The sequence below is a fragment of the Archocentrus centrarchus genome, unplaced genomic scaffold, assembly GCF_007364275.1.
Source record: "Archocentrus centrarchus isolate MPI-CPG fArcCen1 unplaced genomic scaffold, fArcCen1 scaffold_43_ctg1, whole genome shotgun sequence".
Taxonomy (NCBI): domain Eukaryota; kingdom Metazoa; phylum Chordata; class Actinopteri; order Cichliformes; family Cichlidae; genus Archocentrus; species Archocentrus centrarchus.
In genome coordinates this window covers 549,048-693,226 of record NW_022060269.1, presented here as the reverse complement: position 1 = coordinate 693,226, position 144,179 = coordinate 549,048, and the positions used below count along the sequence as shown (strand labels likewise).

Genomic DNA, 144,179 nt, shown 5'->3' with positions numbered 1-144,179 from the left:
TGCACCCTATACACTTCATTCATTCACAACATAAACACATACACTTACAAGTTGGGCGGGGAGAGGGGGGGTGGGTCCATCTCACACCCCGATTTCTACAACTTGTCCCGGGTGGGGGTCGGGGTGGTTCCTGGGGGCCTGGCTGGGCGGCGTCTTGGGGTCACTGTTGGCCCTGGGGTGGTTTCCACTCGCCCCATCTTCAGAGGGGTGGGGTAGCTATGGATGAATGTGTGTCTTCGTATTTGTCCCATCTGCGTGAGTATGGGTGGGCTAGTGGATGTGTATGTATGGTGTATATCTATGTTTATATGTGTGTGGGTGAGTTTGTTTGTGCATAAATGTGTACACACGGTTGTGCGTGTGTTTGTATGCGTGGCTGGACCTGGGTCTGGGCCTGTGCCTTACCTCCTGGCCGCTCCTTGCTGGTTGCCTCGCCCCCCTGGGGTGTGGGTACCTCCGGGTTCCTGGGTGGGGCTTGATGTTTCAGAATGTGGGTGGTGACCTGCTTCCCTGGGGGCTGCGGCGCAGGGCTGCATTGGCTTCTTCGGCGTAGGGGGGGGCTCTGTGGGGGCTCGGGCGGCCCTCGGGTGCCGGGGGGCCTGGTCCCTGCTGCCGGTCCGTGCAGTGGGCTGGCCGCTGGGGGGGGGGGGGGGGCTGGCTTCTCGTTGCCTCTGGTGTCCTTGCTCCTTGACTGCGGGACTCCGTCTGAGACCATCATTCCCCCTTCTGCTGGGAGGGGTGTACGGTTGTCTTTAGATGAGTGGTGCCGCGGGTCTTCGTAGGTCTTGATGGGCTGGCTGGTGCCTGGGCTACTCTTTGCCTGCCCTCTAGCTTCTGATGGGCGGGGCTGCGGCTTTCTGCCTTCATTGGTAAGCACATTTCATGACACAAACACATACACCCACATAATAACACAAATGGTTGGTTTGTGTAACTAGGCTTATTCTTTTATTTTGTTTCCCCCACACATCTTTAATTTTGCAATATTGTCAATATCTTATGTTTCAACAAGTGACGAACTATTTGGTTTACATACTTGCTCTCTTTCCTGTTTATTTTTTCTCTTTTTCCCCTCTTTCCCTTTTCTTTTTCTATTTCTTAAGCCTGTCATTTCTGGCACAATTTGTGAATAGCATGTTTAAAAAATAATTCAAATAAAATAAACGGTCACACATTAACAAGAGGAGCCTATAGAGCTCATCTTGAAAATAGCAAATATGTTTGGCACAACAATGCATTCCAGATCACAGTTCTGTTTGCAAGACCTGCCAGACATGACAGGCTTAAAAAAAAAAAAAAAAAAAGAATGGTGAAGACGATACAACATCGAGTTTGTTTCTGCTGGGGGTCCAAAGTGAAACCAAGGCAAAACTCAGGTAAAGTGCAAAGATGTAACACTGAAGGAACGCCTTAAACTCTAAATTGTCACGCATGACGCGTTGAAGAAGTTTAGTCACAGACACAGACACACACACACACACACACACGTGACGGCTGTCTCTGACAACCATCAAAAAGAGATAAAAAGGTCTTCCACCTGAAGAATGATGTCAGTGTGAAAAAAAAAAAAAAAAAGTGTGTGGTGTACAATAAGCGGAGAGTCCTCAGCGATTATTAATTGTTATTGTATTGCATGGTAATTAGTGGTCTGAGCTGCTGCAGTAAAACACATATGGTCAAGGACCATTACTGAAAACGCATCAACAGTCATATCACACAAAATTGATAAATATTGGGCTGTGGATGGCCTGGGTCGCCTGGGGTCCCTTCCTATTTGCCTCTGGATCGCAGGGGGCAATGGTTGCAGTTCTTACCCTCATTGAGTGCATTGAGTACAGAGGCGCATACACACATTACTGCAAACAGCAAATTTGTGTGTATGTGTATATGTATATGCATTTGTATAGACATGTGAATGAGTATCCACCCCCCCCCCCCATTTTTTTTGTTTGCTCCCCCCCCTCTTCTCTATCTCTTGCCTGTCAGGCCTGGCATGAATAACAAAAAACTAAAAATACAAACATTAACAAGAATAGCCTATAGAAAACTTAGAGCTGTTCTTGTAAAAGCAAATATGTTTGGTACATCAGTGCATTCGGATCATCGTTCCGATTGCGAAAACTGTCAGACATGACAGGCTTCAAAAAAAAAAAAAAAAAAAAAAAAAAAAAAAATGATAATATTGTTACATTATTCTTGCTGGCAACCCATATATGACCAACTTCTTCAGATCAGGAGTGTTATTTTTGTGAACGTCTCCCTGATTCCTTTTGTGACGACATCCTGCTACCTTACAAGAACAATTTACTCATTATAGATGATTTAATGAATGACGCTGCCAATAACTTGGAAGTACAAAATGTGTTCACCAAGTATGTCCATCACAGGACTTTGAGTTGCATCTATTTAGTTGAGAACTTGTTTATTCAGGGGAAATCCAGCAGAACTAATTTCTCTGAACACAAGGTATTTAATTGTGTTCAACAATCCTAGGGATAAATGTCAGATCTCAGTTTTAGGTAGACAAATGTTTCCCGGTAACAGCAAATATTTTTTAGAAGGTTTTAATGACGCCACCGTCACAACCTTTTGTAGGGGTGGCTGTAGCTCAGTAGGTAGAGCATGTCACCTACTGATCGGAAGGTCAGCGGTTCGATTCCTGGCTACTCCAGGCTACATGCCAATGTATCCTTGGGCAAGATACTTAACCCCAAGTTGCTCTCCCGACCGTCCTGTCGAGTATGAATGGTGTGTGAATGTTAGTTAATTAAAAGCACTTTGCTTAGTAGAAACATGGAAGTGCTTGTATGAATGTGAGTGCATGGGTAAATGTAAAACGTGTTGTGTAAGCGCTTTGAGTGCTCTGATTGAGTAGAAAAGCGCTATGTAAGAGCTAGTCCATTTACCATTACCTTTTGGCTTTCTGGTCATCGATTATAAAGGCAAGACCCCTTACCATTTAAGACTCAGAAGTGGTTTGCTTCCTAAACAGCACGGTTGTTTCTATTCCTAAAAAGAGGCTGAAGAAGTGAAGAAATAATGTCATACATAGAAATTTATCTCTGTTGGAATTGTTGCACAAATCCCCACCGACTGTGCAACATGTAATTATTAGAACGCCAGCTTAGATTTTAGCAACGTGTTGTGTGAAATAGCGCTTAATGTGATGAAAGGAAACATTCCTCTCAGCGATCATCAGTATAAACAACTAAAAAAAGAAAAAGACGATAATCAGGTTAATTGCTGACAAGTCAAAATAAATCGTAAAGTAAAGAAGCAATCAGCCAATCTAGTGGATTCCTCCTCCCTTTATTAGGGGCTGCAATACCATTCATCACCAGTCTCAAAGATGATATGGAGCACACACAGAAAATGTATTTGTTTCCCCAGCAGCTGGAGTTTTTAAAACAGCAGCAGCAGGATACTGGTTCCATCACACAAGCTGTGCAAAATGAGCTTGGACAGGCTATGTCTGAGGTGCTGCAAATACCTGATATGGATGTATATGAAAAAGCCAAATAGTATTCTGTTATTCAAAGATATTTGTGATTAGTGAAACAAGGTCAGAATTAAAAGAATGTGCTGACATTATCCATCCCTGATGAAACAGCTTTACACCCACAGCAGCAGCAGGTGCAGCATCACCACCAGCATCAGCAGATCAGCGATTGCTAAATGATGTTTTGACATACATGCCCAAAAAGAGCAGGAGAAAAGCAGAACTCATTCTATCAGCTCATGCGTACGCCTGATGGATCATGGAACGAATGTGGGGGAGATTATTATTGATAAGCAAACTGTCAGAGGATCACACCTTTATGACTTAATTAAAAGTGTCACGGCCGCTCACAATGTTTGACGATTCAAGACCCGCCGGGTGGACTGTATTTTTAAAAACAATCGCCGGGATACATGTAATCAACATCGGCCTTTCCTAACACACGTGCGCGGGAGTATTGGATTGTTTAAATATGATCCACAACTCAGAAAACGCACACTGAGTGAGCAGGCAACGTTCAGTAAGTCTAAAAAAGATGAGAAGGCCTGTTGGTAACTGGGAAGGATTTTGATTTTTTTCCTCATTATTGTTAATGTTTTCTCTCTTTATTGCTAATGCATAAATGTTTTTAATTAAGATTCTACATACATACATACATACGTGGTAATAAAAATTGTTTTATACTTTTGTGAAATAAATGAATCAAACTGGTTTTCACTGTCTTTGTCTCATTTACATAACATTAACATTGTACACAATCAAAGCTATATACTAAACCCTTAGAAACAGGTTGTATTATACCATTGCATCATTACAGAAAAGATTAGAAGTACATGTTAAATCAAATGTTTATAGGGTACACCCTTTTGCACATGATACAGGAAAAACACACAATGATGTCCACAAGTTGTTGTGAAGAAACTCTGAACTTGTCTTCCAGAATACATATCACAATTTTTCATTAGAAACTATTTCTCATGGGGGAAATTTGTCTGGCGAGTTACCAAAACTGTCAAAAAAAATAATCCTCATCTTTCTTTTGTGATATAAAAAGGCAGCCAGTGCTGTCCGGAGTAAGGATGACGGATCTGTGTTTACAACTCCCATGCAGGGAAAAGTTGATATTGTCTTTTTAGGTAACTGGTCGCATGCAAATACCCCCAGAAAATACGTCCCATTAATAATTATTTTTTTAACGACCGAGGTTAATTCCACAGTATTCATGTCTACTTTAGTAGTAATCCAAAAGTACTTGTCTCATGTTTGATATTTCAGTAACCGAGTCAAAACTGCTAACATAAAAAAAGGTTCATAGTACGATCCAGAGGATTTCTGAATCTGGTCACTAGTCTCACATTCCCAGTTTAAATCAGGGACACATTCCCAGAATGTCCTTCGTCAGCTTCCAAGTTGAAACAAAACCCTAGGAACAGGTTGTCCTGGGTGTTGAGACGGGTTCCGGCTGAAATGGAAAATGTTTATGTGTAACCCTATCTATAGGGTAGTTAGCATTAGCGTGCAGCAGGGCTTGGCTGTGTGCCAGTCTGATCGTTGGGGAAACTTACTTTTTTGACAAACAAACTTGCTGGGACCAGGGTTATTATAGTTAACGAAAACGAACGAAATAACGAAAACTGAAATTGAAAAAACATTGTCGTTAACTGAAATAAATAAAAACTATAATTAAAAGGAAAAAATGATAACTAATTAAAAACTGAATTGTGAGTTTACAAAACTAAAACTAACTGAAATTATCGATAAACTGACTTTCATTTACTTGTTTTTTTTTTTTTTTTTTTTTTTTTTTTTTTTTTTTAAGCCTTGTGGATTGACATGAAATCATTGTTTCCGCTCCGAGTTTAAGCTGGGAGCGCCACAGGACAACTGTGAGTGCGCATGTGCGTGCGGCTCACCGCGCTGGTCCGCAAAGTAATGGCTGCAGTCTGCAGAGGAAAGCGGCAGAGTCCCTATGGAGGTTCTTTGAGTACAAACACCTGCACACGACCACAAGGTAATTAACACTCACAAGGCGGCGAGGAGATGCGTCACTGCTGAGATCACGCGAGAGCTGTGCGTAAGTAATATGGCGGTATATTAAACAAACCGGTGCAACTCAGGTAAATCAAACCAATATATTTATACCAAAATAGAATTATTCCTAATACTAACCTCTGCCTATTAATTCTTTCAATATAACAAACTGGACGAGGAAACATTGGACAGCCTGGAGAGCTACGTCGACGAGTGCTTTGTTAACTTCGTGATGGGCAAACCACAAAAAAATCCCGCTACCACGGCCACACCAACTTCTAAACGCACTCGTTCCGAGTGCTCAACAAGCACATCCACATTATCCCCAGAGAAAAGCTTCACTGATGTCCTGGACTCCATCGACAAGAAGCTAACTAGCCTAGATGGCCCGACTTGCCTTGGTGGAGGTTCTACACAAGGAATTCCAACAACTGAGGGTGTCGTTGGAGTTTAGCCAAGAGCAGGTGGCGTCGCTCGCTGTCGAGAACCAAACGCTGAGGGATACCGTGAACAACTCACCGATGGGATGACACAGCTGACCGGGGAAAACAAGAAAATGAGGGAGACCATTCTGGACATCCAGGCTCGGAGCATGCGGGACAACCTCGTCTTCTCCATGATCCCAGAGCAAGCAGAGGAAGATGCCGAAGCCTCGGTTCGCGAATTCCTCCAGCATCAGCTGAAACTCCCGAGTGAAGCGGTAAAAAATATAACTTTCCATCGTGTTCACCGGCTCGGAGGTAAGAAGCCCGATAACAAACGGCCTCGGCCAATTGTAGCTAAATTTGAACATTACAAGCAAAAAGAGCAGGTCAGGAGTCGGGGCAGAGAGCTGCGTGGAACACACTACAGTGTTAATGAACAATTTCCAAAAGAGATTCTTGATCGGAGGCGAGTATTATTTCCAATAAGGAAGAAATACATCACTGAGGGCGTCAGAGCTACGGTAGCTGTAGATAAGCTTTATGTTAACGGTCAGCTGTACAGGGACCGGGAGGTTACCCCATGGCTTTATTAGGAGCAACTTCATGTTAATTTAAAGCATGTAATTGATTAGATAAGAGGTAAACTTAAACCGCGGCTGGTCTACAGGTCTGTATATAACAATTAATGCACAGCGCTTTGTTTTGTTATCATGTTGTTTTTTTTTTTCTTTTTTTTATGCTTGGCTCTTTGGTGTTTGCACTGTTTCATTCTCTCTCACTTTACACTCCTTTTTCTTCTTCTTTTTTTGCACCCAACATGTTTGCCACACATGTGGTACTGCAAACGTTGGCATTACATGTCTGCATCACCTTTGTTTTCTTTTTTTGTTCTCATGATTGTCATTACATCATCTATCTCACTGTAATGGGCAGCATTACAGTGAGATACACGGCCATACAGGATACACAGTCATGCAGGACACGTACACATGCGAACACAAGGTCATGGAGGACACGTGAGGACGCGCGCACACATCTTTAGTAAACACACAACACTTCACCGGTTAATCTAAACATGAGCACACTCAAGTTTGTCTCATGGAATGTACGCGGAGTTGGTTCAAGGGAAAAGAGAGTGAAAATTATTAATCGGTTAAATGATTTACAGGCTGACGTGTTTCTACAGGAGACACATGTGTCCAGAACATCTGCGCACACACTCTCCTCTCCACAGTTCCCTCACATGTACTCAGCCTGCTACAACTCCAAACAAAGAGGTGTAGCCATATTGATTAACAAAAAGATAAACTGCATCATTAGAAATACTACATCAGACCCAGAAGGTAGATTTATAATACTCAATTTAACTATTCAAAATATAGATTTATGCATTGCTAGTATATATGGGCCAAATGTTGATGACCCCTCCTTCTTTCATACCTTCTTCACTTTACTGTCCGATCACTCTGACACCACACTTGTAATAGGAGGAGACTTCAACCTGGTACTTACTGCTGTACTGAGCCTGTCAATATCTGCATTGAGTCAAAGGAACTGGCAGTCTGCAGACATTCTTAAACAGTACATGAAGGATTTTGGTCTTTGTGATGCTTGGCGTTCACATCACCCCACTCTGAAAGATTATACTTTTTTCTCACCAGTACACAAGTCTCACTCCCGCTTAGATTACTTTTTAGTTAGCAGCTCCATGATGATGGATATCACAGACACTCAGATTCACCCTATCACTATCAGTGATCATGCACCGGTGTCTATGTCTCTGACACAGAAAAGAGTCACACCACCAATCAGGAACTGGAGATTTAATACATCATTACTTAAAGATTTCATTAATTATTTCAAAAAGGAGTGGTCAGCATATTTAGAAAATAATGATCTTCCTGGAATATCACCATGTGTTCTTTGGGAAGCAGGAAAAGCAGTAATGAGGGGCAAAATAATATCTTACTGCTCGCATAAGAAAAATAAAGAAAAAGCACTTGTGTTAGAATTAGAACAGAAAATTAAATCTTTAGAAACTGCCTATGCTGCTTCACCACAAGAACATATAATTAACAACATGAGGAAACTAAAACTGGAGTTAAATTAAATAATTGATAGAAGGACACAATTCATGTTGCAGAGGTTGCGTTTAGAAAACTTCGAACATGGAAATAAATCTGGAAAATTTTTGGCTAACCAGTTAAAACTAAATAAAGAAAAAACAGCCATTTATTCTATTAAAGACTCAACTGGTAATATTACCCACGACCCACAACAAATAAATAACTCTTTTAAAGACTTCTATGAAGCCTTATACTCATCGCAGATTAATCCATCTGATGCTGAAATTGAAGAATATCTTAACATTAATCTACCTAAACTAAATGATGAACAGGCCGCGACTCTTGATTCGCCTCTTTCATCATCTGAATTTTACGAAGCAATACAGCATCTCCCAAATAATAAAGCCCCAGGCCCAGATGGTTTTCCAGCAGAGTTTTATAAAGAATTTTGGTCTGTGCTAAGACCCTCTTTTCTCAGAATGGTGGCTCAGATTCAGAGCAATCATGTGGTCTCTCCAAACATGAACTCTGCTAACATTAGTCTACTTCTTAAACCAGGCAAAGACCCCACACTCCCATCCAGCTACAGGCCAATCTCTCTGATTAATGTAGACCTTAAAATAATTTGCAAAGTCCTTGCCAGAAGGTTAGAAAAAAATCACTCCATCTATTATACATCCAGACCAAACAGGTTTTATCAAGGGTCGGCACTCTGCCAATAATACACGCAGACTGATAATATAATAGATTACTGTTCTATTAATAAATTAGAAACCACAGTTGTCTCTTTAGATGCAGAGAAGGCATTTGATAGGGTAAATTGGAAATTTCTGTTAGCAGTTCTACACAAATTTGGATTTGGTTCATCCTTCAAAAACTGGATCAGAACATTATACAGCTCTCCAAATGCACGTGTTAGAACAAATGATCTTATTTCCCAAAGCTTCAGTCTGCAGAGAGGCACCAGACAGGGCTGCCCACTTTCTCCTTCACTCTTTGTCATTTTCATTGAACCACTAGCAGCAGCAATCCGACAAAATGTAGATATTAAAGGAATTCAAACAGAAAACACAGACCATAAGATAAGCCTTATGCTGATGATGTATTACTTTTCCTTGAGAACTCACAAACTTCTCTTCTAAAAACAATCACACTTATAGATAAGTTCTCATCTATATCAGACTACTCCATCAATTGGAGTAAATCAAACGTTTTACCTCTAAATTGTAATTTTCAGAACACCACGACCACCTCACTACAATCTGGCAATATTAAATATTTAGGTGTTAATTTTTCCCCCAGGCTGTCAGACCTGGTACGGTTGAATCATATTCCTCTATTAAAAACAGTAGAGGATGATCTCACCCGTTGGAACTCTCTACCTATATCTATCATGGGGAGAGTTGCCACAGTAAAAATGATGATTTGCCTAAAATCAATTATTTGTTTTCACTGATCCCTAATAAACCTTCTGTTGCCTGGTTTAAATCTCTGGACTCAACATTTCAAAATTTGTGGAAAAATAAAACCTCAAGAATAAGTTTAAAAACTTTACAAAAGCTAAAATGCAGTGGTGGTCTAGAACTCCCAAACTTTTATCACTATTTCTTAGCCAATAGATTACAGTATATTTCAAGATGGATCAAATCAAGCCCTTTAGACAGCCCATGGCTGGATTTAGAACAAACACTCTGTGGAAAAGTGAAAATCTCTGACTTACCTTTCATTAGCGTCAGTATTAAACATCATAGCGGTTTTAAAAGTCTTAACATAAATACCTCTCTGACAGCCTGGTGGGAATTCTTAAAGATAACAAAGTCTTCACTTATCCCATGTGAACTGACACCCATCTGGAACAATCCAGATATATGTCAGAAAAAGACAGTACTGAACTTCTCAACATGGCAAGAGAAAGGAATAAAGAATTTAGAACATGTTATTCACGATGGGACCTTTATTTCATTTGAAGAACTTATTTCCAAATATGAAATTAGCAATAGCAAATTTCTCGAATACCAGCAGTTGAGGTCTATCATACAGGCAAGGTTTAATTTAAATAATTTAAAATTAGAAACCCCTGTACTGGTAACAGAATTTCTAAATCTTTATACCCCTAAATTATTATCAAAAATATATAAGTTATTATTAAAAATTAATGATTCAATATCCCTCCCAACTACAAAATGGGAGCGAGATCTTTCCATTAACCCAGAGGAAAACTTCTGGACACAGATATGTTTAAACACTTTCAAAATGACTAAAAGTCCGAATTTACAACTTATACAATACAAAACTCTCCATAGAATACATTATACAGGACACAGGATGTTCCAAATGGGCCTCAGAGACACAAATATATGCACCCACTGTTCAGGCAACCATACTGAAAACTACATGCATGCAGTTTGGTCTTGTACACCTGTTCAGAGGTTCTGGCAGAGGATATGTGAGGAATTATCCACATGTTTTAATTGCGATATCCCAACATCACCAAAACTGTGCATTCTAGGTGATTTAAGTGAATTAAACATGGAAACAAATATATCACACATAGTTCTTACTACCTTATGCATCGCTAAGAAAACTATCCTCATGAATTGGAAATCAAAAAATGATTTATGCATTACTCACTATAAGAATCTACTTTTAGACCACATTAGTTTGGAAAGAATGTCTGCCACCTCTAAAAATCAACTGGCAAAATTTGAATCTCTCTGGTCCCCACTGATCAGCTCCATCGCATGATGGGGGTGACGAGCTGTGGTCTAGTTTCACGGCGCACCCAGTAGGTGGCTGGGGGTGGGCCGGGGGGGCCTGGGTGTCTGATGGCTCTGGCCTGGAGGCGGTGGCTACCGTTTTGTGGTTTCTGTGTCCGGGCCCTGGTTGTTGGTGGTGGGGACTTGGATGGTGCTCTTATGGTCGTGGGGTGTGGGGCTCGGGGTCCCGTGGTGGCGGTGCTGGCCCCGTCCGGGTGGCCGGCTTCCTCTGTGGGGGCCGGGGTGCGGGGGTCGGGGCCCTGGTGCCCGGGGTTGCCCGTTTCCTGGCTGGGCCCCTCCCTGCCCGCCATGTGGGGTGGGTTGGCTGTGTCGGGGTGTCTGGCAGGCATTCCGGGATTCTGGGTGCCCTCCCCCATGGGGTGGTGGGGCACTCAGGTGAGGGAGCAGCAGTTGCCCCACACGGGGCCGGTTGGTTCTGACTCAGGACCACTGTGTGCGTGTGTGTGTGTGTGTGTGTGTGTGTGTGTGTGTGTATGTGTGTGGGGGTGTGTGTCTGTGTGTGTGTGCGTGTGCGTGTGTGTGTGTATGTGTGCGTACGTGCGTGTGTGTGTGTGTGCGATATTTGTTGTCCTTTGTATGCATGTGGGGTGTGTGTTGTGTCCTGTTCGCAGTGGGGGCAGTGGGTGCCGGCCTGGAGTACGGTGGCGTCCTGGGGGTGCGGTCACTTCAGGCCCTGGACCTGCCTTCCCTGGGCTGCGGGGGGTGTAGGGAACTGGGGTGCCTAGTGAGCCAGTAGCTAGCTGGCTCTCTTCCTCCGGGGGGTAGTCCTCTGCCTCCCGGTCATATTTATCCTGGCCCCTCCCCTCCTCCCACTCAGTTTAACATCACATTATGCACACATAGGTTCTCGGGGGAGGGGGGCTTGTGCTGCAGTGAGTAGGGCCATCACCTCGGCTCTGCTCGCTGTGCTGCGTGATGTCCCACTCCTCCTTTTTTAATTGCATTATACAGCTCACAACACATCATAATACATATAGGGCCTTGGGGGGCAGGTGTGTCACACAGTGATTAGTGGGTGGCACTGCTGAGGTGGCCCCACTTGTCTGTTCACTGCTGCCTGCACCTCAATTTTATTTACATTTTAGACATTGAGGGCCTTGGGGGGACAGTGTGGATGGGCGCTGTTATTCAGTGCTCATATTACATCTGTCCCTCCAATTTTAAAAGCACTGTAGTTTTCACACAGCCATACACATTCTTCTCAGTACATACACTCACATCACCCCCCCAACACGCTGAGTGGGAGGAGGGGGCGGGCGGGCCTTCTCACACCCCAGTTCCATGCACCCCGCCTGGGATGGGGACTGGCTCATTGTTCGGGGCTGGGTTGGCTGCTTCCCTGGGTTGCCGCTGGCTTGGTGCTGGTACCCGCTCTCCCATATTAGGTGTCCATGTATGTTACATGTGCGTATGCATGAGTGTGTGACTGGTGCATGCGAATGTGCGTGCGTGTGTATGTGCGTGTGTGTACATGAGGGAACGACTGGTACGTGTGTGTGTGTATGTGCGTGTGAGTGTGAGTGTGTATGCATGAGTGTGTGACTGGTGCATGCGAATGTGCACAAGAGGGAATGACTGGTACGTGTGTGTGTGTGTGTGTATACGTGCGTGCTTGTGAGAGTGTGTGTGTGTGTGGACAGCTGGGCCTGGGTTGGTGGCTTGCCAAGCCTTGGCACCTGTGGGACACGGAGGGTGGGAGTTACCCCTCCCTACCGCTCCACGCTGCTCCCCACTGGTCGTCACTGCCGCCCCTGGGGTGTGGGTGCCCGTGGGTCCCGGGGTGTGTGGCCGGATGTCTCGGCATGGTTTTCCGGCCTGCCCCCTTGGCGGCCGTGACGTGGGGGTGGCTTGGGCCTCTTTGGCGTGTGGGGGGGCTCTGCCGGGTGTCGGGCTGCTCTCGGGCGCTTGGGGCCTCGGGGGCTGCATGCCTGGCTCGTGCTGGGGGTGCCGGCCTGCCGGGGGGGGGTGGGCTGCCCGTCGCCTCTGGCTCTCTGGACTCTAGCCCCTGGATTGTGGGGGTTCCGTCTGTAGCCTCCCTCCTTCCTCTTCTGGGGAGTGTACGCGGTTGCCATCGGGATGTGTGGCCCCAAGTCTTCTGAGCTCCTGTGCTGTGGATGGCCTGGGTCCCCTGGGTCCTTCCCTATCTGCCTCTGGCTCGCGGGGGGCATGGTTGCAGTTTCTCGCCCTCATTATCGAATACATTGCATGACAAAGGCGCATACACACACATTACTACAAACAATAAACTTGTGTGTGTGTGTGTGTGTGTGTGTGTGTGTGTGTGTGTGTGTGTGTGTGTGTGTGTGTGTGAGAGAGAGAGAGTATATCAACCCCTTTTATTTATTTATCTTTCGATCTCCTTTCTTCCTTTCCCCCCCCCCCCCCTTTTTCTCCCCCCCACCTCTTGTTCTTGCCCCTTCCTTGTTGCCTGTCAGACTTGGCATGAATAACTAAATAAAAAGATAAATAAATAAAAATAAAATTGCAAACATTAACAAGAAGAGCCTATAGGAAACATATAGAGCTGTTCTTGTCAAAGCAAATATGTTTGGTACATCAAGGCATTCGGATCATCATTCCGATTGTGAAAGATGCCAGACATGACAGGCTAAAAAAAAAAAAAATTAAAAAAAATTAACACTCACAATCCAGCTACACAAGCATAAATGTGGACATGAGGTCGACAACTTCCGTAGGTTGTGTACAGAGGCCGCAAAGACCCTGCAAGTTTAATTAGCGAGCATCTAACCAAGCTAGCTCCAAAACAGAAGCAGCTTCAGGTGGTGAGAACATCAGGATGCAGCTGGATTTGAGCTTTGACTCATTCAAAGAGTTTGTTTTTGTCAAATACCACATGTAGGTGTTGTTAATCTGCTGCACTGATGCTGAACTTTATTGTGGAGTTTATTTTAGAATTTATTGAGTTTGGGAATTCATGTTTTTCTTTGTTTCTCTCCCTGTTGATGTTCATGTGTGTCCTTAATATTACACACATTTAGCATGTCTTGTGAACAGCTGGTTGTTGAATATATTTCTTTAAAATGGTATCTTTTGTCAAGTTTTCATTACACAATAGTCACTTTTGCGCCTTGAATCTTGCACCTGATTAGGTATGAAAATACTAAAACTAATACTGAAACTAACTGAAACTAACTAAAACTAAGCATGAAACCAAAAATAAAAAATAAAAACGAGAAAAACCACTCTGAAAACTAATTAAAACTAACTGAATTAGAGAAAAAAAAAGTAAAAACTAACTAAAACTAAACTATAAATGTAAAATCCAAAACTATTATAACCCTGGCTGAGACAATATTGACTTTGTACTGAGCATTCTGACCCGTCGTGAGACAAAATTCATCTTTAGACCTTATAAACTTTAGAGACAGATCAACACCGTTCAAGAGGAGTTTATCTTGGGAAAAAAAAAAAAAAAAAAACATATCCGCATGAATTGGTGCTATTAATTCCACAATTCTGCTGTTTCCGGTGTGTCTCCCTCTAGCGACCAGTCCTTGATTTTCACCTTCTATGGATGTTGCATTCATATGCTTTACAGAATAATCCGGTACTGAACTGTGTGTCCAACATGGCATTACTTGAATTTTAACACTCAATTATCCCTCTATATGGATATGTGTTTGAGGACTGCGTTATTAGACGATCTCCCAGTGATATGTCTAGTTGAGAGAAGAGTGTGCATCCTGGGTAATTAATAAACCCCACATCGGCTGCATTATCCAACTGTGTGCCGTCAGCATTTGTTGTTTTGGCTCTTATAAATATATGAGTCATTCAAATCCAGATAATCTTCACCGCTTGATGAAAAACTCTAGAAGCCCACTGTCTCTGACTGCCGACAGGGGAGGTATTTCAATAAATGTAAATTTTTCAATTGACATCTAAACGGAACTGTAAAACTATCCAACTCAGACTTCAATCAGCTGATTGTGTATGGATGAGAGACATGATTATCTAATCTTAGAATATGTCTTTCACCATTTCTCTCCCTTTAAAAAATACACCACAAGTCACCTACCAACTGGTAATCTACAATATTGTTGTATATAAAAACATATTGTATCTTCCTCCGTGAATGTCAGCGGATCTGGGTAACTTAAATAGTGCAAAAGGTTCTCCAGAATTAAACCCCAGTATTTCAGCTAACCGCCCTTTAAACGTCAAAGTAGTTCCTTCTGGTGCTACAGCGTGTATTCTGTTTGTAATCAGGTTGTGATAAATGGTCAATCTGAGGATTGTGTCAGCTTAAGGTATTCAGAATAAAATTATTATTTGCACTACTGAATCATAATACCCCACTGGAAGATGCACATAGACATTCGTTTTTCTTTTTGGACATACACGGCTACCATCGCATCAGCTTTTGAAAAGGTGTTCCAGATTCTAGGGTATTGAAATTCGATAATACCCACTTCATACGGTTCATTCAGAATGATAGGTTTAGCCAGTTTAGTCCTGAAATTCCATATCTTATTTGGATAAACATGGTGTGACGCGTTTGAGGGTAGTGTGACATAAAATCCATTTTTCTCCATCATGTCTTTTGTCTTCTTGATCTTAAGAGTGATGTGATGTAGTCTGTGCGCTCTTTATTTCACATATATGCTTTTTTCTGCTATCCAGGAATTAAAATGAGCCATCCTAGCCATTTCACCAGAGCCATCTTTTTCCTGCCCCCCTTTTTTTTTTTAGCTAGTATTTTTTCAATTTTAAAGATTTTATTTTTAAATCGATATGCTGTATTTCCGCTTCATAAAATGTTCCATTGATCTCTTGACCGCTAAGATCGTTTAATATATACGCAGGTGGTGATCTTCTTCCAGGCGTTTTATGGTGAACACCTCATCCGTGTAAGTTTGTTCGTAGCCTTTTCTAAATTTACCTCTCAGTTTTGAAATTCTTACTGTGTCCCCCACATTTAAATTTAAAACCCTCCACCTCATCAGGGTTCGTCTCATACAATGTTTTAAAAACTAATTCCTCATCGTCAGTGTTTACTTCTTTGGGCGCCATTTTAATAGACCTATGATATGAACTATTATAAGCATGAACAAAATCCTGTATGACGTTTATATATCTTCTAGAGTTTGTCGAGGTCAAATATTTCCACATTCGTGTTTTCAGACTTCTGTTAAAACGTTCGACGACACCTGCCTTGAATTCACTGTGTTGAGAAGTGTGATATTATGTTTGTCTAACACTTTTTGAAAATGTGTGTTATAGAATTCAGTTCCTTTGTCTGTTTGAAGTTTAAGAGGGATGCGTCCTCCAGCCAAAATATCCTCAAGAGCTGCAGCTACAACGTGTCTGGACTTTAGGGAATCTAACCCACGCATACTTTGAAAATACATCTATACAGGTTAGCAAATAATTCACATTGTCACTATCCCAGGCATATTCACGCATGTCAACAAAGTCAGCCTGAAATTGTTCGTCTATACCACTCACCACTACTCTTTCTGCGAAAGTTTATCCTACCGACTTACGGAGAGTATAGACCCTTTTACAGCCTACGTCAAAGGATGCGCGCATTTTGGCAACGGAAGTGAACTGTTACTCCATTCAAGTCGACAAGGAGACTGTGCAGGGTTTAAACGCGATAGCATCAAAATGTCTGGCTGTTGCACATTTGGCTGTCATAATTTCTACTCTACCAAAAGTGGACTGAAGTTGTACCGAATCCCACGGGATCACAGCTGTTTGAGAGGAAACAGAGGCGTCTGTGGTTGCAAGTCATCAAATGTACTGATAAAAATTGGACTGAGGACACAATCAGGACTGAAGACAGGATCAGAAATGCTCACATTATAAGCGCCCATTTACTACTCTGGTTATACCGGGATGTCAGGTATCTAAAGTAAGCAGCATTAGCTGGTAGGCTATTTGGCTTTTATAAAACCCTATATATCGTAAAGGAGAGGAAGGGGGGAGAGAGTGGGGGTCAGTTGTTAGATCGCATTGTTGCCTTTTTCACATGTAGGTGTGAAAGCTTCCTCCAAAAGCTGACTGGCCTCTCCCTTAGAGATAGGGTGAGGAGTGCAGTCATTTGGGAGGGGCTCAGAGTAGAGCCACTAATCCTCCACATCGAAAGGAACCAGTTGAAGTGGTTCGAGCATCTGACCTAGGATGCCTACTGGCCGCCTCTTGGGTGTGGCATTACAGGCATGTCCTACCTGGAGGAAGCCCCAGGGCAGACCCAGGACACGCTGGAAAGATTGTTTCTTGGCTGGCCTGGTAATACCTCAGTGTCCCACCGGATGAGCTGGAGGTGGCTGGGGAAAGAGGTCTGAGCTTCATTGCTTTAGCTGTTGCCCTGGTGACCCGGATAAGCAAAAGAAAATGGATAAATGGATATTACGAAATTGTAACCCGATTGTTTTTTGCCATTGTATAGGTCTGTCCAGTGAATGTATCATTGCTTGATAACTTTTGTTTTTCCCCCCATTTTTGTTGCTGATACCTCTCGTCAGAGGGGGGGGGCAAAAAAAAAAACAAAAAAAAAACAAAAAAAAAAAACTCAGGGGTGGAAGAGCAGAACAGCTGTGAAACTTAAGGATCTGAGGAATTTAGTCATCATTTTGTACACACAGAAGCCATACAGTTGGTCCAGTGGCATGTAAATGCCACCAAGTGGATTAAGTTAAGTATGTCAGTACATTTATTTGCAACGTGCATTCATGTTTTTTTTTTCCATTTGTGAACATGGTGCAGATTGTTAAACTAAACTAATAACGAATTTCAGTCAAAAAAACAAGTCAGGATATGTTTTGTGTGAAATGTAGAAACTGAGCTGCTAATGAGTTGTGAGGTGCATTAGCCCTGTGGAACGTAAGCTAGCGCAGCCACATGGTTGTAACTTTTTTCGCCCCCGGGTATCACTGTGAGCCGGATATGAGTTCAACAGGTGCCTAGCCTAGCTTCCACGGGTAATTTGATTGTGCTCTGAATTTCTATTGTTTGTTATTATTGTTGCCATTTCTTTGACAAATTATTTTGTTAACTGGCTAGTAACAATATGTGGAAGTAGAAAGGACATTTTCTAAGAGATTGTTCATTTACTGAATTATTTATTTAAGGAATTAAGAGTTGCTTGCACGTTGTGTGCAGGCGGGGGGTTTGTTGCTGATAGAAGTGGATTCTATAGCTTGAATTGGGACGCCTGAGGACTGGATGCTGGAGATATCTACCCGGGACATCTCGTACCAAGACCACCTGTTACCAGGAGGGTGGTAGGACCTGAAAGGATCCCCCCCCCCCCTTTTCCTCAGAGGATTTGTTAAATTTTCCCTTATTTTACCTGAGATCTCAGATGTTTTATTGCTACTTTTCTTTGGGTCAGAACTGATAACTATTTGATGCATCAGAAAATTAGAGTAGAGCTCAGTTACTCCCAAACACTGACATAAGTGAACTTTGACTGTATAGACTGGTATGGACAGTGTATTCAGAGGACATGGGAATGGAATTTAAAAAAAAAAAAAATTTTAATTGTTCTGTTCTAAAAATACAAGATTTTCTTGTCTAAGAAAATTGAGTGTTTGTGGTTAAAGGGTTTTCCTTTGAAATTTATTCAGCTGCTGCTGCCACCATCACCACCACTCTCCTACAGATCTTAGAGAAGTAACCCTAATTGTGTATGCTTGGGCTATTCCAACAAATCAGACTAATAGATTCTTGCAGCCTGGACTGCTGCATTTCTCAAAGGGTTACAAAATAAATTGTAACTGAATCATACTTTCATGTGTTAGTGCATCACATGATATTACAGGGAAATTGTTTACAGGTAGATACAAGAAGAAGAAGAAGAAGAAAAAAAAAAATCTCTTTCATGAGATGGAAGAGAAATTGGAAAATTTAAGTGGCATTAAGACATCATTTTTCAAATTAATGGATCCAGAAGGACAAATATGGATTTGTTGGTGCTTGTATCCACTGTTGAAATGCTGTTTTAGTTATCAGTTACTAGTGTTGCAAATTAGACAATACTGCAATTTTTTAAACTGATATTTGATGCTAGTATGGAACAGTGTGGCCATCTGTTCATTTCTGCCTGCTACTGTAGTGCTAGCTTATATTTACTGACAAAATAACTTTTTTATTATTTGGTCTCTAAATTGTGGCTTTCATAATTTTTTTTTTTTTTTTTTTTTTTTTTTTTAAATCAGGAAGGGAGAGAAATTACCCAGACATCGACTGTTATTAATGAGACTGTCATTTGTGATTTCTGTTACAGTTACAAACCAAGAGCTGTCCATTGCAGGCCTTGGAGTTCAAGTGAAAAAAGGTAGCAGCATGGTGACAACTGGGAAAGTACATCACTCTGCAAAGAGTTTCTGGTAAAGAAACATCTCAAGGCACTTCAAGCAGAGCCTGTACTTAAGAGTCACAGTTGGAAAGATGGTAAGAACCAAGTCTACAATACCATCAATGCACAGAAAAGTAACGAGTTTTAGTTTATTTTCTCAACTGCATTGGTAATTTCGGAACATACCGTAGACTCTTCCACCCCAGAGGTCTTTCTAACAGCTGTATGTGTTATAAAAATGCTATGACATTTTTTTGAAGGTTGCCAAACATGGCATTGAAAAGACTACCCCAAGAGCTTGTGCTTCATTTCCGTTCAACCCAGAAAGCCCAAGTTCATTTTTATCTTATACGTTTGCTGTTATTAACCACATGTGGCGTAGTGATGGGTTGACTGCGAACGATCCAGCTCTTTGAAGTGAACAGGAGCTAGCTCGTGATAGTGAGCAGCCGCACGTGACTGGTTAAGATGAGTAGCATATGAGCGTCTACACTGAGCAGGAGGGGAGGGGCCAAGGACACTAAGCAGGGAGTAAACAGAGTGAGGGACTCCTGCAAAATTTGCTCTGAGACAGGAAAGAGCTAGAGCAGGGGTAGGGAACTCCAGGCCTCGAGAGCCGGTGTCCTGCAGGTTTTAGATGTGTCCCTGATCCAGCACACCTGACTCAAATGACTGAATTACCTCCTCAGTCTGCAGTCAAGTTCTCCAGAGTCCTGCTAATGACTTCTATATGTGATTCAGGTGTGCTGGATCGGGGACACTGCACTGAGTGGGTTGTCTCGTCAGCTTACTCAATTTTCTTCCGATATCCGCCAGGAGCTCGCTCAGCTAAAAGACAACATGGCGTCTATTGTTGAGAGACTTGATGCTTTTGAGTCCAACAGCGGCCAAACTACGGACGGACGCCAGAGGAAAAGACGGCAGCACAATCCAAAAATTGCGGTAAGACTAAAATACCAACATTCGTGGAATGGCCACAGTAAGTTCACAGACGTATTGTGATTTCGGTTTCTTATTTTTATTTGGTTTCATCTTATGTTATAGGAAGCAGTTCGCCACCTGCACAACTCAGAAACCAATACAAACCGATATGATCCTCTGCAAAGGTAAGCATCAAAAAACAGCACGCAGTATTCAATGTGTGTAGGAGAGAATAACTTAAAATGTTTTTACTGTAATTTATTTTCACGTTTATTTCAACAGCCTGTGTTCGCCTCACGAGAGTATAACGTCTGTGTTGGCTGCGACTTTGGAGGCAAGCCCAGATCTCAAAGGCATGGATAGTGATGTAATTGTGTGTAAGTATCTATTGGTGTTGTATGGTTGTGTGTGTGTGTTTGCCTTAATATTGTTTATGTATGTAATGTGGCTATGCTCTTGATCTAAAATTAATTTAAAAATTTTTCCAGCGTCTTGCAAAACATACGAGACGGTCCGCCGAAACTTCCGGTACACCCAACCTCACCTAGCAGAGAAGGCGGCAGCCATTAAACAATCTGCCCGGTGTCATGCAAGAAGGAAGCGGGTAAGACGTATTGTATTGTTGGTCTGCTGTATTTGTGTAGTTAGCTTGGAAATGCAGTTTGATTTTTGGAGAATATTAATTACTGTTTTTTGTTTTGTTTTTTTTTTTTTGTTTTTTTAAACTTTATTTTGGGTTGCTCAAAGGAAGCAAGATTTTATTTTTATAGAGGTGTTGCGGTGAAGGTAAAAATAAAGAACACTGAATGTAAATTAGTTTCAGAAGCTGTAACATTTTGGGACCGAAAGATGGTGTAGAATATGTTTAAAGGTGCCTCAAGGGTTAATGGCCAAAATCACTGAAGTACTGTACACTTAAATCAATGTGTAATTGTTTCAAAGTACTGCTTCATTTTGTCTTTTATTCACAGGATGAACAGCAGTTGGTACTTTGTCACACAACCATTGTTATTAATGACAAAGGTGGGCTGATATAAAATTTCTTTCTTCCAGGTTTTTCCATTTTCTCTTCACCAGTTTTTTTTTTTTTTTTTTTTAAATTCAGGGTGTTATTTTTCAGGTTATGTTTGCATTCTAAGTCAAGAGACACAGACTATCAGTGTAGTCTTATTTTTTTTTTTTTTTTTTTAAATCAATATTTCATATAGTTTCATACTGACTTAATGTCTGCTCTGTGCCAACAGCTGCTGGAGGCGAGGGCGAGTGTCCTCGCAGCGGAGGTGGTTGCCTTCTGGGACGGTGTCACCATTGACCTAATGTCAGATGAGGAGGATGGCGTCCTCAGAAGGCATATCAGGCTGGATTGTAAGACCCCCAAGCTTCCGCAGCCAGGAGCTCAGTGACCTCTGTGCCAAACTGCAGGACCGACTTGAAACTGACCCTAAGTACAATGCCATGCATCATAGGCGTTTGTATGCTGGATTGCTCTCTGACAGAACACCACCACCACATGGACCAGACGTGGCAAGGCATTATGTGTGATAATGTGCTTTTTCCTTTTAATTTTGTGTGTGTGTGTGTGTGTGTGTGTGTGTGTGTGTGTGTGTGTGTGTGTGTGTGTTATAAATAAAACAAGAAATTCAAACTTGTGCCTCTCACTTTCTCATAATTGAATTAGGTTATTAGCATACAAGGTATATTACAAAGTAATTTAAGAATTTTTATTACTGGGTTATTATTTAATGGGGGGGGGGGGGGGGGGGGGGGCTTACCCGGGCCTGCTTTATAAAGGCCAATGGGGGAACAGATCTACCAACCAGTCACCTGCGAGGGGTTGAATTGTGATGTCACTTTTTTCAGCCAATAACTGAGAAGCCACGTGGGTCTGTTACCGCTGCTTTACACCTCGCCTGCCGGCTCCCCCCGTACTTTACCCCCCCGCTGATTCTAGTGGTACGTAAATGACCGCCTCAGGCGATACGACATGCGCTTCCCCGTATGCTGACGATAACTAGGTGCGCCCGCTTCAGTATACGGGGACGGATATGCCCTTTTCGTGCAGTGACACACAAAATTTGAATATCATGAAAAAGCTCATGTTTGTATAAACATACCAAAAGCAAGCAATCAATAGAGTGACCTGGGGTGGTCAGCATGAGCAACAGTCAACTAATCTGTTGAATTTTATGGTTGAAAGTAGTAAGAGATGTCAAAGTTGCAAGTTTGGAATACTTTACAAAGCTCTCTCAGTCATTTGGTGCTGCAAAGCGAAAGGAGTTGCAGCCAAAAACAGTAGAGGTATTGGGAATGGTGAGCTTAATGTATTCACTTGACCTTGTTCGATATTTGTGGTTCATGAAGAGATGACATAAGGTGGTGTCTTGCCCAGGATTGTCTTATAGATGAAGTGAAACCAGTGATGGAAGCCACTGGGTATGAAGGGAGGACCAGCCCACCAGTTGTAAAGGTCACAATGATGAGTGTGGAAAGGCCCGTTAGTGGCAAAACGGATGGCTGAGTGATGAAGAGTGTCCAGTTTTTTTGAGAGCAGTGCTTGATGCCATTTTGTAGATGATGTCGCCATAGTCCAGAATTGGGAGTATTGTCATCTTGACAAGAGCATGCTTGGCAGCATGAGTGAAGGAGGCTGTATTGTGGAAGAGGAAAGCTAGTCTGGATTTGACTTTTTCTGAAGCTTGTTGATGTGTGGTGAAGGACAGATGAATCCAGCCAGATGCCTAGGTATTTGTAAGATTTAACGTACTCCAAAGCTGTGCCATTGGCGCAGCTAATCTTGGGGGGATTGGAGGCCTCATTTTTCGAACGAAGATTATGCATTTGGTCTTACTGGTGTTAAGGCGGAGATGGAGGCTGTGAAAGGATGCTCTACAGAGGTGAGGCTGAGTTGAAGTGTAGATGCAGCAGAATGTAGTGAAGGTCCAGTTAAGCATAAGATGGTGTCATCAGCATAAAGATGGATTTGGGAACTGCCGGCAGCTTTGACTACATCATTAATGTAGATGGAGAACAATGTTGGTCCCAAGATGGAGCCCTGAGGCACACCTTTGGAGATGGTTAATGGTTCTGACAAGATGTTCTCTGTTTTTAGCTGCTGGACACAGTCAGCTAGATAGCTGGAAAACCAGTCAGGTGGTGGACAGACCAATGCTGGAAAGCCGACCTTAGAGGATCCTATGATCGACTGAATCAAAGGCTTTGGCAAGGTCAATGAAGGCAGCCATGCAGATCCTGCTGTCTAATGCTGTAATAATGTCAAGGACCTTCATGATAGCAGCCATACAACCATGTCCAGAATGAAAACCAGATTGTCAGACTGGATATTGTTTGAAACAGGTAGTGGCTTAGCTGTTTCTGAACCAACCTCTCCAGGACTTTGGATAGGATGGTAAAATGAAAATGGGTCGATAGCCGTTCAGGTCTGAGCTAGAACCACCTTTGAAGAGAGGGGAGGGGGGGGGGGGGGGGGGGGGGGGGGGATATATTAAAAAAAATTATATTATCTCTCTATGGCCGATTTCCAGTCAGAAGGAAAGACAAAGCTGTAGAGAAGGATGAAATATTCTTGTGATCGGAGCAGCAATGATCTGAGCAGATGCTTTTAAGAACATGGGATCAAGTCTGTCAAAGCCAGCATATTTATTTGGGTCAATTTAGTGAGTTCATCCAGCACTCTGAGAGAGGGATTTGAAGGAGTTCCACTGTGCTGGAAAGGAAAGGCTGAGCATCAGGTAAGGCAGTAACTGGGCCTGGAATAGTAAATGCTTTGGTTGAATTAACAAAGTAATGGTTGAGGAGTGAAGCCATGCGGGGCTACTCTGTGATAACAATGTTGTTGAATACCATAGAGATGGCAGGTGTGGGAGAGGTAAGTTTGTTGAGAGGTAAGGCCAGGTTGAAGCAACAGAGGCCCAGGTTGTACTAGATAGAAGGTTAAGTTAGTACTGGTAGAGTTCCCAGCTGCAGCAGGTGGAAGGCCAGTCTAAATTTAGTTGTGGTCCAGGCTGAAACAGGTAGAAGGCCAGGGCCAACAACGGTCCAGGCCAGCAACTGGAAGCCAGGTCCAAGTTAGCAAAGGCCCAGGCTGCAGCAGGTGGACGGCCACACTTAAGCTAACAGAGGTCCAGGATGAAGCTAGCAGGAGTCCAGGCTGCAATAGGTAGAAGGCAGGGTAGAGCTAGTAGAGTTCCAGCATGTCCTGTTCACAAACACACAGGCCTTTGACACCTTGCACAAGGAAGGTAAGACATAAAAGGTCATTGCTAAAGAGGCTGGCTGTTCACAGAGCTCTGTGTCCAAGCACATTAGAGAGGCGAAGGGAAGGAAAAGATGTGGTAGAAAAAAAAAAAGTGTACAATAGTGATAACTGCACCCTGGAGAGGATTGTGGAACAAAACCCATTCAAAATGTGGGAGATTCAGAAAGAGTGGACTACAGCTGGAGTCAGTGCTTCAAGAACCACCACACACAGACGTATGCAGACATGGTTTTCAGCTGTCTCAGTCCTCGTGTCGAGCCGCTCTTGAACCAGAGGCAGCGTCAGAAGCGTCTCTCCTGGGCTAAAGACAAAAAGGACTGGACTGCTGCTGAGTGCTCCAAAATTATGTCCTCTGATCAAAGTCAATGTTGCATTTCCTTTGGAAATCAAGGTCCCAGAGTCTGGAGGAAGAGAGGAGAGGCACAGAATCCACGCTGGCTGAGGTCCAGAGTGAAGTTTCTACCTCAGTGATGGTTTGGGGTGCCATGTCATCTGCTGCTGTTGGTCCACTGGGTTTTCTGAGGTCAAAGGTCAACGCAGCCATCTACCAGGAAGTTTTAGAGCACTTCATGCTTCCTGCTGCTGACCACCTTTATGGAGATGCAGATTTCATTTTCCAACAGGACTTGGCACCTGCACACAGTGCCAAAGCTACCAGTACCTGCTTTAAGGACCATGGTATCCCTGTTCTTCATTTTCCCGCAAACTCACCTGACCTTTAACCCCATAGAAAATCTATGGGCTATTGTGGGAGGAAGATGTGATACACCAGACTCAACAATTCAGAAGAGCTGAAGGCCACTATCAGAGCAACCTGGGCTCTCATACAGGTGCATCAAGCCAGAACAAACAGACTCAAGAACAGTTTCTTCGCCAGAGCAATCACCACCCTGAACTCACACACTCACCCACTGTAACTGTGCAATATTATATTTCATACTGAACAATATTCTATCACTCCTATATTGGTAATATCCAGTATTCATTCACTAGTGCAATATTCATCATCTTCATTTTATATGTATGCACTTATTTACTTTTCTACAATGTACAGATGCACCAATGTATGAATGTATGTATATATTTTTATACATTCTATTTTTTGTATATTTTATACATTGTTTATTTTCTGTATATTTCTTGATTATACTAGACTAATATTTTTATTTTTTATTTTAGAGAATTTTGATTTTCTATTGCATGGCACTGAACAGGAGTGGCCCTCCTATCTCATTGTTACATCCTGTATAATGACAATAAAAGGCATTCTATTCTATTCTATTCTATTCTATTCTCTATAACACCTGAGCAGTGCCACAGTTGATGGACTCCATGCCACGCCGCATTGCCTGCAGGAATCCAGGCCCCAACTAAGTACTGAGTGCTGTACATGCTCATACTTTTCAGTTGGCCAACATTTCTAAAATCTTTTGTCTTAGTCTTAATATTCTAATTTTCTGAGATATGGATTTTGGGGGTTCTCATTAGTTTTCAGTTATAATCATCAAAATTAAAGAAACATTTGAATATATCAGTCTGTGTGTAATGAATGAATATACAAGTTTCAGTAATTCCATTCAAAAAAGTGGTGTGTTTTCTCCCTTTTCAGATGTGGACTTCCGGGGTTGCTGTCGTTGGGTGGAGTTGATGTTTCCCAGGCTAATTGCACACCTGCAGTCCATTATCATCCTGTGTATTTAAGGGCTGGCAGTAGCTGTGTTTCTCTGCAGATCATCCTGTCCACTACTGTGGTAAATCAGGACTTCATGTTTTGGTTGACAGAGAGACACGTGTGTGTTTCTTAGTTGTTCACCTGCTGTTACTGTCAGCAGAGCTGACCCAAGCCTTGAAGGGGCCCTATGCAAAATTTGACCCCCCCCATACTACTTTGTCACATGAGCCTTACTGTTAATGCTGGAGGGTTGAAGTTAATTTTTTGGGATGCATCTGGGTTTCATTATTTGCCAAATTCTACTGAATGGTTGTGGTTGATGTTCTTGTCCATTCATTTTATCATTTCAGAAGGCTTTAAAAGAAGTTTTTGCTCAAAAGCCAGGTTCACCTTCTCACAAGCTTCCACCACTTCAGGTATTGGTGGTGGAAATGATGGAAAAACCACAAGCACTATCTTGGGAGTTTCACAATGATTCAGCCACTGCAGGACTTACAAAAATGAACAATGGTGGCGTCTGTGGCTGATGGCAACTCAGTTGCCAAATTCACCCCTGTTTGAAGACAATCACTTGCCAAATCAAGGAAGGAGTCCTCTACATAATGAGGGGATATAATCTGTGGGGCTAACACCCTCCCTTATCAATTGGAATTACAAAACAGACTGTTTCAGGCAAGTGTAATAAATGCACCTAAAGGAACTTGTGTTTTATGGATGAGTTTCAAATTTCAACATCATGTGGAGGCAACAGTACCATTTTCCTGTCTTACAGGATGAAACCACTGTCCCTCTGGAGGGAGGCAGCTATTTTTGATGTGCCCCTTGGGGGGGGAACACTCACTTTGACATGTCAAACATGCCAACACTGACTATGGCTTTCAGACCTCCAGACTACTGGATTCCCAAGACGGGAGGTACTTATTAGCAGGGACACAAAAACACACACACAACTTTCCTGATAATGACTTGGCAACGCTATATTTTTGTTCCTAAAGCAGCACTGGTTATTGCAGTGTTCTATTCTCAGTTTTTAACTACAATACATTTTCATTTTTGCTGAAATCAGTTGAATACAGAACAAAAATGTTTGCCTTATGTTTTGGTCCACTTTATTGACACATTTAAATGTCACGTTTTAGTTATTGTTTTGTTCAAGCATCACTTAATATAGCCCAAACAGATTTTATTGCATTTATTCAGCTGTTCACGACGACGAGCTGAAGTTCAACATCAGAATGGAGAATAAATTGATTTGAGATTTTGATGTTAACTTTCATCACTAAACATGTCACCACTGTCAGTCAGAATTTGGTGTAAAAATAAATCATGCATTTTGCCTCAAAAGTTCATGCTCTCCCTGGTGTGTGCACACCAGCTGAGGAGCTGTCTAGACGTCACAGCCTACCTGAGTGTCCACACAGTTTGCTCATCTACTGAAAGCTGTTTTGAGCATAATGCTACCATGTCCATGTCTTTATGACCACCTTCATGCCACAAAGCTCAAATCTTCTGAAACTGGTTTCTGAACACTTCACTGTTCTCAGCTCCACCTCACATAATCAGATGGGTGAATTGGGGACATCTACATTGCCTGTGTAATGCTGTCTGAGGATTGCTTCAAAAATCACCTTGAATGAATACTAAGAAGAATTAAGAGGGCTCTGAATGAAAAGAGGGTCCAACCTGGCACTAGCAAGGTGTACTTAATTGGCATTGCTGTGTGCCATTTTCTGACTGAAGAGTTCAAGAAAGATATTGGGAGGCATTTGCAGCTCATTGTAAGTTAGACTGTAACTTTCTACATGTTCTTTTGTGTTCTAAACTGACCTTTGCTGTAACAGTATTTTTTCATGTATTTGTTCTATAGATGTTGTCTCCTTTGTTTTTGAGACATTGATTTGTTTAAGATTTTAATTGTTCCCTACTTCCTCTTTGTGGCATTAGTAAAATATTTTAGAATTGTTCGAAGTTTCTATTGTAAAATGAAATAGATTTTGTAATCCATGGAAATAAACATTAAGTGAATGACAAATACCTTTATCCAATATTTAGATAATTGTTTTAGTGCAGTTGAACTGGGAAAACATCAGATGCCTCCCTGCCAGACAGATATGTTGTATTACAGAGGGTGATAACACGTGGTATGAAAGCTTCACTGCCTGTCCAGGAGATGCAGACGGTGATCAGGATCATCCATGATAACAATCATCTCTACACATAAGCTTCAAGTTGACACAGTTCTGGTGTCAAAATGTTCCGCTTCTTCTGGACATTTATGCTTTACTTTTCTCGTAACTTTTGTCATTTTTTAAAATTGTGAATTTTTTTGCCCCATTGACATGAAAGGGGAGGAAAGCTTCAGATCCTTTTCAAACCCATTCCTGCTTAAAATGTAATAACTAACTTCAGCACACTTTAAGCTAGAGACACCATTTAAGCTTAAATGAAGCCAAAGACTTTCAATTATTCAGGTATTAGTGACAGTTTAAGGACATTTTTCATTCCCTTTCAGAGTTTATAATGGGTGCAGCATTGGCTAGAGTGGGAGCCTAATTAGTAGAGTGGGAGACTTCAATCCTCACACCTGGAAAGTTTATTTTTAAACTGCCACTGTGTCCACACTCTTCACTCTACAGCCATCATTTTATGGTCAAAATGAGCTGACTTCTCTACTTTCAATGTGTTGCAATCCTGTCAAATGTAAACTTTTTAAACTGAGGGTTCAAGCAGAGGGAGTGCCTCCATCAACCTCCATAGTAATTTTAGAGAGGCGATTTTCTCCAAAGCAGAAATGAGCCCCTTTTTTAAACTGCCACCATGGCCACACTTTTGAGTCCAGAGAAGGGAAAAAACACACATACACCTGTTTAGAGCAGGTCCTTGTGACAGTCACAGTTCAAAAATTATGTTTGATAGGAGCTAAGGTTTTTGATTTAGAAAGCAGTTGTTTGACAGGTGTGCTGAGTCAAACTTAGAGATTTGCCACAGAGTACATGCTCTTCAGCAGGTAGGCAGTGCACCTTCAAGCATTCACGGGGCATTTTTTTCAGGAAATGCATTTTTCTAGTTACTGTGTGTGTGTGTGTGTGTGTGTGTGTGTGTGTGAGAGAGACACAAAAAAAGCACCAGACCCACAGACAAGTGGCCAAATGACAGGGAGCACCTTGCTGCTGGAGCTGTATATGCAGCCTCACTAACGATCACAATGCTGTTCAGCTGTGGCAGTCAGGTGTAGGAGACGAGGAAGCGAGAGAGCAACTCTCTTTTGGGAATAGGCCACAAAGGTTAATGAACGTAACAATATACACTATATTAAATCAAGACCAAAGGCTTTCTTGTTTTGATGCTGTTCAGCTTAACGTTTACCTCATTCAGTTTTTCCTTTTTTTTGGAGTAGTTTGAGCAAATGCTGTTCAGCTTTCAATACTTTTTTGCTTGATTTAGTACAATATTAAAATCTGTGCCAGTTTAAATACATTTGTTTATATTTGAAAATAATTTTTAGATACTTTAAAACTTTTTTTCCATAATTCTCCATTTTCAATTCTATTCAATTTTATTTGTATAGCACCAAATCACAACAAAAGTTTGTATTGTGGATAAAGACCCTACAATAATCCAGAGAAAACCCAACAGTCCAAACGATGAGCAGCACTTGGTGACAGTGGGAAGGAAAAACTCCCTTTAACAGGAAGAAACCTGCAGCAGAACCAGGCTCAGGGAGGGGGCCGCATGTTTTTAAATGCGTCTTAAAATTTATTTTTGTTCGTTGGCCTTCAAATCAGAGTGAGAGCTATCTTTTTGAGCTGTTGTATTATTTTTTTAATCTTGTGATTTCTTAAATATACTTTTGATGTGTATGTGTGTTTGATGTATTCATTTTATTTTCCCTATGTACAGCACTTTGGTCAACTCTGTTGTTTTTTTAAATGTGCTTTATAATTAAATTTGGATTGGATGGATATAAAATAATCTATATTTCAGCTGTGTTAATTTAATTAACACTAAAGCAGCTGAAACTGATTACCAATTTAATTTCAATTCAGTTTTATTTGTATAGCACCAAATCACAACAAACAGTTGCCTCAAGACACTTTATATTGTAAGTTAAAGACCACACAATAATTACAGAGAAAAGTCACAATCAAAAAAATGACCCCTATGAACAAACACTTGACAGTGTAAAGGAAAAACAGGAGGAAACAGTTTCCTGTGAGCAGCTGAGGGTGAGGGGAGGGAGACAGGACAAAAGACACACTGGAAGAGAGACAGAGATTAATAATAATTAATGATTAAATGCAGAGTGGGCTATAAACACATAGTTGGCCTGAATCGGACCACAAGTCCATGAAAAAAAAAAAGAGAGATGCACACACAAATGCAAATTAAGAGTGTTTATTTTAAATTAAAAGGCGTGTGTAGTCAGTACAATCAGTAGTATTAGGTGCCGTTTACACGAAGCCGTTTTCACTGGAAACGGTGTCGTTTTGATGCGTTTCAGCCTTTCGTTTACACGATGGCGTTTCAGAAACGATCCGCGTTTACACGAGGACATGTGAAACGATGAAAACGATGTAGTTCTCATGCCAGGCCACAAGTTGGCGTTGGTTTTCTCTTTGCAAAGTTTGTTTATGCAAGACGCGCATGCGTGGAGTGACACAGTAGGTAGTGCGGCAAATTGTTCATTACTTACACAACGGCCAATGTGAGAGGTTTTGTGTGGACCGATGATGAGGTTGGATCGCTGCTGCACACAACGCTGAATTACAAAACGGTAAAAACACAAGAAAAGCATAAGAAGCACTCGTGAATCCGCGAGTACTGTTTATCAGTTTGCGCGTGCGCGAAAAACTGTGGCCGTCGCAACCATAGTGCGCATGTGCGAGTCGAGCGTTTTCAAATCATCCCGGTTTCAAGTGTTTACACGAAAACGCAAGCCGGTGCGTTTCTGAAACGCTCCACTCTGGACCCCGTTTCTGAAACACATCGTTTTCACTCTGTTGTCGTGTAAACAGAAGGGCGAAACGCATCAAAACGACACCGTTGTCGTGTAAACGCAAGGCCGAAACGCATCAAAACGACACCGTTTCAAAATGAAAACGGTCTCGTGTAAACGGCACCTAAGTGAGTGAGTTCCTGGTTCCACAGGTGAAGTCTGACAATTGCAATAATCCGACCCCAATTTCTCCAGCAGCTTCTCCTCAGGTGTAAGCCAATCACAGTTGATGAGCTGATTTATTTAAATATCATCTGACGGGTTTGAATTTCCTTTGTCTTCATGCTTAGTGCTTCCTCAGTCATAACTGCAAGCTGAGTACACTATACTAATTGTACTGCTATGGACAATTAGCAACAACAAAAATCAGTTTCATTGTAATCTTTATTTCTGGGCTTTGGTTACTGTGGGACAGCTGTGTGAGCATTAGAGGCGTTACCAGCTGATGCTACTTAGAGCTGAAGGGGTACATCTGTTTCCCTTCACCTTGATGCTAAGTAAGCCACTTTGCTCCGATCGGGATGTTTGTGACTGCAACATTGTCATCCAACCTCTGCATTCACAGCTGAATCCACATGAAATGTGTTTAAGTACATATTTTTCTGGTTTTGTCAAACAGAATGACAATGACGACAGAACGAGCTGCAGCGCTCCTGTTGGCTGCTTCTCTGTCACTCACAGCCCTCTCAATGAAAGGAGCAGACAGAGGACAGAAGATGAACTGTGCAGTATTTGAAGTACACATTCTGTAGAAATATGAGACCATGAACATGTCTTAAAGTGGTAGCATGGTAGACAGTTAATGCTGTGGAAGTTTTTAAATAAAAGCCCCTTTTTGATTGAACAAAATTAATGGGATGCTGAAAACTGTATCAGATTTTAAATAAAAGTCCGCAGTTAGTTACAGGAGTTTATGGGCATGCTTAGATAAGATTCATATTCAATGTTTTTCAACCTTTTACAGTAGCAATGTCAATTGCTGATTCCCTTTAGTGCTTATAACCAACCTCATTCCCTTCAGTTTAAAGACTGGTCAGTTTTAAGTATTTAAACTGCCATTTTCAGATCCTAGCTGCTCCTGTCTGCCTTTCTGATACACTCACACTGCAGGACAACACCACAGAGCCTCCATCCACATGAATGGGATTGAATGTTCAGAGCTACAATTGGGTGAATAACTGCTAGAACAGGACAAGCAGAACATTTCATGTTTTCTTTCTCTGTTGGGTCCACAATTTTCACTCTAGAGCCATCACCCATACTTCTTGGGATGCTCACATTTTTTTCTTTAAAGCACATGGATACAGTTTATGTTTTGATTTTTGAGCCATTTCTCAAGAGCCAAATCCATTTCAGGGAAATTTGGCTGTAGTGCACTCACTGAATCCCATCACCATGGTAATGCAGCAGCTTCTCCTCTGACAAAGATTCAAGTCAATGACGGTTGATTCAGTTAAATCATCTCATTGGCTGATTGAATCTCCTCTCTGTGATTGACTGAGACCTGTCAGTTTCTAAATGTTTTTCTGAGTCAGGTGGTTAAATATGATTATGGGGAACTACTTCAAATTGACTTGGATGCATTTCAATCTAATTCCAGCATTTTATCAGCACGCTACAGACCAAATCCAACTGTAGCAACAATCCCAGGGCAATTTCTTGAAAAACTGCAGTCTAGTATTTTTGATGATACATTTTTATTTTCACAATTGGAAGCTTGAACTTCACTTTGTAAAATCTCTTTACCATGATGCAGATCAGCGCACATCCACAATGCTTTATATAAACCTGTGTATGTTGTAATATAAGAATAAAGCATTACAAAATATTGTCACTGAATTACATATTATTAATTTCATCAGGATCCAGACAAGAAAAAACACGGTGCTATTTTACTGCATTGGCATGGTCACCATTTAATTTGTCAAATCAAATTACATTTTATTCCCAAAATGCAAATAATTGTAATAATTAGATGCAATTCAATAAATTTTCAGTGCACCATGCTCCTCTTTTCTTCCTCTTCACTGTCACTGTCTGCTTAGAGGCCACTGTCTGATCCTTGGCGTTCTCTGATGCTCCCTAGCTACATTCTCCCCTGCCACCAGTTTGCAGACCGCACCTTCTGCATAGGATGCAGTCCACCTGTGTGCACCTTTCTCCACTAAATATTCCTCCCTCTTCTTAAAGTACATGTTCACCACAGCCATTTCCATCCTTGTCACAAAAGCCATCATCTCTTCTTCCGCATTTCTCTCTTTAACATCATGCCTACCCAACACCTCCTTATTGCCTCTGTTCCCTTCACGTACATGTCCACTGAAGTCTGCTCCAATCACCAATCTCACCCCTCAGGGTCACCCTGTACCACTGTTCAACTTACTCCAGAATTCCTCTTTCTCTTCCAATTGGTATCCAACCTGTGGGGCAGACATACTGACAAGAATGAACATCACCCTTCAACTTCCAGCTTCAAACTTATGATCCTGTCTGACACTCTCTTCACCTGCACAACAGGATCCACATACTCTTCCTTCAAGATTACCCCTACTCCATTTCTGGTCCTATCTACACCATGGTAGAACAGCTTGAATCCACCTCCAATCCTCCTGACCTTGCATCCTTTCCACCTGGCCTCCTTCACACGCACAATATATCTACTTTCCTCCTCTCCATATCAGTCCGATCTCTCCCTTCACCAGTCATAATCCTTACATTTTGAGGCCCTACTCTCACCTCCACACTCCTGCCTTTCCTTCTCTCTCCCCGCATCCTAACACACCTTCCCCCTCTCCTCTTCCTTTGTCTTCAACAGCACAGTTTCCACCAGCACCCTGTTGGGCAATAGCACTGGAGACAGTCATTGTTAAACCCAGGCATCAACCAGTCCAGTATGGAAGTCTAATTTTTTGTATGATTCACATGATTGATTTGGCCAAGATTTTATGCTGGTTGCCCTTCCCAGTGCAACACTCCCCTTTTTTTCTGGGCCTGGGACCGGCACTAGGAGTACACTGGCATGTGGCACCCCCATCAGGTGTGTTGAAGCAGAGACACATCTACAACCTGCAGGACACCGGCCCTCGAGGCCTGGATTTGAGGATCCGTGATGTACATACATGAATTAGTCAATTATGATTCAATATCAGATATTATATATCATGATTCTAAAAGGACCCAGTCTGTAAAATTAATACTTTTAAGACTTGTACTATTACTTAAGTAGTATTATGGGTTTATGTAAGTAAAGACTATTAATGTTTATTTCACCACTTTGTAAAACAGTTATTTAATGCAAAATTGTTTTTTTTTCATAAGATATCATCTGCATGAGGACACAGGGCTGCACATGTGCCTGAAAATGGTGCCCCACAGTTTTAAAACATGATGTTCAGATCGTGTGTGTGTGTGTGTGTGTGTGTGTGTGTGTGTGTGTGTGTGTGTGTGTGTGTGTGTGTGTGTGTGTGTGTGTGTAATGAATTCATTAGCTAGCATTTATTAACTGCTCATTTCCATAGGGCTATAAAGACAAAGCTAGACAGCCAATGGAGATTTACATAGAAGAAAGGACCGCATACATGGTGGTGGGGGCAGGGCCATGATTTAATACATGCATGTATGTTGGTGATGTGTACATGAGAACCAAAGAGGAGAAATCTAGAGGGTCCAAAAAACAGGAAATACATAAATCTCCATTTGCTGCACCTCCTTCACATGTGCTGTGTTTTGTCTGGTTCAAGTCTTTGAATGTGTGTTGGTGTGTGTGAGTACACATTTGTCCAGGAAAAATGTCCTGTTTCCTTGTATGCAGATGAACTTATCCAGTCGGAGTAGGTAGATGTGCGTCAAATAATGAACGCATGTGAATGTGAGGAATCACCAAATAACTGAATTTTTAAAATATCGTTTTAATCTTAACAGTTACTGCAGAAATGCATTCATTAAACAAGACACAAAGTAGTCAATATCATGTGCATTTAAAAAGCAGCAAAGATAAGACAGCTGCACAACAGAATTACAATATTACATAAAACCTAAAGTGGGCAAATTAAAATTGCATTTTCTGGTGCAAGCCTTGTTGGTGTCCAAGACTCCTGAACATAGTGTCTCAGAGGTTTAGAAAAGGGCAGCTTTTCTCTGGTCCAGGTGCACTCCGAGTATTGACTCTCAGGTAATGCTGTTCTCTGTACTTCAGACTGTGTGAGGGCCTTCCAGTGGATAAATTCCTGAGTTATCCATAGGACAGTAATAAAAATGTTCTCAAGCCTGTCAAGAAGTTAATGTCACTCTTCTCCTCTTCACAGCAGTACATGTGCGAGTGATCAACAAAGGATCGCATGAATATGTGTGCGAACCAGTGTTAATTTCTTTGACGAAATATTTTTGCCATAGTTTTTGTTGACTTTTTTTTTCATGACGATAACGAGACAATAACTAAATAAAAACGACCTAAAATGATAAAAACGATGACGAAATTAATTCACACTTTCGTCAAAGAATGAAAACGAGACAAAAATGCTTGGTGGGGACGAAATCCAATCAGAACTGATTACATTTTGTGAAAGGAGGGGACAAGTTAGGAAAACATCCAATCAAACGCACAGTTGCACAAATTTGCTCTAAACCCGGGAAGACCAAACTAGCCTGTGATTGGTTGTTCTTTCCGATAGAACTAAGTGATGTAAACAATGTCAGCAGGGAGAAAGAGAAGAGCCGATGTATGGACACATTTGGCCTTTGACGTTGTGACAAACAAAACGATGTGTAAACCATGTGGGGCGACTATCTTGGTCAAAAACACGACAAATCTTAAACAGCATCTGCAAACCAGTCACCCAGATCTCCATGCAAAGGTCAGCATTTTAATGTCATGCAGGGTAAAGTGTTTTTCCCAGTTTGTGTTTAGAGAAAATCTCCACACCGCGGTGGATTAGCCTTTATAATCTTAGTCCTGAACACTGCCCTGTACCTTTCAGAGGGTCCTGCTGTAAAACACTCGGATTATCTCAGTAAGGTGGTGTTAATGATCAGGTGTGTGGGAAGCAGGTGAAACACTAATGTTAATATTATTAATAATATTCCATAACTTTTAATAAATGTTTAATTTTGTGTGTGTGTGTGTGTGTTTGTGTGTGTGTGTGTGTATAAGGACTAATTCAAGGGAACTGAAGAAAAAGCATTTACATTTTACACCCTTTATATTTTAGTCGAGTAAATCGACTGTAGATTTAATTTTCAATTCAATTCAATTCAATTTTATTTATATAGCGCCAAATCACAACAAACTGTCGCCTCAAGGCGCTTTGTATTGTGGGTAAAGACCCTACAATAATACAGAGAAAACCCAACAGTCAAAACAACCCCCTATGAGCAGCACTTGGCGACAGTGGAAAGGAAAATCTCCCTTTTAACAGGAAGAAACCTCCAGCAGAACCAGGCTCAGGGAGGGGGGGTCATCTGCCGCGACCGGGTGGGCTGAGGGGAGAGAAAGACATGCTGTGGAAGAGAGCCAGAGATTAATATCAATTAATGATTAAATGCAGAGTGGAGTATAAACAAAGTAAATAAGGTGAATGAGAAACAGTGCATTATGTGAACCCCCCAGCAGACTAGGCCTATAGCAGCATAACTAAGGGGTGGTTCAGGGTCACCTGATCCAGCCCTAACTATAAGCTTTATCATAAAGGAAAGTTTTAAGCCTAATCTTAAAATAGAGAGGGTGTCTGTCTCCCGAATCCAAGCTGGAAGCTGGTTCCACAGAAGAGGCGCCTGAAAGCTGAAGGCTCTGCCTCCCATTCTACTCTTAAGTATCCTAGGAACCACAAGTAAGCCAGCAGTCTGAGAGCGAAGTGCTCTGTTGGGGTGATATGGTACTATGAGGTCTTTGAGATAAGATGGTGCCTGATTATTCAAGACCTTGTATGTGAGGAGAAGAATTTTAAATTCTATTCTAGATTTAACAGGGAGCCAATGAAGAGAAGCCAATATGGGAGAAATCTGCTCTCTCTTTCTAGTCCCTGTCAGTACTCTAGCTGCAGCATTTTGGATCAGCTGAAGGCTTTTCAGAAAGCTTTAGGACAGCCTGATAATAATGAATTACAATAATCCAGCCTAGAAGTAATAAATGCATGAATGAGCTTTTCAGCATCACTCTGAGAAAGGATGTTTCTAATTTTAGAAATATTGCGCAAATGCAAAAAAGCGGTCCTACATATTTGTTTAATATGTGCATTGAAGGACATATCCTGGTCAAAAATGACTCCAAGATTCCTCACAGTGTTACTGGAGGCCAAAGTAATGCCATCCAGAGTAAGTATCTGGTTAGACACCATGTTTCTAAGATTTGTGGGGCCGAGAACAAGAATTTCAGTTTTATCTGAATTTAGAAGCAGGAAATTAGAGGTCATCCAGGCCTTAATATCTTTAAGACATTCCTGCAGTTTAACTAATTGATGTGTGTCATCTGGCTTCATTGATAGGTAAAGCTGAGTATCATCTGCATAACAATGAAAATTGATGCAGTGCTTTCTAATAATACTGCCTAAGGGAAGCATGTATAATGTAAATAAAATTGGTCCTAGCACAGAACCCTGTGGAACTCCATAATTAACCTTAGTGTGTGAAGAAGACTCCCCATTTACATGAACAAATTGGAGTCTATGAGATAAATATGATTCAAACCACTGCAGTGCAGTACCTTTAATACCTATAGCAAGCTCTAATCTCTGTAATAAAATGTTATGGTCAACAGTATCAAAAGCTGCACTGAGGTCCAACAGGACAAGAACAGAGATGAGTCCACTGTCAGAGGCTCTAAGAAGATCATTTGTAACCTTCACTAATGCTGTTTCTGTACTGTGATGAATTCTGAAACCTGACTGAAACTCTTCAAATAAACCGTTCCTCTGCAGATGATCAGTTAGCTGTTTTACAACTACTCTTTCAAGAATCTTTGAGAGAAAAGGAAGGTTGGAGATTGGCCTATAATTAGCTAAGACAGCTGGGTCAAGTGATGGCTTTTTAAGCAGAGGTTTAATTACAGCCACCTTGAAGGTCTGTGGTACATAGCCAACTAATAAAGACTGATCATTTTTAAGATTGAAGCATCAATAATTGGAAAGACTTCTTTGAACAGTCTAGTAGGAATGGGATCTAACAAACATGTTGCTGGTTTGGAGGAAGTAACTATTGAAGTTAACTCTGAAAGATCAACTGGAGCAAAAGAGTCTAAGCAAATACCAGCAGTGCTGAAAGCAGCCGAACATGAAGAATAATCTTTGAGATGGTTATGAATAATTTTTTCTCGAATGTCTAAAATTTTATTTGTAAAGAAACCCATGAAGTCACTACTAGTTAACGTGAAAGGAATACTCAGCTCTACAGAGCTCTGACTCTTTGTCAGCCTGGCTACAGTGCTGAAAAGAAACCTGGGGTTGTTCTTATTTTCTTCAATTAATGATGAATAGTAAGATGTCTTAGCTTTACGGAGGGCTTTTTTATAGAGCAGCAAACTCTTTTTCCAGGCTAAATGAGCATCTTCTAATTTAGTGAGACGCCATTCCCTCTCCAGCTTTCGGGTTATCTGCTTTAAGCTGTGCGTTTGTGAATTATACCACGGAGTCAGGCACTTCTGATTTGAAGCTTTCCTTTTCAGAGGAGCCACAGTATCCAAAGTTATACGCAGTGAGGATGTAAAACTATTGACGAGATAATCGACCTCATTGGGAGCAGAGTTTAGGTAGCTGCTCTGCACTGTGTTGGCACATGGCACTGAAGAGCATAACAATGAAGGAATTAGATCCTTAAACTTAGTTACAGCACTTTCAGAAAGACTTCTACTATAATTAAACTTATTCCCCACTGCTGTGTAATCCATTAAAGTAATGTAAATGTTACTAAGAAATGATCAGACAGGAGGGGGCTTTCAGGGAATACTGTTAAGTCTTCAGTTTCTATGCCATATGTTAGGACAAGATCCAGAGTATGATTAAAGTGGTGGGTGGGCTCCTTTACATTTTGAGAGAAGCCAATTGAATCTAACAATAGATTAAATGCAGTGTTGAGGCTGTCATTCTCAGCATCTACATGGATGTTGAAATCACCCACTATAATTATTTTATCTGAACTGAGCACTAAATCAGATAAAAGTCTGAGAAATCAGACAGAAACTCTGAGTAGGGACCAGGTGGACGATAGATAATAACAAATAAAACAGGTTTTTGATTTTCCCAATTAGGATGGACAAGACTAAGAGTCAGGCTTTCAAAAGAATGAAAACTTTGTCTGGGTCTGTGATTAATTAATAAGCTGGAATTGAAGATTGCAGCTAATCCTCCTCCTCGACCTGTGCTTCGAGCATTCTGACAGTTACTGTGACTCGGGGGTGTTGATTCATTTAAACTAACATATTCATCCTGCTGTAACCAGGTTTCTGTAAGGCAGAATAAATCAATACGTTGATCAATTATTAAATCATTTACTAATAGGGACTTGGAAGAGAGAGACCTAATGTTTAACAATCCACATTTAATTGTTTTATTCTTTGGTGCAGTTGATGAAGCTGTATTATTTATTGTTTTTGAATTTTTATGCTTAAATAGCTTTTTGCTGATTTTAGCTTTGGTTTTTGGTGGTCTGGGAGCAGGCACAGACTCTATGGGGATGGGGTTTTGGGGGGATGGCAGGAGGAGAGAAGCTGCAGAGAGGCGTGTAAGACTGCAACTCTGCTTCCTGGTCTCAACCCTGGGTAGTCAGTTTTTAGGAGGGTTAATAAATTTGGCCAGATTTCTAGAAATGAGAGCTGCTCCATCCAAAGTGGAATGGATGCCGTCTCTCCTAACAAGACCAGGTTTTCCCCAGAAACTTTGCCAATTATCTATGAAGCCCACGTCGTTTTTTGGACACCACTCAGACAGCCAGCGATTCAAGGAGAACATGCGGCGAAACATGTGGCTCCGGGTCTGATTGGGGAGGGGCCCAGAGAAAACTACAGAGTCCGACATCGTTTTTGCAAAGTTACACACCGAGTCAATATTAATTTTAGTGACCTCCGATTGGCGTAACCGGGTGTCATTACTGCCGACGTGAATAACGATCTTACCAAATCTACGATTAGCCTTAGCCAGCAGTTTCAAATTTCCATGAATGTCGCCTGCTCTGGCCCCTGGAAGACATTTGACTATGGTCGCCGGTGTCTCTAGCTTCACGTTTCTCAAAACAGAGTCACCAATAACCAGAGTTTGTTCCTCGGCGGGTGTGTCGCCGAGTGGAGAAAAACGGTTAGAGACGTGAACAGGTTGGTGGTGTACCCGGGGCTTCTGCTTAGGACTACGCTTCCTCCTCACCGTCACCCAGCTGGCCTGTTTTCCCTGCTGCTCGGGATCTGTTGGGGGGGAGCTAACGGCGGCTAAGCTACCATGGTCCGCACCCGCTACAGGGGCCTGGCTAGATGTAGGATTTTCCAGGGTGCGGAGCCGAGTCTCCAGTTCAGAAAGCCTGGCCTCCAGAGCTACAAACAGACTACATTTATTACAAGTACCGTTACTGCTAAAGGAGGCCGAGGAGTAACTAAACATGTGACACCCAGAGCAGGAAAGTGCAGGAGAGACAGGAGAAGCAGCCATGCTGGTAGTGAGTCGGCTAAGGGCTAAGCTACTAGCTGAGCTAAGCTAGCGAATTTCTAAAAACAAATAAAGTGAGTAATGTGAATACAGGTGATTCAGCAAAGAGTATGCTATTTAAAGTAGGTGAAGATTACACTAAAATATGTTATTATCCAGATAAATCGAGTTATACAGATATAACAGCTAACAGACAGCAAAACACTGTGCTCCGAAACAGGAACAGGAAGTGATACAATACCGCAGTGAGAGCCAACACCAAGTGGGTGTTTAGTCGACAATATTATGTTAATTTCATTGACTAAAACTAAAATTATTCAGATGACTGAATTATGACTAAAACTAAATTACATTTTCGTCAAAATGGACTAGTTCTTATATAGCGCTTTTCTACTCAGATATGAGCACTCAAAGCGCTTCCCTTAGCAAAAAGTAGTATACTTAAGTTCATTTTATGAAGTATACTTAAGTATAAGTATAAGTATAGCAAGTATACTATAGACCATGTACTTTAAGTGTACTAGAAAGTATACCAATTTAATACTTTTTCGGACTAAATTGGAACATTTCAAGTTTATGAAAGTATACTTTAAAGTTCATTTTAAGTTTGCAAAAGTATACAACAAGTACACTCATCTATATACTATCAATGTACTTGGTATATCCCTCTCATATGCTTAAAGTATACCACAAGTACACTTATCGATATACTGCCATTGTACTAGTTATATACTTTGAGTCCCTATTTTTATTGTATACTTTAAGTATACTGTTATAAATGTTGGTTATTTCACTAGCTTATTTGTTATACTTTAAGTTTGCTTGGCACATCACTTGTAGCTTACTATTTATATACTGGAAATATACTCCTTAAAGTATTCTTAAAGTTTATGAAAGTGTGATGCATTTACAAAATCACAAGACAGAATGTTGAAAACAAGTTTTATATATTTTCAAAGATTTCAAACATTTCAAAAACAAAGACCTATGAAATCAAGTTCTACCTTACTGGATAAAATGAAAGGAAAAAGTGCACATTTGCATGTAAAAATGTAAACATAATGGTCTCGCCAAGATCAAGTCCTTATTTGTAAAAAGTGGTAAAGCAAAACTTGTGCATATGCTTGTAAAAATGTAAACATAGCATCTTCAACTGAGAAATAAAGTCCTTCCTTGTCAAAAAAGGTAAAAGAAAAGCACACCTTTGGAACCAAAAATAAAAAAGACAGAAACAAAATCTGTACTTTTATGACTTCTTTTCATCTACTTGTTGGCGTAGCTTATGTTGTTGCATTTCTTTCTTATGATTCGTCTCACATCTTGCATGGTGGGTGTCAGGAGATTTCACCTGGGCATGGGCTGTGAGTGAAAAAACACATACAGAACAAACCATTACCTCAGTGTTATTCTTATTCACTGTCCACAATTAACACATGTCATGGCAGGGAGGATGGTTTATCAGGTACATTTCTGAACTTAAATGCAATCAGCAAAAACTGTTATAAAGGGATTGCACACACATCACACGCCAGTCAGACTGAATAAGGCAGAGTGCAACTGAGTGGCAAAACAATGGACAGCGTGCTGGCAGTGACATCACGTGTAAATCCTCTGTAATTTACGACAACTGAAAAGCCTCGATTGTTTACCATCATATAGAAGCATTAGTATGTATTGTTTTTATTTTATTTTATTTGTAGTACTGATAGTGTGAGTGAGTGTCTGATTATAACTATGTCTCTACCTATTATTCCAGTTTTGCCTTAAATTAAATGCACTCACCAAATATAGCATCAAGCTTGGTGTTATCCAGTTGTGGTTTTGATTCCACATCTTTGTGGGCCCCGACTGCCTCCCGGTCAAACTTGAGTTGGACAGCGTGTCTACCATAGATGAACACCGCAAGATCCCCAATGTACAATGCTGAACTTGCAGTTCGCAGAGACTTCAGCTTTAGTCTTGGGACTTTTAAATCACAACCTGGCGTATAGAGGCACCTGCAAAACATTTGACTATTACTCACCAAATAATGATGAAACAATTATATAAAATTTCTTTGTAAATCTATTCATTTATCAGTGCAGTGAATATGCATTGGCCTATAATCTATAGACTAACTCCATAACATGAGAAATTTGGGGGGCATCATCATAGCATTTCCAAATCAATCATTATTTGTATACATCCAGCACAAAGTTGATTAATATGCTTCTTTTTAAATTATGTGTATAGTCACAAGGTGTAGAGGGAAATTGTATAGCAAACATTTCCCCACATGGATAAACACATACCCTATCAATGCATTTTGAGGTATTTACCATATTATGAGGGTCAGACAACACTTGAGGAGAGGCGGGTGGTCAAACTTGTTGGTCTGGTGTGGGTGTTGACCAGGTGGAAGCAGGAGTTGAGATCTGAACAGTGATTTTTTTCTAAGATCTCTTTCAGCGTTGTCACTACTGCTGGAAGCTCTGTAAAGGGAATGAAAACAAGGCAACAAAAGCTTTGTGTCATTACTGTGTTTTGAGACCATTTTAAAACATTAAATTAGTCATTTTTGTTATGAAGACCGTGACTGGAAGTGGCGCTGATTAGGCAGAAACAGGAAGCAGGAGGAGACTGAATTAGCCAAAACCATATAAATGTCAGGTTGAAGCCAGGTGTGGACCTTTTTCCACACTTGGCAGCAGATCCCAGCTCTCCCTGCCAGCAATTGTTTGTCTGTGTGATTTGTGAGTCTCTTTTTTCAGATTTCAATGCTTCAGTATGGGAGTATAAGAAAATTTCACTTTATTGTGTTATTAAGTTTAGTTCATTATACCTGACCTGCACACCCACAGTGTTTGACTTCAGGAATCAGTATAGGCACATATTCAGTCGTTAAAAGCTGTTGTTTTATAATTTGCTTTAGGCTACTTGAATTGATAAAGAGAAAATACCTCTCATAGCATCTAGTATCTCTTTCCCATAGTCTGCTTTCAGGCTCTCGATTTCTCTCTGAAGCTCTTTCACTTTCTTCTGTGCTCCACTCCAGTTTCTGGGCAGCTGCTCCTCATCTGATGACTCCTCATTTGAGTTAGTTGACTACACCAAAACACGTGAAATCAAAGAATCAGCCAGAATTAGGATCAGGCAGAAATTCCACACCATAATTATTGCTTCAACTCAAAATACCACAATAGTCAAATTTTTTACCTCTGAAGATATTTTGTTTGCCAGCTGCTTCTTCAGCTCTTCTATCATCACTCTTTTTCAGCACACGATGACTTCTTTCTCTTCTGTTAAAATTATAATTCAGTTTTATATGTTTATAACAGGCAAATATAATAACATCCATGGTAATGATGATTTACTTGCATTTACAGAGTCAGCTGCACCACTGATGGATCATACCTAGATTCAAAAATGTGTAACTCAAAACAAAAATCATATAACTATGGAGTTAAGTTTTATGCACACCAGAAATGATAAAGAAATGTCACTTAGAATCAGCTGGTGTCATACCAAGGTATTTATTTTCTGTAATTAAAAAACTGCCAATGTGAACACCCCTTTAGCTTTTTCATATAGGGTATAGATGAAGCTATGAAGCTAACTGAGAAGCAATACAATTAACAACTTACCACCAACCATCAAAACCTTTGCTGGGAAAAAGGCTGGAGCTGACTTTTTTCTGCCTTTTATGTCCCACTTTATCTTCATCCATCCGTCTTCTTCTTCTAGATCAGGGCACTGAGTGATTACTTTTGGATATTGTTGCTGGTCGTCAGTACTCATCCATAAAATCTTCCCAACTTCCACAGTCTTGTCCTTGAAATAATAAATGGCAAATGGCATTGTGGTATCTAATGCTGAAAATTCAATTTTAGCTAGGATATGTCTTCTCCTCCTTCTCCTTTCCTTGTTGATACTGGTTGAGACCGTTATTTATTTATTTTTTTTGCAAGGGAGACCTTGAATTGGCGCGTGAGCGCTAATTTAAAATTGGGAGGCTCCCATTGGCTGCCAGGTAGGGGCGGGACCATGGCCAGAAGTGCCGTACCAGAAATTTCTGTGGCTATAGTACCTGGAAGAAGCTGAGCTAGCTCATTAGAGCTAACGTGGCTAAACAGTGTGGACCTTATCAAAGATATTTAGAGGATTACACAGCAGAGATTCCAAGGACTACCAAGTACAGATGGAAAGTAAAAGTAAGTAACAGATAATGAATTTGCTCGCACATAAAATTCTGTACTGCTCAGATGTTTCCAGTTAGGCTACATTAGCCGCATTAGTCACGTTGGAATGTTAGCAGCTTGTAATCTTAAATGAAAGATTACATGGCTGCTACCGTTAAAGGTAGCGTTTTTGTTTGACTATGAGTGACAGACTTGTAAGCTAATGTCCGAATGCAAGTTTGTGTGAGTTGTCTTTTACAGTGATTGTTACGCAGCCAATGTAACGGGGAGTAAGTGAGCCGTAGTAAAAATGTTTATATGCAAGGAGTCTATTAAAACTGTTATGTTTTAATGTTTGATGTGTAAGATCTGAACACAGCTAGCAGCTAGCTGCTTACAATTCAGGTGAGATTTCTTTTCAATAAAGTTGGCAGAATAGGGAAAGTTGAATCTGGTTTTAATTTCAAAGACAATTGATACCCATGCATTATGTACAGTCTCATGCGGAGGCAACTTCCCAAAATATGTTGGGATGATCTTAAATGCACTCAGTATACCCAAAGGGAATGAAAGGACCTGAGTAATAATTTACATTTATGTTTGAACACCCCACCTTTTCAGGATAGGGCAGAACTACAGGACAACTCACGAGATCACATTAGTCAGCCCACTGCTTCCCATAGAGAAGTTACAGATGATGTCAACAGTAGGAGCTCTTCCACACCTAGGCTTTTGGATTCTGCCCTTCAACAGGTAAATATGCAAAAGCACAGTTTCAGTCTAAGTGGAATTGTTGTGTTGCCAGTATACATTCCCCCATGTATCTGGGTAATCTTCATATCCTGCTTGATTAAAGTTTAAGAATCTTTCCTAAATTGTGCTTTCAGCTCCCCAACTAGGTACATTATCATAAGCACCTGTCATATGCCACATTACTGACTTATTTTTCTCCCATGACACAATAAGCAGTTGAGGTGGAAAGCACTGAAGTTGTCAGAAAATTAAAGTTTACACTTACTCTGTTTATGATTTGATGATTGGACTTGACATAAAGGGAGTTAATTCATTCAGTTGTTCATTGTCTTTCTCTTGTTAAACTGTAGAATATCAGTCATGATGACATCAACACAGATGGTCACATGACTTACACTTCGACCAGTGGAGAGGAAGAACTCAATTCCAGCAGTGAAGATGAATTTGATAGTGAGAGCTCTTCCACAGACAGCCTGTTGGATATGGACATTCAAGAGGTACATTGGGGTAGGGTGGGGGAATACACTAGGCCAAGTTTGTTAGCATAGTAATATGCTTCAGAGGGCCTTCAGTGACACTCTCACGGAAGTGTCAACAGTGCACACATTTTCCAATACATTTAGTTAGAGGTTTGCTGTAATGGTTGGGCACATTCATACCACACTTATGTGCATTTTGAGCTATCCTCTAGCTGAACCAAAGTGTAGACAAATGACAACATTGCTAACAAAAAAGCAAAAGTTACATTTTTTTATTCTCTTTCCTTTGTTCACATGTAGAATGATAATATAGATAACCACACCGACACAGAAGACCACTGGAGTAACACTTCCAGCAGTGAAAATGAAGATGATGAACTCGACACTGAGAAACCAACCACAAGCCAGTTGGATGTGGACGTCTCAGAGGTGAATGCACCATTCTATGGGTTAGTTTATATACGCTTCCTTTAATCTTTTAATTAATTACTTCAAGTTATCTTTTTCCCTTGTCAACTTGTAAAATGATGAAGCTCTGCCACATTCTGAAGAGGACTTGATTGGTGCTGCCATTGATGAAGCTGAAAACCATGCTGATGACGAAAACGTGATGGAGGGGAGTGCAAGAGGAAATGAACCTGAATTTCCAGTGGTATGTAGACAGTGGTTCAATAACACATTGTTAGTAGTTACTATTCGCACATTACATACAATTGGAACATTTGGAGACAGTACTACATAATAATAATGATGATAATACACACTGTATGTGTTAACTGTTACTCGTTCTAATTTATACATGCTTTTTCTATCTTTTTTTCCTATATCCATAGGGCATTGAAGACCACGCAGATGGTGACAAGCCCCTATATCCTGGTGCACCTTTTTCAAAGGGAGAAAGTTTATTGATGCTGATGTCCTATGTGCTGCATAACAACTTAACAGGCAAAGCACTTACTCATTTACTGAAACTGTTCAATCTAATGTTTCCAGGTTTGATTCCACCCTCACATTCAATTCAGTCTTTTGTTGAAGAACTTTACTTTAGTAAAAGGAAAACAGAAAATTGTGAAATGCTAAATGAAAATGTCAGAGGTTTTGGTCACCCCCCGGTGCAAACAAGTATAAAAATGTCATATAGGCTTGCCATTGTGGAAATCTAAGCAACTGCTTTTGGTCTTAGGACCGTTTTTTGGTAAATGGACTTGTGTATCACAGTCAAAACTATGACAGACTAAAGAAGAGACACAATAGTGCTGCATGCTTGAAAGATGGTACATTTTGTTTAATTACTGACTTAGTTATTTTTAAACAAACATGTTCACATCAAATCCCTGCTTTTTGTTCATGTGGCAAACTATGTTGTGTTTTAGTTGAGGTACTTATTAAATCAGTTATACTTATTAAATATGTAAAGATTCACACATCAGTGTACAAAGTACTTTCGTACATGTTGTGAAAAAAGCTGAAACTGTTAATGCTGTCTGGCCTGACATGATCAAAACAAAATGTGTTCTTGTTGAAACAGCTGATACTATGTACATAACACCATTGCCAAACCCTTATGAAAGGGACTCGCTTGATCAATAAAGTCAAGTCAAAGGTTTTCTGTTTTTGTGTATGATTTTTAAGGTACATAAAGATAATGCAATTGAGCACACATACTATATACTGTAAAGTTTTAAACTCCAGCATTATATTATCAATATATAAATTAAATGTTAAGCATGAGTCAATGATTTGACCTTATTATGCACTTGGAGCAAGATATAGTAAGTATTAGTACTTTGTGGCAGAAAGATGTAAAAAGTATACTAAAGTATAAGTCCAAGTTTTAGTATTAAAGTATAAGTGTAAGTCTTAGTATTAATGTACTTAGTCTTGGACTTTTGTTTATACTTTTCAGTATAAGCCAAGTATACTTCATTATACTATTCTTAAGTATATAAAATATAGTTTATAAAAAGTGACCTTCAAGTATACTTTCTCAGGTTTAGTAAAAAATAAGTATACTCATAGTACACTTGAATAAACTTCTTTTTGCTAAGGGTTACACAACACGTTTTTACATTTACCCCATGCCCACCCATTCATACAAGCCCTTCCATGATTAATTAATTAAGCTAAGTGCTTTAATTATGTAACATTCACTCACATTCATACTCCGACAGAACGGTCGGAGAGCAACTTGGGGTTAAGTATCTTGCCCAAGGATACATTGGCATGCAGCCAGCAGTAGCCAGGAATTGAACCACTGACCTTCCGATCAGTAGGTGACCTGCTCTACCTACTGAGCTACAGCCACCCCAAAAGACTGACTAAAACTAAATCAGAATTTGCTGTCAAAATGAACACTGGTTAATGCTGAATGTAAAAGTATCAAATGTAAAAGTTTAAGTGTTCTTGTAGAGGTCACTGTAAAATGAACTGGCATTTATACACTGCTCAAAAAAATAAAGGGAACACTTAAACAACACAATATAACTCCAAGTAAATCAGACTTCTGTGAAATCAAACTGTCCACTTAGGAAGCAACACTGATTGACAATTAATTTCACATGCTGTTGTGCAAATGGAATAGACAACAGGTGGAAATTATTGGCAATTAGCAAGACACACTCAATAAAGCAGTGGTTCTGCAGGTGGGGACCGCAGACCACTTCTCAGTACCTATGCTTTCTGGCTGATGTTTTGGTCACTTTTGAATGTTGGTGGTGCTTTCACACTTGTGGTAGCATGAGACGGCTTATACAACCCACACAAGTGGCTCAGGTAGTGCAGCTAATCCAGGATGGCACATCAATGCAAGCTGTGGAAAGAAGGTTTGCGGTGTCTGTCAGCGTAGTGTCCAGAGGCTGGAGGCGCTACCAGGAGACAGGCCAGTACACCAGGAGACGTGGAGGAGGCCATAGGAGGCCAACAGCCCAGCAGCAGGACCGCTACCCTCCGCCTTTGTGCAAGGAGGAACAGGAGGAGCACTGCCAGAGCCCTGCACAATGACCTCCAGCAGGCCACAAATGTGCATGTGTCTGCACAAACGGTTAGAAGCCGACTCCATGAGGGTGGTATGAGGGCCCGACGTCCACAGATGGGGGTTGTGCTCACAGCCCAACACCGTGCAGGATGCTTGGCATTTGCCAGAGAACACCAGGATTGGCAAATTCACCACTGGCGCCCTGTGCTCTTCACAGATGAAAGCAGGTTCACACTGAGCACATGTGACAGACGTGACAGAGTCTGGAGACGCCGAGGAGAGCGATCTGCTGCCTGCAACATCCTTCAGCATGACCGGTTTGGCAGTGGGTCAGTAATGGTGTGGGGTGGCATTTCTTTGGAGGGCCGCACAGCCCTCCATGTGCTCGCCAGAGTTAGCATGACTGCCATTAGGTACCGAGATGAGATCCTCAGACCCCTTGTGAGACTATATGCTGGTATGGTTGGTCCTGGGTTCCTCCTAATGCAGGACAATGCTAGACCTCATGTGGCTGGAGTGTGTCAGCAGATCCTGCAAGATGAAGGTATTGAAGCTATGGACTGGCCCCCCGTTTCCCAGACCTGAATCTGATTGAGCACATCTGGGACATCATGTCTCGCTCCATCCACCAACGTCACGTTGCACCACAGACTGTCCAGGAGTTGGCGGATGCTTTGGTCCAGGTCTGGGAGGAGATCCCTCAGGAGACCATCCACCACCTCATCAGGAGCATGCCCAGGCATTGTAGGGAGGTCATACAGGCACGTGGAGGCCACACACAATACTGAGCCTCATTTTGACTTGTTTTAAGGACATTACATCAAAGTTGGATCAGCCTGTAGTGTGTTTTTCCACTTTAATTTTGTGTGTGACTCCAAATCCAGGCCTCCATTGGTTAATACATTTAAGATAAGATAAGATAAAACTTTAATGATCCCACGATGGGGAAATTTGTGCATTACAGCAGCTCAGTACAGAGAAAAATGAAAAGGATGAGTAAAAACAAATGAACTAAAATAGAATAAAATAAAATAAAATACAAAAAAGTATACACATACATAAGCACTATATACATAAAATATATAAATCAATGTCAATACATACATGTACATATACACTGTTACGCCCCCGGTCTAGGGCTAGGGCATAACACCAAAGGTTAGACAGGCGGCCCCCTTGCCTCAGCCCCCAAAACACCACACATCACAAGCGAGTCAGACATCCATGTGTAATTTATTGTATGTGCGACAACATTGGCTCGGGGGTGAGCCAAGGCCAAAACAACAAACAAAAACAGCTAACCCAGGGGAGAAAAACTACCTAAACCCTACCCAAACAAAACAAACAAATGACAATTACTACCCCTAACTCCCTAATCAAAAAAACAGGAGAAACAATCCCAAAACAGAAATGGCAGCTCACCCCTTCCGCTCCGCACCTAAAACACATAAAAGAAAAACACAGTACTCTGCACGGCGACTAGGTAGCTGAGGCAAGGTCCGGCGCACAATATGCTCAGCTTGGGCCGCCCTCCTGGGATGTCAGACGCAAAGAGCTTTTGAGCTGTCAGCTGGTCATCAGCTGGTCATCAGCTGGTCCTCGGAGCCAATCACCAAACGCCAGATGGAGCGCCAATCCCCCCAGGTCGTCCAATCATCAGCGAAGGAGGCGGGACCGCCGAACACAGCAAAACCCCTGCGGAAACATGCTTGAAACACAGACATGTACACAACCAATAACACATACCACTAACACTACGGCAGTGGCCGTAACAACACACACATCAAAACACTATATACAGATATTAAAACATTATATACATTTGTAGCCGGTAAGGTACACAGCACACACAGTATGCATTGTATGGGTGAGTGTAATAAATAAAATGTAACTGACTATATGGATAAAGTGATGGCAGAGGAGGTAAAGTGTCCAAGTGACTCATGACATCATGATGTGTTATACAGTCTAACTGCTGTTGGGATGAATGACCTGTGAAAGCGCTCCTTCCTGCAGCGAGGATGTTTCAGTCTCTGACTGAAGGAGCTGCTCAGCTCACCCACGGCCTCATGCAGAGGGTGATGGCGGTTGTTCATGATGGATGTCAGCTTTGCTAACATCCTCCTCTCACCCACCACCACCACAGACTCCAGAGGACATCCCAGCACAGAGCTAGACCTCCGCAGCAGTTTGTCGATCCTGCTCCTGTCCCTTTCGGTGCATCCACCCCCCCCCAGCAGGCCACTGCGTAGAAAAGGGCAGATGCTACCACAGAGTCATAAAAGGTCTTTAACAGAGTCCTGCAGACACCAAAGGACCTCAGTCTCCTCAGCAGGTGGAGTCAACTCTGGCCCTTCTTATTCAGGACGTCTGTGTTTGTAGTCCAGTCCAGCTTGTTATTGAGATGAACACTTATTGAGATGAAATTTGATTTCCATTGATGATTTTTGTGTGATTTTGTTGTCAGCACATTCAACTTTGTACAGAACAAAGTATTCAATGAGAAAATTTCATTCATTCAGATCTAGGATGTTATTTGAGTGTTCCCTTTATTTTTTGGAGCAGTGTATAATGGTTTGGCTATTCTTACTGACCAGTCAAAGTGGACTAGAAAAGTGCTATATTAATGCAAGCAGCTTTCCCATTAGGCTTTCAGCTACTCCTTTCTTGCTCTTTGCTCAGTCATCTTCTGATTATTCTGCACTTCTTCTAGAAGATGGCCAAGCTTCTGTTTTCTCTTTTCTTCTTTTTTCTTGTAAGCAAAAGTATTGGAACATGTGACTGACAGGTGTGTTCTGTTGCCGAGGTATGTCCGGTTGCATTGATTATTCAAACAATAAATAGCGCTGAATGTCAAAGCTCAGTTTCAGATTTGGGTTTTGCCTGTGCATTTATAGTTACTAGCAACCAGAGAGCTGCTTATGGGTGAAAAACAAGCAATTGTGCAGCTGAGAGAAGATGGAAACTCAATGATAGCCATTACACAAACACTGGCTATAGCCAGTACAACTATTTTAATGTTTATACCCCACTCTGCATTTAATCATTCATTATTAGTAATCTCTGGCTCTCTTCCACAGTGTGTCTTTTGTCCTGTCTCTCTCTCCCCCCCTCAGCAGATGACCCCCCCTCCCTGAGCCTGGTTCTGCTGGAGGTTTCTTCCTGTTAAAGGAAGTTTTTCCTTCCTACTGTCACCAAGTGCTGCTCGGTCGTTTAGATTGTTGGGTTTTCTCTGTATTATTGTAGGGTCTTTACCTACAATATAAAGCACCTTGAGGTGACTGTTGTGATTTGGTGCCATATAAATAAATTGAATTGAAGACACATCCACTCATTCACATCCACATATCAATCAAACAAGGACATACAAAGAAACACACCCATCCACATCAACCCCTCCTACAAAGTGTGGGTGAACACACACACACACACACACACACACACACACACAGCCAGCAGACGATCTGGCCTCCAAACCAGCCAACCCCTCTTGGGTGCCAAACCCAGCTTTGACAAGACTCCACGGTTATATCATCACAGGATGTTCCATTGCCTCTAATAAAGTTTCCCTGGTGCAGGGATGTCAGACACCTCCACACAGATTAAAACCCCTCTGCTGGAATCAGGATGGGGCTGTAAGGTGGAAGGAAAACATTTATGAAGCGTTGGTTGTTTGTGAACCACTCACCTATCAGGACAGCACGGTGAAAGTTCACATTGTCCCAAACAATGACATATGCTGGCTGCACGGCTTGCTGAACCAGCTGTTGCAGCCATAATATCCTGTAGACCACCCAGAGATGTAAGAAGTTCAGTGTAGTTTACTGTAAGTGATACAGAAAGACAGACCTCTGAAATAGTGTCTACAGTATATGCATCCCAGATTTACAGACATATCAATATAGTTTGCAGTAGTGTAAAAGTAGCAACTGCAACTACTAGCCTACAGTAACAGTGGGCCTATGAGCATAGACTTGTACTGGAAGCATCAGTGCTGAAAGTGTGTGTAGGTCACACGTACTGGCCTTTGACTCTTGTGGAGTTGCACTCAAAGGGTACTCTGTACTCTGTTTCATGCTAAGTCTGTTGCATTAGAGGATAGTTGACAGAGACACACTGATTCCATCACAGCTGACACTGTCTTCAATCACTCTCTGCTGGATCCAGAGTCGGATGGCATTATTTTGAAGGATCATGTCAACAGTGAGTGCTTGTCGTTGGGAGAAAAGAGCATTCCTTCCATCCTCATTTGATCGACTTTTAATTCTAGAAGTGTAAGGGCCTGCCTGTTCTGTTTGGATTGGTGCTCTGTTCTCCTTTTTTTGCTCTCTCCCTCTCCTCAGTGGTGTGTGTGTGTGTGTGTGTGTGTGTGTGTGTGTGTGTGTGTGTGTGTGTGTGTGTGTGTGTGTGTGTGTGTGCGTGTGTGCGTGCGCGTGTGTGTGAGTGTGTGAGTGAGTGAAGTTGGTGTCCTGCCTTGGTATACCGGAAGCGGGGTTCCTGGGAGCTGACTGCATACCTGGAGAGGATGATCGCACCTGTGGCTCATTATCTCATTTTACTGTGGCTTCTTAAGCAGAAGCGGGTCATTCAGTCAGCCCCAGATTGTCAGTCGAGTTAGTAATCGGCTCCTGTATTACTGCCTGCACTGCTGAACACAATAGCTGTATCACTCACCTGCTTCTTCTGTCTGGACAGATATTCAACTGCCTACCAGATTGTGTAGTTTCCCCTGAGCGAGGAGAGAGTGAGAGGAGTGGCAACGGCAAATCCTGCTTGGAAACCGGAACCCCCCACTGGATCTGGAGATTCCCCCGTTCAGTCCCAAAACCAGTACTGGACAATGAACTTGTGAACTTTTCATCAGAATCCTGCGTTTTGAGTCCCACCCATTCACTGAATATTATGACAAGAAGAGGAAAACTGCACTTACAAATCTATACAGTCAGTAAAAATAGCATTGTAATGAACATTGCAGTACTTACAGTAGAGCATACTATATGACAAATGTCATACAGTGAGGAACAATTACCTGTTCTCTTCTCTGAATGTCCTGAGGATGCTGCCACAGAGAATCTGCTCAAATTAGTTTGGACTATTTGTCCTGCTTCCCTCATTTTCATCCCATGAACAAGAACAGGGTGTACAAATTTCATCAGTAATGATTGTTCTTGGTTGTCCTCGTCCCCTTCCTCCTCATCCACCACCTCTCACACAAACTCTTCCTCCTCTGCCTCTCTGTATGTGTCTGCCCATTGTAGATGCACTTGTGCCCCTTGTGCACTCTGAACTGACTTTTGTCCTGCCTGTTTGGTCTAATCACATCATTAGAAACATGTGTTCAATTTGACTTGCTGTGTGTAAAAGATGACGGCTGTGTTGCAGTTGTGTTCACATTTTGCTGCCAGTGTTTACTGTTTTGCAGCACAAATGTGAATGTGTTTAAGGCTGAACACAGAAGAGTGGTTTAGTTTTGTAAACTGTGTCTAAGTACCTGAACAGTGTTTAAGTTCTGGCCAAAAGAGTGTTTGGTTTGAAAAATAAGTTTAGGCCACTGAGGATGTGGTTCAGAGAATGAAGTTTAGTGTTTTAGCAATTCAGAAAAACTGTAAGTGCTTAAAGCAACATGGAATTCAGAGAGAAGAAAGGGTTAAGATAAACATGCAGTCTTCACTTTAATCTTCATAATGGAAGCTAAAGAGAACTAATGATACCTTCTCTCTCCTCCTCCCTCTACTCATTTTTCCCCTTTTTTCCACACCTACATCCTTAACCCCAGGACACTGTCTTCCTTGCTGCTTCTGACTCTCTCCATCCTTTATCACTCCATCCTTCCTTACTCGCCTCCTTTTCTTCTGCCGTCTTTCCATTTGCATCCCTCCCTTCCTTCCCTCCTCAGACACAATCAGGCATTACCACAGTGACAAATAGCTCCTCCCACAGCGCAGTGTTGCCCTGTGTGTGTGTGTGTGTGTGTGTGTGTGTGTGTGTGTGTGTGTGTGTGTGTGTGTGTGTGTGTGTGTGTGTGTGTGTGTGTGTGTGTTGTACTAACCATGTTGTAGGCACAAATCTGTTTCCATAGTCACATTGTTTAGACCAGCCTCCCTTCTGGGATGAAAACAAGTCAACACTCCATAAAATGTAACATTTTAGTATGAAGAAATATGAGGGTGGGATTTGTGGGATTTGGTTTAGACAAAATATGCTATATAGCTCCAGAAAACAAATTTTTAATTTTTATTATTGTATAGTAAAAAGATGTGCATGTGCGTGTGTGCCAGGGCTCTGGAATCGTGACAGTGACTGATAGCCGGTTGTGGTAAATGATGCAGACCTTCCTGTAGTAGCAGATACAAGTCATGGTTAAAAGTCCTGCCTAATGAATAGATATGGGGGATGGGAGGGATGGATAACAATGGAGGCATTAACAGAGACAATGTGAAAGAAATTATATGAAGAGAAGTACATAAAGAAAAAAAGTGGAGATTAGAGAGCTCGAAGGTGTTCTTATGGTAAATGGACTAGTTCTTATATAGAGCTTTTCTACTCTATCTGAGCACTCAAAGCCCTCATACAACACATTTACCCATTCACACTCATTCATCCAAGCACTTCCATATATAACTAAGCTAAGCGCTTTTACTGTCTAGACACATTCACACTGCAGCGTTTGCGTCAGAGAGCATCTTGGGGTTCAGTATCTTGCCCAAGGATACTTGGCCCGGATACGGCACGGAGCAGCCAGGAATCGAACTGCCAATGTCATGGTCCGGGGTCCAAAGGACCCCGTGTGTTTTTGTTTTGCTTCATTTTGTCTGTTCTGTTTTGGGATTTCTTTTGGTTGTGAGGTTAATTGTTATTTCTAGTCCCTGGTGTTCTCTCTGTATTCTGTGTCAGGTCTGCGTTTCTGTTCCATCGTGTTACTTCCTGTTTTATTTTGATAGTCATCCAGTTCTGGTCTCTTGTGTTTAGTTTTGCTTCCCCTGGTCTCGTCAGTGTTATCAGTGTCACCTGTGTTCCCACCTGTTTCCTCTTCCCTCATCAGGCCTCTTGTGTATTTAAGTCCAGTGTTTTCAGTGCCTGTTGTCGCGTCGTCGTCTATGTCTCCTGCTGTGTGTCCTGTTCTGCCTTCATATTTTGCTCTGTGTTTTGTCACTAGCTCTGCTAGTTTGGCCTTCTGGTTGTGCACCTAAAAATAAAGACGAGTTACCTTTTACCTGTGCCTGACGTGTCCTGCATTGGGGTCCTCCTTCCTGCCTGCCACACAGACGTTACATGACAGCCAACCTTCCGGTTAGTAGGTGACCTGCTCTACCTCCTGAGCTACAGCTACCCTGTGGCCTCCTGAGTTACTCTTATTCCAGGGCATCACAAGATATTGTTTTGTCAGATGCCGCTTGACTTTCACTCCTACACACAAGGGACCTCATGGCATTGGCTTCTTGATGCAGGTTGTGGAGGGGAAGAGCGTGTCGGACAGGATCATGAGTTTCAAGCTAGAAATTGAAGGGGTGATGTGGAATGTTGTCAGTCCACATGCCCTATAGTCCAGCCTGTTAAAAAAGAAAGAGGAATTCTGGAATAAGTAGGATAGTTGGATGATGTGGTATAGAGTGTGCTGGGGGGAGAGATTGGTCATTGGAACAGACTTCAATGGACATGAAGGGAATAGAGGTGACGGGAAGGTGTTGGGTATATTTGGTTTTAAGGAGAGAAATGCGGGAGGACAGATGGTAGTGAATTTTGTCAAATGGATGGAAATGGCTGTGGTAAACATGTACTTTAAGAAGTGGAAAAAGCACAGATTGAAGTAATAGAGTGGAGGAAGATGCACACAGGTGGACTATATTGTATGCATAGGATGACTTTAGATATCAAGAAGAGGAAGCGAGTGAAGCCAGAGGCAAAGATTAGAGTTCAGGGAGGAGTTGAGACAGGCCCTGGATGGTAGGGAAGAGTTACCAGATGACTGCAGTACTGAGAGAAACTGACAGGAAGGTGTTTGCTGTACCCTCTGGACAGAGGAAAGAAGACAAGGAGCCTTGGTGGTGGAATGAGAGGTGGGAGGTGAAATGAAAAGTGGGATAGTCAAGGAAATTAAGAATGTAGGCAGAAGTACTGGGAGGCTAGAGAAAGGTGACAAAAGAAAAGGCTTATACTGAGTTGTATATGAGACTGGACACTGAGGAAGGAGAAAAGGACTTGAATCGATTGTCTAGGCAGAGATGGAGCTGGAAAGGATGTGCAGCTGGTTAGGATCAGAGGTGGGAAGTAACGAAGTACAAATACTTCGTTACTGTACTTAAGTAGATTTTTCAGGTATCTGTACTTTACTTAAGTATTTATTTTTCTGACTACTTTTTACTTTTACTCCCTACATTTTTACACAAGTATCTGTACTTTCTACTTCTTACATTTTCAAACAGACTCGTTACTTTTAACACGTCAGAGAGAAGTTTGCATTTCCGGTCAGTGCGCCTCAAACAAACGATCTGAGCCTAAACGGAGGAATAATAACATATAAGAGACAATCGTACTGGCATATCCTCCATCATCGGGGCTTATCGGGTACAAAAGGATTAAATACGCAAACCCATATAATTAATGTATCATTTATAGTGCTATAATCGGGCCGGACCGAGTCCGTAAGTTGCGCTGCGGCACATAAACAGCTTAATTAGCGCTACTGAAGAGGAGCGAGCATCAAGGGAGTAACGTGTGGCAGGTAAATGCAACATTTCTAAATGCTCAACAAATATCAGCAAACACACAAAGTGTGTGCAGTTTGTCAAACAGTGTGTCTGCTAGCTAAAAGAAGAGCTGCTGTCTTTCAGGGAGAGCAAAGAGAGAGAAGTTCACTCAGAGATGGAGAAAGAGGACAGGAGAGGAAGAAGAGAGGTTAGAATTAAAGGTAAGGACTGCAAAACAAACTGAAGTATGCTGACTTTGTTTGTATTCAAAGATTCTATGAAAATACTGCAGTTTAGTGTGTAATAAATAGGTTAGCTTGTTGTACTGTATTTACAGTAAAGCTCTGTGTTGGACTGGAGCACAGTGTTTGTGTTCATGGTCAGAGTTACAGGTTACATCAGTGCAGCAGAGATGAGTCTGAATCAAAGCTGCTGATGCTGAGATTCATTCACTGAATCCAACATTTCTACAGCCTGTATGCTGTCAGTGTAGGGGATGGAGATCAGCTCAGATAGCTGTGAAATACTGGGTTACATCTTTGTGAGTTCACTTCATCCACACAGAGCAGTAAACCTCAGAGCAGCAGCAGCAGGTCAGCTGATCACAGCCTGCACACCAACATCATTTACTGCAGCTACAATAGAAAGCTGTGATTCTTCTCCCCATGCAGAGCCACTACAGCTGATCTTAGGGTTCCTCCAGCTTCTGAATCCCACTGTAACCCCTGAGTATCCTCATGTTGGTGTTTAGGTGGAGGCACAGTCACCCTCTGCTATGGAGGACACAGAGAACAGAGCTGTGCTTAAATTCCCTTTCACAGTTTGTGGCCTACATAACAGATTCAAACTGAGTGCATTCATTAGGATTAAAATTTAGATTGGAATAACATTTGTATTCTCATGTAATATTATTTTATATTATTACAATAATATATAACGAGGTTTGGTTAGTTTTACACAAAAATAGCAGGTAGAAACATGCCTTCCTAGCGACAGGTGTTAAGTATTGTTAGATCCCACAGGTATTTACCTCTGTGACAGCTACTCCGTTTCATAGGGTCCAGGCCACACTGGTCAGCGGGGTATTACCCTCATCTGAACTCTGTGACTCTACTTAAGCTGTGGTGGGGTGACTCGCCTGGCTTCTAACCACTGATAATCCTAACATCTACCCCGCTTCCTCTATACTCCGATGCTGCCGGTCAGGAAGGCTCACACAGCCGGCCCCGAAATACAGTCCAATTAGTTATAGTGGTTCACCCCTTTGATCAGTGCACTTGTTACAGGCCAGATTATTTTATCAGCTCATACAGTGAGCCCAAGGGACATAAGTAAAGTTGAAGTGGACACTTAAAGACTAGTGTGACCAAAACAGAGCTCGATGCTAAAGCTTAACTTGCCTAGAGTTTTACTGTTGCATGGACATAGATGTACCTTCTATGGGGAAAATAACTCTCAACGAATTATACTGACTGTTTAGAGTCAAATTTTATTGTGCAGGTTTCAGCTCAAGCAGTTTGCATTTAGCACAAAATCGATCCTTAATCAAATCTTAACATTCAATAATCAATTTAAGAATCAAGACTCAAATCAATGTAAATCAATCACTTAATCTTGATCAAAATGAGTACTTAAGAGCTGGGTTGATGAAGAAGGGGCTTGTAAATGTCCAATTGTTTATAATCCCTTTTGGAAAGAAAGACTTCGAGTGGGTGCCTGGCCAGAAGCGACCACACCCAAAGTCCGATCCAATTCAACTGCCTCAGTGAAGGGGAGAAAAAGGGGAAGTCCACAGAAAGATGTTTTCTGTCCTTTGGTCCTCTCTGTAATCCTCACTTCTTAATTCAGAACTCTTCTCTTGACTTAAACCAAAGTCTCAAGATAGAAATCCTAAAGCAGGGTAACATCCAACTTCAGTCGGCAGGGAGAATCCAGTAGAACTGTTCAGGGTCAAATGAATCCGTGGAGGGTTTGGTCCTGTCCTCTCAGCAGAGCAGTTCTCGTCTGGGGAAGAAACTCCTGAAATTCTCGTTTGATGCTTCTGTGCATCACCTTTTATAGTTTTAGTTCTAAGACACATCCTAGTTTTAAAACATCATCATTACAATTTATCACCCCTCCGTTCATACCCATTTATGGGACTGTTGGGCTTAACCATTACTTCATCGGGCTTTTAGGTACTTTTCCACTCTGAACATGTCTGGACATGTTTTCAACTCTGCTCCTACTGTCTCTAAGCAATGGTTTCTGTTCCTCATCTTACCCTGCTCAGTGATTCTCCAAGATTTCACAACTTCTTTTACTTGTTATTCTTTAAAATCATTTCTGTGTTACACACATTCTTACCAACTTTGATTAGAAATCATACAGATTATTTGTTACATTCCATAAATCAACTTTATAATTTTATAAATCAGAATTATGATTGTCCACATAGTACCAGGCATAGGCCATCAAATAACCAAGATCTCAATCTCAACTGACTTCATTCGACAGTATAGAGGAGGTCAGAAGGAGCTTCACTGTGTCTTTGTAGAGCTAGAGAAAGCATATGATAGGGAAGAGAGGAATTGTGGCACTGTAAGAGGAAATCAGGAATGGTTGAGAAGTATGTGAGGCTGATACAGGATGAGTATGAGGACAGTGAGACAGTGGTGAGATATGTGGTAGGAGTGACTGTCATTGTCCTGGGCCATGTGCCAGTCTACCAGCAGTAGACTGGCTCAAGTAGCTGTGCCTCAGCCAAGAACTGTTTCATCCATGTCTGCTGACACTGGGCCTCTGCAACCTGTTTACTGCTTGGTCAGACCAAGAGCCTCCAGCGTCTGTACCTCCGCCTCAGCCAGAACGTCCAGCGTCTGTACCTCCGCCTCAGCCAGAACGTCCAGCGCCTGTACCTCCGCCTCAGCCAGAGCGTCCAGCGCCTGTACCTCCGCCTCAGCCAGAGCGTCCAGCGTCTGTACCTCCGCCTCAGCCAGAGCGTCCAGCGTCTGTACCTCCGCCTCAGCCAGAACGTCCAGCATCTGTACCTCCGCCTCAGCCAGAACATCCAGCATCTGTACCTCCGCCTCAGCCAGAACATCCAGTGTCTGTAACCCCGCCTCAGCCAGAGCTGGAGCTAAAGGGTCCCACTCCATCCGAGTGTCCTGAGTGTCCAGAGCCGACAGGTCCCGTGCCGCCTGAGTGTACGACATTGTGGATGTAGTGAGAGTAGGAAGGAAAGGAAGAGAGCCTGGAGAGGTGGAGGTATGCTCTGGAGAGAAGAGGAATGAAAGTAAGTAGAAGCAGGACAGAATACATGTGTATGAATGAAAGGCTGAGATGGCTTGGCCATGTGCAGAAGAGGGATAGTGGACAACGAATGTTAAATATAAAGGGTGCGGCCCACTTAAAAACATGGGCGCTATCAGTTAAGATGTTATTTGCCTGTGCACTGACTGCCGGATCAAAGAGCTCCTGAAGGTTGAAGGGAATGTGACCATAATCTTACCTGCTGCTCTTGTTCAATTGTGGATTTGAGTTTTTGATTTAACTGTTAGGTTCCCAAACCAGCCAGTGAGACCATACCGGAGAATGGACTCTGTTGTTGCTCTATAAAAATACCGAGGTAGTTATATGAGGCCATCTGTTTAATGGCATTATTGTGTATGGTCACGGGGTTCTGGTCACTAGCTGATCTGGGGTCCAACAGCATCTCAGCATTCTGGCAGATATTCATGTGAAGTTTTTGGTTATCTTCACTCTCATCCAAATACTAGAGAAAGTGATGTATTTCCTTGAAAATTGTATTCAAAAAACATAAACAACACAGGCTGTTGGCTATAAATTGTTAATACTGTCCAGTCATATGTAAAATGCTAATGCCAGTATGTGACCCACCTGCCACTGGGACACAAACTTCAATACAAGAGCAGTAAATGTAGGTCAGAGTAATGAGCAATATCACAAACTAACCTCCTCCTATCACCAGTTTTAATTCACTTCTTATATAAATAAATACATTTATATAAATATGCAACTGTATATAATTGTGAATCATTTCAAACTGAATTTGTCTTGTTACTGCAGCCCAACCTGCAGTACCCTCACGGCCCACCAGAGGGGGCCCAGCCCACACTTTGCAAACCACTGCCACAGACGGTATGCTCTGCTTCAGCTACGTTTGCCTGTATAGACATTCAGAGGGGGGTGATTCTGTCTCTACATGTGAGACACTGTGTACACGCTGATGAATGGGGCCTTTGACAATTGTACGACATTCTCTGTCCCACCCGTGAATTTGAAAATAATCCATACAGAAAATACTAAAGCATACATCTGTTTGACCTGAGACAAAACGTGAACCTAGTTGTTGAAAAAGTGGTTCCAAAATATTCCAGAGGAAGTGACATGATGGATTCAGGTGCTAACACCATGAAAACACCAAAGTTTACTTCACTTTGATAAATTTTGTATTTTTTCCAGTCTTTTCTGACTAGATTGAATGTATCACTCTAAGCTATGCAACCCTGTTACCCATATTACCAAAATAAGACAAATTAACTACGTCTATCCTTGACAGTCCATTACATTCCACAGCATCATTTCTACATATAAAACAAACATTACAAACATATGTTAAAAACATATCAAATATTATTGAACAACATCTCTGTGGACCTGAGTATGTATTTATTCATTTATGTCATAATCTCCAATTAAAAGCAATATATCCATTTAGCCCTGTTACTCTCACAGATCCTTTGGGGGTTATGTCAGGAAGGGCATCTGGTGTAATAATCTGTCAAACAAATATGCGAAGCTACCTGCTGTTGTGAACAAGGGAGCAGCTGGAAGTAGCTTCCTTCCATATTTTGATTCCTCAGTGTTAGTGTTTTGGCCACTGGCATGTTGGTTTTTTTGCTACCATATTCAGACCAGAGGGTGGAGTGAAACTTCCCCTGAATACAGATACAGTGTGGTGCAAGTCCTGGCTGGGAGTTCAGCAGGTTTTGTAGATGCACTTTACTAAATTCACCACAAGATGGCAATGTCTGACCAAAGAATGTGCACAGTGTCACCCACGGCTTCCTGACCAGGGTAAATATGAAACTTTATAAAAGCGCTGGTATGTTAGCGTATGTAAGCGAGATGTCTCAGTTGTTAAAAAGTGCCATTCTTCTCCACTGTCTGTGAAGTGCTGTGAAATAAATCAAAATACAGAATCCAATGATAGTCCAATGATGACACTTATCTAAACAAAATGGCTTTTATCCATCCATCCATCTTCTTCCACTTATCCTGTTCAGGGTCGCTGGAGCCTATCCCAGCTGTCACAGGGTGAGAGGCAGGGTACACCCTGTACAGGTCGCCGGCCTGTGGCAGGGCTGACACAGAGACACCTATATAGGCAATATAGAATCACCAATTATTCTAACCCCACTAACTGCAGGAAAAAAAAATTTTTTAACCTGACCTGTCCTTCAGCTTAAGCAAACTAAATGATGGTCTGCATGCTTTGTTGTGCCAGACACATTTGCTTTGCCAAGAGGAACTCTATTGGTTTCCTCCCTTTTCTTTCTTTCTCTCTGACACTGACACATGTGGAAGAAGTGATAAAGACAAGAAGAAGAAGAAGGGGGTAAAAGGAAACAGAAATGGAAAGGGGGCGGGGTAACAAAAAAGACAAAGCACAAGTAATAGGTCCCCAGTGCTGTATTTGTAACAATGCACAAAAAAAAAAGAACAAACAGCACCTGAAAGAGAGACAAACAGAAACAAGCAGGTGAGAAGCTACAACAACACCCCCCACAAGCCAGAGGCAGACAGAGAAAGACCCAGGAGACCCGGGTTGCACGCAGCCCCCAAAAGACCTGAGTCCACACATCTTGATGACAACTGCATGCCCACCGCAGAAGGAAGAGGAAGCAGCAGCTTCATAATGTTGATGAACCATCAGCATATATCATCGATGGCATGGCTCTTCTACAGAGTCTCCATGATTCGTTCAGACATTCAATGATCTCAGAGAATGTGTTTGTAAAAAGATCACAATGTTAATGGGAGAGGAAGGCAGGAGCTGTGTTGTTCTAGTATTTGATAGATATGACCATCAACAGTCAAAGATCCTGAAAGGCAAAGAAGAGGCAACACATATTATCACAGGCCAGGCAAGAGGTCCAAACTACAAGAACTATCTGAGGATCAGTGGGAACAAAGTATGTAGCTTTATCAGCAGCTACATCATCAGTATTGGTCCAAAGAGAATCTCGTCAGGGAACACAGTCATCTTGGCTGGTGGCTTTGAAAATGGTGATGAGGTCAGAAAGATTAGCAGGTCAGGTACTGACTGTTATACAGAACTTTACAGTGACCAGGAAGAGGCTGACACAAGGCTGGTGTTACATGCAATACACCTTGCACCTTCACATTCATGTCTCATTGTAAAATGTCCCAGCCACCTGCCCAAGCCTCTTCTCTGGGACCCAGTGGGTAGAGGATGCAGGCTCAGGGAAGATGAATTCATTGAACCTGTTATGAATCAGAAGGCATCAGCACCTAAAGACGTCTGTGACCTCACACACCTGTACTGTACAGACGGCAGCTACAGTGAGATCAGCAAATGCCTGTGTCTGTCAGTGGGCTTGACATACATGGAGTTCTGCTCCTGATTTATACTGTGTGTAGTTAAGTTATAGTTTTATTTAAAAAGGCCCATGAAGGCCAAACTGTTCTCCTCTCCTGTGGTTTCCTGTCCTACTCACTCATCTCTGGTGATTTTACCAGTACAGTCTAGTATATTGTGATGAAATGCAGTATATTCTTTCATTTGGGACAGATCACACATTTTTAAATGACTATGCATGGTATATTTACATATTTGGTATTGCTGGATTTAGAAAACAAGCACATTAATTCAACAAGCCTGCTGTGTTATATGACAATACATGCAGCATAATAAAGCTTGGGACTGGAGACTCAATTTTCTCAATACTAAACTTTGTTTCAGTTGGGGCACTTCATACATTAAGTGGCTTAACACAGGCTATGTTTACATATTTGGTATTATTGGATTCAGCACAGCCTCACCTTTCCAACAAGCCATCATATGTGTTTCTATGACAAACTCTGGCAAAGCAATTACAAAGTAAATAAAATATTTTGCATAGATATATTTTTTTTTCCATGTTTGCCTATTTTAGGTATGTGTTCTAAAGTTTCTATCTACCCCATACTTTAAGATATTCCCATCCATTTTTTTTTCTAGTGGGTAAAGCAAAATCCTGACTACATACATGTCTATTCTGAAAGCTCTCAGGCCTTGTGTTATTAATCTACATCAGTTTTTGTGGGTTAACCCCCATGCGGACAGGCTGTACTTGAGTTCTTTTTTAGTTTTGGGGTATATAACAATATCTATCAAGTTAACCATCTTGGCAGTAAAATATTTTTGATGAAGAATCCATTTCATATAGAGGAGACCTCAGAGATGAGGAAAAACATGGTTGGGTTTAGTTCTACCTCCGGCAGGGGTATATCAAAATTTTGAGGGGCATTGTCACTAGCCTATGTAGCAGCATAACTAAGGGATGTTTAGGGTCACCTGATCCAGCCCTAACTATAAGCTTTATCATAACGGAAAGTTTTAAGCCTAATCCTAAAAATAGAGAGGGTGTCTGTCTCCTGAATCCAAGCTGGGAGCTGGTTCCACAGAAGAGGCGCCTGAAAGCTGAAGGCTCTGCCTCCCATTCTACTCTTAAGTATCCTAGGAACCACAAGTAAGCCAGCAGTCAGAGCGAAATGCTCTGTTGGGGTGATATGGTACTATGAGGTCTTTGAGATAAGATGGGGCCTGATTATTCAAGACCTTGTAGGTGAGGAGAAGGATTTTAAATTCTATTCTAGATTTAACAGGGAGCCAATGAAGAGAAGCCAATATGGGAGAAATCTGCTCTCTCTTTCTAGTCCCTGTCAGTACTCTAGCTGCAGCATTTTGGATCAGCTGAAGGCTTTTCAGGGAGCTTTTAGGACAGCCTGATAATAATGAATTACAATAGTCCAGCCTAGAAGTATTAAATGCATGAATTAACTTTTCAGCATCACTCTGAGAAAGGATGTTTCTAATTTTAGAAATATTGCGCAAATGCAAAAAAGCGGTCCTACATATTTGTTTAATATGTGCATTGAAGGACATATCCTGGTCAAACATTACTCCAAGATTTCTCACAGTGTTACTGGAGGCCAAAGTAATGCCATCCAGAGTAAGTATCTGGTTTGACATCATGTTTCTAAGATTTGTGGGGCCGAGTACAAGAACTTCAGTTTTATCTGAATTTAGAAGCAGGAAATTAGAGGTCATCCAGGCCTTAATATCTTTAAGACATTCCTGCAGTTTAACTAATTGATGTGTGTCATCTGGCTTCATTGATAGGTAAAGCTGAGTATCATCTGCATAACAATGAAAATTGATGCAGTGCTTTCTAATAATACTGCCTAAGGGAAGCATGTATAATGTAAATAAAATTGGTCCTAGCACAGAACCCTGTGGAACTCCATAATTAACCTTAGTGTGTGAAGAAGACTCCCCATTTACATGAACAAATTGGAGTCTATGAGATAAATGTGATTCAAACCACTGCAGTGCAGTACCTTTAATACCTATAGTATGCTCTAATCTCTATAATAAAATGTTATGGTCAACAGTATCAAAAGCTGCACTGAGGTCCAACAGGACAAGTACAGAGATGAGTCCACTGTCAGAGGCTCTAAGAAGATCATTGGTAACCTTCACTAATGCTGTTTCTGTACTGTGATGAATTCTGAAACCTGACTGAAACTCTTCAAATAAACCGTTCCTCTGCAGATGATCAGTTAGCTGTTTTACAACTACTCTTCATAGGGTATAATGACCATTTGCACAATCATGCGCACCCTGACTGTTTGGTTTGGCCTTATGGGCATGGCTGCCCTTGTAGCTGGGGCTTGCATGACACCATTTCTATGCCAGGCTTATAGTGAAATGATGTATTCCACACTCTTTGCCTTGGCCTTAGGACCTGCGTTTCCCCAAGTAACAAAGTTAATAACACTGTAGTGTAAGTTGGTGTACCCTGCACCTTCTTCTCTTGTGACCTCTGGCAGATTCCCTATTTGGAAGTTAGGATTCTTGACAACCTCCTCTATTACATTCCTCCAGTAGATAAGTTTCCAAGACCCTGCCCATTCATTTTCCTGTACTCTTTCCAGTACATCATCCCCACCATGACGGGTAATCTCAAGCGTGCAAAGACAAGACAAACTTACCGAAGTCCAGGACAAGCTGTCCCCTGCCTTTTTAATAATAATAATACCTCTACTGTTATCTGTACAGGTGCTGTCTGTGATTGCATTACCTTTGTAGAGATACTGTGTATTAAATTATGAGTCCTATAAAGTTCCCCTGCTGTGAGTCTTATTTTAACACAGGAACACAAATACAAAAGAGGAAAAAAGCAGCTTGTTCAAGAACAGTTTAGTAACAACTCCAGTAATTTGGATAAAGAGATGAGGACATGTTGATTGGGATCAGAGATCTTGATTTGTGTGAGTCAGTGCTGACAGAAACAGACAGTTTCCCATCACCATGTTCATCAGCTGCATCTCCAGTAGTAGTAGTGGAGTGTTAGTGTGATGGGTATTCCCATAAAGTCTCACTCAAGTGAAAAAAGTACTACAGTAGCAAGACTCAGTATAAAACCTTTCACGGACAATTGCTCATGACTAATAGTGAAAGAGACAAACTATGTTTTCATGTACTGGACTAGTCAACACAGAAATGTGCTCAGTGTGCAATGAACACAAAAGATAAATCTATAGACATTTCTTTAATTGTCACCGTGTTTACTTTTTTCAGAGCTTTCCTCCACCTTGAACACTCGATTGGCCTTGTTTCCTTGAAGATATTTTGAGAACACAAAGCGACTTTCAGTTGTTCCCTTGTGACGAGGGAGTGGCACAGCAGGAGAGCTCTGCATATATTTACTTCAGATACCCTCCCTAACACAACCCTTCTTGTGTATCCTCCCAGGACTGAACTGTGGAACTCTTGCTCAGTAGGCAAAGCTCAGTGTTAACCATTACACTATGGAGGCATGAGGAGCTTTTAAGAACAAATACACAAAAAGCTTGTTCATTTATCTTAACTGAAAAGCAAAGATATTTGAGTGGCAACTTAAAGTTGACAGAGTCCCAAAGATTCACCAGATTCTTTGGGAAAAATAAAGTAAAAGCTTTGCACACAATGAACAGCCGGGGCATAGCACTGCAGTGATTATCACTTCACTAATTAATCGAGTCTGCATTTATTTACCTTTTGTTCTTTGCCTTAACATTATAATAAATTTAGCTTCTTAATGTCTTACAGTTTGCCAGTTACCTGGGGGACAGGTGATACCCTTCCCAGTTCAAGTGCATAATCCTAGCTACTATGGCTGCTGTAGGACAAACAATTCTGGCTGCTGTTTATCTGCAGTGAGTGTAGACTGCTGTTTACCTCAGCTGGTGTCCACGTCTGTTTTCTCTGGAGGAGGCTGTAAAACTTTGTGAAAGGAGTCAGATGCTTGTTGATGAGTCATTGAAGCTCACTTCTGACCAATGATAGCAATACTGAGGTGAGTTCTTGAGGATATTCTGAACTTTTCTGTCAGTAAGTGCTGCTGTTAGCCTCTGTTAGCTGCTGTTAGCTGGCAGTAATGAAGCTTTCTTTGAAGTGTTAATCCTTTTCAAAGAAAGTTTCATTGTCTGACTCAGACTCATAACAAATAAACTCTCATATGATGTCAGAATATAATCAAATTGTTTATCAGAGAAAGAATGATTTTTATTTTATTTTTTTAGAAAACGCAAGCCTAACATTAGCTAGCTTATAACTAGCTGTTGTTGCTGTTTAGCCAGCTCATTGTTAGCTGTCTGAAGATTCAATTCAATTGAATTCAGTTTTATTTATATAGCGCCAAATCACATCAGTCGCCTCAAGGTGCTTTATGTTGTAAGGTAAAGACCCTACAATAATACAGAGAAAACCCAACAGTCCAAACAACACCTATGAGCAGCACTTGGTGATAGTGGGAAGGAAAAACTCCCTTTAACAGGAAGAAACCTCCATAATAACTGATGATTAAATGTAGAGTGGGGTATAAACAGAGTGAAAAGAGGTGAATGAAAAGAAACACTCATGGGAACCCCCCAGCAGCCTAGACCTATTGCAGCATAACTAAGGGAGGGTTCAGGGTCACCTGATCCAGCTCTAACTATAAGCTTGATCATAAAGGAAAGTTTTAAGCCTAATCTTAAAAATAGAGAGGGTGTCTGTCTCCTGAATCCAAGCTGGGAGCTGGTTCCACAGAAGAGGGGCCTGAAAGCTGAAGGCTCTGCCTCCCATTCTACTCTTAAGTATCCTAGGAACCACAAGTAAGCCAGCAGGCTGAGAGTGAAGTGCTCTGTTGGGGTGATATGGTACTATGAGGTCTTTGAGATAAGATGGGAGATGGGAAGGGCACATCTCTAGTTTGTTGACAATAAGTAATTGTGACAATATCAGAAATAAATAATGACATAATAAATAAATGTCATGTTGTCTCCTTCCTTAGTGGTTTCACTTCTTTGGTGTAGGACAACCCTTTTCAGATGATAAAGCAGGTATGAACCTTCATATCTTGAGTCTGAAGGTGCAGACACAAATTCAAACTTGCCTCCACAGCACGCAAATGCCTATGAGTTCTCTTCTCTGTCATTGGCATATTACATATGTGGCCAGACTGTAGCCACATAGATAAAATGCTATTAGGTGGGACAGCGATGTCATGGCCGCTTCCACAAACCAGCGTCCCCTCCTGTGTATTTTTAATGGATTAATTCTGTGTTTATGATAATGCATCAATTTGTTTTCAAGACATAATTACAAACTAATCTATGTATATTTATGACTGCAACTTTATTTTTTTCTATTAAATAAACAAAAAACTACTGCACCTTTAATCCTTTATAGAGCACTCATTTCAAGTATTTGAAACTCAACATTTCAACGTTAGAGTGTTATTGTCGTACATAACAAGACTTAATAACTTTTGTGACATTTTTCAGAATGTTTCATTTTCATGTAGAAAATCAAGGTCAGTGGAGTTACCATATTTGGCTCTGCTGATGATCAAGGTCAGCGGCAGCGGATGTCATACCTTTTTCTTTTCTTCTTGCACTGCAGTTTTCCAAATGTCCAAAATGGAGGGAGGCAGACTTTGAAGGAGGCGCATCACGCGCAGCACAAAGCCAGTTATCTGCAGACTTCTGACAGCAGGTGATGTCAGAGTTCCTTGTCTTTCTTCTTGAAGATGCACTAGGCTGCAGTGATCTTTTACTGTAAAGTTGCAGCCCCGCCACTAAGATTCATGATTAATAATCTCTGATATGAGAGGGCAGGGTTCAGTTTCGTTCAGGGTGGTAAAAAGTTTATACCTTTTGTGTTTGTTCCAAACTACACGATCAACCTTAGGCTATGCAGTAAAAGAGTGTGAGTACATTATCTTCAAGAAACCAAGTCATAAATGCAAGACAAAGGTCTGGCTTTGATGTTGCTTTATTTGCTCCTAATTTAAAGGAAGTCACATTTACCTTAAAAAGCAATCCTGCAGAACTGTATGCATATGTATGATTCTGTGTGGGTGTATATGAGCAAAGGTAGAGACAGATAAAACCAAGAGAGAGTAAACACATCCCAGATTTGACGGTATCTACCACTGGCCCCTGTTTGTGTGTGTGTAGGTGTGTAATGTGCATGTGTTGCATGCTGAAGATATAAATTGGTTATTTATTAACTCCTGTCCTATTTCCCAAAGCAGCAGATATGAATACATACTGCTCACAGTGCTGTTTATTAGGAGGTTCTGTCAATTATTGACAGCTGGAAACCCCAATGTGGAATCCATTTAGCTGAAGATGATCAGTGAATAGTGGTGCGCCATAACTGGGACGCTTTATTGTTGGTTTAAGGACCTGTGAGCTTATGTCATGCTGAAACATCCATCGTCTGTCTGTCCACAGCTCACAAGAACCTCTAGTCCTCCTGCAGCCTTGGTCGGTATTTAATCAAACTTGCACACAATCATCACCTAATGCGTCTTCACCCAAACTGCTCTCAAAGACCACATTTGTTGTTTTGCCAGCACTGACCTGGGTATCCTGAACCAGACGAGCTACTGCATCGCTGACAGCACGGAGGCTCCAAGCTAGCATAAGGGAGTGAATCCTACAAAGAACCACTACGGCTCACCTTGAGAACTGTAGTCACACAGTCCCTACCAGCCACCTAAAGCACACTAACAACTGTCTAGTAACACCTCAACAAACTAAACACCATAACAACACACTGCTAACTGCAGGGATCCAAAGGGACTTCTGTGCACACTCTCAGGAATGAGGGTACAGTTCTGTCCCTACACATGCAGGTGCCCCCTGTGTCTAATCATTACTTGCTGTAGCGCTTAAGAAAAACTCAAATACTTTCTTTCTGAGAGCGTACAGTATGTGTGCAGTATTATGTATCTGTATTTTACATCACGTTATTAACATTTAACCCTGTGTGCTGGACTGAATACGCCCAAATTCAATTTGAATAACAGTTCAATAAAATCACGATACACACACGACATGCCAACAGTACTTTGATAGAGTTACAGTATGAATATCCAGCTTTGTTATGTGTGAGTCCCTCCAGCTCTGAGTTTGATATTATAGTGTATTATTCTTAATGAATAACATAACCTCATTAATGTGGTTTCACACTGATTTCATTACATAGTTTAGCAGTTTTAAAGTTCTGTATGAAACCTGCAGAGAAGTTTAGGCTGAGGTTAGCAGGATGAACTGAGGGTTAGTTTAAGATCAGGAAGTGAAATGTGGTTCATATTGTGAGTTTGGCTGAGGTCCTCGTGTGTGTAGGTTTGTATCTGTGTGTCAGTGGGAGGGGCCAACTGCAGTACCTGTAATGCAGCACCTGAGAGAAGACAGAGTAGTGAATGGGGAAAAGGAGGAAATACAGAGATGTACATGAAGACAGTCTGTCTGCGGACTCTCAGTCCCGTATCTGCTGTGAGTTAGAGCTGCTGCCTTTTGGAGAGCCCTTCAGCAAGCTGGATGACACCAGACATTCGACCAGAGCCAGTAACAAATCCTCATTCTAACTACACTGCTGTCTGCACGTAGCTCTAAACTTTCTTAGGGTAGCTGTGGAGGAACAAAATGGATTGTGGACATTGTTGTATGAAGAAACAGGGATTAAAAACTGTCAAGTGAAACCAAAGTCTCTGTTTTCCACCACATTGCTGAGACAGTTTATTATTGACTTGGCTGAACCTGCTGAACAACTACAGCTTCATACAGGTGAGTCCAGTATTATCTCTGCTTTTAATAAAATATTTCAATTGTGATTTGGGAACATTGCAACTTATAAATACTGCAGTGCATTGCTGCCATTGTACATGTTGCTTTCTGAGCACAGGAGTGGCCCTCTGATGCCTGTGGGTCCTCCTGTGGGTTCAGTGATGAATGCTGTTTATTACAGTATCCAGTGTTTGACATACAGGATAAAGATCAGGAAAAAAATAGAGTTTTTTTTCTATTTTTTCTATTACTATAATGTTGACAGAGAATTGGGGGGGGGGGCATATTTTTATCAGTCTTTTTGTATGTGTGTTGTTTTGTTGGTTTTTGTTGTTTTTGGTAAACAACAGCAGTTCTTATCAAGGGCAATGCATACTGGACTTGACCTTCACACAGTCTTTACTTCAGTCTTTACCATGAAGCTGTTCTGGAATTGTCGGGAACTGAAACGTGGCATGTTGCTGCCTTTCCAAAATCATGCCTCACTTTTACACATACAGTCGCTGATTTGAGAACATGTTGATGATGTAGGTTTTCAGGAGGGAGCGAGGTGTGACTCCACAGATCCAGATTCATTTGTTCCCACAGGTTTTCCTCTGCTCAGCTTTTGTCCTGATATTTTCTCAGACTGCACTGAGCCACTGACTATTAAAAGTGCCAGTTGCATTAATGCCATCCATATTAAATATTGTATTCATTAATGATTGAATGGCTTTTGGTTACTTAAAACACTGAAGCAGGTACTTCTGCCTTTCTGGCTGTCATTTCCATCCACACACATAAAACACCTTCTTCAGTCCAGGTGTCATTAAGTAATACGAAAACCTGCTGTTGGTTTGTGTTCTTGGACTGCAGAGAATTTGTTGTGTAGAGCTGTTAAACTGCAGTGTGGATGTAAAGATCTATTCTCATGGCTGCTTTGTATCATCAGACAGCACTACTGTGTAAGCATCTACCTGCCAGGTACAACATATCTCACACTCACACACACACACAGTAAACATTGCAGCTGGTAACACAGGGACTACACTCACAGAACCATATTTGCAGTGATTGTTTTTACAGCAGGGATCCAATCTGTTACAGTTTTGTTAAAAATGTTCCTTAAACTGAGAAACACAGGCTGGGGTTGGTGGAGGACCCCTCCTAGTTTCAATTGTAGGTTCCTTTATGGACTTTGAGCTTGAGTTGCTTTTCAGTACATGGATCCCTGCTTTGATTACATGTGTCCATTACAGGCTTTAGAAGACAACCACTGGTTTGTGGACTCCGTTGTGTCTGACATTTTTAGGGTTAAGGCCTTTACACTCTGAGCATGTTGCAAAAAAAAAGTCACAAAATTCCTAATTTTTTGGATCTGAATTTGTCATGTGATGCATATACTCACCAAAGTATTGTGATTTTTGTGAAAAATTCATCCTCAAAAAACATACTGCAACATAAATGAAGCTGACATTAAACGATGATGATGAGCTGGTCCAAACAAGAATCCAGCTCTCCTGAAGGCAGCAGCAGGGAGAACTTCATGGTTTGATTCAGGAGCTGAAGCTGAATCACAACTTCCTTCAAACACAATTCAGGACATCAGTGGGGCAGTGTGAGCTCTTTTTGGCAGAGTTGGGACCACATCTGAGGAGGCAGAGAAATCATTTTAGAGAGCCATCTGCAATCTGGGAACCCATCAGCTACTTTGTTAAATTAGCGTCAACTTTTCAGGACTTCTGGTGAGCCACTGGATTCTCAGGCCAAGATTTCTTCAGTCATTGCTTACAGTGTGCTGCATTATGCAAGGAAGGCAATTGCTCAGGGCCCCAGGCCAGTGGGGAGCCCCCAGGGCAGACAAACGTTAAACTACAGCAGTGGCAATGTGCAGAGGTTACAGTGGGACAGAGACCCCACCTGACTCGACTTACTCCCTGCAAGAGGTGACACAACAGCTTATCACACAGCGAATGCTGGCCCCTCCAACAACCAACGCTGCCCCCCCCAACCAGTATTCATCACCCAGTGGGGATAAATGCAGGTTGGAGGAGGGCCCTGTGATTTTTGGCCCTGACAGACCCAACAGAAACGCCACAGGCTATGAAAGGAAATGAGCTATGAAAAGGCAAAATTATTATTAGATGGTCACATGGTTTTGAAATCTGCATTTGAGCATTTATTTTGTTCTCCACATGAGTGGCTGCGTTGTTTCAAGCTTTAGGGACAGTGAATTAACCATCCTCCTTCAGCATATCAGTATTTGATCATTAGCATAAATATCAGTTTACAGTTTGTGTGCTTTCTCAAACTATCTGACAAATTTGATCAGAGTCGGGGGTTCACAAAGCTCACTGCAGTTTATCCAGGTGGGAAGAATAATCTATAATCTATATTCTGCCATCTGTGAGGACGTGTCTCAGAAATGTGTTTCTTCTTCATTTAGATAAGCTTCTACGCAACAAGCAGCAAACTGGCTGCTCACCACGGATAAAAGGCATTCAGAGGGAGCGCCTCGAAGTTGATACTCGCTATCACTTCAAAGTTGAAAAGAACCTACATGAAAAGAGACAAAAGAAGCTCCATAACAGTCAGTTATCTGTGCGTATCATAGCTTCATGACACACAGGGAGAGAGCAAGTGTGTGAGTTAGCGGGTGAGCGAGTAGAAAAGAAACACAACACAAAATAAAACAATGCGGTTTAGTTTCTATTTGCTCAGCTGCGATAAAAAAGTTGCCCTGGGGCCAGAAGGCAATCAGGAGCTGGCCTGCAACCAGTTTGCATGCCAGCTGGGAGAGATAGTTGATCTTTATAAAGCGCAAATAATGGAACAGTTAACCAAAGTGCAAGGTGATATTTAAAGGAGGCTTCACCCTCAGTGAAGCTGAGTGATTTGTTCTTTCCCTTTTCCTGTATTAAATTTAATATAATTTTGCCCCACCCAGTACTTTAGCTACTTGTAATGTTCATACATATATGCATGTTGGAGACTTTAACACTATTGTTGTGTAGTTTTCCTCAGAGATTGTTGCAGTCAAAGAATATTCTGCATTCATTTGTTGCTGTGCAGAGAGTTGGATAAAAGATCTATATCGATCTCATATCTGTATGCAAAACACAGAACAAAGCCACAGACAGAAGGAAATGAACACTGAGCGCCACGGGAAAGTTAGCTTCTCTGCATTCAAAGTTAAACAAGATAATAGTAGTGTGCTAATCTTCAGCCAGTATAATGGTCACCATCTGAGATTAAACAATGTGAAAAGTTCATGTCAGGATTATTGTGGTGACCAAAATGATCAATTTCATTTTTTTTTCAATTAATTTTATTTTATTTATATAGCGCCAAATCACAACAAGCAGTCGCCTCCAGGCGCTTTGTATTGTGGGTAAAGACCCTACAATCATACAGAGAAAACCCAACAGTGAAAACGACCCCCTATGAGCAGCACTTGGTGACAGTGGAAAGGAAAAACTCCCTTTAAGAGGAAGAAACCTCCATCAGAACCAGGCTCAGGGAGGGGGGGTCATCTGCTGAGACTGGTTGGGGGTGACACAGTACAAAAGACATGCAGAGTTGTATGAACAGAGTGAAAAGAGGTGAATGAAAAAGAAACACACAGCACCCAAATTTTTGACCAGGATATGTCCTTCAATGCACATATTAAACTAATATGTAGGACCGCTTTTATGCATTTGTGCAATATTTCTAAAATTAGAAACATCCTTTCTCAGAGTGATGCTGAAAAGTGATGCATTTATTACGTCTAGGCTGGACTATTGTAATTCATTATTATCAGGCTGTCCTAAAAGCTCCCTGAAAAGCCTTCAGCTGATCCAAAATGCTGCAGCTAGAGTACTGACAGGGACTAGAAAGAGAGAGCAGATTTCTCCCATATTGGCTTCTCTTCATTGGCTCCCTGTTAAATCTAGAATAGAATATAAAATCCTTCTCCTCACATACAAGGTCTTGAATAATCAGGCCCCATGTTACACTTTATAACAAAAGTATTCACTCATCTGCCTTCACACGCATATGAGATTGAGTGACATCCCATCCTTCATCCATAGGGTTTAATATAGCTGACTTATAACAGGTGACCCTGAACCCTCCCTTAGGCTGCTGGTGGGTTCCTATGATGCAGTGAGTGTTTCTTTTCATTCACCTGTCTCACTCTGTTTATACCTCACTGCATTTAATCATTAGTTATTATTAATCTCTGTCTCTCTCCCCCCTCGCAGCAGATGACCCCCCCTCCCTGAGCCTGGTTCTGCTGGAGGTTTCTTCCTGTTAAAAAGGGAGTTTTTTCCTTCCCACTGTCACAAAGTCCTGCTCACAGGGGGTTGTCTGATTGTTGGCGTTTTGCTCTGTATTATTATATTATTGCAGAGTCTATACCTTACAATATAAAGGGCCTTGAGGCGACTTTATATGATTGGAGTGTGATTTGGTGCTATATAAATAAAACTGAATTTAACTGAATTTCCTTGTGTTTATCATTATCATTATTATTCATTCCACTAGCTCCTTGGTTCTTCCTGTCCTTAAGGAAAATATGGCTGAAGATTGTATTAGCAGTGACAGCTCAGCTGTTTCTGTTGTCGCCTCATCGTGACTCCAAAAATCAGTTTTTCTTTGAGAGACACGACACTGAATAAACAGCCAGGAAAGCCAGCTGTGTAAAATGTCCTGTAACACACACACACACACACACACACACACACACACACACACACACACACACACACACACAGTAACATGAGCATGTCTGTTTACACAAAATGTGGAAACTATTGAATTACACTCAAATATTCAGTGTCATAGGCAGATGGTGCTTAGATTCACAGACAGGCGCACATACGTACCATAAACACGTTATTACTCACACAGGCACATTATTCTTGTTTAAATAAAAGAATTTAAACATCCAGTCTAATTCTTTTTTAAATCTGAAACTTTTGTCTTTTTTTTCTTGTCTTCAGCGTTGATCCATCCCACATTTTATTCATCATGGCAGAGTCCTCAACAGGCTGGTGGAAGCTCACTTTCCTCAGGAAAAAGAAATCCCAGCCAAAGGTTTTGTATGAAATCCCTCAAGAGTTTGTGTCCAACTCAGCCACCGGTCAGCACGGCTGCAGCGCAGCCTCAGGAGCTGCAACCCAAACAGAAGACCCAGAATTGGAAGCCCGACTGGGGAGGATCGTGGATAAGACGACAGCCAGTAAGGGGCGCCATGTCAAGGTGTCACACTCTGGGAGGTTTAAGGAGAAGAAAAGAGTGCGAACCATACTGGCAGAAAACCCAGACATGTTTCCTGGAAGCGGCCCTGCCACAGATGAGAACCAGAGGGCTGAGAGGGGAGAAGACAGTTAGTGAAATATAGACTTACACTGATGAAGACATCGCTACAAAAACATATGAAGACTTGAGCCATCACAGTTGCATTTTTAAGCAGAAAATAGATACCCCGTTTGTCTGTAGGACCTCAGTCATTCAGGCTGTGGTAGTCTCAAGAGCCTGAAAAAGGTCTTTGAGTGTTTGAAGACATTTCATTTCTCATCCAAGAGGCTGCTTCAGTTCTAAAACCAAAAAGTGGAGAGTCCCAGGTGAGAGGTGAAAGTCCAGTGGCCTTTTTTCAAGCTCTTGAGACTACACACTCTGTTCAAGCGCTCTAATCAGCTAACAGGGAAAACACAGCAACACAAGGTCCAGTCACTGTGTGCTACTGCTTTGCAGGCCAGTAAGTATCACACTGATTCTCCTACAAGAGGTACCAAAGGATCTTTAGTATATCTGCACTTTGACTCAGCTGTGATTGCTTCATACACGTGCTGCTGCGAACAGGACAAACGTGGTTGCAGGAGTTTATTCTGCATCCTTTTCTAGACCCTGAATATCTCTGTAGTCCAGACACACAGGATCTGAAGTGTGCACTGTAGGAGGCTTGATATGATTCATGACACCGGCTATAAGAATTAGGTTAAAATATGCTTTATAGACAGTATGTTCAGTTCTGTTTACTTAGAAGAAATTACACTAATTTTTTCTCTCTTACCACTAAATATTAGAGTTTATCTGCTGATATTTTAGATATCTTCCAGTGCCCGACAATAGAAACAGTAAAACACCTCATTTCAATAGAACGATGGAACTACTTTTTATTTTTGACATGCTAGAACCAAAACCTGATTCCAGCACAGCACAACAAATCTGCTGGGACAAAGAATGGGACCAGTGAGGTTCCCGGCTCTAGGAAGTGCCACTGCAAGCCACCATGATTTCTTCAAACAGAAATGACTCCTACTTCTGCTGAAGCACCGTAATAATCAGTTCTTCAACCGGCCGAAATGCATCCTGGGATTCACATGGCTCCAGCACCAAGACCACACGGCTGGATTTGAAGAAACCCTTTTCACTGACTTAGGAGCCTTCAGTTCTTAATTTGTACCACTGACCAATAACTAACCATCTTGGCAGTACTGACTTCAGAGAGAATTAGCTATTATTAGCCAAATTGCACTATTCACACATTCAATTTCCAAGATATAACACTGAGGGAGCATATGCAGCTGAGTACACGGGCAACTGAATAAAATCACTTTATATGTATTTTCCACACATATCCATGTGGATCCATGCACTTCCACACATGGTACCCATACTTGGATACATTTGATGTCTGAGTCCATTATTGTTAATAAGTGTGAACAGGTCCATTTTGGCTGTGGTGGGGTGGGCTCAGGTGTGGTACACCATGAAGTAAGAAAGCTAGCTTTCTAAAATAGGACTGTTTGACACTTTTGGCCACCTCTGAGCAGTTCTGGCCTTCCAGGGAATTTACTACACATTTGTTTAGATGTAAGAATGTTTAATTTTTTTAAATTTTTTTATTATTATTATTTTGTGAGCAGTTACAACAGATCTAATAAGCAATAAAGGACCATGTTTGTGTTGTTAATATAGATTTGAAATAGCTTTTTGTGGTGCATCCAGCAGTTATGTGGATGATGACCAATGGGTACATGTGAACACTGACTGTCTGAGAGACAACTGCAGCACATTACAGCAGAGGAGGAGAGGATTGCACCACAGTTCTCCTCAGGCTGAGATCTTTTGCTTCACTGAAAAAGTTCTCCAGTGAACCTGTGCAGGTGTCTGCTTTCCAGCGCACAAACCTTGCAGGTGAAAGTTATCAGCCGCAGTCATCAGTGCAGTAAAACACGTGCTCCTCCATGTTCAAGTCCACGGCTGTCAGACCATGAGTGAGATCAGGGCTTTAGCTGGTGCAATAGCCAGGCAGGATTACTAATGTCTGAAAGTGCCCCAGAGTACCAGAACTCTACAGGCCAGTACTGCATGTACTGTACAACCGTTTCAACATTAAATGAAATTTGTCTGGGGATGTCTAACACACAACATTACCTGCTTCACCAAGCATGTAATTTTCTAATAAAGCTCATGAAGAAGGTGTGTTGAAATATAGATTTATAATTCCAGTTTTAAGCTTCTATCATTTATTAAATTTATCTTTATTTATTCAATCAAACCAACAAACCTGGAGTGAGGTTGTGTTTCCATACAGGGAAAATGTACACACTGAACAGACAACATTATCTATTGGGGCCCCCAGAGCACCAGAGCATTCATACATCAATATTTCTACTTGCTTATCCAATTCAGGAGCAAGCTGGCGCCTATCCCAGCTGTCTCAGGGCCAGAGGTGGGGTACACTGCGGGCAGGTCGCCAGTCTGTGGCAGGGCCGACTCAAGTCACTGCTTTACAATTTCATCTGAAGCTGTTCATCATGTTTTTGCCAGTAACGCCCACTAGAGGGAGACCTTGTTTAACTCTAAGTTCAATGTTCACACTCCTCATCTTCAGCTTTCATGAGAACAGTACCTGGTCAAAGGCATACAGGCTGAGAGGTCGCGATTGTTTAAGTTTAGCTCAGTGGGTTAAGCAGGCAACCCATATGCTGAGGCCTGGGTTTGAATCTGCCCTAAGCCAATTTACAGTGTGTCTTCGCCCCCGATCTTTCTTGGATTCTTTCCACTGTCCTATTGCAAGAAAGTCACCACCCCCCACCCCCAAAAACATTAAAATATATACATATATATAAATAAATGAAATGTTTGTTTGATCTTGTTATCTTAAGACTGCTGTGGTATCAACTGACTTTAGAAGCTTGTTTCAGAGAGATGTTATTTTTGTTTTTTTTTACAGGACCCACACTGCAAATATCAGCTTGTGGTTAGCCTCTTTAGTGGGACCTTTAGTTTTAACTTTCAACTCTTTACTGTTCCCACTGTTACTGAAATCAGTTGTGTTTGGTACTTGGCATAGAAATTATACAGATTTTTTGTAAATTGGGTGATGTATGAATAAAATTTGCAGCTGATTTTAACTCCAAATGATTTGTTTTTGTGTTTCTATTTTAGACCGACATCTTAACCACAACAGGAAGTGTGAAATTGTTTGGTGAAATTATGCCCTCTAGTGGTTAAAGGTAAAATAAAATGCCCACTTGTACTGATGTTTCATTTTGCAGCAGTATGGTTCTTCCGCTTATCCTTTTCGGGGGCGGGGGTCTGGAGCCTATCCCAGGTGTCACAGGGCGGGGCTCACCCTGGACAGGTCTCAGGCCTAACGTTCACTCTGGCGTTCACAATATTTAGATCAATGTAATAATTTGGCAGTATTTTAAGAACATAAGAAGAAGAACAACAACAAGCGTAACGAAGGTCCTCTTCATTACTTAGATAAACAGCATATGTTTACACATGGGTAATTTTGGCACTATTTGTATAAAACATTGATTCCCAAAGTGTGGCCCAGGGCCCACTGGTGGGCCGCGAAGGTACTGTAGGTGGGACGCAGTAATAACAGAAATTCAGTTTGAAATGACTCAGAAATATAAGCAGTTACATAGTTATATAAATGTATTTATCATATAAAGGTGAATTAAAACTGGTAATATGAGGCGGTTAGTTTGTGATATTGCTCACTGCTCTTGTATTGAAGTGGCAGGAGGGTCACATACTGGCATTAGCACTTTACATATGACTGGGCAGGATTAGCAAATTATAGCCAACAGCCTGTGTTTTCTGTTTGTTTTTTAATTAAAATTTCAAGGAAATACACCCCTTTTACTTGGATTTGATTAGAGGTTTGTCGTGTTTTATTGACTGATGTTTCCTGTAGATGTTTCCTGGTAGCCTCCCAGCTGGTATTGGTGAAGGTCTGGCCTAGGAATCAAAATATAGGTTAGTATGGCAAGTTTGGCTAGGCCAACAAAAAATTATGCTTTTATTCTTTAACTGAGGTGAAATGTTGTAAAACAAGTTAACACCTTCAAGAGTGAAACGTTTTGAGTGCAAGATTGTGTTTCTTACCTGTGTGTAAGAGTATTGGGCCAAAAGAGTTTCCAGGCATCGTGTGTGCTTTTTAAAAGTATCCAAAAAAGTATCCATGAGCAGAGGATGGAAAAGCCATCCATCCAGCCATTTTCTAATGCTTATCCAGGGCCAGGTCATGGGGCAGCAGCATAAACACAAAAGCCCAGATCTCCTTCTCCTCAGCCACCTCCTCCAACTCATCCAGGGAATGCTGAGGCATTCCCAGAAAATCAGCAGCTTCACTTTCATGCTCAGCTCTCTTCCAGCGATCCTGAAAAGTGGTGTCAGGAAGTTGGGGCTTGTACCTGAGGGAGGAGTTGAGGATGATAAGAGAACGAGAGGAGAAAGCATGACCAGCAGGGAAAGTCAGGTGACGGAGCAAAGGGATCAGCTGACCAGGGGGGTGGGGGGCATTCTTTTTCCACTTTTTCCTCTTTTTGGAGCTGGAAGAGAAGCGCTGGTAATGACCCAGGGTAGGAAACAAGTCACAAAGACAGCCATGTCTGTTCTGAAGAGGAACCGCCATCCCACAGAGAGCTGAAGCTGCTCCTCCTCTTCACTCTGAACATTTCTGACTGCTTTTGAAAGAACGGCTCGAGTCTGTTGGTGGCTGGAAGATGAGTGGCCTCGTCACCTTGTATGGGTAAGGCACATACTCAGAAGATTATAAAAAGGTAAAAGCAGCCAAAATATGAAATTACATCAGAAATTTAGCATCGACTGTTTCAGGCCTTGGAGATTGTTCCTGGTGAGACCCCCACAGAAGTGTATGTTCACCTGAAAGACGTGTTAAAACAAGAGAAATCAGCCATGAAAGAATTATCAGAGATGATGATACTGGAACAGGTTCTGATGATGGTGCACCCAGAGCTTGAAAATGGGATCGTGAGAAAAAGCAGCCAGCTGGCTCAAGTCTTCACTGCACCTGTTATACACCATCTGTAACAGGTAAATGTGTTTTCTAATGGAGGGGTGATAAGCTGTTCTGTTTGTGCACATGTATTTAACTATATTTCCAGATGAAGAATCATTTCTCTCTCTCAGCCCCAGTTACAACGAACCAGGACTCTTTACCTGCATGTCAGGACACTGAAAGCCGGCAGCTGGGGTTACAGCTCTGCACACAGCAAAAGTGCAGTATCTTACGTCCAGCCACCACCGGCCATCCAGACAGCAAGAATATCAGTTTTGTACTTGTTCATCTGAAAGTACTTATCAATGCCTCTGCAGTGCTGTGCAAAAGTCCTGAGCCACCCCCTCATTTCTTTATATTTTACTTTCTCGTGATTTTTAGAAACAGTTCTTCAGGTTTTCTGAAGGTCTTTCAAAGTTTTTCTTTGGAATTTGGCTGCTTTTTCCACACCTTCGCAGTCTAGTCCATTTACAGATGTTTTTGTTTCTTTGTTTTACTACTTAACACTTATCTATGAATCTTTCAACCATATAAAGTGGCTCCCTTTTTCCCAAGTTTAGATTATATCTATAAGCACTGTGTTGTTATCATTTGTTCCCAAATTATTAGTTGAATCTATGAAAAATGCCAACAATAACACAGTTTGACAGGAGTTAAAGAAGCATCTATGTCCACTGTGAACAACATCACTGAACAAAGGAGGTGGATTACATCACCAGCTTTCCCCAGTGTACAGTCTGATCCTGAGCTCCCTCCCCAGGCGCCTCAACCCCCATTCACACCTTTGTCCAGGTGACCTCAATAGGTCACATGATAGACTGTGGCGAAGTCCCACTTTGGTTTCACCCGAAACCACTGATTGTAATGAGCCACGCCTCCTTTCACACCCTGGCACACGTGATTATGCACATGATCAACAGAGGGTCAGCCACCTCCAGGGGACCACGCCCACTGGGGGGTAAATACCTGGGTCTCTCCACCTTTGGTTTGAGACCTGAAGAAGCCTTTCAGATGAGAGATAAAAACATCTTCAAGAAACTTAAAGAGGTCCAGTCGCTCTTTTTTCAAGCTACGACCTGGATGACTGAGAACCTACACAGACATCCATAACACACGCTGAACCACGCTGAAGCCACTTACTAGGTTTGTAAAAACATGATTCCAGCCAGTCGACTCGGCTGCATGTGGTTGAATCTGAGCAGGAAGTAAAGCCCTTTACTCTGTAGCATTGGTACTGATTCTTCAGTCTTTCATAGGTTTGTTTGGCGAAGTCTAGGCTGGCCCATCACTGCTTTTTAACTTTATGGTCAGTCTGCCATAAAGAAGACTTGGCTCCTGTTGCAGTGTTTTTCACTTGACTGTGTTATCATCAAAAGGATCCTGTGGTCATCAACCTGGAGTGCGTCCAGAGGGGTGCCACCTGAAGTACAGTTTTAATTTACTTATATATATAATTTATTTCTGTTATGCTGCTTTGTGCTTCTACTTAAGGCCTCCCACTTCTTTTGTCCTCCACTTGTCCAGCTATCTGAAATTTTGAAGGCTACACTGTACACCATGCTGATATGTGCCAAGTTTTGCACACTAATAGCTCTAACAGCTCACTGTGTTGGTGCAAAAATACTATTTTATGAATGTCAAACTGTGCCAGCTTTCACATTTTTGTAGCTTCAACTAAAGAAATGGGAATAAACGTGCTAAAAGATACAATTTTAATTATTGTTTTGTCTCTTATGTGTAGAACACTTGAGTTAGGAGCTCTTTTGTGCTTGGATGATTCAGTGTTAAGTGGCTTAGACAAGAACTGGGGAGGTCCAAGGACTGGGCTGATAATGAGTGAAAAAGCAGCCTGTAGGCTTTTGCACAGTAATGTTACAGCAGGAAAAATCCTGGAAATGTTGCTGCAGTAAACACGTTGTTCAGTGTGTTTGAACAATGTTTCACATTTGATGAAAGCCACACAAAAAGACCACAAAAAGCCATGAGGGTCAGTTTTCTCAGCTTTTAATAACACATTCATATCTATACTCTGTTTTGTTTACAAGGAGTTTAAAACAAGTGTTGATGAGGACTAAAGGAATCAGGCAGGCAGAAGGTGAAAGTCCATATACTGTAAAGACCAAAGGCGCCATCTGCTGGAAGGAGGGAAGACCTGACACTTCTGGTGAGCAAGGAGTCTCCTCGCGGCTGCGCTGTCAGCAATTAAGACGGTCATGTTGGGTTTGAGGTCAGGCCGAGATGTGATTATTCCAGATGCAGCTCAGTGCAGAGGAGGTACAGGACCTCCCTCCTTCCAGCTGCAGCTACATAATCAGCTAAAAACAGCAGGTCCTTTTGCTTTTCATTGGAATTGAAAATAGATCATCAATCGGCGTAGAAGGTCCTTGCAGGGCACTCCAACTCAGGTAGGCTTTTCACAGAGAGAAAGAAAATGCTAAATGCACCCAAACACAAGAGATTCAATCTGCTGTCGCAAAGAAGAGAAAAATAAAAGTCACCAAAAGAATATTTTGAAGTCAAAGAAAGCTTAAAGAAACAAACTAAATAAAATAAAGAAATCTCTCATGTTGGGTTCTTACAGAAGAAAATTAAAAAAAAAAAAATGGTGGCAAGTGTTTCCATCTCCCAATTTCTTTAATATTCAAATACAACTCAGAAAGAAAACAAAATCATCTTTGGAAGAAGTTTTTACCTTTAATAGACTATCCACTACAGTATATGGAGATGCCGCTACCCAGTTATTTATTTAGCTATATTCCTTTTAAACAACTTTTTTTTTTTTTTTGTTATTTTTGTGTCCTTTTTCAAAAAGAAATTACCATTTACCTATTTTTTTCCTTTCCTAAGAGGTAGATCAATAAAATAATTACATGGTTATAGGTGTCGTGCCCCTTGATTCAGGAGGTGAGCAGCAGGGCAGAGCTGAGGGAGGATCATGAGTCATTTTAGTGTGCGATCAGAGGGAGATGAACGGGAACTAATTAAGCTGTGTTTAGTTGTGACGTGAAGTAGGGTTAGTGGCTAGCATCGGCGGCTTTGAGCAGTTAAACTGAAAAACAGAAACCTTTCCCAGAGCGAACACTTTGCTGTGACTGGCTCACACCTGGACCAACCAGGCGCCCCCTACACATGAAGAAAATCTTCATCCCATCTGCCCCCCCCCCGTCACCCTGCTCCACAACATGTCCACAGTGTGTGTGTGTGTGTGTGTGTGTGTGTGTGTGTCATTTTTTTTTTGTTATTTTTTCGCATTTATTTTTACAGTCCCATCTCTAAGCTGAAGAGGTACGATTTCAAAAACTCAAAAATAAATTAAAGTCCAAGAGTGGGAAAAGAAAAAAAACCTACTAAAACACTGACTGTCACTTTGTTGTCTGACTGCTCACTCGTGTCAGTTTGTAATGAAAGAAAATAAGAGACAATCTTCTAGCTGAGTTTGCTTATGGTTTGAGGTAGCGTTCCTAGTTATGTGTCAAGAGGTTTGTTTGTTTGTTTCCGTCTTGGGAAAAGCTGTCTCTCTCTCAGGTTTTGTTTCAGAATCAAAGCCCCCTTTTTGCTGAGGGGTAACGAGATGGGGGGGTGTCAGGACCCGACACAGAGAGCAAACTGTGCCCACAAGAGCCCGGGCTCAGTCTGTGTTTGTCAAAGCTGAGCTGAAGCAGCGCTCTGCTCTGACAGGTAAGAGACGTTTACCAAGCTTTCAGTCTTCGAAAAAGGGGCAGTGCCAGTTTCCTGCATGTACCTTCATTAGTGCTGGCCACGCTCTAAAGCATGTAGTTTAGTCTGATGTGCTCACCAGGTTCAGAGCTGCTGTAGTTCATAATTTTACAGCCATGGCTCAAATTAATGTGTAATGTGTAGCATCCCCAGACTCTGGAGCACTTTAGCTTCTTTCAGCTGCCTGGTTTCTAGAGCCGTAGGATTCAGCTTTGCCATCATGTAGAAACAAGAAAGCAACATCTTAAAACTGCAGTAAGCTTTGAAAATATGTGACTTTGGAACCGACGTTAGGGCCAAATCATTTATAGGTTCAACACGGTCCAAAATGACACCAGTACTGGTGCAAGTAACATGAGGCCAAACTTCAGCTTTGGTTTTGCCTGAGGGATGGGCAGAGTTTGCACCTAGCTGGTGAAGATGGCAGAGGATTAAACGGATACTTCTCTCAGGAAGTAAGTGGAGGTCATAGCCAGAACTGTTTGCTCGTCTTGTTGAAACCCTACGTAAAAGTCAAATGAAACCAGTGGTGGTAGGTTTTGGTATGTGAATAATGTGGAAATGTTGTAGAAAATGGTCAGCAGTAATAATAAGCACTTAAACAGGTCAAATATGGAAGAAACACTAGTACGGTGCGTTAAACACTGTTGGAAATAGTGTAGCCTTAAACATTAGTGTGCTGCATGTTTTTATACCACGTGGCACTACCAAACTCTGTCCGCTAGCTGATACAACTTAGCGGATTATTAATATAATCACTCAATTTGCATGTAAAAAACAGGACAGAGAGGAGCTCTGTGAGCCGTTCTTTCTACATTCTTACTTCCAGAGTGGGGGTGGTGGGTGGCACACGATGCGCCTCAGTTTGACCCTAAATCGTATTGTTGTCTCTACTGTAAACGCTGAAAAAGAAGAAAAAAAAAAGCTAAGAAGGGTTCTGGTGAGACGTCACTGTGTGAACGTCAGTTCTAAAATACTGCTGAAGTCTTTCTCAGCGAGTTCAGTGTTACAGGTTATTAACATGGCTCTATACTGCATTTTGGACTGAGCCCCTTCCTGTGTGTTTGGCACAGTTACTGAGCTACATGTTAGTACTTCATCTTATTTAGTAGCTGTAGATTTATGTGCATTAAAAAGCAAAACAACGAAATGGGGTGAGGTTCAACTATTTTCCAATAAAGACTCAGAACTTGGTTTGTAAAAAAAAAAAAAAAAAAAAAATTATAATAATAAAAATGAAAAAAGTTCTTGAACAGAAGTGAGCAAAACGAACACAATGGAGACCAGCGCAAGAGAGGGCAAGGGACCCTTACATTCCCGCCCGCTCCAAAAATGACTTTTTCCAAATCGCTCTTCTCCCAGAGAACAGAAGAGCAACCAGAAAGCATGAAAATGTGGTGTGAAAGGGCAAGAAGAGGTTTGTGGGAGGGGTGAGGGGGGGTGAGAAAGGAGAATGCCGACCGTGCCAGCTCTCGTCCCCTCCCCCTCCGCTTTTTTTGAGATTAACGTCAGGTGTTCTCGGTTGTTTCAGTCATTTGTTGAAATATTTGATCAATTAGTGCAACAGTACATCCCCAGATGTCACTTCCAACTAAAGCTTGCTGTATTATCAAAACTAAAAAAAACAAACAAACAAAAAAACAAAACAAATTAAATTGTAACCAATCCAAACGCCTGCAGGCTGAGTATCCTAAGTATCATCTTGGTGGTTGTGAACAGAGCTCTATGGTTTGGAAAGATGGTGGAAACAGAGTTGAGCGGTGAAGTTCGCGCCTCCGGGCAAAAACAGAAGCACAGACAAGGTGGAATAGATTTTTCCCTGTTGGTTGATGAGCTGGTGGGGCAGCCGATTCAGCCTGTGTTACCAAGCGCAGGTAAGACATTAAAAAGATGGAGAGTTATTTGGCAGTGTCCTTCAGTGACTTGACTTAGCGCGATCTCTCTGACTGATGGCTCTTTCCCACTTTGATTTTTAAGTTGTTTTCTCTAAAAGTACAAAAGTTTTGTGATGACATTTTGAACATGTTATGTACAGGTTAGAATCTAATCCCGGCTGTGTTGCTGTTGATTTTAAACTCTCTTGCTTTGCCTTTTTTTTTTTGCCATTCAATAGATGTGTGGATACTCTCCATCCTCAGCCAGTTGGGACCGAGGGGCCATAGGGTTCTCATCCTAGTTTTTTCTGAGATTTTTTTCCTCTAAAGTTTCACCCAACCACATCCCCCGACTTAAAAAATAAAAATAACCAAAAAAAAAAAAAAAAAAAGGAACATTTATAACCAATGAACACACGCGCGCCTGCATTCACACATATACACTCAGCGAGCACACATGTAGCCAGCAGGGAGCATCTGAGGTGTCGTGGTCAGTGCACAGGTAATAAATATTCACATTCAGAGAAGTCAGAGCTAGTTCCTGTGTGTAAGCAGAACACACTCTTCTGTCTCCATGTACAGTTACACTGTAGATGGACCACCGCCAACCAAATTCCCAACCTCCGGGTGAGAAAGGTCTTATTTTCACATGCCATTTTCGCAGGTCAGAAAACTAACCTCTTTGAACACTTAAAGCCCTCTTATAATGTTTGGCGCTTCATGATGATGTCATCAAAGTAAGGCAAGGAGAGGAGGGTCCTTCAGGGTACACGGCAGGCCAGAAGCCACAAGGACGGGGTATGAGATGAAGGTCGTCTGATTTTAAAAAAACTTTTAAAGGCATCCCCCCCCCCCGCCCTCCAGTGGCAGGTTTGGTCACCACGTGCACTTGAGGATCCCCTCTCGGGTTAACACCACTCCCTTTTGGCCATTCCTCTGTTTCAGACTACAGAGGCTCCACTCACACTTCAGGAAGACAGAGAGCATGTTTCCCCACACAAGGCGGTAAAATGGCACCCATTTCTTCTCCAGAGCAGCAGACCTCTGCTCCAGAGAAATGAACTCTCTGCTTGGAAACAGAAAACAGTCTCCTCGTCATCCTGAACTCATTCACCCATCATCACACCAAAACAAACAAACAAAAAAAAAAGCAAAACAAAAAAAACAAAACAAAACAAAAAAAACATAATAACCAAAGCAATTAAAAAAAACATTTTTTTTCTTAAAAAAATAAAAAATATTCAGGACTATCAGCATTTTTTCCTATTATATCGAACACCAGCAAGCAAAAAAAAGTTAGGAATACTGAGGTAACTTTACCCTGAGGTAGGTTTTTCTTTTCTCATTTCTTCTCTAATCTGTTCTAATCTTGGCAAGAGCGTCCACGCATCGACCCCGCCCCTCATTATCATACGCAGGCAGGGTCTGGAGGCTCCGCCCACAGGCCTTCAGCAGACTGGGAGAGAGAACGAGGAAGCTGCTCCCTTTCACAATGATTTTACCATCGCTGCGCTCAAAGCGAGGAGATTTGGAAGACTGCTTTTTTCTTTTTGTGCTTGACCAAGACCGGCCTCAGACTGCCTTCATGAGCACAGACATTAAAGGCATTTTTACTGAAGAGAAAAATAATGCAGGGATGTCCAAAGCACCCCACCTCTGGTCTGAAGCTGACCTCGGATCTGCACAAATGCAATGAGCAGAATGTCTCAGACACACCTTGTCTGTCTGTCACTGCCACACTTACTCACAGTTGTTTAGCAAATCCTCACACCTGACTCGCTGCCGTCAATACATTCACCCAAGGGGCCGGGCTAACTCACATATCATATATATATAATATATATAAAATATGCCATTTAGGGTGTGGGCCGCTCGCCAGCGAGCACAGCTGCTGGCAGTTGTTTTTTTATTATAGCATGTGAGCTAAGCCACTGCAATAGAACTGCAGGACCAGCTGCGGCCTCCGCTCCCCTTACTGTCTCTTGCTGCGCCTTCCGCCACACAGCTAAACATGGAGGGGTATGCTCAATGCCTCCCCAGCCCCCAACCTCACTGTAGGCTAAATGATGCTACATATTACAGACAAGGGACTGAGAAATGCAGAGAAGCCCCCGTTTTGTTTTGTTTTTAAGAGAAAGGCAAGGCGGCCAGGCGCAGCTTCTTTTTTTTTTTTTTTTTAAACATTTGAAGATTATATATTTACAACCTCATATTTTCTCTTTTTTTTCTTCTAATCTCTCGACTATCCTGAAAGGTTTTAAAAGAGCAGTGTTAACATCTGCGGCCCCTCTTCTAAACTCATTTGGCTCGTAGGTTAGAGGTGGGTGAGGCCAGCGCCAAACCCTTGACCCATCATCCTGTGCCACTGCAGCAGTTTCCCCGTTCCTTCTCCCAGCTCCGCCTCACTGCATTCTATTAATAATAGCTCTGAATAAAACATTTCTATACATATATCTCTATGTAAAAAAAAAACCACCTTCAAAATATACGACTGACTGCAGATGGTTGGAGAGGTCTCTTGGAGGTGATAGGACAAGAGGGCACCTGCTAGTGTGTCTGGGAAACACGGATTCATCCTTTCTGCAGTAGATCTGAGCCCATGTGGACAGGTGTAACACTGCTCCATCCATACATGGAAAATTAAGTGAGCCACGTTGTTTAGGCTTATCTGGGTGAGATCAATTAAAGTTACAGCAGATGAGGAGCTGGCTGCAGCCGTACCAAGGCACACTAGGAGGACACCATACCTCCCTCTCTCTGTTCCTCCTTACCTTCATCCCCCCATCCTCACTCAGTTTCTCTTCTGGCCTGGCATCTGGTCTCTGTTCTGTTTCTTTTTAATCTTAATCCTCTTTTTCTTTTTTAGTCATTTCATCTTCTTATTTTATTCATCTTTGTTCTTTATCTATCTCTGTGATTATTGGGCGTACTCTCTCCCTCTTTATATCTCTCCCTGTCTATCGCTGGGTCCGTGTGTCGCTCTCTTGTATCCGTCCGTCTATCCATTCGCGCATTTGTCTGTCTGTCCATCCGTCAGGTGGGGGCCCACGGTGTGTGAGGAGGGTGCGAGGCCCCTCACTTCCTGCGTGGCTGGTGGTCCTGAGTCAGTCCCTGTGTTGGTCTGCCCATCTCTGTAAAGCCCGGAGAGTGAGGGCCAGGGCTCATGCCAGCTCCTCCTTTCTGCGTCTGTTTGACCTGGGTCAGAATGTCTCGGATCTTCCTCTGGGCCAGCTGGGAGGACGGAGGACAATTGAGAAGATGAGCTGCACACGTCACAAAGTCAAGCTCAGCAACAAACCCTGCAGATCTCAGTGCCAGCCCACATCAGCTTCCACACACCCTCCCAACAGGCTACTGGGGACTTCATTTAAGCTTGATCAGGTTAATGTCATAATCTGTAACAATCACACAGTTCATCTCTGCCTCACACAGCAAAACAGTGTCCACATGGTTAACAGTGGAACCCACTGGAGAGCTCAGAGCAATGACAGCAACACGTGTCAGATTATGACAGTGAAAAAAGTGCTCAGTCACGTAAACACTGCCACCAAAAATGGAGACCTAATTATATGTAAATATGTATCCCTTTATCACTGTATGGAATAAAAGTAGTGTAGACAGTAGTGACAGCTCATAGCTTTGTAACTTTTCATAGGATAACATTGATTATGGTGACAACATTTATGACAGTTCCACACACTTTAATGACTTTTTTAAAAACGGCGTGTAATGAGGTAGTAAAGGTGTACCTGGCTAGCGTAGAAATGTCCGTTGATCTTGACGATGACCTGGTCGTTTTCATCAGGCGTTTGCTCTCTGGGGACCACCACCTCAGCTGCTGTCAGGTTTTGCAGCTCGTTCACCTGGTGACACAAAACTTGGTTAGTGCAGCAACAGCAGCATTAAACCGAAGAAGTGAGCGTTTAAAGCACGCTGCTGCTGAAGGCACGCCAAGGTTTCTGTGCCTCACCGTCTTGCCTCCCTTGCCGATGACTCTTCCCGCAGCAGCAGCTGCCATCTTGATATGAGTCTCAAGTTTGACTTCTTCCTTTGGCCCAAAGAAGTTCTCTTCCTTCAGCTTGCCGTAGATTCTGCCCTGAGCCTGTAGGAGACAGTAAAGGTGGTTAATCATGTTCAACAGCAGATTGTTCCACCAACCAGGGATATTATGTCAAATAAAAGGGATGAATGATTAGGAGAGATTACCTTGAATTGAGCCTCGGGGGGTCCTGTCACAATCACCATCCTCATTTTGGAGTCTGGAGATTCAGCTGGTGCGATCTGGAGGAGGGAGAAGAAATTAAAACCTCAGGGTGTGAGTTGATAAACTCTATTTAGAAGAAGTGGAAATCCTCTGTACTCCTCCTCATTTAGCAGTATTTGGAAAAGGAGAAAAAATGAAATGTATGTGTTTTTCAGGCCTATCCAACACACCTTGATGGAGGCCCCAGCAAAGCGGCTCAGCTGTTTGATGTGCTGTCCTTTCTTTCCAATGATGGCTCCCACTGCCTGTGCTGGGATGTATACATGGACTGTCTCCTGCTCTGGAGCCTGGAGGGGGAAAAAAAAGCCAAGAAAATGCTATTAAATAAACAGCAATCATGTATTAAAAAGAAAACGGAGCCATTCAAAGGAGAAAATCAACAGAAAGATAGATTTACTCAGTTGATCTATCAGGTAGATGATCTTACCCCAAAGCAGCCGTAAGGGGTGCCACCAACTGCATTGCCAGGCGGGGGTGGGGGCATATTGGAGGAAGAGGGGAAGAGGCCCAGAGCACCCAGGTTAAGTCCAGGGATCAGGTGTGTCTGTTGCTGCAAAGAAGGAAAATGCAGCTAAGAAACCACAAGTTGGTTTACCACCGATCTGGCTTCCATCGGAGCATTTCTACTTCGTTTCTCATCCCAGAAAACAGAAACGTTTGAGGTACCGGTGCCAAAGGAAACTTGCATCCAGCACTTTTTTCCCAGGCAGCGACTCTCAGGGTGTTGCTCAGGAAAATTTAAGACAGATGTTCAAATTGCAAAAGTGCTGCAGATACTTTTATGCCTACGAGGGTTTCAAGATGTTGTTTCTTACAAACACAGAGGTTCACTGAAGGTTTGGGATGTGTAGCAAAACAACTATTTCAATACCAAATATGCATTCATGTGGAACATTCCCTCATCATTTAGAAGAAAACCAAAAACATCTTCCACATTAGCTTCTGAGAGCAGCATTCATGCTTGTGCTAGTCCTACAGTAATGATATTATTTGTATACTATTAACACAGCCATGCCATCACATTGTGTACATATGCTCATTGTCGGGCTGCAGCCAGTTTTCTGTGTGCGGACTCACATTCATAGCTGCGATGTCGTTCTCGTAAGCCTCTCTGACCTTCTTCATGATCTCCACCTCAGCCTGACAGCAGGCTTCAATGGAGCCTTTGACTGTGATGGTTCTCTCTGGATTATACAGTGTCAGGTCCTGCAGACTGCACACAGTACACAGTGAGTGGGTGTGTCTTTGACCCTTTAAAAACTTAGATGTTATTACAGCACACTTTTCTATGCCTTAAATCAATGAACCTTAGCGATTATAAAACCTTGAAGGTTAGTGTGAATGTCTTACGGTGAAATGGTGATCTTGGTGTCCGTGTCCTGCTCAATTTTTTTCAGGTTGCGTCCCTCTTTCCCAATCAGGCGGCCAACAAAGTTGTTGTGAGCCATAATCTTCAGAGGGACCTCATCAGCACTGCAAACAGAATCCACTGGTCATTTCTGAGTGTTCGCTGCTTTAGAGCCTTCATCAGCTTCACGATCAGTTATACTACATTAGTTTGATACGTTAGAATGCTGGATCTTTGTGATAACCTACGTCTTAGTGTCTTTGGCCTCCTGGTGCATGATGTCCAGGATCATGCGACAGGCGGCTGAGCAGCCCTCGGGGGTCGAGTGGATGCTGATGGGCTTCTCGGCGGCACCTGCGTTCTCCTTGCGGTGTACGTCAATCCTACAGCAACAGAAAAGATTGCAATAAATTAAATGAAGACTGCAGGTGGACATGATTATGGGGGCAGGGTGGGCTGTATTATCGGGCTGCACAGCAGAGGCTCTATTGATAATAGATGCTATGTTGATATGTGTGGATAATTCAGTAACTAGACCCCCAAAAATGCTTGTAGAAATAATGATGTGACAGTCTGCTTCATATCTGAGTGCTAGCATCATTTACATCCTGTCCATCAGAGTTCACATTATGAGCTCTGATAAGGTGAAACTAAAATGCTGGAGCTCTGACTCAGAAGGTGAAGCAACACCTGAGATTAAAACACTACACATATATTTTAATATAAGTACATATATGCTGAAACCAGAGGTGTTTGAAAAGGTTTGGGATCTTTTTTAAATACTGTACTGGCTGTAGATCTGAAAGACAATCAGATTTTTGTTGCTGTTGCCAATTTGTTGTCTTATTTTTTTTAATTGCTTTATTCAAGCGTAGATGCAGCTGTTTGTTAACTGTGATTGCTTTTATTTTTTTTTTCTGAAGGAACGCTGAAAACACAACAGATCTCAATAGGGGTAAAAAAAAAATCGTGCTGATATGGACTGGGTGATGTGTTAGGAAAGGAAGGATCCCACATCATTTGATGGAAATGAAAATTCAAATCACCCAAAAAATCAACATGAAAAAAAATGATGCACTGATTAACACCCCCCCCCCCTCGATACTTACTGTCCACATCAATATCACAGAAGTTCAACTGATGATGCTGAACTCTGATTAAAGTGTTTCTGTAATTTCTTTTAGCAGTGTGTTTAAAAAAAAAATCAGATGGAATGACTGTAATTACTAATTATACGGTGGAAGATGGCAGCAATTAAGGTCAAAGTAAGCTTCAATTAGATATTTGAATACACAGACTTTAAAAGCCCATCTAAGGATGTGCCCCACGAGTAACTCAGACTGCAAATCATCATGCAGATCATACATTAATAAATGAATCAAACTGATACCCACTTGCTCTGTGTCTGCTTGGTGATGTTTCGAATGGTGGCTCCCTCCTTGCCAATGATTGCTCCGACATACTGCGTGGGCACCAGCAGTCTCAGAGGGATGTCAGCATGTGGAGGTTTGGAGGGCATCCCAGAACTCGGGGACCCACCGCGGGGCCCACCGCGGGGTCCATAGCCAGGGCGCCGGCCGTTATCGGGCCCCCGCTGGCCTCCCTCCAGTTCAGAGGTTTCGTCGGGGATGTAGGAGACGCGCAGGGCATTATTCTCAAATTGGTATCCATTCAGCTTCTGGATGGCTCTGAGGAAGCACCCACACAGCAGCGGTCGATCATATGCAGCACTTTTCATTAATATAAATACACAAATATTTCACACTCTTCAAAGAAGAAATAATTAAGATATTAAGCAGACAAAGTAACTTACTGCCTGGCATGCTCCCGGGTTGCATAGGTAACATTAACCACTGCAGTCTCACTGTCTGTGTTGACTGAAAGAAGAAAAAAAAAGACGACTCTAAACACATCGTGTCTTTATTAGCAGGTCCCACAGCGTGCTGCTGCAGAAACAACACTGCATGCTCACTAACTGATGCATCAGTTCCCTCAGAGCGGTTGTCATCAAAACTACTTTTCCAGTGTACTCAGTGAAATATTTATTGTGTTATTACTGGTAGCCGTGGCTACAAGTTTCTGGATCAACATGGATATTTATTTATCATTGTCAGAGCCACACGTGGTACCAAATGTAAGCAGAACTGTACGAACCTAACTGGGTGTTAGAATTCACCCCGGCTAGACTTTAACTGGTAATTTGGAGCAGAAATGTATTAGTTGTGGGTATAAAAATAGTCAACGCAACTCGGGTTTTATTTAGTCATTTAGTTTTGATTTAGGACCTATTTTTATACTGGTGTTCTGGTACATGTGGGTCTAACCCGTCTTTCACTGAAGCAGGGTTAACACGGTCTGTAGCCTGCACGCTAACACAGCAAAGGCCCAAAGAACACATGAATCACTGAGGACATATACCAGATCACTGAAAACAGACAGCCGCAGGAGGGGCCTTTGTATGCTGCTGCTAATTTTAAAGAACACCTCACAGCGAGTCCTCTTGATAAAAACAGAGCGGTGTATAAGAGGCTGCAGAATATAAATATCAAAGACAGTTATCAGACGCGTGGATTATTTTGTCTATAACTGGAACACTAACTACATGTCTGTGTATGAAATCTCTTTGGTTTGCTTTGGAGCCTCAAACATGTGGCAGGGATGCACCGCTTAAAGATCAACCAGCAGTTACCCACTGATTGATCCTGGCACATCAGGAAAGAGGATTATTTACCAATACTGTTAGCTGATATTTATTCAATATTATTCTTTCATTTCAAATTCATGATGGTGAAATGTTAAAAAATGAATAAATAAAAATTAGTAGTGCAATAAAAAAAGATAAAAACTGGTTTAAATTTTATAATAAAGATCTACTTTTAATTTTTGTCAGCCTGTTGCTCTTTTTTATATTTCAATGATTTCATCAGCAGCCAAAGTTGATTTTCCTTCCTCACTTTTTTATGCAAAATGGGAACAACGTCTTCTTGTTTTGTCCAGTCAGGTTATACAAGGCCACCTGTGTCTGTTCCTTCACATTACACTCTTCCATAAATGATCACACTGATCTGTGATCCCGGGGGTGCTGAGCAGAAAACGAGGCTTCAGAGCTGAAGCTGGTCCAGCTACCATCACGGGGAATGCGAGGAGAGCGCAGTGAGCTGATTAAGGCCTAGCAGGATCGCAGTGAGTGCAGTTTGAGGTGCTTCATGGAGACACTGCCACACTCACTAAGGAAAATGTGGATGGACTGCAGAGTTCATGAAAAGTGTTGTAATCCCAGTCGTGTTACTGTGAGGGAATGTTCCTGTAGCCTGAATATGGACAGCCATGATAGGCAGTCGTTTCTGAACTTCTGGAATAAATAAAGTATATTTTATCTTTAAATGGTGGAAATAAATACCATGAAAAAAAAGGGAAAAAAACAAAATGTCAGCACTGACTACAGGTAAAATGTGCATCCCTAACATATAGGGTAATACTGATATTTAAAAAAAAAATTAGCTTAATTAATTGTGATTGTCTGTAATTGTAACAGTTAAATCAGAAAGAGTTGCTGAGCTTTTTCCTTCCACTGCATTCTCTAAAGTTCCTGGATCAATAGCGTGCGGTGTAGCGCAGCCTCAGATTAATTCAGTGATTAATATGAATCTATCTATCCATCCTGGTGTGCTCCCAGGTTATGTGAGTACCTCAACAGTGACATCCTTCAAACCTGCTAGATCAATGTCCCAGGAACTGATGGCTTGATGTGCCCCATCATATCACTGAGGATGTGCAAGTGTGCCGTGAGGAAGCAAAGGAGTGGAAAAGGTTTACTGGACTGCTACGTCAGTAATGTGAGTCTCTTTCAAGTCTGGTTAGCAGTTTTAAAGGACTGGAATATTAATATTACAACATCACTGCAAACAGCATCGCAACAGAAGCAAATTATTAAAATAAATATCTACTGCTATTTTGTCCTCTTTTAAGACAGCTGAAGCAATGACCTGATAGATTACAAAAATAAAGTCATCACTAACAATAATCGCCCACTTTGAGGACCAAATTATTGATATTCAAGAACAACACCCGGTGTAAAACACGAGAATCCACCTGCTGCAGCGATCTCTTGGGAAATAAGGTAACAGCCAAAAGTACTTTGGTGGTTAATTTTCACCACAAACTGTCTGAACTGAGCTGCAGTTACCAACATGCTGGCACTAGGTGTCAGCAAAGTGCTGTGCTGTCCAACAATACCCGCCAGATATTTTTATATTAGAAAACCACACGTGGGAGAGATAAACCATAACTGGAAAGTACTAAAATAAAATGTGTTTTAAGTTCATTGAGGTCTCACCTTGTTCACAGTTTTCTACAGTTCCACACTGGGCCAAGAGTCCATCCAGCACCTGATGCAGGCAGAAGAGAAAAAACTAAGAACACCAGCAGGTCACAGCAAAAAACTATAAACAGCTGACTATTTGATATTTTTAAACATACTGCAAATATTACACAGTAACACCACCCATATAAAAATATAGATTACATATAAGGTATAGGAGTTATGATAATTTATGCATTTCTTGAAGCCACTCCCCACCTCTGAAACACTCCCATGGTTCAGTCCACCTCGCAAAGATGAAAGTTGGTTTCTTTAGCAAAACTTTAAGATTTATTAATACTAAGGGAGAGACTGTGCATGTCCAGAAATTCATACCACCCCTCTGAGATCCAGACTGGGTCTGCAGGAGGATTCTGGACCACAGAGAACAGGTCCAAAAAAAGATGCCCTGCAGAACCAGCTCAGGAGCAAAAACACAAGCTGGGAATTAGACAAAAGACGAGGAGTCACACCACTTAACTGGTTATTTTTTATCAGATAAATATCTTTACTTTGAACATGTAACTTTTTTGAAATTTTTGAAAAAGGTTGAATTTGTGTGACGTATAGTAATCTCCCCAATAGTGAAGAAGTTGTTAAACTAGCAGCAAAATGTATACAGTTCAAATCTACAAATAAAGGTTAAAGTTAAATTTAGAGGGGAAAATAAACTGAGGTAAGAATAAAATTAAGCTGCTGGATAACCATTTACAAATAATAAAAAAATGTAAATATAACCTCAGACTCACATCAGCCATCATTGGAAAGCACCTCAAAAAGCTGAGACCTTTACCAAACTCCGAGGTCCTTTTAAGTGAGTAATTTGAACCGCGCTGCATGTGAAAAATAAACTCAGATATCATTTTTAGCAGGTGGACAAACACAGGTTTGTCGGACCGTTAAAGTTGTTGCTTTGCTTGCGTACGCACAATAAAGAGTAAGCATGATTACACTTCTACCACATATGACCGTGTCAGTGCCTGACCCCAAAATCTTTTACTCTGAGGGAAATAATGTGTTTCTAAATATGCTGGATGCTTGATAAGACTGATTTAAAACATGCATATGAAATGTTTCAGTTAGCTATGCAGAGAGATGTTGCTCTCATGTGGACACAGGCAGAAACCTAGCGCATTTTCAGCTGACACACACACACACACACACACACGGGCGCTTGCTTGCCAGAAGAGGCAGACGATGTGCCACGCCCTCACAAAAACAATGAAAGTGCACAGAGCTACACACATGTGGAACATAGTGATCCCTCCACGCTGCAGTCAGCCATGTTTAAATCAACAGGTTTAAAGTGAGATGATTAAATTAGCTAAACATGCCCGAGGGCAAACAGGTCTGCTGTCCTAAACTGTAGTTTTGTCCTAAAAGGTTCTCTTCTTTCCATTTTGTCTGCTCATAGCACTTTACGTTTTTCTTCTATTTATTTTGCAGATATCTAAAGAAATAAAATCACAGCAACAATAAAATCAGCAGCTCTGTTTATAACTCATTTGTAATAAGAGTTTTTAAATCTCTCTGATAGTCAGCTACATAGCTGGAACAATTAGTTCATTAGCTGACAGAAATTTTTCTGATTAATTAAAAAAAAACAAACACACATTTTCAGGATCCTGCTGCACAAGGTTTTCCAGTGTCTTCTGCTTTTAGGCAGTTATCCATGTGTTGCAGTGTTCACTTCACAGTTCAGTTCTGCTAAATGGATTTGGAAACAGATGTCTGCTGATGGTATTGTGTGATTGAGAACAATCTAGAGACCAAGTGCAATAACCTTTAGCACGCTGCTATTTTCTGGTTAAATAGGATAAGTTTCCAGATTTTAGTGAAGGTCTGTGTCTCTAAACAGACCGAGAAATCTACTGTAACAGTTGATTTTTCACCATTTAAGCTTTAATTTATGAATATAAAAAAGGTCATAACACATCTGCCTTTGAAAAATGTAAGATTGGGACCTCAGTTTGCACACTTGTCTGTATATTTGATAGTTTTTTTGTGAACATTTTTTCAAAGTTTCTCATTCATGGTGGCTTTAAGCGCTTTACTTCAAAGCTTTTTTCTTTCACTAAAACTTGAAACTTGGGATGACATACTATCATCCATCATCCATCCATTCATCCATCATCTCCAGCTTATTTAAAGTTTGGGTCACAATGGCAGCAGGATAAGAAGGGTATTCCAGACGTCGTCCTCCCCAGCCACATTTTTTATTTCCTCCGGCACAATCCCAAGGCGTTCCCAAACCAGATGAATATACAATCTCTCTAGCAGGTTCTGGGTCTAACCCTGTGTCTCCTCCCAGTTGGGCATGCCTGGAAAACCTCCAAAGGGAGGCGCCCGGGCAGCATCTTAACCAGTTTCCTGAACCACCTCAACTGGCTTCTTTCAATGCGCAGGAGCAGCGGCTCTACTGTGAGATCCCTCCAGATATCTGAGCTACTCACTCCATTTCTGAGCCCAGACACCCCACAGAGGAAACCCATTTGAGCCGCTTGTATTCACAACCTTACACTTTCAGTCCTTGGCCATGTTTCATCAGGTGAAGTTTGGGATGTAGGTGGACTGTTAAATCAAAAGCTTTGTCTTTCAGATAAGTTCTCGCTTCATCAGGACAGGCCGGTACAACGCCTACATTACTGCAGATGCTGTACCAATCCACCGGTCCAACTTGCTCTCCACCTTCCAATCACTTTCAAACAAGATTCCAAGATACTTAAACACCCTTGCTTGAGGCAACCTCTCTCCCTCAACCCAGAGGGAGCATTCCACCATTGCCCGGCAGAAAGCCATCGCCACCCACAGACATAGAGGTGCTGACTCTCATCCCAGTCATTTCACACTCAGCTGCAAACCATTCCAGTGTGTGCTAAAGGTCACACTCTGATGAAACCAAAAGAACCACATCATCTGCAAAAAAACGGAGATCTTTTTCTGGGGTTCCCAAAATGGATGCCCTCTTCACCCTCAAAAACAGGATTAGAGAAAAGGGGCAACCCTGGTGGATTCCAACAGCCACTGAAAACATACTTGGACACAGCTCTCAATTTGGGTATACAAGCAGCGGGCCCAAAACCCCATACTCCCACAGTACACCCCACAGGTGACCCTGGGAACCCAGTTCTAAGGCTTCTCCAAGTCCACAGACTTGTATACTGAATGTCACTTCCACGATTCCTCCAGAAGTCCTGCAAGTGTGAATATCTGGTCCACAGATCCAAGATTCAACAATTGGCCAGCAGAGTTAGCAGTTCTCCTCCCTGACCAAACACAAAGCCCTGCTTTCCCATGCTGAGTTGCTGGATGCCTTGCCAGAACTTCTTTGAGGCCTCCTGAAAATCCTCCTCCATGGCCTCCCTAAACTCCTTCCACATAAAGAGTTTTTCTGCTGCAACTGTTAAAGCTGCAGCCCTTTTGGCCTTCAGATACCCGTCTGCTGCTTCAGGACAACCCCTGGGCCAACCAAACCCAGAAAGCTTCCTTCTTCAGCCTGATGGCCTCCCCTCACTGACAGTTTCCACTAGCAGGTCCTCAGGTTGCCACCACAACAGATACTAATGACACTTGCTGCCTCAGCAATGCAGATCTTGGACATGGCCTATTCAGACTTTGTGTCCCCAACCTCAGCCAGGATGCAAGAGAAATCCTTATGGACATGGGAGTTAAAGGCCCCTATGGACAGGGGCGTCCACCAGAAGTTCCCAGTTCAGTCTCACTACTTCTTTGATTTTCCAGGTCTGTCCAGCAGCCTTCTCTTCCATCTTATCCAGCTCACCACTAGGTGATGATCAGTTGACAGCTCTGCTCCTCTCTTTGCTCGAGTATCCAAGACATACAGCCTCAGATCAGATGATACAACAAAGTGGATCACTGACCTGTGGCCTAAAGTGCTCTGCTACTCTTATGAGCTATGTTATGCTCAAACACGGTGTCTGTTCTGGCCAACCCATGCCTAGCTCAGAAGTCCAATAACAAACCACCACTGTGGTTTAGATCAGGCTGGCCATTCCTTCCAGTCACCCTCCTCTCCGGGTGTCATTACCCATGTAAGCACTGAAGTCTCCCAGGAGAACTATGGAATCCCCAGCTGGAGCCCCTTCAAAGACCCCACCCAAATTCTCCAAGAATGCCAGGTTTTCCAAACTGCTGTTATGCACAGACAACAGTCAGACCCTTAACCTCCACGACTCAAAGTCACACAGAGGCAACCCTCTCTCTCCACCCGAGGAACACGCCACAGCAGCAGCACTCAGCTGGGGACTTGTGAATATCCCCACACCCGCCAGGCACCTCTCACCATGGATCACTCGGGAAAAGGAGAGAGTCCAGCCCTTCTTAGGAGTTTTTTTTGAGAACCCTAGCAGTGCATGGAGGTGAACCCAACAACTATCAGGTCAGTAGCGCTCCACTTCCTGCACTAGCTCAGGTTCCTTCCCCACCAGCAAGGTGACATTCTACATCCCAAAAACCAGTCTGTGATGCTGGGGGGCCACGTGCACAGGCCCCTGTCCTTGCCTACTGCCCAGCTCACACTGCACCCAACCCCAATGCCTGCACCCATGGGTCATAGGCTCACAGGGTGGTGGACCCATGTTAATTTTTTTGGCTGCACCTGACCAAGTCCCATGGACACAGGCACTCACCTTTCAGCTCCCCTCCCAGGCCTGGCTCCGGGAGAAGGCCTCAGTTTCTCATTTCAAGGCAAGGTTGTCTATTGACCATAATTATGACATTTAAAAATGAGATGTCATGTCAACAATGCAAATGATTATATTAAGAATATCCTTTTGTCATTGTTCTTTTTTGTATCTTTTGTACAGTTATAGTTACAGACTCTCTGACCACCTCCATGCATTTATAGTTTGAGTTTAATTCATTTTACAAAAAAAAGACAACACCCATTTAGCCAGTGATCAGAGACTAATTTGACTGAGAACAGTATTGTTTTGTTTATCACAGGTTTTTGACTCAAAATTCTGAAGAGAACCTGAACCTCAGCACCTTTTATTTATTTATTTATTTTTACAAGAGCATCTCAGAAGTTGGATTATTCCTGTGCTAAAGCACCCAGAACAGTAAACCACATCAATAATAATAACATAAAAATATCTTAAAATATCCAGCTGAAATGACAGCACAACTGTAGCAATTAGTAACCAACCATCAATAGGTTAGAACAGTTAGCTCATATACTGATCAATGCATGCCTGTTAGTTAATGTTCAATTCTAATCACCAGACTGCCATGAGATTCACGTCCACCTGCACAGCAACAAGTAGCTTTGCCTGTAAGTACCCCCCACCCACCCACCCACCCACAGCTTCGACAGCTCTTTGCTTTAAGTCCTCACTTAGATTTGGTGGTTCTTCTGCTTTGATTTACCACTGAGGCAAACATGTCCCATAAACACCCTGCTACCACACACACACACACAAACTAAAGAAAAGGTGCTGAGCCAAATTTGCACTATTTGTTGGATGATGCTCATAAATGTACTTTATGAGTTTAAAATTATCTGCTTAGAATTTTTTTCTATTTCACCTCACTTCACTTTTTTCACTCTTTTTGGATTTTTTTTCCTTCTGTCTAAATACCTGCTGCTCAACACAGTCTGTGACAGGGTGTTTATGGACGGGAGGGAAGTGAGTGATCGTTTTGCACACATTGTTCACCTTTACCAACTGGCCAAAGGTATATACATATGCAAGCAAAGGTATTTGTAATGTCATGTGGCCATCTGAAGTCAGTAATAGGATTAGTACATCATCCCCACAAAAAAAACAAAAAAAAAGGAAACAGGAACTAACCTCCCACTGTAGGTGAGGTGGAATATTTCTGATCTGCAGTTTCCTAGTCCTGTGGAGAGAAGAAGAGATAAATGTTACAAATCTGCAAACAGAAAGAAGTGTTTGAAACTTTTAAGAGAAAGACACAAGGTTTGTGATGTTAGAAAAAGCTGTGCGTGTGGTGAAGGCTCCAGGATACGAGAGAGTGAGAGGAAGAAGAAGCCACTGAATGAAGCCAGAACGTGTCCTGAGTGACAAACGAGTGGTGAGAGGAAGATGTTCCATTTGAAAACATTTCTTTTGGTCACTAAACCAAAAACAGTGCACCAACCTTCCTGCCACCAGCTCAAGAGGTTTATAGCACTTACAGATGAGCCCTGTGGCACAGAACACTGAACATGAGCCCAGTCTAATCATCACTATGATGCATCCCTGCGTGTCGCTATATGCATCTCTAAGGAAACAGTTAGATTTCTCTCTACAGCGTTGGTGTTGTCCAGGGTGCACCCTGCCTCTCACCCTATGACAGCCAGGATAGGCTCCATTGCACCCATGACCCTGAATTGGATAAGTGGTTAAGAAAATGGACAGATTGGCAGATGAATGGACGAACTTATGTTGTATCATCTTTACTGCGTACAAACAACTTTGGTGACATCCAAAGAGGCTCTGGCCTTCCCCATAAGGATTATTAATGGGAATTTTTTATGTGGGGCTTTAATTACTTAAGTATAAAATACTAAAAGCTGCCAGACTGTTGAATCTAGAAACCACTTAAATAAAACCTGTCTGACAAAGTGAAGCAAGCTAAAAGATCTCAAAAGGCAACACATCATGCCACAAACTAAAGAAGCTCAAGAACAGATGAGAAACAAAGTCACTGACATCTGTCAGTCTGGAAAAGGGTTACTAAGCCATTTCTAAGGCTTTGGGACTCCAGCAAACTATGGTGAGAGCCATCATCCACAAATACAGACAACTTGGAACAGTGGTGAACCTTCCCAGGAGTGACCAGCCCCCCAAAATTACTCCAAGAGAGCATCGATGACTCATCTGCTAGTTAGTGGAGGGAGTTTCAGACACTGTAAGACAATCCGCCAAGCATTTCTGAAAGTACTGCCAACTGTACTTTCTTGCCAGTCTTACAATACAGAAAAATCACTGTTTTCATTTCAGCTTAGTCAATGCTCACATTTGCCTGAGGGCATATCAAGAGATCTCTAATGCCTGGATATGTATCATTACAGATTATAAATGCATCATTAGAAATGACTGTCTTAATTCCCACCTTTACTGCACTACAAGAAAAGCAGCAATCGCCTTTGCTCTCCAAATAAGTAATGAAGCCAACTAGATGCTTTTGGCACATCTGAGCACCACAGTTAGGAAATTACATCAATTAAAAACACAACTTATGTCAGGACAGCACTGATAAAACTAAATGTCTGTTGTTACAGCAATTCTACCTCCAGGGATTAAGACAGGCTTCCAGCTAATAAACATGCCAGTTTTACTGAAGCACTTCAATAGTTAGGGTCAGTGAGGGTTTGGAACTGTGTTCTGCAACTGTTTCGTTTTCCATCAGTGACTCTAGATTGGCTCGGCCACCTGTAGTGCCATCTCTCTGAACCCAGTTAAACTTAGAAACATCTTGTTCTCGGCTGGATGGGTTCTGATTCTGATGGCTGCCAAAATATCTGTTTAGAGGTCTACTTCCTCAACGCCCCTTACACTACAACCCCATCCAACTGCCACAGGCAAACACTGTGGGGCTCTAGTTGTTGGAGAGCAGTAAACCAGCATCTTGCCAAACCACCCACACACAACGTGAGAAGTAAAGTTAAACTTTTTTTTTTTAGGTCAGCTTTTGGGTTAATGTGTGAACAGATCTGGCTTTCTTGGCCACATCTCTTCCTTTACCAGTTTGCTGATGATGGATATCTACAGGCACGAACCTTCTCTCTCTCTCAAGCATTTAGCACATTAGTAACACAAACCACCTCTCCTGTGACTCTCTTTGGTTTCACTTGTGATTTCTTGAGATGGGCTGGTATTGAAAGGTTTTTTAATCAACCATGGCAGTGTCAGTGATCCTGCTTTTAAATCCAGGCATTTAGTATTGTTTTCAAATTCAAAATCAAATTCATCATGTTTGGAACACAGTTGGAGGTAGATTAGTTTTTAAATATTCCACCGTGATGGTTCCTCATTTCCATCCTTACTCAAGACTACTTTTTCCATCTGCTGCATTAGTCCTACATCTTTCACCTTTAATGAAGCCATTTTTATGGAAGAATGCAGTGGCATATTTTCATGTCAGCCAAATTAAAAATAAGTTATTTAGAAGATTAAGCCAATGCATTGTCCCATCTTTACCATCTTTAAGAACCATGCACCACACCCAACTGAGCATCAATAGCTTTAAACAACCAACCCCCATACCAAACGCCATCCTAACCCCCAGGAGGCTCCAGCACAGATGAATAGTCTTTTGTACATATAGAATACCTGACATCCTCCATCCATCCTCCATCCACCCCCACCCCCACCCCCACCTCCCAATTCCACCAAAAAAAAAAAAAAAAAAAACTTTTGATCCTCAGTGCTTGGCTGTCAGCTACATCACCATCTGCAACCCAAATAAAAACATATTTAATAAACAGAACTGATCGACATGTGTAGCTACCACCCTCCACACTAAAAACTTCACAGCACCAAAAAAGTTCCACTTTATCAGCACATCAGCTCCCCGTTATCCTTCCCAATGCCATTCCAAACCATCACCCCACAGACAAATACATCCCAACCCCCCATCAAGACACGATCACTGAACCTGTTTGACCTCTAGCGTCACCACCTGCCAACCAACAGCCTACGCCATTGGCCGAAACCATGGCAACAAGTTAAGAATGGGCGGGCAAAGAAGATGGATGGGTGGGCGGATAGACAGCACAACAAAATGCTTCACATTTACTTATGTGCTACATCACTCATCTGTTATATCTTTTAAATATCACCTTTTTATCTGCATGTGGGTTCGTCATCTACTCAAGTGCTTTGCAACATTGAGAACCGTTTGTTTTTAAAACCTGCACTGAATTATCAGGTACGGCAGTAGAACATAATGCCACGTGAAAACAAGTTAGTAATGCTTAACCACAGTTCTGTTATTAGCTACACACACGGATGTAAACAAATGTAAGTGGACAGGACTGATTTACTGTGAAAAGGCACGGCTTAAAATAAACCCGAATCAATGAAACAAGAAAGAAATCTGCTTTAAGACATTCATCCCCGATTCATTTTTGAAATGCAAAGATGGAAACACATTGACAATGGAGGTCGAAAATGCCCAAGGTTGAATGTAAAACTGAAGCTGATGAGGTTCCTTCAGCTGTGAAGGCTTTAAATCCACGCTCTGCTCCGGTCCCCAGCAGGACAAAGGAGTGAAGAGAAAGACGAGAAGAAAGAAAGAAAAGAAAGAAGCCGAGAGAATGAAGAGCGAGGTCCTCGAGGAGGAGGTGGAGAAGAGGAAAGGGAGGAAAAACTCTTTGCCTCCAGGAGGGGGGAGTCAAAGGCCAAGGGTCAGAGCGCTTCAGATTAGACAGCGAGGCCTCCTATACCACAGCGAGGCATGTCTGTGGGTGTGAGGGTGACGTCCTTCACTTTCATAGCAAAAAGTACAACAGGAACTAAATAGCTATCGAGTCAGTATGATACCATTCTATTCATGTATCCATCTATGTCCCCCAAATCTCATGTCCACCATCAGGGCAGCTCCACAGAACGGCTCCAACTCCTGTTCAGAGAGTCTATCTAATGCTGTGAGAGTGAATTATTACTGCTGCAGAGATACGGAAATGATTACACTTCCAAACGGTCAACTGCAAAACTAACTGTGGCAGCAGCACTAACTGACAGACTGTTGTACTGTGACGATCAACTCCACATACGGGCTTGATTAGAGCATTAAAAAGTACTTGGTTTAGGCGTGAGAGTTAGAGTTTGGGGTAAAGTACTGTACACGTCAACACAAAAGTAACCATGTTCACTGAAACAGTACAAATTGGGAGGGGCTGTCCCATCTCACTAATGCCATAGCCTGGTGCAGGACACAGACATCACATGGCACCTTCAACATAAATCAACCATGTCAGCTGCTTAAACAAAGCAGCATTAACTCGCACACAAGCAATAAGAATGGGCAGACTTTGACATGTCAAATATAAATATATTAAGTCCCTTTCTCCTAGCCCCCCCCACTAGATCAATTTCTAGAATTATAAACCAGTATCAATTATCTCCACTTGCCATAGATGATTAATAAATAGATGATTAATAGTATCAAGCTAAAAATACCCATAACCCAGTTTCTTCACTTCTTCCAAGTTGAGACGAGAGTGAAGCAGAGATTATGGGATGTTGTTAACACCATAACATCGCTTCTAGCAAGCAAACCAAATGTTCTGTTGTTGTCTTCATGAATCTATCTTTAAAAAACACTATTTACCTAACACATCCAAAAGGCACCTTTTTTAACTAGAAAAGCACAGTGCATATTTATTAATAATTCATTCTACTTTTGAGTTAGATTTTTTAGTGAGACTCCATTACATAATGGAACATTTATTCCTGTAGTTTCATTTTCACATTTGAGGATGGATATTTTTTAAAAGATGTCATTTCAGAATATTAAGAGGTTTATATTTGTTTTTTAATACTTGGAGGATTCAGCTTGCTGTTAGACTCAGTTTGTAATAACTAAATGAAAGGCCAGTGTTCACATCGGCCACAGTTACTTTATTCATTGTGTTATCGTCTATGAAAGCACTGGCAAAAGATTTCCATGTTTTACTACAAACCCCAGAATTCATCCACTTGGTTTTGTTTGGCTTAATGAACACAAAGTTTGAGAGAAGCTGTGTGTCGCAGCACTTCCTGTAGTTTGAGAGAGTAGGGCAAAACACACATTCATGTGATAAAACACACACACACAATGTAACACGGCAGCATTCACAGCCACAATGTGTAATGTCATCCAAAGTCGGGGTGTGCATGTATGCGTGCATGTGTTTTAACAGTGTTCTTCTGCTCCCACTGGGACTTTTCAGTGACACAAAAAGGCATGTTTGACAGGTTTGACTGCCATCTCTCTCACTAAAGCAAATAAAACCCAGACGGAAGGTGCTACTATTTTTACTTACTAAATCAGGTAAATAGTCATTCATATTAATGAGATATATTTGGAGAGTCTTTCGTGTAAAAGGAAAAGATGATATGTGGTCAAACATAGATCGGATTCTCACCGTGTAGCTTTCAGGATCATTTGTTGAATCTGACTGCAGGAATTTGCTGCGTCAGATCAAACACAGAGTTCTCTTGAAGTCTGTAGATAAGCAGCTTTATAATGTGGCTATCAGATATTAAGATGATGCAGCTGGACAGACCAAACTCAAACACTCCCAGCAGAAGGAAACAAAGTCCATACAAATTGTGACAGCTACTCCACAAGTGCTCATCAATACATCACAAAGGCTTTTATCCACCTTTTACTATATTGACTACTGGCTGCCTTCTGCAGGTCTCAAGTGACCTCACCTACAATCAGCGTACTAAACCACAAAGCCTCCTGACCACTGTAAACAAATGAGCATCACAGACCCAAACAAATCGAAAGAAGTCTGCATGGTTTAAAGAAGCCTGGCTTTGCTCTGTTTTTATTAAGCTTTTCCCATGAACACCAGCCTTAGAGCCACTTTAATGCTGACACAACTTCACTGGCTGTGACATAATCACTAAGTCTGAATCAGAAAGAAAAAACATCTACACACAAATCTTATCACAATGTGGTCATGTGTGGAGGAGGCTGGTGGCACACCGGGCCACGATTTACGTAAATGTACCCGGACCACAGTCGAGGTTAGCTGCAGCAACTTCAGTTTACAGCAAGAAGGTTCATTAACACTCCTGATTTCAGCAGTGACAGTGTTTAGATGTGTATACTCAGGATCGGGCATCGAACAGCCACAGTCCTCCCCGGCCTGCGCGAGCACACGTTCACGTGCACGTTCCACGCCAAAGCTCGCCTGAAAGAAACGCTTCAGGGTCGTTCACTTTACCACTGAAACATCTGAAGAGCTCGGATCAAAGGTCAAACTGAAGTTATGATTTCATGGTGCACGTAAAAAAAAAAAATTAATTTAATTTAAAAAGTGTTAAAATGAATGAATGTGAGAAACAGAGCAGACACAAGAACCTGGAAAAATAAAACAGCTAAAATATAAAAACTGTAATTTTTTAAAATTATTGTTAATGATATTTCACTTTGCTAATAACGACACTTGAATTGTTCTCTTCAGTCACTAAAAACAGTTTCTCACTGTTTGCCTTCGGGTGTTAGTAATTAAGCTAACTAGCTGTAGCCTTAGCTTACTCTTCTGTCAGAACAAAAATATGTGACTGGATTTGTATTTGTATTATTGTAGGGTCTTTACCCACAACACAAAGCGCCTTGAGGCGACTGTTTGATGTGATTTGGTGCTATATAAATAAAATTGAACTTATTTATTTTTTGTGGCTTGGTTCATATATGTAAATACTGTTGGGCAAAGCACATGAACACAAACAGAGACCAGTGTGTAGAGAGAAGCTATTACCTGCTCCCATTACAAACCCTCACACTCAAATGTCCCCTAGTAGGAAACAAATGCTGGTTGCTGGCACAAGAGCACAGAAGTGCAGGGGGTTAATATTTTATAAGCGCTATCTGGCCGGCTTAAAATCACAGATTAATATTTTATTGCTAATGCTGAAGACTGAGAGGATAGAGGCAACCAAACACCATGGCCCAAAATGCCCACTAACTTTGTCACCAGCCAAAAATGTGTCATCCAGCCCCACCTGTACGTTCTTATATTAGCCACCCTCTCTCTGCCCGGTGACCCTTCCAACACGTCTTCAAACCGCTGAGCTGGCAGGTAAATTAGAATTAGGTAAACGAACATCGGTGAGCTGAGGTGAGGTAAAGAGAAGCTTTTCTAAATCTGCTACAGGTGGATCAGCCTTTGAGTTTAAAAGTCTGCTTTATCTTAAATTCACTTGGATAACCTCACAAACTGCAGCGAAACAGGAGTCACATGTGGGCTGTTTCCCCTCTTTAAGCAAACGTCTGGTGCCTCCTCTTCAATAGGCTGCATGTTTTTCTGGAAATGTTGTTCAAGCAAATACAATGAAATTCTGCTCTCCAAAGAATCTCACGTAGAGTGTAGAAAAACCACATCCAGCTGTGTCTCATCCCTTTCTCCTGTTTGCCTTCCCACTCCTCTGTATTTTCTCTCCTTCTTCCATGCCCTCTCCTGGAGTTTTCCCCCAGCGTCACAGGCTGGAGTGACAGCTCCAGTGGAAGTAACTTTAGCTGCATGAGAGCTTTAAATAGACGGAGCAAACGGGAGGAGGAAGCTGAGCAAGAGGTGGTGGGAATAGGGGTGATGGGGTGGGGGTAATGTAAGAAAATAAAGCTGGAGGACGGCTTCTGTGTTAGATAATGAGCAGAGCGCAGTCAGCTACCAGCTGTAAATATGTGTTAATACACAGGTGTGGAAGAGGAGGAGAGCAGGCAGTGTTTCTTAAAGGGTAAATCCACACTGAATTACAGGAGGCTGGCTGTGGGTTCATGATGTCTGCCAGCATGTCACAGGAAATCGAACCTCGTCTTTGTGAGCAAACCCACAGACAGCACCACTCCCCATCTTCACATGCAAAACAAGTGTGAGCTCGGGTAAGTCAGTTAACTTGTCTTGCTGTTCATTCAGCAGCTTTTCCTAAAACAAACAAAAACACTATTGTGCAAAAAGGCACACAGACAAGGAACGAGGGACCGAGGGAGGAGAGGGCTGCCCTGTCACAACTGTCATCGTTCCTCTATCGGCCGGATTTATAGGGGAAAGGTCATCGCACTCACTGGCGGCAGTCTCATTGGTCCATCAATACCTACTTCCTGGTCATTTCTGACCAATCACAACTTAATTATGAGTCCAGTGAGCTTTGTGGAGAAGGCTGACAGTCCCGATGCTGTATGCAAAGGCACTAAGGTACACCATATATGCGTGCATTAATCATGAATATCCCTCCCGTTTGTTGTCCTGCATCGTCACATCCTGCATACCTTACAGGTAATATGCAACAAAGTGACCTTTAACCAGCAGCAAAAATAACTAAGTTTTACATTCCTCACTATATTGTATTTTTAGCCCAGTTATTTTGTATTAATTAGTACTGTTTTTCTTTTTTTTTTTTTTTTAACATGCCAACACAATATATAAATCATGAGAAAAGAACAGACGGTTTTAATTGCCGCTCTTTGCATTTAAAAACATGTTTAGTCAGCTGCTCCTCTGCCAAAAAGAGTTACACATGGCGTGGCCGTAATGCTGGCGGCAGAGAGGCCTCAGCTCGGGAATTCCTTTAGGTTAAAAGGGGGAGGGTGCAGCAGTAGGCTATGGGTCAAAGTTCAGGCTCTGTTCTCTCATCTGACCCCGCCTGCTGCTCGTGCGGTAGGGCTCCATTTTGGAGAGGCGAGGGTCTCCATTTTGAGAAGGTGGAACTGAGTGGGGCGCTGCTCAGATGGAGCGCTTGGATTTTAGGTTGAATACGCACGGCTCCCTCCTCAGGGTGAAAAGCCCGTTTTCATTCCTAATTGAACCTGATGCTCACACAGGCCTTTCTTCATATTTCATATCTGTGGAGAGGAGTTTAAAATAAATGCGCGTTTAACGTTCGTCTAAATGTAAAACCTCAAAACGAAGATTTAAAAACAAAAAAAACCCAGAAGAGCTGATGGTGTGCTCCGCACCTTCACCAGCGCCTCCTCCTCCTCCTCCTCTACTCGCCATTTTGTGTACTTACAGCCATGTCACGATACGAACACGGCGCAGGAGCCGCGGACCGGCGGCCAAACAGCGCAGTTACACCTATACGCACCTGTAGTTTAGGAAATGATGTCAGAGACATGAGCTGAGATGCTGGGGGCACAGTTTAACGTAAACCATCGGGCCTACTGGAGCGTAAGTGACGAAAGGGTGAAGAACGGTGGGACGAGGCCGGTGGGTGAGCTGCGTGTGTGTCAGGATTGTAAACCCACTTGGCCATTCCTGCTGATTCTAATAAACTCTTCTGGGATAAAGCGCACTGTGGAGAAAGACCACTGAGTGTGTTCTCAGCACACACACACACACACACACAGGTGTTACAACGCCAGGTTTGCTGGTTCAGTACGAAACCCTGTTCCTCCCTCGCCTGCCCCCCTCACACACATACTATAGGCTACATACATGTGAGAACCAGTAATCGGCCATCTTGGCCAGACAACGCCCATTTACTACAATGAGTGTGCAGTCACATGACAGCGGAGAATTCACAGCACATGGGAGGAGGAGGAAGGCGGCGAGCCCACATACGCCATTACATGAACATAGGATCATGGAGGCGGTGTGGCGAGCCTCTCCATCCGAGCCATCTGTTTCATCTCACAGCTGCCACCGTCTCGGTTGGGCCGGGGGGCACAGACGGATTCATGGCTCTATTATGAGCTATACAGTAAACCTCATATTTAAGCAGCCGCTGTGGTGTTCTGCGCACAACGCACGAGGAGAAAGTCAAATTCACGCCTGTCTCAACAGCCTCCCTCCGAGCGCGCGCGCTTTCCTCTCACATACAGAGACGCACCTCCACCGCGACACGTTTAAGGTGACTAACAGGAAGTGCATGCGCGCGCAGACTGTAATACTAAACAGTTATCTCAATTACAGGATTTATTTTTTGTGCGCGCGGACATTCTGCTTCACAGTGTAGTAGTGGGGTAACGTGAACGCGCCCGTCCATTCATAAAGTGCTTAAAAACTACTCACAAGTTACTACAGCGGCGCGAGGGAGGGGGCGAGACGGCAGTACAGCGCAGGCCCGCGAAAAAGGGGAGGGGGGGTGGGGTCACAGCCTTCTATAGAATGTGTGCTCACGGCTGATACAGCGCGCGCGCGCACACACACACACACACACACACGGGGGACTTTAGGTGTTGTAGTATAGCAGCGCTGAGGGAAGAGTCACATGATTTCCTCTGTAAAGCAGAAGCGTCGGGTTCGGCTCGCTCGCTGTAACCGACAGCACCGATTAAACCCGCGCGCTGCGTTTTCCGCGCTGGGTAAAGGTTACGGAACAAACCAGAGAAAACAAGCTTCGACTTTAAACAGTTGTAACAGCGCGCTGCTGGCTGAAAAGCCCTTCTAGACGCACGTCTGCAGCTCAGCCGACAAACCTGTGATGCGGCAGAAAACGGGCGTCGGCTAAAAAACAGGTTAATACAACGTGGAGCCACGTTTTCCGGTTTGATCGGTCCCTGTGGCACACAGGTATCAGCTCTAAAACCCCAGCCGGTTAAAACAGCGGCTCAAGTCCGGCGAAAGTAGCACAGTAAATGAGTGTAACATGGCGACTGACGAGTGACAACTGCCATCTTAACTTGGACTGTAGCTCATCGCAAGATTAATTCATGACGAGAAAAAACACACTGGGAGATACAGAAATGTTGGTTCTTGGGCCAAAACTGGTTAAAGAATTAAAGAAAAAAAAATCTGGAAATCGCTTTATTTCCTGAAAAAAATAAAGATATAATTTCAAAGTTGTTACTGTATTTGAACATAACCTGCCAGCTTTGATTTTTCTTTATGTTTTATAACAAATGTGCAGCAGCTGACCGCTGATAAAGCTTTAGTGTTCCCTCTTCTGTTAGAAAAATATTTTCCAAGAAATAATAATAAAGATCCCTCACAGAGAAGCCTAAAGAAAAACTCCTGCAAATTTTTAAAATATGAAGACACCAACCAAACAGTTTTTTTCCCCTCACAGCACAAAACAACAATGAGCTGATAAATATAAGATTTGAAAAAATAAGCTGTGACAGCCTCAAAGAGGGCTGCACATTTCTGTGAACCACAGATAAGAAATACCCAAATTTCATATCAAATTTTAGGATTCATTTTGCTCTTCAGACATTTATTTTAACCTGACAAATATAAGCAGCTGCTTCACATTCAACCTTAAAACAATGCAGAGATTTTTACAGTAATTTCAGGGAAAGCTGAAAAAGTGACAAATTAAATGAATTTTAAAGAAAAAAAAAGTGTGATCAGATTTTCACAATTTTTCCTCAACTTATTTAAATGTTGTGACCTTTTAAAAGCCTTGCTTCACAGAACAGAAGTGTTTAACATGTGTTTCATAACAGATTCAATCTTTCCTGGTGTGTGTTAAAAAAGGACCCAGCCCCCCCCTCTTTTATTTCCAGTGTGGCAGATTTCCACACTGTGGACAAAAACATATTCTGGAGTGTGGAAAGATGAGTGACATTTGATTTAGTTTTTGTTGCACTGGTTTAATGTTCAGCTGTGAAGGTGAAGTTCATTTTTCCATGATATCAATCTTTGTTTAATTTTTTAAAGACAGGAGTGGATTTTTGTGGATATTTTGGGAATTTAGGAACTTTAATAAACTTTTAATTTTTACTCTCTCAAACTGTATCAATGCTGACTCATAACCAGCTTTAAGAGCACATTTATGGAACTGTGTCTGCTTTTTTTCCCCTCACTGTTCATTACTGCTCATTTAAAAATATTTTACATGACAAAACTCTGCTCATCACCCAGAATTCAATGATTTTACACACACACACTCCACCTATTTGTTTCTTAAAGGCAACACAGTTTCCACAGTTGTGTTTTTATACAAAATAAGATTTTTTTTAATGCTGTATAAAAGTCATTTTCTTCAGGTTTTTGTTTGTTTGTTTTACATACAAAAACAAAACAAATTTAGCATTTTTGTAAGACAGTTTACTTCCTGGACAGGAAACAAAGTGGACGGGGGCCCAGCTTCTGCCTCTCCCCGCTTCAAATACAAAATGGGGGAGAAGGAAGAAGGAGGAGGGGGTAGTTCCTGCCTCACACACAGAGAGTGAAGTCAGCCTCGGCTTTGTTTTGAATCTGTGAGGAACAGGGTGGGGCCAACTGCAGCCTATAGAAAAGCAGCATGGCAAGGGGCCCGTCTCTTCACTACACTCACACTCCTGCCTCACCTCTTTGGATTTCACTCCCCTAGTTTGCAGCTTTGAACAGCAGAGGGCCGACTGAGTCGCTGAGCTCCTCTCTGCTGCTCTGACTCCACTGAGCCAGCTGCTACAGTATTACCAACACAACACTGACAACATGGGGCTCACTTACTACTGAGGTGGGTTTTCATTTTACAAACAAGGTCTTTACTCGTTTATCAGAGCAGGTCAGTGAAAAAATTAATCATATAAAAATTAAACATGTCAATATAAATGGCATTATTACTGCAACCTGTACTGTAATACATAAGAGTAATAATGATGACAACGTGACAAAACATCATCATCATAGTTTGACTGGAATAAAGTCCCTGTCGTTGCATCCCCACTCTGCTGAAATGATACCCTGCAGTGGGGCCCACCCAAACCGGTCTGTGCTGCTCAGCAGATTTGGAGTAAGTGGGAACTGCAAATCGTGTCCGACAACAACAATAAAAAGTTGTTCCAGTTGCAAACAAATCTCTCAGTTTTCCTCTGCAGATTCCTAAAATATCGCAGCTCCATTTTTGGAACGTTGTGTGTTCATTTTTTTAGACTCTCTAAACTCTAGATAATTTACTAAACAAAATTCTGTTACATATACTGAACTTCAATTTTCCTCTACATTATTTACATTTTACCAATATTTTATATTTTACCTTCCTTATCATTTTAATAATAGTAATAATAATAACAACAACAACACAAACAGCAACATCTACTACATTATAAATATGCGTTGTGTGTTAAAACAAATATGTAGATTCTGTTTGTTTTTTTTGTTTTTTGTTGGTTTATTTTGTTTTTTGCATTTATGAAAATTTGTTAGGCAAAGTTTTCCTAAAAAACAAACAAAAAACCCCCTCAGTTTAATCACCTCTCCCTTAGTATGAAATTATTCCCTCCGACTCGGATGATGTGACCTATTTTAATGAGAGTTGTGTTGTGTGTGGGGGTTTAAGTTTCCACAGCACACCTCTGTAAGCTGCACACTGAAGCCTGCGTGGCTCCAAACCAGCTGCTGCGTCACAGAGTCACACTTCATCCGTCCAGGTGGAAAACAGCGAGATTTAAGGTGAGCTCAGAAAAACAAGCACATGTGGAAAAAGAAAAAATCCTTCACATCCAACATTTTACAGTGAATCCTAAACACATAAAACAGTTACTAAAACAATTTTTGAAACAAGAGGAACTTTTAATGTTATTTAAACTACTTATATTTCCGTTGTATTTCATCCAAAGCTGTGTGTGTGTCACATTTAACTGAATGAAAATAATGGCTCATTGACTTGTTTTCTAAAAGTACTGTAACTCCATAATCGTGCATGTGACACTGAAACACCGGCTGTATTAATAGAAAAGCACAAACTAACAACAAACCAACATTTGAGCTGTTTAAAAAAAATCCCTTAACTGTAGTTTTCATAACAATTTTCAAATCAACAAATATGCAGAAAAATACAATTTAAATCACTAGCAGCAATTAAAACATGCAGGGATATTTTACATATCTTTAATGCTGCTTTCTTAGTTCATGTAAACTTTATTTTAAAAAGGAAAAATTAGTTTTTTCCTACAATAAAAAAGGCAGGAGAGAAAATCCATGTGAGGACAAAGAAACAAAGACAGCAGGACTAAATTTCTCACAGGTGAAATATTCATCACAACATAAAGTTTATGACAGGAGCAGGGGCGGCTGATCTGAGCTTTCCTGTAGAAAACTGGGCCACTGCATCGACTGTGCTCATACAAAGTCCACCACTGTTTTCCTGCTCGCTCATTACAACACAGTGAATCTTTCTCATATACGTCTCATCTGAGAACCATCCCTTTACCATCACACGCTGCTAGTAAATATGTTGCCATGAGAGACTGCAATCTCAGTGGCTATGCTGCCTCTCCATCACCCAGTCAGAGGCGCTGAGGTCTGCTCGACATGGTCTCAAAAATAATAGACTACACTGTTGGGACGAGTCTTTTCATTTTCATCTGACCCGCGTAAGCCCGTCAAACTGTCATGGTATTTTCTCGAAGGCTCTCACCCAACAACGTATGCACCACTACTGTGGCACCTCCTTCCACATACACACGGACTTCCACACCACGTGAGCCAGTGCAGTGGATGTGATATGGCACACCCCCGGACTTGCACACACCCACTTCAGAGAAGGGAGGAGGGGAGGATGGAGGGAAGGAGGCACAACACACTTATCGCTGGGGGAGGGGTCTCCTCCTTTCTCTCTCAGCCCGTCTCCCTTCTTCCCTCTGCAGCTCATGTCTGCACGGCTGTGCGTGCATGTGCGTGGCTGCAGCACATGCCTGTGTGTCAGACATGTGACCAGCAGGCACAGCTTCTATTTTAACCCTGAGAAAGCCAGACGCCGAGGAGAACGCAGACGAAAGTTGACAGAAAGCAAACCGAGCCTACGTGGTGGCTCGGGATGATCTGCTGGAACAAGCTTTAATGGGATTCACTTCATCTGTGCCATTCAGAGGCAATGCTGAAGCTGAAAATGACATTTATACATGAGTTTTTCACCAAAAGTAGCAGAAGTTCCCATGAACTGGTGTCCAGAATCTCTCGGGGTTAAAAGTTCATCCAGCGTACTGTGATTTATGTTCCCACAGCAGGGCTCAAGCCACAGGAAGATTAAATAAATCACAGCGCTGACACATCAAAAGCGTGATGATCGCAAATCCCCTCTGTCATCCTTTGGACAATGAAACCTGGACTACTTCTTCAGCCCATTGCTCGTAAAATCTCTGCACGCTTCCCCCGATTGTCAACCACGAGTTGCTGCTGCAGTTTAGAGCAATACTGCGGAAAACACGGGTGGATCTGACCGAATATTAGTGCTCCAAGTCCCTAAACCTTCAGAGGGTACTGGCTTCTCCTGCAGGAACCGTTTTAGGGGACCATTGGAGCCATTTTAGCCCAAGGTGATTGTGTAAAATCAGCTGCTGCTTGCTACAGTTTGGTTAAATGGTACATAGTTGTACAAGCAGTCATAAAGTCAAGAAAAAGTAGCCAGAAAAATACATCTAAGATGTGCCAGAAGGATTCTGCCAAAGCAAATAAAACATGAGCTCTCAGATCCGCCGGGTTCCCAGGCTACCAGGATTCCTGACCAGAACCACAAACATGCAAACAAAACAATGTGAAACTCTGGGCTGGACCAATAAAGGTGTCAATAAGCCTTTACCTCCAATAAGAACACTTCCAGAGTCTCTCAGCTCTTCATGAAACATTTAGCCTGCACATACCTGAGAAATAACACTGTTTTCAGTCAGCACGGCTGATGTTAAACAGTTTGGCCAGCAGCAGCTGTGATGCTGATCTTTTATTCTTTATGCTTATTTTGTTTTTGCAGCTGTTTATTCAGGTTTGTCCTGGAGAAATGCAACCGTAAGGTTTTCAGCACTTCATCACACTTTTTTTTTTAACCGTTTAACCTGCGTAAAATTCACACAGTAACGGTGAAGCCATGTTGGACACACTCAGTGATCACATGAAAACCCCGGACCTCATGCTGGAGATCGAAACACTTGTATCCATTTTGAAAATTAAAAAAACCAAAAAACATCACTGAGTCTAAATATTCTGCGACTGGTTGGTGGAGGGCAAAGAAGACGAGAAATTAATTAATGCCAAATGTGATTTAAATCAGTTACAGTTAAAGGAGCAGATCATTTATTTTCCACATTAAGTTTGGTCGCCTACAAAGGTAAAGCATGAAAACCAAAAATGTCATCATGTCCATATTCAGCGGATGCTCCTGAATTGTTTTTTTTTTTTTTTAACTTTTGTCACATTTACAGAAGCACGTGTTAAATTTGCTCCATAAATTCTCCTTCATCACTGTGACTGTGACGCCTGTCCTCAGCTTTCCAAAGTAAAACAGACGAATGATCCTGAAAGCTCCTGCTACAATAATAATCAATGAGCGATTTAGTAAAACCAGAATACGGGCATCTCTTTTTAAAAACATGCTTCCTAGATGAGTATACCGACTTCATCATTAAGTTTGATTCTGAAAGTCAGCTGTTGTCACAGGAGTGGTGTAAAGCATGAGGGAATCCCCATCGTTACAGGACATTAAACACACCGAATCTCACAGTGAACGAAGCAGTCATTTAGGAGCGTTTCAGACGTCATATCAGAAAACACAGAAAGGAACACAGGAAACTAAACTGTACCGATATTAGCGAATAGATGGCTTTACTTTGTGTGCTGTGTAATCCCAGCAGTGATTCATAAATGATTTTTAAGGCTTAAAAATACAATAAGATCCTTCAGGCATGTATAACTAATCTCCTTTACTTTCTTTACATCTGTAAAAATCATTTTATTATTTACTTATTCAGTGGATTTTTTAAGGAGCTGATTAGAAGATCTGCTGATACTACACAAGACTCCAAACTACTCACTCATGTGTGTATATTTTTTAAATGGACAAGCATTTTACATAATGAGATTATTTTATAAGCTACTACTTAGTCCTTGAAAACAGCTGTGAAATGTCTTCTGTGACCTTCGAGGGAGGTATCTTAATACTGCTGAGCTGCACTGTAGGAACTGAGGGATTTATTATTATTGTTTAAATTGTTTTAAAGAAATTACTGATTTTCTACATCACTGGTTTTGCAAAGCAGCTTGAGTGCACACAAAATCGTACCGTTTTAGTGGAATTAGAGCTAAAAAAATAAATAAATGTTTAAAGAGTAGTAAAGTTTAGGATTGTATTAATGCTCAGAGTGAAGCTAGAAGGCTGGCGGAGGTTTTCTGTTTCATTCAGCAGGAAACACTCTGAGCATGCGCAGTCCGAAATAAAAACACGCTGGCTCCAGTGACCTTTTTCAGTCTTTGTACAGTTATTGCAGCGCATTGATGAAGACTATAGATCTGTGCCACATATCATCCGTGAGATACAGATTTTTCACGTGATATAAAAACGTCATATTGCGATATCGTTGCTATAGCAACGCCATACGTTTACGTTCCGTAGTAGTGATGGGAATTCCGGCTCTTTCCAGAGAGCCGGCTCTTTCGGCTCCCAAATGGCTCCTTAGATTTTAATTAAAAAAAAAAAAAAATGTAAAATGAATTACTAATGTAAAAACATACATTAGCCCTATCTCTTTATATACTCAACATATAATAGAGTGCTCCAAATACAAATTATGAAACAAAAGATTGGAAATCAGAAAAAACAAGGGCCTTTGAGGAGTTGATCCTGTTTCTCCTGCCTGATGACCTGCCCTGTTTTGTTCTTCTAATTACACTGAGGGATGAACAGTTCGTATACAGTATACCTATGTAGGTTGTTTGTGCAGCCTGCTCGATATTAAATTTTAAATTTGCAGTCTACTCTCTGTCTATGAGAATAATCCTTTAACGCCAGGCGATACTGAATCGCGGGTTTCCTGACCTTACAAGGCGCAAACAGCTGATTAAGACATAGCTGGTCCAAGGAACTTGATCAGCTGGCTTTTCACCTTAACTCCTCGACCATTCGCGCTATCGAAAAAATTTAAACGGTTCCTGAAAGCTCAGAAATTACACTTCACAATCATGTAGTGCTATTACGGTATTTGTGACCGGCAGTCCACCAACGCCGGCACTTTTGAAGTACGCTGTGTCTCGTTCACATGTTTGGAGGTATAAGGTTATAATGTTTCCAGTCTTTCTGTCACTCATTTTCCTCACCGTTCCTGCCTCGATGTAACGCGCAACTTCCTCTGGCTCTTTCTGGCTCGAGCGCATTTTGGAGCCCCTTCCTCTCTGGTGTTTGTTTACTCACTGCGCAGTGTGTCCGTGGACCCTCCCCTCCGGCTTAGTGTAGACGATCATATGCTACCATTCATCTTAACCAATCACGTGCGGCTTCCACAAAAAAAAAAAAACGAACGAAAAGAAACGGCTCACTATCAGGAGCCGGCTCCCGTCGTTCACTTCAAAGAGCCGGCTCTTACACCCATCACTATTCCCTAGTGCACGCGAGATGCGCCCAAGCGTGAGAGGCGCGTGTCGGCCTGCGATGACAGTTTAGTACCTAAAAGGGAGTTACTTCAACAACCTCCAACAAAGCGCAGTACTCTGCAAAACACGCAGGACAACTGTTCACGCTAAAGGAGTTAAAACACGTGTTTCACCGCTTTAGGAAGAAACACGCCGTCAAGTTGAAGCAGGTTACTTTAGTTAAAGTGTTAAACAGTTATTTTACAGTCAAAATGTGCAGGAAAAACTGTCTGGGTTACTTTTGCGCTTACATCTGACTTGTGCTGTGTCACTGGATATAATGTGTCACTGCAATGCTGCTGCTGCTGGCACCTTGTTTCAGTACGTTCACACTTCAAATTAAAGTGTGTCATTAATAACAGCAGCTCACTGGAAAAGGAGGATGGAAAACGCCCCTCATTTACTTATAAAGGCTCCAGCCTGCGAGCACCAATAAACGTTCAGGTTTTTTTTTCCTTATCATCAGAAACGTCCACCGGCTGGAGCTCCCAACCGCGTAACTATTTTTAAATGCCGGTAGAACTGCAACTGCATAAGAGAGCAATAATTCTTTTTGCATACAAAACCAGAGAATTTACACTTACATATGTATTTATGGACTCAGCGTGTGTCCCAGAGCGTTGTATCCTTCTGCTAACGGTTCGCAGAAATCACTAAAAGCCCAAACAGGAAACTATAACCCAGGTGTTTTATCGTCCAGGTGTTTTATTACACGAATACGACCAGGGGCGTGGTGGCCATCGGGAGACTCCGGAGGTTTCCCGAGCGGCCGGTCGTTTCCAGGCCGAACCGGCTGGTGATCAGAATATTTTTTACCCATTTCCCCCCCTTTGCTGCTACATGGACACACAGTTGTTTTAATGCTGCTGAATAAATAGTGTTTTTATACTGCAAATAAAGTTCTCTTGTTTTAAAATTATAGTTTGTCCGTTGGAGAATCGGATAAAAGGCCTCTCGAAACTAAACTCCCGGGCTGAATTTAAACCCCAGCCCGCCCCTGAATGCGACGCATTGAGCCCTGATTCGTACGTCAGCGTCGCCGCCATATTGGATGTGGTAAAAACAGAGGCGCGTCACTCTGGTGCTGCCAGGAGCTATTTATAGTGAGCAGTCCAAACTGGATCACATGGGCTTACCTGTCACAGGTAAGAGTGAGCAGTTGTGTTTTATTGTATTCGACCATTACAACATTTTGAAAACAGAACTTGCAGACGTTACAGTGATTCTCTGCAGGCCTGCGGTGCAACCAGCCTCCAAACAATGAAGTCAATCTTCCTGAACTACGCTGGGCCGAACCAACGACTCTGATACAAATAAAGCCTGATTGATCCTCCAGACCTTCTGTTTGCTGCTGTCTGCACGAGTCTATTTTTGCATTTGTTCTTCTTGTCTCCGTGTTTTTGTGTAATTATAATACATTTCATTTATAAAGCACTTCAAGTTGGAAATAGCTTTTCCTTTTTACCATTTTAACCATAAAATTTTATTGTATGCAATAAAACATGGATCCATAATTTTAGTTTACAGTTTCATTGCTAAAAGAAAGTGAAGTAGATCAGTGTCTACAGCAGTGTCTTATTTTCATTTGTAAACTTTGTTCATTTTTATCTTAAAGATTTTTACCATTAATAATATTTAAATTGACAAAAATCACTGAATATAAAAAATAATAATACTAATCCAGAAACCTGCAGATGTTTTATCTACATGTCAGGACCTGGTTGCTGTAGATATTTATCATCACAGTAACAGCGTTACAAACACATTAGAAATACGCCGGTGTGATGCTGCACACTAACATACGTGGAGTATTTACCATTTATAATTATCAGACAAAGTTACATTATTTTTGGTGCCTGTCAGTTTCACAATACATAATAGTGAATGTGTGAATGAGACGCATTAACTTAAAGAATTTTATGAAGTTCAGTCCGTTTAGTTTACAGCGCAGATCTGACACGTACAATATGGCGGACGCGCCGACGTATCGCAGCAGCGGGCCGACTGCTCAATGCTGCGTCTACATATATACGTGTCTATGGTTTAATTGATCTAATTAGCTGCTGAGGGCACTTCCTATGTTGGAATATCCGTCATCACGTTGTCATGAACTAGCATGTGGTTTCATGCGAGCCACTATGTCGGGCCGTTTTAACATAAAATCCGATTCACCACACTTAATTCAATTCAATTCAATTCACACTTACATTCCAGATATCTGAAACTGATTTATGACTAGACGTATTAGTAAATTAAGATCTCTCTAATTACATTCTGACTAGTCGAAATACCACTGAGTTGAATGGAGGCTTCAATTCAAGATATCTTCAATGAATTTCTGACTATCAGAAACACCTATTTCAGATATCTACAATTTAATCATGACTCGTCAGAAAGTGAATTCGAGATATCTCGTTTGTCATTCTGACTAGTCATAATTCAAATTAAAGATATCTTAAATGTATTTTTAGATAGGTGATAAATAGTTTTGAGTAGTGCAAATTAAATTCTAGATATCTTGAAAGCAAATAATGACTAGGCAAAACTAAATTAGAGATATCTAGAACTGCAATTTTGACTAGTCAAAATGCCTTTGAAGATATCTCCAAATGAATTACAGATATCTTGAATTAGACGGCTTTTCTATTTAAGATATCTTGAATTACGGAGCATTTTGGCGGAATGTTTATGAGGCAGTTTGTCTGCCATAAAATCAGAGATTCTGTGCAGATGTCTTAAGCAGTCTTTAAGTACACGATTCTCGCGCTCTCCGCATATCCCATACTGAAGAGCTCTTTCTATGTTGTTGCATTTTATTACAATTTTGTCCACAACGGCCATCGCAGCCACCTGAAATTCTACACAGGCAACAGCTCAGTACAGCACAAGGGGGCTTACACGCAATCGCTTAATTCAGAGATCTAAAACGTAATTTTGACTAGTCATAAGTACGTTTGAGAGATCTTAAATTGTAATTACGGATGTGTGACCCGTCAAATGACGAATCCGGTGACGTCATTTGAGATATCTTGAATTATTATTCTTACTAGTCAGAATGTAATTGCGGACATTTTAAATTACCGTTACGGCATACCAAAATGCCGTTTTAGATATCTGAAATGTAATTACGGATAGTCAGACAAACGGATTTTATGTTAAAACAGCCTGCCATAGCCATACTGCCATAGAGCCACCAACTGCAACGACAGGAAGTGATGTCATTCTGCCGAGAAGCGCAGTTCTTCTCTCCGAGGCCGGCATGTTTGACTTTGTGCCTTCCTGTAAACTTCCGGGGAACTTTGATTACACTATGGGAAATAGTTTATTTTTTTATATAGTTATAGTTTATGCCTGTTGTGTAAAATTTGCACAGCGCAACTTTTTTTTCATTTTTCCTACAGTTTATAAAAAAAAAAAGATTTTCTTAAAAATGAAGTTGTGAACACACTCAAAATTAATTTTCTGTGTTTTGAAAGGCCTCATTTACAGTTTTGAAGGATACAGCTATGGCATTTCTGTATCTAGACAATATGTAAAAATAAAAAACAATTTTCAATTTCTTTGTGGGTTAGTGCACTTTTGAGTTACTTTCTTTAGTCACTATGGACTTCTTTCATGCATATTAAAATTTGGGATATAAAGATTACATTGATGTATGGCAAGTTGAAATATTCCAAAGAATGGCACTACAGCATGTAAAAATGTAAAGATATGGTCTGGAGTTGTTCTAAGGTATTAGAGAGTTACGCAAACTGTCTTGAAATATTGTGATATAAATTTGAGGCTGAATCACCCACACCTGAAGGACTAATATCATGGCAAAAAAAAAAAACCTACAAGAGGAAAAATAAAGACAAATTGGATCAAACAGGCACACACACACACACACACACACACACACACACATGCAGAGTAACTGCAAAGTCCTATACACGAGGAAAAAAGAAAGGAAAAAAAAAACGATAGATCGTCCTCTCAGCCAATCACAGTCCAGCATGAAATGCCTCCTGTCCAATCAGAAATGTGTGTGTCCTATAGGGTCCTTGATCGCCAGTTTCTTTCTCATTACTGATGAAAAAAATGTCAAGAATTTAGATCCAGTGGGCAACAGCGTTGGCCCCCCTGCTCCCTCCTCTCCATCTGACACACACACACACACACACACACACACACACACACACACTTCATGCCTTTTAGGCTGATGAGAGAAGTGTTTCGGTTGCCCGTTGGTGACAGAGGTAAAGTTTGTAAAGCTCATAAAAAAAAAGACTAAAAAAAATGAAAGGCAGGAAAACCATAAAAAAAAAGAGAAATTATTTTCAAGATCTCATTTTACAGCAGATGGGTCAATGTTTTAAGATCAAATAAAATGAGTTTAAAAAGAAAAAAGTTTGATGCAGGTATTCTCACAAAACTAATTAAAAGCATCCAAACCGTAGAGCTAAAATTACGCATTTCTACTTGGTTTACTTCACGTAAAATCCACTTTGGTCGGCAGATTAAGCGGAGCTTTGTCCCCTTTGTCTGACAGTTTATACAAGAGCCCTGTTGTTCTCGGAAAACAGAAGCGGAAGTGGGGGAGCTGAAGGAAAATGTCTGCAATCAATGCAGTTCAGTTTTCTTGCATCAGCACAAAGGAGCACTTCCATTTCTGACCTGTAAAAGTACATGAAAGTGTCATTCACCACTGTAGATAAATGAGCTCATGTTGGCATGTTTGCCTTGGAAATTACAGCTCCTAATTAAAATGGATACGGAGACGGTGGTGGTGTTCATTTCTGACGAGGACATTTCCTACATTTTTTTCTAGTAAGGCTACACAAACTTACTTTTCTAACAGGAAACAAAAGAATAAATAAATAAATAATAAAACAGTACATTCCTCCACATCAACAGAAAAGCCAAATGTTCCAAAATCAACACTTTGGGCTAGTTTTTTGTATTTAAATGTTATAAATCAATTCCAACATGCAGCAACTTTAAAAACATTTTAGCCTATTTTCTCTGTGGATCGTGTTGTTATGGGTGTAACCGTGTCTGCTGTCAGGGGGCTGTTGATGGCCATTTAATGTCTGGGGTGAACACAGCAGCATAAAATACATGACTTACCCATCATGCATTTAAATGTGCTTCCACATTCAACCACAAGCTGAGAAAAAAAATAATTGTAATTTGGTTTGGATTTGTTCTACTCTGAGTCATCCTCATGGATGAAACATGTTCCAACAAACACGAGAAGCGCAGTAATACAGGAGCCCTCTGACGACAACCTGACTGTGACAGCTGCTGCTGAATTAATCTACTTACTATATTCTTATGACACTGAAAATATTATTTCCTCAAAAGTTGGGATGAACAAATTGTGAAATTTTGTGCTGATACTAATGTGTGCCAGTAAACCCTTAAAAAAAAAAAAACCATCCCATTCTACACTATTTTCAGCTCTTCATTGCTCTTTTAATTAATCTAGCACAAATTAATATGACAGCAGATTTAAATCAGCCACTGATATCAGTTAATGGTGTTTTATTTGCCAATGAAAGCATCAGATTTTGCAACAGCAATGCCCTCACCCAAATAAAGTGGAAAAAAATTGATAAAACACAGCAAGACCATATTTTCTGAATTAATTTAATTGCAAGCTATGAGCCCATTTTTATAGAACATTTGAAACATATAAGGAACTCCAGTATGTTTGTGGGTTGTCTTTAACACGCTTGTTTCTCACCGTCTTCTAATGGCTCCATTACAAATGCATAATAAGTCACATGCTGATATATGCACTGCAAACCACAAACGTCCTATATTACAGTCTTGAAAATGTGTTTTCCACTGGGAAGCCAGTGTACGACCATTTTTGCCCGATGGATTTATTAGCAGGCCAGTACTTGTTATTTGCAAATCAGTATTGGCATTTTTAAAAGTTGCTAAATGTGAATTGATTAAACAGCCATGTTACGAGTCTTGGCATTTCATAGTTTGTCCACTAGGGGTGCACTTTTATAAACTGCAGCGAATTGTATTGGTGATCAGCTACTTTCGGGTGCTCTCTTATTCACAACTGGTCGCCACAGTGGGCACATCTGCCTGCTGGATTTGGCAGAGTTAGTGTTTTGTTTTGTTCCGGACGCCCTTGCTGACACATCGAACCAGATATTTTTCTGCTTGTAAACCACAAATAACCACACGTAGCAAATGTTAGGAAATGTTTGTTTTGTGTGTCTCAAAGAGAGGGGAAAAAAAGAAATAAATCATCAGTATAGCTCCACTCCTAAAATGCCATCATGCACAGTAACAATTTTAAAATAGTTACAGTTTTACCATTTGAATGAGAAACTTACAGACAGTCGGTGAGAGGACACCGAGCACAGACTCTCCTGGGAAAACCAGCCAATCCCTGTTTGTGACGTCATCATGAAGGTTACCAGCATTATTTTTAAGGTCATCATAAAGTTTTGTTTGCTAAAGATACATGTCATCTGTTACCCATGTTTTAGCTTAGGTTTAGCTTTTCAGCCAGGCCTGAGCAGTGCACACACACAAGCACACAGAAGCAACACGACACTGACTGGCCAGGGAAGCTGGGCATCATACATATCATGCTTAGCAGAACTCAGCTTTTGCTCTATGTTGCAGTACTAGAGGCTCCAGCAGGTTCATTGCCACAACTACAGCAACCTACTGAATATAAGAAAAAAATGGCAGACATGTTGAATATGGACACCCCGCCCACCCCCACATATTTATGTTGCTCATGTAGAGAAATTTCATTCCTTTGCTTCAGGAAAATGTACATCCATGGATTTTTATCACTTCGTGAGTCATGTCGGTGTGTAATGTGGCTGCGGCCCAGGTGGTAGAGTAGGTCACCTACTAATCAGAAGGTTGGTGGTTTGATTCCTGGCTACTGAAGTGCTTGTGTGAATGAGGAATTTTGTATAAAGTGGTTTGAGTAGATAAAAACGAGTCTATTTACCATTTAATGTTCAAGCTATTCCTGTGGCATCTATGTATTTTAGTCCTCATAGATTTTTAACAAATCTGAGAAAATCCATATTTATGTATTTCTTCAGAATCTGCCAGAGAAAACCCAGCATGTTCTTCACGCACCCTTTCATCTACGACCGCTACAGGTCACTTCGTTTTATTTTAAAGCGTAGGTATTGCTCGTAAAACGTGCCTATGAGGTCATATTTTTTTTAAGAGGTGGACAGGCTCGTCCCTGCAGCTGGGCGACGACACCATAATAGAAGAAGCTCCTCACAGATTGACCGTGAAGATGGAAAAAGATATTTCAGAATATCATACCACCGTTATGTTAACAGGCTGAAGCAGGATGAGCTGCTTTGTCCATGTGCATGTTTTTCAGGCGGTTTCACAGGAGTTCCCCAAACCAGCGTTCTCAGACGTTCTCCTGGTTAAAGTCATTTTTAGTGTTGAAAAAGGTGAAATGTCCCATGTTTCACAAAACCGACACGTTCAAAGTCGCGTTCTTATATACTTAATGAAACCAAAGACTGACAAAGGATGATTTAGCAAGTTTAGCTGCCATGATAACAGTCTAATAAAAATAAATAAATGGCTCATAAATTGTCAATAATACATTGTCAGTGATGACAGAAATGTGTAACTGTTTTTCTGTAAGCTTTACAGCTACAGACCATCTGACAGTATTAATTTTTATGCATTTCTCTGGATTATGTAAGTCGTGTTTCTAGGTCTGAAGCTTTGACTGTGAAATGTCTGAATGTTTTTCTTTTGTTTGTTTTTAAATATTCATTACAAAATTATAACATTAACACTCGATTTTGGGCCGAGTTCACCTGAAATCCAGCAATCATTTGACTTCAGCAGCACGGGCACATTTTAGTTATTTTAGTTATTTAGCTTGTTGAAATCTACACCTGACTTTAATTTTTTTTTTTTTTTTAAAGTATTAAAAATTAAAAAACAGCCATTTTTATGCCATGGCTGTGAGTGAGGCAGGACTCACACACATGCACACACACACACACACGTAAGCACGAGGGGCCCCATCCACCGTGCAGACCCGACCCCCGGCCCCAACAACCCTCCTCCTGCCACCACCTCCTCCCTTTCCTACTTTCGTTCTCTTCTTTTCTTGATCGTTCCTCCCCCCCCCACCCCCACCCCTTCGTGTGCCTGCACCAACTAATGCAGGGAGAGGACAGATGGTTTGAACCAGAGAGAAGAAACAATCAAAAAAGATGGGGTGGAGGAGGCGGAGCGGGTAGGAGGTGGTCTTCTTAAAGAGACAGATCTCATTTACCCCTTCACCTACATTACACTCGTGTGTCTCCACTGTCCTCATCCCTTCATTTTCTCCTCATTTTTCCACCCTCTCCTCATCTTATTTTGGCTCAGGCACAATGGGCCTTTGTCATTACGTTCTACCTTAAAATTGTTCTTTATGCTGGAATGAGTCTGCTCCTTGATGCTGCTGCTCTGCATTTTTAAGTTCTGGAAAAGTAAAGGAGATGCAAACAGTGTGAACTCAGAGCCACTCCACAGAGACTGCCTAACATCGACCACTGATTAAAACAGCTACTGCAGTCACTGAGTATTAAACTGAAAACGGGGAATTAACCTTTTTTATTAAACCAACTGATTCAAGATGATGTCATTCACCTGAACATACAATTAACATGACCACTGGCAGACATCAGGAATACATTTCCAGATGTTTTTGTAGCGTGAAATTCCAGTTGAACTTTTTAAAATAAGCAGTTAAAGATACAAACGTACTTTAATGTGGGTCGAGCTGTAAGTCTCTAATAATATAATCGAACCTGAACTGGATGCTTTTATTATGTCTGAGCCCAAACTGATCAGATTACACTGACAACAATGTTTTAATAAGCAAAGCAAACTGTGCACGTGGAATTAGTGAAAAGACTTTTTACAGTTAGGTCTATGTAGTTAGTTATAATTTTTACAGAGTAAAAGATTTAAAATCAAAATACTTTGTTAAAAAAAATGATTGTTTTTGTCTTCATACAAACATTCCTGTGTTTATACTAAACTTTATAAATCAGCACAAAGTGAGAAGAACAACACTGACAGAGACACCGGCTTATAAAAGTGCATTTAGGGACAGAAATGACTAAGACGATGGAGATAATAAATGCAGGAAATAAAACCATTAAATAGCTCAGGTGACAGAAAAAACCCACGTGAAACATGAAGCTTTTTCATGATTTTGACTGCAAAGGTAAATTCTCCTCTGCGACAGGACACAGGAAGTCACAGGATGAATGCACGGTCCCTGCTCGCTGCACAAACGCACAACGAGTGAAACCAGTTAGTGAAAAAACTCTAATCTGCTGCAGTCATGCCACTAAAAACTCCCAACAATCGCTGCCACTTACTCTGAGATAATGAACCTGTTTTCAGAGTCTAAATATTGTGACATACGACATCATTTATGGACTAATTACAGTTAAAATAAAGAGCTCAAACATTTTCATAAGCAGTGGTTATATATGTTTACAAAAACCATGAAAGCAGATTATCATTGCTTTAGCCAGACGGGAGTAATTTAGTGATACTTTCTCAAAGTAAATACTGCAGGTACTGATGTTTCAGAGCAGTGAGTGAAACCTCAGATGATTAACCACACTTAATGAGCTTCAGCAAGACAGTTATATAGTCACTTAAAAAAATTAAATTAAAAAAATAATAGGAGGAGAGCTTTGCACGCTTCTGTGCTACTACAGCGATCGCAGACGACTGGATCCCCTCATTAAAGCTTTGCTATTCTAACATGAAGGTAAACATACCACAACCCAAGTAACCGAAGTGTAAAAGTAATGAGACACAGGGCACCACCTCATGCTCAGTACTTCAGCTCACAGCTACAGTCTGCTACTGGAAATGCAGAAGTGCCACAGCACGCCCACTCTGGATGTTAGTACAGAATTAATGGACAAGTGCAGATTGTACTAGGTGCACACAACAGTGGCACTGTGAAAGTACAGTTTGAAGGGGGTCTTACTTCATCAGCAAAGTGAGTTTTTATTTAAGAAATTCACCAAATTATGCCATTATGCTACTACTTATTTGCATTAGCGGTAGTGTAGTAGTAGTAGTAGTAGTACTGATGCATTTTAATCCTGCTGCTGCTGAGCAGGTACACATTTTTTTTTTTTAAAAAGACCTCTCGTTTCAGTATTTGGTGTTTTAGGAGCTGATCATATCTATCATATCTTATCGGTATGTGGAGCAGATACTGCAGCAGATACAGAAGCACAGAAACAGCGATAAATGCCAGTTAGAACAACCCTAAAATAATAATTATTTCTTCTTTCTGCTGTCCAAATGCAGTCCCCCATTTCTTTCACAGTCGGGAGAGATGTATTCACGCTGAGTTGAAATTATCCACAGCTATTCTTTTAGTTTGAATGCACAGTTCACCTCTCAGTACGTCAGCCACTGCAGAGCAGCAGCAGCAGCCTGTCTAATCACATTACAGCTGAGCTATCTCTCAAAACTGTTTGTCCAACATCCTGAAGCAACACCGTTCCACCGACACCAGGATTTAAAGCACATTCATCCTCCTTCCAGTGACTCTCACTGGGTCCCTTCATTTGTCCGTCTGTCTGCTTCCCATTCTGTTACTCCGTCTTGGCTCTCTTGCAGAAAGGGCTGGAATGGTTCGTGGCAACGTGCCAATAGGAGAGCAGGAAAGGGAGGCAAAACAAGAGGGGGAAATGAACATACTGTACCAGAGAGTGAGGAAAACAGCAGCATGAAAGCATGAACACACGGAGCGATGGAGAGAGAAAGTATGAAGTCGGAGCATGCATGTGGCTGAGCGAGGCACAGTGCAGCTACCAGATGATTGGTCGCACCCCCCTTGCTCCCTCCGCCCACCGCCCACCGTCCCCTCCTCCTTGCCAGCCATGAGAGGAAATCAAACCACAGCTTGCTTCTCTCCTTCAGCTCTCCCTCTGTGTACTGCTGTGAAAGCTCCAGCCACACATACACACACATCCAGACGTCCAGTTCCTCACATGCATGATAGTTTGGGTGGTTTAAAGTTCCAGCACACTTTACGTGAACGCACAAAAAAGGGAAAAGAGAAACATAGCTGCAGCGTGTCCAGTTACACACAAACTGATGCCTGAGGGGCCACATCCACACATGCTGCACTTCATAGCAAACCAAAGGAAAAGACATCTGCTTCTAAAAAAAATGTCTTGATAGCGCTGTCCACTGTTACAATAGTCAAGATATTTTATATGTATATATATATATGACTCTCTGGGCTTGATAAACTGGTTTCAAACAAACATTTTTGGATTATAATGAAGCTATAAAATGTCATTAATTCATTTATTCTCTGTGCTGCATTCACTGCCCTTTGTATTTACTGTGCATAAATTTTGTTACCAGAATCGTGTATCAAATATAACATTTCATTTATGTACCTTATTGATCCAAATGTTGGATGACCATAATTATGAGACAAGTCCTAGCCATCGAGACTAGCTTATCTAAAAGGCCACAAACAACCCATGGTTCAAAGCTGTAGAGACAACTGTTAGACTTTGGCCATTTTGACACACAAGCTCTGGGCAGTTTCTGGAGAATAAGGTCAGGATGTTTTACACACTTATCCTTTCTCACATGTAGCACACATAGCACACAGGGGAAAGGGTCCGCTTAAGATGTGTTCAGACTACTGGAAATACAGTGTGTGGTTTTGTTGAGGGAGCTGCCTGGACCGAGTGTGTAGCTAGTGGTGAATGTACTATAACAACGGTTTTGCTGCTCACAGAGAGCTTGCAGGTTAAAGTCCGCCTCATCTGACTGCATTGGGCATTTGTGTTCGTCCCTCTGTTGGGCAGGTTCGGGGCTGCACTGCACATTTGAGAATTGCTTTGTAGCATCTCCATGAAAAAAAAACTGTTTTCAACATCTGACTTTTTCCAAAGGTGTCAATCTTCTAGTTGAACCCCAAATTCAAATTACAGTTCAGATTACAAAGAAAAAGAAGAGAGTCCCAACTGATTAAAAGTATATCTGGAAATACCTGGAGACCAGTCTGTTGGTGTCAAAATGATTATTTTTTGGTTCAAAAGGAATACAGTGCTGTGAAAAGTTGTTTTTGGGTTTTTTTTGCACATTTGTCATACTTACATATTTCAGATCAAACAAACAAAGATTTTAATATTACACAAACACAGCTCAAGTAAATACAAAATGCAGTTTTTACACCTCCCTATGTTTGTCTGGTTGTTTGTCTTTTCTTGGATGGTTGTTCTGTTAACTATAATTTCCCCATTGTGAGATCAATATTGTATCATTCATTCATTCTTAAGGAACTATCTAAACCTATCTACCACTATGTGGAACAAGTATTGCCTCCCTTGCTAAAACATTAATTAACTGATTAACTACATTTTTTGGAGAGTTGAGTCCAGTTTCAGTAGCAACACGCAGGCCTGATCACTGGGAGACCGGTTTAAAAAGAACCTGTCTGACAAAGTGAAGCAGGTTACATGATCCCAAAAAGTAACACATCACACCAGAATCTAAAACAGCTGAGAGACAAAGTCCCTGACATCTCTCTCATTTTGGAAAGCGCTACAAAACCATTTCTATAGCTTTGGGACTCCAGTGAACCACACTGAGATCCGTGTTCCACAAACGGAGAAAACTTGGAACTGTGGTGAACCTTCCCAGGAGCGCCCCAAGAACCCCTCAACAACTCATCCATGAGCTCACAAAAGAACCCAGAACATCATCTAAAGACCTGCAGGCCTCACTTTCCTCAGTTAAGGTCAGAGTTCATGATTCAACAATAAGAATGAGACTGGGCAAAATGGCATCCATGGAGAGCTCCAAGGAGAAAAACCACTGCTGACCAAAAAGAACTCAAAGGCTCAACTCACATTTGCCAAAAATCATCTGGATGATCCCCGAGACTGCTGGGAAAATATTCTGTGGACTGACGAGACAATAGCTGAACTTTTTGGAAGGTTTGAGTCCCGTTACATCTGCATAAACTAACACAGCATTTCACAGAAGAACATCACACCAGCAGTCAAACATGGAGGTGGTAGTGTGATGGTGTGGGGCTGCCCGGACGACTAGGCATAAATGATGGAACCATGAATTCTGCTCTCTACCAGAAATTTCTGGCCATCAGTTTGTGCTCTGGAGCTTAAGCACACTTTGGTTATGCAGCAGGACAATGATCTGAAACACACCAGTAAGTCCACCTCTGAGTGGCTCAAAAATAACCCCCAAATTTTGGAGTGACCGAGTCGAAGTCTGGACTTAAATTTGATTGAGGTGCTTTGACCTTAAACAGGCCGTTGTTTGAAAAATGTGGCTGAATGAAAACAGTTCTGCAAAGAAGAGTGGACCAAAGTTCCTCCACAGCGATGTGAAAGATTCATTAGCAGGTACCTCAAATCCGTGATTGCAGTTCTTGCTGCCAACAGTGGCACAGCCATTTATCAGCTTTAGGAGACAATTACTTTTTCCCTTAGGGCAGGTAGGTTTAGATAACTTTTGTCTCTAATAAACAAAATCATCATTTAGAAAATGCATTTTGTATTTACTCGGGTTATCTCTGTCTAATATTAAAATTAGTTTGATGATCTGAACTCTCTGTGACAAAAATAAGAGAAAAGAAGTCAGGAAGGGGGCAAATACTTTTTCACAGAACTGTGTGTTCATCACGTGATGCCCTCAGATTCAAACTGGGGCATTTTATGAGGCCGGTGGGACAAAATCTGGCACTTCCAAGTCTGAGGCCATGGTTCTGAGCCAGAAAAAGACGGATCGTGTGCTCTGGGTTAGGAATAACTTGCTGCCTCAAGGTTGAGTATCCCAGGATCGTGTTCATGAGTGGGGAAAGCGTAGAGCAGCAGATTGATGATAGACTGGCATCTGCACTGGAGGCTGTACCACTCTGTTGTGGTAAAGAGCTAAGCATGGAGAAGCTGTCGATCAACCTATGGCAGTGAGCTGTGGGACGTCACTGAAAGAAGATCACACATGCAGTGGCAGTAATGAGCTCCCTCCCAGAGATGTCCAGGTTCATCCTAAAGGGTCCACTACACTCGCCACAATGGTTGTGTTGCGTGCAAACAGCAACGTTGCCATGGCTCTGTACCATTTATACCAGTACTGACAGTCACTGTAGTATTCTCCTGAATGACAGGTGTCACCACTCAGACGAAACCTCTACATCAAAGTCTTATCTTTTCAAAAACATCTCCCTCTGTATCATCTGTGACTCTCTGAGCTTCTGTACTGACAGATCATTAAAATGATGGTAAAGACCGACACGATCATAGCTCGTGTCTTCAGCACAGCAGAAGCAGCACTCACATGCAAAACTCACTGAAACACTACCAAAACACAGCTTGCACTAACATTACTTTTGGCATGCAGCACTGTTTGCGAGGGCAAGAACAGCAAGTATAACGGGCCAATTACAGATTGCTGTGAGCACCATCATTTGGGAGGAGCTCATAGTGGAGCTGCTGCTCCTCCACATCAAAGGAAGCCAGCTGATTTGGTACCGGCATCTAATTAGGATGACTCCAAGGTGAGATGTTCGGGCATGTCCTACCAAGCGGAGACCCTGGGGCAAACTCAAGACGTGCTCTCTCAGCTGGCTTTGGACTTAATATACCCCCACCCCCCACAAGAGCTGACACAGTGGCCTGGGAGACGGACGTCTAGATGTTACAAGTCACTAAATTTGGGAATAACTAGCGTAACGACAACGACATAAATTAATGACGTACATACAAGCTTCAAAAGGCTCCTCTTAGACTTTCCAGAAGTGGAAGCCCAGTCTCGATCATGGAAACTGTTTTTCTAACTCAGAGAAAAGTGCAGAAAGTGTCGAGATTTTTTTTGCTGTTAAGCCTAAAAGCACCTCCCCATCTGCACAGTCTGATTTGGACACTTCTAGAAATGCATGCAAAATAGTGCCCCATTAAATCCGATAGTGGATTTATTACAAAAGCATTTACAGCCAAGCTTGTTGTGGAGGTGATTTTTTATATGTCAAACTCAATTACAGTGAATGGACGATAAAATGGTGCCTAAAATATCTATAATCTAGCTGGTGCATCCATTAAAAAAAAAAAAAGACAAACAGGCACATGTACAGTAGCTTCACTCAGCTGCTCAAAAAAAAAAAAGCCAATACAAAATGTGTAATACATTACAGATCACACAGAAATGACATTTAGCTTTTTGAAGCCATTTTCAGAAGAAAAATGGGAGGATATCAGGATTTCAGAGGATATTCCCAGCCGTGGTTCGGACCTCTAACCGTTACCACTATGGTGTTATTTGGATGTGATGCAGCAGTCTGTGTGGATTGCAGGAAAACTGGGACCATGATCTGTTCCTCTATAGGCAATTCAGTGGGGAAAATAAATAACTAATAATAAAAAGATTCTTAAACAGTGAAACAATAACAGCAGATATATTGGCATGCTTCGTGCATATTAGCCCAACAAACCAGCTTGTTCTAATGTAGAAATAATCTACTGGTTAAAAATTAACCACCAAAAAAAAAAAAAAAAAAAAAAAAAAAAAAGAAGGTGGAGGGGGACCTGGCTAATATGAGCTGAACATTTTTGTCAGCAAGGATGTGACAAAATCTATTACAGTAACAGGCTGGAAATGATAGATGGGACATAAGGAGTGAGTCACAAATACCAAAGGCTGTTGCTTTGTTTGGGATGGATGGATGGATGGATGGATGGATGGATGGATGGATGGATGGATGGATGGATGGATGGATGGATGGATGGAGAGGACTTCACCGATAAATAGCTGGGGCAACACAGGTAGCAAAAATTGTATGAGAGAGCAAACATTTATTGGGAACTGTTGTGTGCACGGTGGTGTTCAGGATTCTGTAACACAACAAAAAACCAACTGTAACACATGAGAACACAACAGAACAGGCTGCATGAGGCATCTGGAGATGCTAGCCACACACGCAATTTTTCCAGTTTTAAAATGAGCCAACAACATCAGTTCCTTTTTGGCTGTAATTGGCAGTGCACCATACACCAGAGGGTGGAGTTTAGGAATAATGACAGAAATAATCCAAAGATTAGTGAAGGGGACACAGTTCACAGACCAGTCTGATACTGTATTTCAGAGACACCACAAGAGAAAAGAAGAACCCCCTGAAGCCCCCCGATAGAAACAGAAGAAATCTTTGTCTTTAGGCAGTATGGATGGAGACGGGAAGGTCCACCACAGATTAAAAATAATCTATTATCCATTATTTAAAAAGTAAAAAACAGAAAAAAAAAGATTTAGCTTCATGATGTTTAATAAAATATGACTGCTGAGCCGGTTAGCACAGAGAAAGCCTGGCTTTGTTGAGCTTACAGTCAACATGCCCCTCAGTCAGAACAGTCCAGAAGATCATCTGCCACAGCAGCAGCCGCAGCTCTGCAATCCTTATACATGTAACTGCATTCAAACATACAAGAAACTGATTTATCTCAGCAGCACGAGCAGCTCCATCCACCCACTGTAATAATGGCAACAACATCTAACGACAACATGTGGGCAAACGTGTTCAGGTGTATTTAAAAAAAAACATGAAACTATGAAATTACCAAATCCTGGTGTTTGAGTGCAGGCAGGGTGCAAATATGAATGATTCCCTGCACACTGACAGCTACAGAGTAGAGTTTGGTGTCAAAGGTCACAGCCTGTCACACTCCTTAGCTCTAAACTCTAAGCCGTGCCTCCATAACCAAGAGCATACATCCATCCATCCATCCATTTTCTTCCGCTTATCCGGGGCCGGGTCGCAGGGGCAGAAGCCTAAGCAGAGAAGCCCAGGCTTCCCCCCAAGAGCATACAGATATACATAATTCTGGACGTCATTTTTAGCAACACACCAATTTTGGGCTAATGCTGTTTATTAAAATTCCAATCATTTCCCTGTTGTTTTGTTTTTGTTTATTCCAGCTTTTAGTGGCAGGGGAAAAGTCTTTATTCTAAAAACATGAATAAATGAAACTGACCTGTTTTAAAGTCTTTCAGCTTCATCGAGTAATTTTTTTCATGTTCAGCCAGCACGAGACTGATTTGACAGATAAATATTGGCCACTGATGTGTGTAAATGTCCCCATACTCACTGACATCAGTCGACCAGGCTAACGCCGGCTAACACTGACGCTCTGCACGTTTCTCAGTGCCTCCCTACAAACGTGTGCAGGGAGAGGGTGCTACAAAATGGGGGAAAAAAAGCGTACAGCAGTAATTCCTAACTTGGCAGGAATGCACCTAAAATCAAAAGCCAGTATTTGAAATGTGTTTCATTTGACTGCATGTGATGTAAAATTGGTGTAAATTTGTTGTTACTTATTAAGGAAAAAAAAAAAAAAAAGGAAGTGGGCCTATAATTTGTTCCAAGCAGCTCTTGTTTTACCTTTAACATCCAACAAACCCCTTAACAGATAAAAGGGTCATTTTTATGTGCCAGGTTGCTTCAATAAAATGGGATTTTGCAGACCAGAGGTAAAAGATTTAAATGCACACATGCCCACACCCACCCATGTCATATTTCAACTGGGTTTAATGTGATTTTTGGTAGGTGTCACCACTGATTTGCTTTACACCCACAGTGGGCAGTCTATACATTTCCCCCCCTCTCCAAAGAGGGCGACTTGTTCTCTCAGAGAACCCCCACCACACACACACACACACACACACACACACACACACACACACACACACACACACACACTCCTGCTCCCCTCCCTTCTCTTCTTCCTGTAGCTATACAACTCCCAACTTCCCATCATGCCAACCCCTCTGCAGCCTCACACACATTTTAGCGAACCCCCCAATGAAGAAAAAAAACACCCACCTCTGAAAGTTCAAACTCGCCCATCTTTAACTTCCATATTTACAAGTACAAAATGGACACGTTCAAAACGCGGCGAGGGCAACCAGAAGCAGCGCCCCCTGCAGCTTAAGATGCATTTGGCACTAACACTTGCAGAATATAAAGAAGGAATTGAAGCCTCATTCTTCTAGTTACGGGGCTGACACCCCCACCCCGCCGCCTTCAAACAGCCCAAAGGGCTTGCTCCTTCAGAGCACCCGCCACTCCCACACAAACACACACCTCCTTGAGGTTCAGAAGCAACTGCAGGAGAGCAATTTTAAGACGTTTAAACACGTATTCCAGCAACAGTGTTTTAAACAAATCCACAGACGGCAACAACACAACAGCACCCCTGAAAAACTTCCAGCTCCGCACTGGAGTCACAATAACAGGGAAACGTTCAAGTGATATCAGAAGAAGCCGCTCATCAAACGCAAATAAGTGGGAAATATGCTGAAATCTAGAAATGTAGAGTCATTTGGCCCAAACGCGCATGTCGTCAGAAACAAACTAATTCGTTGGCTCACAGACTTTGTTTGGCAACTGGAGCATTTCAAACATTTACAGAATAATTGAGTAAAATCCGTGTTCGTAAAACAGTTCACAAACGCGTGTGGATGCTGGGCTGAGCAGCTGTTTCTCATAAATATTTAAACGCCAACATTTTGCGACATAATTTGGATAATTTAGCTCTGGCTGGCCGACTGCATGGACAGCCATTTTAAGATAAGAGCTTCCAAAAATATTGTTTTTGCTCCTTCTTTAAAAACACACACACGCGCGCGCTGTAACGCGTGAAGTGGGCCAGTTGTGCTGCTACGGGGCGACCCGGGCGCTGACGACACCCAGAATGACACACAGTGGGGGGAAGAAAGGGGAAAAAAGAAAATGAAGCTGCCTGTGCAGTGGCTGCTCCACTCAAAGCTTCGCCATTTTGCCCTCACTGCCTGACGTGGGGTTAAGTCCTCTTTGCGTGGATGCACCACGTGTTGTAAGGCCACGAGCTCGTCCCACGGTGCCTCCACCCACTCACAAATCACCTTTATCATTATGGCTCTTTGAGGTTATCACAGATAAGGTATGGGGCGCTTCACGCAACCAGAATAATTTACGCACCCACCCACTAAGGCGTTAGAAGCCATCCCAGCCTGCTGCCATTTTGGCTCCCTGAGCATGGCGACTTTGGCAATAATTGGCCAGATTGGGCTTCTCTGCTTCTAGAGCCACTGATCCACACAAAGACCACGCCGCTGGGATTTGTGCGCCACAGCCATTTTTACTCTGCTTTCGTGGCGCAGGGCGGGCGCCCAAAAACCAGCTCAAATTTCAGTATTTGGTCTTTTTCATACAAAACCACATTAATATCGATCACGCCAAATGTTAGTATTTATTAAAAGCCAACAAGTGCGAGTATAGGATGGAAGCTTCTACGTTTGCTGGCCATTTTGGATCATGGGGCACACACACATACACACACGTGGCCAAATGGCGGAACATGGAGGGCTGTGCTCACCTCGTATCTGTGTCAAAGGTTGCGAGCGTGAACGATGGGCTATAAGTGAATTCCATAGTGCTGTTTAAAGCAGGTCAGAGAAGCTCAAAGACAGTGGACACCAGTGAGGTCTACCACTGAGCCACGGAATTAACACTCACCCAATCACACACGAGCCACAGGTTGGAGCAAAGCTAAAAGGCATTTACATGGGAACATCTTACAGCCAGCATTTATTTATTTAGGTTTAAAACGCACATTCATTTAAAAAAAAAAAAAGAATTATTGCAATTATTAAACTGCACAACTGAGTTTTTAAAATAAAAATACGTGCAATTAATGTAACTAAAAAAACAACAATTGCAGCTCTATTAAATCAACCTTTTCTCGCCGGATATCTTATAAAGCAATAATCTAAACGAAATTAAATAATCAGCACTCAGTATTTCACGTGAATTCGTCATAACTCGGTGTGATTTTTAAAAAAGCTTATTTATACTCAGGCTGAATGTAAAAACATGCATCGAGCAGTTTTAATCAAAGCTAAACGCGTGGGAATAATGTGTACACGCGAGTATTATTCATGCATATATTTAAGATTGTCCAACACATGAAACCATACCACATACACATTTCTACAATGAGTCTATGAGCCAGTGTATTTTTAAACTGTGTTCAAGAAATTGTGCAGTGGGTTAAAGAAAGTGTAAACGGGTGAAAGGCTGGGCCTACAGCCCACTGAACCACGCAGGGCGTGCTCATATCTCTACATTGAGGCTTTTGCAAAGGATATCCAAATCCGTGCTTGTTGAATTCACTCTTTTTAAAGCAGCAGCGTTTTAAAAAGACGAGTAAAAATCCAACCACGCTGCACAGGGCGGCGGGCACCTAGCTAAAGCTGTCACAGTTCAGCTCCACAGCAATGGCCGACAAAGTTGAGGCTCTGCGCTACACTGCCACAGCAACAACCAGCCCAGCTAGCCACTGCTAGCCTCAAAATGGCTTTCATCGCCAAAGAAGGCGCAAGGGCCCGAATCTGTGTCCCACTAATGGCAAACCATTCAGTGAACTCGCTGTTTTCTCTTAATTACCCCAGGAGAGAAAGGCCCACATAAGGTGATGCAACACATGAAAGGGTTTTTCCCCCTTTTTTTATTGAGGAGGGGGGGGAGGGGTGATACAAGTGCCGAATGTACCTTTGCTTCTTGGGGACGGAGTGCTCGACCTCAATACGCTTCCCATGAAGTTCCACTTTACCTGGAGAAAAAGGAAAACGGGTTCAGAACAAAGTGTGGCTACATGCGAACTGTGTAGTAGTTGTGAAGGCCTGTGAAGGGGGTCTGCTGCGTTCAGGGAGCACAGCTATCGTGGGGGGCTTGCTTTGCAGTTCACTTATTTTCCTGTAAGTCCAGTGACTATTTCAGCACTCCTGAAAAGTGCTCAGAGCCACTTGTGTTGAAAGTGCTTAAAGCACGCCTTAAGAAGTCATGGAGCAGGAGCATGGTGTACATCACGTCACTTCTCGTCTTATAATGGACTACTTCAGTCCGTGTGAAACACCGAGCTTTAAGCACACGGTTATTAGCTGAACTGTGTGAGTGGGCTGAAATGTTTCGAGCAGAGTAGTGGGAGAAGGCTGTGTGGAGAGTTTGAGGGTTCAGGAAGGAGCAGAGGGAGCTGACTGGCATGGCGACCTTGCTGCCTCACGTTACACGAGTAGAAAATCATGGAGAAATGGGCCACAGAGAGGTGTCGCCACGCGAGAAAACCACCTTCCCCACGCCGGGGTTATTCACAGTAAATTCTGGATGGGTCTGAGGCCAGGCTTGGTAAGTAGCTACAAAGGCGAATTTATTTTTTTCTGCCTTTGTCATAGTGGACTGCCGGCTTAAAGGGGGAGGGGAGGCAGCAAGGCTTCATCCTATATCACAAGAGTAGGCTACTCTATCCTGTGCTGGGGGTGCAAGGCATCAAAACGCCTCTCAGAAGCGCGTATTAGGCTGGAGTGCACGCACCATCATCAGCACAGCATTGTTAGCATCTCCCTGATAAATTACAGCGGTATGAAGCAGAGCTTCGCCGACGGCTGTTTTACAGTATAGCTTTTACACTACGTGCGTCCCTCCCCCTGCAAAAGTTGAATGGCTCCCCTGGGTGTGTAGCTTTCCGAATACTACGATTCTTTGCGCTAACACCAATAAAATAATTTCAGGATTTTTTTATTTATTTATTTTTTTTAAATCACGGACGCTCGCGTGGAGCCTCGGGAGGCGAACGGACGGTAAAACTGGGATACACCGCTGAAGGTGAGCATGCAGCCGGGGCTGTACTCCGGCGTGTATCGCTTCCCTGTATAGAATGAATGAATGAAATTAAAGGTGGAAAGAAGAGAGGGGTTTTCGGCGACTTGTAGTCCACCTTAACTCACCGGAAAATGTCTCAATAGCCTTCATGGCCCAGTGGTCGTCCGGACAATCCACAAACGCGTAGCCGGTTTTCATTAGAAACTGTCCGGTGTATGGGATCTTGTGTTCGTCAAAGGTTTTTCCTAAGTCCTCGGCAGTCACGCTTTCGCCTAGATTCCCAATGTATAGCTTGTGCATTGTGGAAATTGTTTCCCCGAGCCAAAAAAAAAAAAAGAAAACAAAAACAAAGCCCAGAATAACTGAGATCGGAGGCAGCAAAAAGTTTCTCAGCTGAATGTGCTAATAGCGCAACAAGATACTGTCACACTTGCCACTCAAACAGAAAGTGGAAATCACGCTAAAGGGCAAAAGTACGAAACAAACTGAAATTCACGATAGCAAATTAAAATAAAATAAAAAAATATCAAAAGTATAAGCAGGCGGTAAGGTTTGAATATCGCTGTAAATCCAGTTGAATAAGTGGAACAGGAGAAGAAATAAAATCCCC

At 41.9% G+C, this 144,179-nt stretch overlaps 2 protein-coding genes and 2 long non-coding RNA genes across 4 annotated transcripts; 2 read left to right on the top strand and 2 right to left on the bottom strand.

The window, feature by feature from the left end:
- Positions 1 to 41,660: 41,660 nt before the first annotated feature.
- On the bottom strand, positions 41,661 to 44,526 carry LOC115777128 (uncharacterized). The gene is made up of 5 exons (XR_004019587.1): positions 43,805 to 44,526; positions 43,549 to 43,693; positions 42,928 to 43,080; positions 42,392 to 42,606; positions 41,661 to 41,968 (listed from the first exon to the last, which is right to left on the bottom strand). It is a non-coding gene; the product is annotated as an uncharacterized LOC115777128 (long non-coding RNA).
- A 135-nt stretch (positions 44,527 to 44,661) lies between these two features.
- On the top strand, positions 44,662 to 46,875 carry LOC115777125 (uncharacterized). Its single transcript, XR_004019586.1, has 6 exons — positions 44,662 to 44,799; positions 45,388 to 45,519; positions 45,870 to 46,016; positions 46,299 to 46,427; positions 46,532 to 46,650; positions 46,832 to 46,875. It is a non-coding gene; the product is annotated as an uncharacterized LOC115777125 (long non-coding RNA).
- Positions 46,876 to 77,042: 30,167 nt separating this feature from the next.
- Positions 77,043 to 77,405, top strand: LOC115777083 (proline-rich protein 15-like protein A). The gene has a single exon (XM_030724903.1). It carries the CDS (start codon positions 77,043 to 77,045, stop codon positions 77,403 to 77,405), a length of 363 nt encoding a protein of 120 aa, XP_030580763.1.
- A 12,772-nt stretch (positions 77,406 to 90,177) lies between these two features.
- On the bottom strand, positions 90,178 to 143,939 carry igf2bp1 (insulin-like growth factor 2 mRNA binding protein 1). The gene is made up of 15 exons (XM_030724941.1): positions 143,695 to 143,939; positions 142,463 to 142,523; positions 103,718 to 103,766; positions 97,881 to 97,932; positions 95,358 to 95,421; positions 94,939 to 95,232; positions 93,793 to 93,927; positions 93,547 to 93,669; positions 93,274 to 93,409; positions 92,624 to 92,746; positions 92,367 to 92,483; positions 92,139 to 92,213; positions 91,903 to 92,034; positions 91,682 to 91,795; positions 90,178 to 91,163 (listed from the first exon to the last, which is right to left on the bottom strand). The coding sequence occupies exons 1-15, from the start codon at positions 143,867 to 143,869 to the stop codon at positions 91,008 to 91,010; spliced, it is 1,806 nt and encodes a 601-aa protein (XP_030580801.1). The 5' UTR covers positions 143,870 to 143,939; the 3' UTR covers positions 90,178 to 91,007.
- Between the last annotated feature and the right edge of the window lie 240 nt (positions 143,940 to 144,179).

Bases quoted from the DNA above. Each gene is read 5' to 3' on its own strand.
- igf2bp1 (XM_030724941.1), bottom strand. From the start codon at position 143,869: ATGCACAAGCTATACATTGGGAATCTAGGCGAAAGCGTGACTGCCGAG. The intron at 95,233-95,357 runs GTAAGTTACTTT...GTGCTTCCTCAG, and splicing joins ACCCGGGAGCATGCCAGGCA to AGCCATCCAGAAGCTGAATG. The intron at 92,484-92,623 runs GTAAGATCATCT...TTCCCCCTCCAG, and splicing joins CCCCTTACGGCTGCTTTGGG to GCTCCAGAGCAGGAGACAGT.
- LOC115777083 (XM_030724903.1), top strand. From the start codon at position 77,043: ATGGCAGAGTCCTCAACAGGCTGGTGGAAGCTCACTTTCCTCAGGAAA.